Source organism: Hippopotamus amphibius, chromosome 8, assembly GCF_030028045.1.
Source record: "Hippopotamus amphibius kiboko isolate mHipAmp2 chromosome 8, mHipAmp2.hap2, whole genome shotgun sequence".
NCBI lineage: Eukaryota > Metazoa > Chordata > Mammalia > Artiodactyla > Hippopotamidae > Hippopotamus > Hippopotamus amphibius.
The window spans coordinates 140579826-140703061 of record NC_080193.1 but is presented as its reverse complement, the minus strand read 5'-3'; the positions used below and the strand labels follow the sequence as shown (position 1 = coordinate 140703061).

General features: G+C 38.2%; 1 protein-coding gene and 1 pseudogene across 1 annotated transcript; one reads left to right on the top strand and one right to left on the bottom strand.

Moving 5' to 3' along the window:
• Positions 1 to 21820: 21820 nt before the first annotated feature.
• On the bottom strand, positions 21821 to 87702 carry CSRNP3 (cysteine and serine rich nuclear protein 3). The gene is made up of 4 exons (XM_057746708.1): positions 87525 to 87702; positions 40116 to 40375; positions 24930 to 25226; positions 21821 to 22885 (listed from the first exon to the last, which is right to left on the bottom strand). The coding sequence occupies exons 1-4, from the start codon at positions 87670 to 87672 to the stop codon at positions 21821 to 21823; spliced, it is 1770 nt and encodes a 589-aa protein (XP_057602691.1). The 5' UTR covers positions 87673 to 87702.
• Positions 87703 to 111358: 23656 nt separating this feature from the next.
• On the top strand, positions 111359 to 112126 carry LOC130858976 (40S ribosomal protein S4, X isoform-like; annotated as a pseudogene).
• Positions 112127 to 123236: the final 11110 nt, after the last annotated feature.

The following is a 123236-nucleotide window of genomic DNA, read 5'->3' as shown; positions in this document are numbered from 1 at the left end:
TCCTCTGTTGTGTGGCTTCCCTAAATAATACAGTTAAGTAGCCTAAACTCTGGGACTAGAACTGATGACTTCTAGTTAGGATCTGGTTCTTTTGCAGAATCACAGTAATGTGGCTAAGATATTAACTAGAAACAGAAACATTTCCAGTTATTAAGGTTTGCTTTTAGATGACTATTACCTGTAATGGCCCAAATCATCATATTTACTTTTACTCCTCTTTCTTTGACTGCATAATTAAATTTACAAGAGGTGAGGAGGTTAGTGCAGGACAAGGCATACCTTATGTGGCAGTAGCAAGAATATGCTTTAGAGTAGAAAATATGTTGCTTCATTTTATTTATTTATTTTTTTTGAGGTACACCAAGTTCAATCATCTGTATTTATACACATATCCCCGTATTCCCTCCCTCCCTCGACTCCCCCCCAGGAAATATGTTGCTTCAAATGAGAGGAAGCTGCTAAGGATGGTTCCTCTCTGGCCAGCTGTATGTGGTACAACTCCCTGGGCTTAGATATGATTCTAGAACTGTGCTATTCAATGCAATCATCCTAGCCACATGTAGCTATTTAAAATAAAATTAAAGTGAGCTAAAATTAAATAAATTTTAAAAATTTAGTGACTCAGTTGTATTGGCCACACTTCAAGTGCTTAGTAGACACATATGGCCAGTGGCTGCTGTATTGAAAGGCACAGACATAGAACGTTTTCAGAGAGATTGGGATTGACATAAATACACGAAGATGTATAAAATAGATAGCTAATAAGAACCTGTTGTATAGCACAGGGAACTCCACTTCACTGAATAATAGAAACTAACACAACATTGTAAAACAACCATACCCCAATTAAAAAAAAAAGGACATTTTCATCATCTCAGAAAGTTCTATTGGTCAGCGTTTTGTTAGAGGACCTATGTATTGAGATTGCTCGATTAAGAACTGTTAATCACACAACTATAAAATGGGGAAAAGGGTGGGCTGTGATATGAAACTAAGCTGAGGGGAAGAGTACAGGAAGAAAGAGAAAATAGAGTTTGGCTTTCTGAATTGACATCTGGTAATTGACAGTTGAAGCAAGAATAAACCGTCCCCTGGGATAGGAAACAGAAACACCCTGGCTAAAGAGTTCATTATGCTTATATCTGAAAGGCTGGGGCTGATACGTCTGATACAAAGGTCTGGCAGCCAGTGCGCCTACTGGGCTCTCAGTGGGTTCCTGCTGGCAGTTGTCACCATGGCAACGCTCAAGATTAAGGCTGGAGCCCTGAAAGCAGCTGCTCTCACACGGTTGCCCCACGCCTCACTTTTATCCTGAGTGGTCCTAACCACAGTCTAATCAATCAATCACCGTGAAATCCCCAGAGAGCTCAATTTAAGTACAATTTATTGCAGTAAAAAGTAAGACTTGGAAAGAAGTTCAGGCATTAAATCTAATCAGCAAATATAATGTTCAGGCCTCTTTCTGTTGAAAAATCAAAACATAAATTTCACTGTATCCTGTTGCTGTGATTCTCAGGTAGGAAGCAGTGTCCCCTTTCCTTGCATTAAGTTAAAGTTCCTCATTCAGTGGAAGTGTGGCAGTTATTGGTGCTGTTCACAGTGTTTCTGCTCTCTTTCCAAGCACACAGTAGGACTGCATTACCCAAACCCCTTTGTTTCTATGAAAGATTAAAGTATCTTTGTTGGGAGTCAACTAAGGCAACAGGAAGTAGTTCTGTCCATATGATTTATTTTGGTCAATGCCATGGTAGTGAAAGTGATGTGTTACTTACAGCCAGAAATCTTTGAGAAACAGTGGGTAATTAACCACCTTCCTCCCGCTGCCTGCAATGTTTCAGATGCTGGAAGGCTCCATCAGTCTCAGTATCTGTGAGAGGACCGCTTGGAGCAGAGTGCCCCTCCCATTTAAGATAAGCCTGAAATGAGACCAGGTTTCAAACCATTGAGATTTAGTCTTATTTGCCCCTAAACATAGGATAATTTTGAATCTCTTGATTAACACATTGGCTATTCTAAAAGAGAAATTAAGAAGTGAAAAATCTAATGAGAATGAATAATTTCAATGGAAACTATTAATCTCAAGAGTATCCTATCTATTGCTGGTCAGTGTAAATAAAAAAATTAGTTTAATAGTGTGATTTCTTCCATGTGAATATCATTTGCCTTGCAAACAAAATTTATTAGTCTTGGTTTAAAGTAAAAAATTAGCCTTGTACTAGCAACTGAATTTGTCTACTCAGACTTCTTGATGACAAAATGCACATAAACATATTTGATGATACCTATATATAGGTATTAAATTTTTTTAAATAAAATATTCCAGTCCTTATGTTTAATTTAAAAAAAAGAACACATACACAGCCTATGGGAAAGGTGCGTGATATATACTTAGTACATTATTTGACATTTTAAAGATTATTTGGGGGAAAATCTTGGGGAACAATGTGAAAGACATACATTTTATTTTTATTAGTTTAGATGCAATTGTTTAACTTTACTAGTTCATTCATGATTCACCATAGATGATTCTGAATAATTTATGGATGTTACAAAATGCCAAATAGATTTTTAAAGCATTAATATTTGCTACATTTAAAGTTATAGTCCAAAGAATAAAACAAAAAAAGAAATTCAAGATTGCTTTGAACAATGATAGCCGCCTTACTGTAAGCATACAGTCTTCAAAAAAAATGCCACTCATTTATATATATCAATCCTGACGTGTGTGTGTGTGCTTGTGTAGCGTACCTCATCCATCACCTCAAGCAGTTTTTGATATTAGATGTAACTATGAAAGTTTAAAAAACTAAACCAGTTAAAGCAGTCATATTATTTTATAGTCACAAATCCTAACTCGGACTTGAAACACCCACTGGGAATAATTAATATAAAAATAAAAGAATAATTCTGGTGGATTTTATCAATGCCATGGCTGAAATTTCCCTTCTTTTACTTTGATATTCAAAAAATATCTACTTTTGCAATTTTTCTTTTTTTTTTTAATGCAAGAAACTTAGAAGTTAAGCAAGATGCTTCGGTGGTGTGTGTTCTCCCACTTCTCTTCAGAACAGGATCTAGGACGTTCTGCCTGTTGGCCAGTAAGGGGAGCCATCACAAAGTAATTAGGAACATATTTACATGTCAACCTTGCCTCCTAGAAGGAAAGCTTGGGAGGTTTTTTCTAATGTACATTTTGCTCTCCAATGAGTTTTGTAGGTCATCACTGACCACGCTTTGTCTGTGTGCTCCCAGGCTGTCACAGTGGTGGCTATCAGATAGTAAATGCTGTGGAAAAGCTCAGATGCCGTGCTGGTGTTTTGGATTCCTTTTGTCCCCCATGTCCTGTGCTTTTTGAAAAAGCTTCTGTTACATAGGATCCAGGCCAGAGGCTCTGCTCTGAGTCCTGCTGCTGCTTTAATGTCTGCCCCTACTCAGTTCTCTTTATTAACTCCTCTCACCCTGCTAATAATACATGTAAATTACACGTTTCTTTCAAGTCCACCTACCCACTTCTTTCAGGAAAAGCCATTTGTTTCCATGCACCTGGAGCTAATTCTCACTTCTTGCATCTTATCCACGGAGCCAACCTCCTGCCCTGCCGCCTCCTCTCAGACTCCCCTAGATGCCATTTTACCTCTTTTGAAGGCCTGAGCTCATGTGTTTTCAGGCCGGCCAGAATGAAAGAATTCAGGCATTGAGTTTTCCCAAGTATGGTATTTCTCCACATTGTTTCTGATACCTCAAGAGACGAGGTAGTGTTTGAGTGTGGCACCTAGCCAAGCAGAGATGTTTCAGGAAAAGTCAATAATGCATATTACAAACATGTTTTGGTGACCAAACACAGCCTCCCAGCTATAGGTTTCCCCTAGAAAAGTGAGGCAATTATCTCAATCAGTCAAGTGAAAAGGTCCATTTATGCTTCAATTCTCTGGCTAATTCAGGCAAAAGTAAAATTTTCATCTGAATGATCTCAGTAATTGGCTTGCTGCTCTGCTTTACCAGTGAAAGCATGACAAAGAGGCAGAGGCTCTTCCATACTGACAGGGATCATAGGGAACTTGTGCGTAGAAAACATCTATGAGAAAGGACCCTAGCAGCGGAGTCTTTGTTGAGCAATTTCAACAAAGGTAGCTCCTAATCGTAGATTATTAGGTGACCCGTAGAATTCAGTCTTTCTTCCCTTCCCTTTTCCTTCCCTTATCCACCCAATTACTCCTCTTTTAACGTTTCTGGTCTAGAGCAAGCGTACCTCTAGGGGCAAATCGGGGAATCTACGTATTGTCCTCCACGCCTTCCTCTCCTTTCATCTTCATTCGGCCTTTGACATATATTTCGAGCAGGTTGCTCCCTCTGTGTTCCCACGACCATTGTCTTAGTTCAGGTGAGTGCTGGTATTTGGCTTGAACATTCACTCATTTCATGGTGATTTATTGAGGCTCTTCTGTGTGCAGCCAGAATGCCAGGTACTGCCAATACAGTGATGAGCGAGACAGACCCTGTTCCATCGATCATGGCTACTCTTATGTGGTTTCTCTGCTTCCTGTCTTGTACACCTCCCCTAATATGTTCTATTTTGCTGTCAGACTTACCCTTTTAAAACTCCGAGTGGAATAAAACCCGCCACTGCTTAATAGCCAAAGTCCTAAGTATGACAAACAAAGACCTTGATGATCTGGCGTTGACTTCATGTTCATTCTCCCTTTTTGCCACTCTCTTGTGGTCTTATATTTGGTGAACCTGAACTTGGTGCAATTGCCCGAGATAGCTACTTTGATCAGAAATGCCCCTTCCCTCCTTCATCCGGCTGACTTATACCTATGCTGCTTTATTACGTGGTTTTAATTTAAAATTACTCTCCCTATATTATGAAAACGTCTGCCTTTCCAGACTTTTAGCAATTCATTCCACAGGGAATAACTTCAAGCCTCGTTAGGTATCTGAAGAAAACTTCTCTTTAGAGTAAACATCAGTGCTCTAACTGGGCCTCTTTTGTCGTAGTTCTTAGACCCTTTACAATTCTGATCCTTCTTCTCTGAACATAATTCAACAAGTGCATATTCTTCTTAAACTGCAATAACCAGAATTGAAGTCAGCACTCCATGGGAAGAGGAGGGAACTCTATCATGAAGCACACATCTTGTGCAGGTAAATCTGTGTGTTCATTTTTTAAACCTTAGCTCAAGACTTTACATTTATCTCTTAACTGTTACACGTCTTCACTTCCTTGTTTTGAATCCTAAGTCTGTGCTGGACACGGAGGCGTCCCAACCCAATTCATTTCAGGGCTGACTCGTTATTTCTCTTTCAAGGATGGCCTCAGCTGCAGAGAGATGCCTTGCTTGGAAGCATGACCAGCCTGGGGTATGCACATCCCCTCACGGTGGGGACAACTCCAACGGGCCACATGGGCTCTGGGGGCCCTGTGGGTTGTGCCAAGGTTGCATCACAGTTCAACTTACTCCTCTGTTTAACTGCTTCCACCTCCTTGCTTCTACAGTCGTTGATACCTAATAAAATATCTGCATTTTAGAATCTGTTTCTAGAAAACCCAGTCTGACATTTGACACAAGAAATGGTCCAAAAAAGGCAGTCAGCATGATGGGATTTTGGAGCTGCACTTGCCCTTGACTAATAACACGGACCCCATCACTGATGGTATGTGGAGCACGGACACTTCCTGGTCCAAGGTAGCAGTCCAATGGGGTTGGTAGAACTCTAAAACAATAGAGGATGGGTAGTGGAGCATAACTGCTAAAAGCCAGGACGTTGCAATTATCATAATGTGTGGCAGTCAGAGTGGCAGGGCGGGGTCCTGACACAGAGAGCTATGGAATGGTTCATAGAAACTGATACAACGAGAGACAAAACAGATGGGCAGCCAACATGAGTACTTCTCAGCTTACACCATCACAAAAAATTAGAAAGCATGACTAGGAGCCTGAAGTAATCACCCCAACGGAAGATCATAATATCTCTTGCCCATTTTCCAGACCTGGATTAGTTTTCAGACTCAGGACCCACTGACTCAAGAGGAAGCCAGGTCCCTAGGAGGAAGGACCCAGCTACACCATGTAATTACACATGGTAATTGTTCCCTCAGTCCTCCTGAAAAGGGACCTACAGCCATTTATTTAGATGAGTGTGTGCACCGGGGAAAGGGGAATAGCCCAACATTGAAGGACTGTTTGACGCTGGGTTAGACCAGACAATGACCTGGAGAAGTGAAGCCTCACCATGAGGCTTATAGGTCCCCTCCGTTCAAGAGGGGACCTATAAGAACCGAGAAATAGAGTCCTCAGCAAGGTCTGGCTTAAGTCCACTAGGTCAGTAGAGTCACCCAGTGGTCAGTGCCCCTGTATCTGATTACATAATTGAGATTGGCATATTCGGTCTATATGTGATCCCCACACTGGCTTGTGGGATAAAGGCTAAAATAGTGAGGAAGGCCAAGAGGAAATCTCTGAAACTGTTCCTGCCCCCTCCTCCTAATCAAGGTAGAAAAAAAACAAAAACAAAAAAACAGAAAAAAAAACAAGCTTGCATTCTAGGGAGGATAGTGGAAATTAGTGGTATCCTTAAGGACCTAAAGGATGCAGGGGTGGAGGTCCCATCACATCTCCATCTAAGTCACCTGAGCCCCTGCAGAATGCAGATGGGTCTCAGAATGAGAGCAGATCATTGCAAATTCTACCAAGTGGTAGCCACAATTGCAGTTGCTGCGTCAGATGTAATATTTTGCTAGAGAAGGCTCACCAACCTCAGGCACATGGGTGAGGTCATTGATTTGGCAAATGTATTCCTTTCTATTCCAACTAGAAAAGAGAATTGAAGTTGTTTGCATTCACGTGGAGTGGGTGATGATATACATTTAGTTTTGTACTTTGTCATAATACAGTACAAAGAGATCCTGCAGGATACCACTTCATTTATGATATTATACGAATCAAGCCAGATGAGGAATAACTGGTCAGCCTGCTGGAGGCTTTGGTAAAACACAGACACTCCAAAGGGCAGGAGATAAACGCTTTGAAGATTCAGGAGCCTGCCACTTCAGCATAATCTTCGGGGATTCTGTGGTCTGGGGCATCCCAGGACATCGCCCTCACAGTAAAGATAAATTATTGCACCTCCTACCATGAGGAGGGGAGTACAGTTCCTGGCAAGACTCTTCAGGTTCTGGAGGCTGCATACTGCACATCTGGGAAAACTGCTCTGATCATAAACTGGGAAACATGACCAACTGCCAGCTCTCAGCGAACAAAGAACAGACAAGGTCTGTGTAGCAAGTCTTGGTTGCAGTGCGCAAAACCCGGCAGATGCTATGACGTCAGAGGTACCAGCGATGGCAAAAGATGTGGTGTGGTGGTTAGGGCAATTGTCAGTGGTGGAATCGCAACCCAGGCCCCGGGATCAAGGCATTGCCATTTGTAGTAGTCATCTCTATGCCTTCTGGAAAACTGCTCAATCCATTCCTGAGGTCGTGTAGAGAATAAGCATCTGACTAGGGGATGCCAAGTGACCTTGCCTCTGGAACTGCGTCTCAGGAGCTGGGTTCCAACAAAACCACGAAGTCAAAAGATAAGGCAGGGCTAGCAGCAATCCACAGTAAGATCGAAATAGGAAAACTGGGATGAAGCACAGACCGGACTGCAAGGCACAGGCATTGCATGAACAGGTAGCCCGTCTTGCATGCCATCCACCACCGCTGTGCTAGCACCTCTCCCTCGGGTCACCCTCACTCCATGTAGAGGGTTCCTTATATCCATTCCTGATAGAGGAGGAAAAGACTTGAATTTTATTTGGAAAGTGGATGCAGTGTAAGCTGAAAATGCATGGCAGCTGCTCTGCAGCCTCGCTCAGGGGTAGCTTTGACAAACAGCGGCTGGGAAAACCTCTCCTATGGGCAGAGCATCAGTGGTGTGTCTGGTCATTTTCCTGGTGTGGAAGGAGAAATGGCGCTGTTAGAATATGTGGATCGTGAACCAGAGTGAATGGCCTGGCTGACTGATCAGGGACCTGAAAGGAGAGAGATCAGAAGATTAGGGAAAAGGAGGTCTGCGGTAGGATCCCGCGGTAGACACATGGGAGTGGGCACAGGCTGTGCAGATCGTAAGCATCACATGTTAACAGTGACCAGACAGCATCCACGGCAGAAGGGCCACGAAACAGCAGTGTGGACCTGGGCTGCCCAGAACTTGGTCCATAGCCACACATGGCTCATCCAAACTGAAACATGTCTCAAGTGAAAGTACATGCTGGATTTCAAAGATTTAGGAGTACAAAAACAAAGAAGGCTGTAAAATATTAATAATGATTTTTGTATTGATTACATGTTGACATGATCATGTTTTATATATTAGGTTAAATAAAATATTCTGACATTAATTTCATCCTTTTTTTCTTTTTTACTATTTTTAATGTGGTTACTAGAAAATGTAAACTTATATGTGCAACTCACCTTGTGCCTCACATTATATTTGTTTTGGGTCATACTGATGTAGGCAGAAGAACTTGGCCAGCTAACAGCAGCCAGCCTCAGCCATTGGCTAGTGCTGCCGTGATAGGTGCGTAAATCGGGTGGCAGTGGGAGACAGGAAGACTGGCCTCCCATTTACCAAGGTTGATAAAGTTACTTCTGCTGCCAAATCTACAGACTGCCAGCAACAGAGACTCATGCCCTCAATGTGGTGCTGTTCTTCTGAAATCTAAGCAGACACTTACTGGCAAATTGATTACACTGGACTTCTTACATCCCAGAGGGACATGAGGTTGTTTTTTTTGTTGTTGTTGTTGTTTGCTTTTAATTAAAAAAATATATATATATATATTCTAAGTCTGATTTTTACCTTTCTTGGCTGCAGGGCTTATGATATATTTGATCTGCCCATATGGGATCCCAAATAACATCATATCAGAGCAGTGAACTAACTTGTAGGAAAAGAGGTATGGAGTGGGCCCATGACCGTGAGATCCACCGGTCATATCACAGACTCAGTAGCTGCTGGCCTGACAGAGTGTTGACTGACCTGATAAAGGTGCAGCTGGAGTACAAGTTTGGAGGTGATACTCTATAGGATAGGGTACCATGCTTCAGGATGCAGTATATACTTTGGATCAAAAACCTTTATATACTGTTGCATCCCTAGTAGAAAGAACACATGGGTCTAGGAGCCCAAGTGTTCCTTCCATAGAGTGAAAGCAGAAGTGGCTCCCCTGAACATGACCCACTTGGGAAAAGTGTGCCTCCCAGTCCCCAACTCTATAGGCTCTGCTGGGTTAAAGGTTCTAGTTCCCAAAGGAGGCACACTTTTCAGGGGACTAAAGATTCCCATAGAATGTGAGCTGCTGCCTGGGCACTTGGGGCAGGGAGAAGAGTCGCCATCTTGGTAGAAGCAATGGACCTTGATCATCAGGAAGAGATGGGTTTACTGTTACACAGCAGGAGCAGGAGGGAACATCCACTAAGATACCTCTTGGGTCTGGGTTATACCACCAAGTAAGCCACTGAGATTAGCAGAGGTGGTTGCTGAAGTGAGAACGCAGAATTTATAGTGAACTAGGGAGATGATGAGTATCAGTGGTGGTTCTAAGACCAACTGCGGTGGCAAGGGCTGTAGTTTATTCTGTAAACCAAACTCATAAGTTTCCCTGAATCCTGGAGGGCCTGCTCCCTGAAATTTAAATGAAGAAGTGAATCTGAGTGCTGGGCTGTGGCAGACACAGAGCTGTGCCACCTTCAAGTGTTCCCCTTCAAGCAAGGGCTTTCCCAGCTTCTGAAAGTGCTCTCAGCAAACAGCCTCCAGCTTTTGGCTCTTTTGGGGGCATTTCTTCTACTGCAGAGCACCAACTTGCCGCAGAGCACTCCCTTCCTCGGGGAGCACATCCAATGACTCATGGTGGGGTGGCTATAAAGGTCCAACCATTGTTAGCCTGCAGGCTTGGAAGAGCTCTTCATGCTCCAGAGCCCCCAGGTGGGTCTGGCTGGCCAGGGCTTTGTTGGGTCTGCTCTGTAGACTGATTCCCCCCTCTTCCTCACCTGCATCCTCCCAGCTCCCACGAGTATTGGTCCCTAAGGGACATCCTGCTTGCTAAACGCCGCCTGAGCATCACTGCTGGAGAGCACAGCGTGTGACCCCAGCCTTCGAAAGGTTCAGTCTTCCCCGCTGTACCTTTCTCATTCTCTATCAGGTTTTCTCTTAAAACACCCATTCACTTTATCTAAGCTCACATCTCTATCTAAGCTCTAGATTCATACTTCCTTCTGTATATCTGGTATCTTCACAGTGTATTTCAGCAACATTTCAATGTCCAAAACGAACACGCCTCTTCCTCCGTCGTCATTTCTGTTATCGATACATCGATCCTCTTAAGTCCTTCCCCTTAGTCCACCTGTAGTATTTTAAGCTCATAGTCTTTTTGCTGCTCTTAATCTCTCACATCTAAGTAGGCTTTCAAATAACCAACCTTTTCTTTGCCATAATCATCTGGACCCCTACCCTTGCTTGTCTGGAGGCGACCTGCCTGTCTTGTTCAGTACTGCCCCCTTGTAATCTAGCAAAGTGTCCTAAACAGAGTAGGTCATTGACAAAGATTTTCTGAATGAGTAGGGACCGTAATAGCTACAAGGAAGATTTTTACTCTGACATTCCCACCTTCCCAAACTGTCTGTGTCCTGCAACCACACGGATTCCGCACGGCTAAATATCCTTCTTATTTGCTTGAACTGCCTCTTCTGGTACCTTCAAGATTTCCCTGTTTCCCTAAGGATACAAGTCAGACTCTCCAAACTGGTCTCCAGAGCTTTGCAGTATCTGAATCTATTCTCCTCATCTGATGCTCATTTGTTCCCGAAGCTAAATCATCTGCTCCTAGCAATGTTCTTTGGCCCTGCACAGTAGGGGGTGATTTGGTCCTGACACCCCTTCTTCAAGCTGTCCCACAATGTGGAATCTGGAATGTCCCCTACTAGCTGAATTTCTTCCTCCTCCTGAATCTGACACTGTCTCCACCCTTTCAGCCAGCCATCCTTCCCTCATTTGAACTCCTGCAAATGCACCACTAAGTTTTGCTCTGCCCATATGTCAGTACACATATTTTAAGCATCTGCTATTCTCTGGGCACTGAGCTGGATGCCGAGAACATGGCGAGAAACAAGACACGTTATCTGTTCTCAGGGAGTCCTGCAGAGGGAGTAGGTACATAAATAAGCACAGTGAGACTTGAAGGTAGGGGCTCTAATTACCGTATGTATTAGGCATAAAAGAGCAAGTAATCAACCTTCGGGGGAATCAGAAAGGCAACATAAAGGACGGGGCATTTGAGTTGTCTCTCAAAAAATAAGTACTCATTAGAATTGTGCTGCAGGATGGGGTTGTGGGGTGTATATTCTGGGCAAAAGGGGAGGAGAGAGAAAAAATAGGGTAGTAGGCAAAGTCTAAGTGGTCTACCTGTGGGCGAGGGGAGCAAAGAGAAAGTCTGATGTGCAAAATGGCTTCAGAGGTTTTCTGTACCCAGATCTTAAGTGATCTTGTGGGGGCATTCCAAACAGTTTGGGTTTTATCTTGTTGGCAATGAGGAAGGAACAGCACCGAAGAGTTTTTAAGTAACCAAGGAACACAATCAAATTTGCGTTTGGAGATGATCACACAATCGCATATTATTATTTAACTTTCAAAAATATAGATCCGGTGTCCAGATGTAAGAAAAATGAGTTGTTTGAAAACAGTGACCTACACGTAACAGGAGATTGGGAAGGATCCATTTTCTTTTCTCTTCATTTTACTGCCAATAAAAAGAAGTTTGGATACCTTAAGCCAGCATCGTTAAACAGACAGGCATACCTATGTACCTGTGTGTACGTATATAATCTAAACACCGTATCACACAGATTCCGCTTTAAGCGAGGCAAAACGCAAATACTATTAAACAGGTGAATTGCAGGATACTACTTACAAAAGGTTGGATTTGTCTTGGTAAAAATATCCTCCCCAGTTTCCCTGGAATAGGATGTTCCTCTCTGGCCCTCATATTTGTTTATATGCCATTACTTGATGAAAGAGTTGAATAGTTGAGGAAGAAAAATGTTATTAAGCATCTCCACTTAGAGATCAATCATAATAAAGTTAGCACATCTTTGAGATGATAAGGTAATGAGCCATTTCACTGGCTTCACACACAACTTTTCAGGAATGTATCTGTTACACCAAGGGAGGGAGGTATTCTTGTGTGTGCATGACAGCTCAGAAGGTAAGAACAAAGGATTTACACAAAATGCAACAAAAGTGCAACAGTAGATACAACTTAGAAACCGGTTTTACTCTGCTGCAAACAAATGGACAAGATATTGTACAATATATAATAAAAAGTACAGCATAATACAAGTGCCACTAGTAAAAGAAACTTAAGGATAAGACTTAAAAATGCTTATTTGTTATATATATATATATACACACTGCAATAAAAAGCCACAATAAATACACGAATTTCCTTGTCATTCATAATAAATACTGAAAATATAAATACAGAAGACTACAGCTAATATGAATAAATTATTACAACATAAGGTCCAGGTTAAGTTCTGTTGAATATTATTGTAGCTTATTTTATATACCCTTTGGCATCTTTGATGTTATAACTTATACACAAGAGAAATCAATCTAGAAACCACATGACATACAACATGACAGCTTAGTGAAAAGGGAAGGGATGTATGAATTGTAGTTTGATTTTCTTCCCTTTCAACCTTTCTAAATGATTAGACTGAACATAACAGTAATAAAATATCTATTGAAATACTGTTGAAATTGAGTAAAACTCATAATAGGAATCAACTAGAAGACAAAACCAATCACAATGTTGAAAATGTTACGGTGAATTGATCTCACTGTTTTCAGATTACTTTCTTTCTTTCTTTTTTTTTTTTTTTGGCCAGCGAAATCCGAAAGACAAAAAACAAAACAAAAAAACCCCACAAGTACTCTCAAAAGACTTCCCTTGTGTAAAGACCATTCCCAATGTCCAAATGGTTCAACGTAGACTGAAGGATAACACCCAAGTGCTTTGGATCATTTGATCTACCATTACATTCAGCTCACTAGATTTCACCAGAATTTGCAAATGTACCACATTTCTATGGCAGCTGGAAAGTTGACACACAGTTGATGTCTAAGACTATGATCAAGATAAAGATACTGCGAAAGGTGACATTTGTGTATGCAACCAATTATACATATACATTTTAAATGGGGAGTATGCATTTTTGATCAGTGTCAGATGACCTTTTCCTATCAAATTGTTATACCCTGTGACATTGAGGGAAACACATTGAAATAACAAAGTGCCATTTTCTGCATTAACAGGCATTAACCAGTACATATGTATTAAGAGTTCTATCTTGAGAGGCTATTACACCAGAAATGCAATAAAATAAAAGGAAAGCAGATCAACTTTACTAAGACACAATAAAGGCTGAGGTTCTTAGGAACAGAGTTGTAATCTACAGTTTTTTTTCTTTAAACTATTTCTGTACTGTAAATGTCTAGCGTTTATTTTACATCAAACACTTTTGAAACATGTTTCACAAACTACGCCTTGGACTTATTTCCATAGAGGTGTCTAGAGTCAATTAAAACATGGGCCAAATGATTCAATATTCCTTACATAAGCATTCTATAGCTTTTTTTTTTTTAAAGCAAAAAAAGTTTATTTCCCCTAATGTTATTTGTGGAGAGCAGTCACACACTGATGTGGCTGTCATTTCACAAGAGCATCTGAGTCGGGGGAGATAAGCAGCTGTACCTAGATTGGAAAAAATCCCATGAAGAAAGGAAACATTGATTTCGAGGGTGCTCCTCTTTTTTTCTGGTTAGTTCTGACTCTGAGCTGGAGGCAACTCTGAACAAACAGAAAAAGCTCTCTGCAGGGGATGCTTGGGTCAAGTGATGTAATCAGAAAAAAGTCACCACCCTCCCGGACTCCTCCTTTCGTTTTCAGGGCCTTGTCAAGGTGACACATTTTTAAATTATTTTGCTGATCCCTGAGAAGGTGAGCAGCCACAGTTTCAACAACACGGGGACAAAGGCTGGCACCAGATGCTGGCTGAGTAATTCTCTGGGGTCATCTTATTCCACACGCGTCTCCACAACCAGTCACTTCCCAGGAAAAAGTGGAAAAACTTGAGATTCTCATTTGTCATTTTAGGATATAGACAGATGAATGAGAAGGTACTTACTTAGAAGCAAGAAGGTAGAAAATGCTCACTTTTTGTGAGATTGTGACTTCTCAGAAAATTGCACAGTTTAAAAGTGGAGTCACTTGGTCCTAGTGCTGATGTCTGTCACCGGGAATCTGAAACAGCCGCTTTTGCTGATATCATAGCAATGGTAAAACAAAAGACAAAAGGAAAACGAACAAACAAAAGCTATAGCCATATTTGTTGAGAGCAGGTAACGTTACTGAACATTGTCCCAATACCCACATCTTTATTTTTAAAATTCTGATTTCTTAGGAGACTTATGAAATCATCAAATGTAACAAACATCAAAGGTAGGGAAAACCCAACTTTCTAAGTCTCCCAGTACAATGGCCCATATCACCACAACGGTTGCCAAGTGCCCAGCTCACAAAGACTAGCCAAGATATTTTCTTATCATGAGAAAAACCTAAGAGAACTGGACTGTGTTGCCAAGGAAACTGCCTTCCCTAGAGATGTTAAGAATAGATGGGTATCTATCCTGTAGAGCATGCCTGAGTGACAGTCCTCCCCGGAGGTAGATGGATGAGCCGGATGACCTCCGGAGATCTCCTCTAATCTCAGGGCTATAAAATTTGAAGAATACAGAAGAATCTCAAGCTTTCCATTATTCACACTTAGTTGGCCATTGTGAGTATCTCTGAAAAGATGAGACTATTCTGAGACACCCGTTTGGCATGACTAGTGCCTAATGAATCAGAATTCAGGCAGTAACCTTTGGCGGTGGACCCTATTTGATTACCGTACAAAGGAAATGACTTTGCCAACTACTAAAATTTAAAATCAATTATAGTCAGATAAAATTTGGGTATCATTAAATCATCCAAGGATCTACACTAAATTTAAAAAAAAAACTAACCTCAGACAATTTATTTTCTAGGTTTAGGTATTTAGGTTTTTTCCTCTTTAGGAGAACTCAGATTTGGGTTCTATTTTATTTCTTCTTTCTTTTTCATATTTAAGTATCCTTTAAAAATGGTATCTAGATCTTTGATTTTTTTTAAAGATGGGTGCTTCAATTATGGCTAAGGAGAAAAGCTTGGTGGCCAACATAAAAAGGAGAAGCAAAACAAAATTAAATAAATTGATAAATTATGCTACAAAGTTAGAAATTTTAATCTCGTTTTTCATAGGTTCCCTATTTAAAAACAACAGCAAAACCATATTAGGAGGCCACACCCCTGACAGGGTGTTTGAGGTCTTACCCAGGGTGGCAGTAGGACTTGATGAAAATCTCTGGTGATAGAAGATCTCAGATAACTTTTAAAGAGATATTGTCTAAATCAATTTCCTTCCTAATACTCATTAATAAATAACTTTTAAGATACTGCTAGGCCAGATAAAAATATTGGGAGAAAGCCACAAGAGAAAGGAGAGGAATACCTAACAAAGAAGTATTCCAAAGTCACATCTAAAACCATTCAAACAGGTCACATAAATTCATTTAGACAAAGGCAAGGCTAATTTCTACCATAAATTTGTCTTCTCTTAAATCCTTCTAATCAATATACATTATCTTAAAAATATTTAAATGGCCTTACACATGTCACTAAAATGAGTCATTGAACTGACTTTACTATCACCATGGTAACGAGTAATGAAAAGAAAGGAACGCCACCATTAGCACTTTGAATACAAATGTATTCAAAATAAATAAATTCTATCGTACTCTTTTAAAACTTCAGTTCTGCCAGAAACTTTTATGAGAGGAAACAAAATGACACACTAGAGTTGGCTTTTCTTGAATTATAAGCAAGTGTAGAGTATCCAGTGAAAACAGTTACCCTGTGTAGTGGTATATGTCTCACAAATGAAAGAAAGTAGTCAACAATCTGAATTAAATCTTTGAAATTCATTTTCCATGAATGTACCAAGTACCTGTATTTACTAAAATTCTGGGCTATACATTAATTAGATTACAAAAATTGCATCTAAAAAACGAACTGGCTTAGGTTTTGAATCTGGATGTACAGACCTTCCTGCTTCCTGCTTCCATTCTGTCTGAATCACCACTGTCAGGATACAGAAATCAAGGCATTATTACACTTAATATCCAGACAGTACAAAGTTAGACAAACCCCAGGACTGCTCACCAAGTGAAACCCAAGTCATATCAAGCTTTTGAATTTGAATCTCTGATAAGAAAGAAAAAAACTCAAACACTTGCATTTGTTAGAAAGCGGGGGCGTCTCATGCTCCCCTTTCTATGAGAGGAGTTGAAATAAAAATTAGAAGTGACTGTTTAAAACAGTCACATTGAATATACAGATTTGGCAGGTCAAATATTAAAGAGCTCTTTTATTTCCACATTCATTACTTTTGACAAGAGTCTATCAGTCTTTTTAATATAACAATGTGTTTAAATCTTTAAAATACTTTCTTTAGCACGCTGTAGCTCTGGATTTTTATTTATTTTAAACATCAAATGATTTTTCGATAGGAAGATGTAATTGATGGGGATAGTAGGTCACAGATGTGAACACCATCTGGGCTGTGAGTGACCCTTCTAGGTTTTGGGCTGCCATGAATTAGTTTTTTCAGTATAATAAAATTCTAGGTTTTTTTTTTTTAGCTCTGCTGAAAGTTTATGGTTCCCAGGAGACACCACCACTTATTAAGCTTATAGTACATCCTCACTCCACCCTGACACATCTATAATTCTAGTGAGTTTTCAAATTGCTGATATTCAGTTAAATTAAGTCAATTATATTCTTTAATGCTACAGAAAACATCTGATGAGCTGAATCTGATGAGCTGAGCTATTTGTGCAAAGCTGTGGCATTTGGCTTAGGCATCTAAGTTACTCAAGCACAAGTTAGCAGATCTCAGAAAAAAATAATGTAATCAGTAAATTGCAATTTTGTGTTAGAACTAAGAGCGATTAAGGCTTTAAGCTTTTCGTGTTGGCTGTGATAAGAATACGTAGATTAGTTACAGTTTTGAATTATTGTTAAGTCCTGCCTTTGGAAGCATGAAGGTACTTCCCGTTTACGGTTGGTATTTTATACAGTGACTACAATAATATACTCTAGGAGCAGATGCCATTTCAAAGAGAAAGATTAAGTCTGTATTTGGAGAAATGGAAGGCTCGTGGCACCTTTTAAAAAGGCAGTCTCTCAACTTTTGAGGATGTCAGTTTTCCACCTGATAATTCAATGGTTTGTAATCCCAGCTAAAAATGAGGGCGGCGAATGCCCTCTCTGCAAGCTGCGAGGCAATGCCTTTGGAACCAGGAACTCAGGCTTAGCTATTTTGATAGGCTGTTTATAAACAGAAGTAAGAGTGATGGTGTTCTACATTGTTGCTTCAAATTTTTCCTGAAACGTTTCCTGGCTTATGTGTGAGTCAACCTGCCTTTGAAACTGTCTGGTAGGAGTTTGCTGGTATAAATTTAGCATCACTTACATATGTCTAATGCCGAAGAAGCAATTATCTGAAAATCTCTTTTTCACTGGATTCAGTTCTTCCAGCTGAGTACAGATTTAATTCATAAATTTCAGAGAGAGAGGGAAGAAGGAGGATCCAGTGAGTTCCATTAATTTAGGCAAAAGAAGTATCTTTTTAGTTGCAGTTTGCATGTAATTAGACAAGAACTGATGTCATTTGTTGTAATCTCACTTTATAAAATCACAAATTAAAAGGATTATAATGAGGCTTGATGATTTCATTCCACTTTCCATCATTATCATATTTCTTTAGAATCGGTGGTGTTTCCCCCTCTTTTTAACCACCTAGGACAGTTCCTCTAACATAGTAGGGGTTCAATAAATATTTGTTAAAAGAAAGAATTGATACTTAATACATTCTGTGTATCAAGACCAACGGATTTTAACCTGTACAACAATCTCAGAAGTTTAACCAAAGAATCAGTGATATATCAGTTTCTAGGAAATAAATCATATATTTTCCTCTTTAATTATAACCAAACCAGAATTTTGCCTAGAAGTCATCTGCTGGAGCATAAAAATTTAGAGACTATAATCACTTATGATCTCTTTTTCTCTTGATGAATTTGTGACCAGTGTTATTGTAATGCATAGTTTTTACTGGGGGAGGTATCGCTGGGACACATATGATTGCAAAGATTTTAATAATAAAATTAATTAGCAATTACTAATTTCACATTTTATATGTGATTGGCACTCTTGGAAAAATATAGTTTCATTACAAAGAAAAGACTGGTTTTCAAAAAGTAACCATATTCTTCAATTAACCAAAAGACATGAGACAAATGGATTTTACTAATGTCTTAATAATCAGTGATCAAGAGATGGGAAAAAAAGTTAAGTAAATCTCTTTCATTGACTTCTTTCTCCCAGAGGAAAGCTAGAATGCCAAAGGGAATGCAAGCTGCTCCAGCCACTTGACTTGCAAATAAATCTGGCCTGGATTATAACTGGGAATGAAGCCCTAAGAAAAGGTAGAAGGCTGGTGCTAAAACAACAGGGATGAAAGCACCAAGCTTTGCCATTGACAGCGAATGACTAAAAAGCTGTGTGTCAAAAAAGACTATAATTTGGTTAGCTATACTACGGGGGCAATACGGCAGCTGCAAGTCAGGTTACTGTGTCTTGGTATAAAGACCTGAAGAGTCCACTGCCTGTATCCAGCTTGATTCTCATTTTAAAAAAGCTCTGAAAAACCGTAGCGCTTTCCTGGCATGTGGGCATTTTTTGTTGAATAGAAGGTCTATTAATGGGGAAAAAAGTCAAATGGCACACTGTGCTCTCTTGGCTTTTCTGGGAAAGGAAGTAACAATGAAATGATTCCATCATTAGTGTTATTTGCAACTTTGAACCAATATTTTTAAACTATAGCTTTAAAATTATCTTCATTTCGAGACCACATTTTTAGATCATAAAACCCAACCAGATGCTAGGGTGGGAAAAATTCAGTACTCATTATTGGCCATTGCCTAAAATCTGTCATTCTCTGATGTGTGGTATACACCCACTATGTCTGTGTGTGTGCACATGTGTGCACGTGTGACGTACAGGGGTGTTTTGATAGGTAATCTGTGTATGTAGTTTGTGGGGGCTTTTTAGGGGTTAGGTTATGTATATGAACATTTGGAATAGAAGCTGTCATGGCTGGAAGATTAATCCTTCTATGTAGCAGGGACTTTCCACCCCAACTGGACAGATTAGGGGAAAAAGCTCTGTTTGTTTGTCTGTTTGCCTGTTTCTAGGTTAAGCATCTTTTTGGAAATAAAGCTACAAAACAGAGACCCAGCCAAACGTAAACAAGTAGGTGTCAACCTTCTTGTGAAAATAAAGCTGATCTAAATTAAATACCTATGCGTTCAGAATCTGAACTGGCATTCTGCCCTTCAACTCTGCCCAGCCAGAGTCACCTCTGCCCCACTCTGCCACACTGTGTTGTTCCAAGAACAAGCTGAATACATCACATGTAACTGCTTCAAAGGCTTGTTATGGTCCAGCCAATATGGGACACACGGTTCTTTCATGTGTTCAACAGTAGTAGCCTCTTGTCATTTTCTCTTTGGGCCTGTGCACTTTAGATTGTACTGACAGGGGAGAAAATTTGGAGGTCAAGCACTAAAACCTGTATCATTGTAGACAACACGGGATGTACTACCAAGATTTGAGCAAAACCCCAATCTGATCAGCCCAAAGGGCTTGTCATTTAAAAGGAACAATCCTGCCTTCATTACAGCTACCTCCAAAAGGACCAACCCAAAGATGCTTTAATGTTGATACGAACAGTTCTAAGTTTGGCCCGGTGGTGGGGGAGAGCTGGGGGCAGGAACCAACTGCACAGTGGAAGAGCTGCCAAGTAAACATGTTTTCCCCAAATCAAGTCTTACTAGAAACTTTTCCATTGGAGGACTTTCTCTAGATCAAACATTTTTAAGTTCAATGAAATAAAAGAGTATTTTTTAAGGACTTGAGATCTACAATATATTTATATCCATTTTCTAAACATCCAAGTCTAAAAGACATAAAAAATAAGGTAGCGGTGCAGTCACTGACTAGCAAGGCATGTCCACATTTCAAAGAGGCATAAGATGTGAAATGACGTAACAATAGAAGGTCAAAAATATGAAACAGATTTAGCATAGTCATATTGCATTGGAAAAAAACAAAGGTAGAACACACTATTTAGGGACCTAAATTAATTTACAGGAAAACGGGATTTTAGAAGTCCTCCGACGAATCAAGTGCAGATACTCTACAGGTGGGGAGTGCATGTTTTATTTCTATCTGTCCCCTTTAATAAGAGAACATGAGGTAATTAGAAAGTATTCAATGCATTCTGGACTGTTCTGCTAACTGTCCCAGGCAAGAGAAATCAAAATGCTTCAGAAAAGTAAGGCCTAGCTGCGTATTTGGGTAGAGGCTCCCCCTTCAATCAGCTAGTCACTAAATGGAAATTTCATTACACACTCATGTTGTAGAGATGGATTGATCACGCTGTAGAAAAAGGCTGGTTGCTGAGGCTGTGTCTCTTCCGTGTTTTCTCAGCCTCCTCTGCTTTTACCGAGTTAGGTCTTGAGAGTGGCGAAGGAAAACAGGTCATTTTTCCTTCATAAAGTATCATTGAATGATTCCTCTATTTAATTATATGAACCTTATAATAGTTACAGATTTTAAAAAAGTGTTTTTAAAATTTTTCATCTCAAAGAGTTCTTAGTCCCCACCCCTCACAAGGTACCATGAAGGGGCACTAAAGTGCATTTTGATGCAGGGGAGTAGAGTTTGAAGGTGCTGTCCAAGCTAAGAACCAAGAGGATGCTGTTTAAAAAAGAAAGGCAATTCCTTCTATCTCCATCTCTGGAGTCAGCTGAGGGAGGGCAGTGAACTAGACCCTCACCAGAGGATTGTCCTAACTGTTAACTTTAGAGAAAACTGTGGAAGGACCTGCACATATAGACTCATTTATCTGTCCAAAATAGCAAAAATAGGCCTATTTCACCCTTAAGAAAGTATTTGCAAATCTGATCAGACATGATCATAAAAAGGTGAATGGATTCCAGAGGCAATCCATGTGGGCATGCGTGGTCGTGGTTCTAACTATGCATCTTCAGCTTAAAAGAACATGCTGCTGTTTGCATCAAAACATGACTCCTAACTACCGTAAATCAAATACACATGGGACAATGACATCTGTTTCTTACAATAACTGCTTTTACATTAGAAAGTCACCATCATCTTCAGGTGTATCGAAAATTAGGACTCTGAATCTTATTATTTCCCAGTCTTAGTTAACAATCTTGCACAGGCCCGATAATCCAAAACTTGGAGCTCCGATCTACACAGCTTGGCAGGTTTCACACAGTTTGACAGGTAGGCAACTGTGAGATATGCTTTTTTAAAATTAGCATTTTCTATCAAAACAGTCTGAAATCGTTTAAAATCCTCACAGAGACTGCATTTGTGCACTGGCACAGTCATGTAGCTAGAAAGGAGAAAACAAAATACAGTCTGGAAGATTCACCATGGTCCAAGTTTTCTTGGTCCTCAGTTGAAACCACGCGGAGCCCAGGAAATCCAATTAAATGCAGTGCTTTAAATAGGAGAAGAGTGGGTCCTAGCATAACTTAAGCTGCTAAACAGGGACAGTCTCCACCACGGGCGATTTGATGCACTCTTCGTGCAATCTGCTCTTTTCTGCAAGGCTTAAAGGGTCTCCAGCAGGATGCTCTGACATGTGACTGTCACCATTCAATGCAGAGACAAACCCTTCCTGGGAGGGGCCTTTCAAGTATGAGTGAAATTCCACTTGAGGATGACTGGACCTGTGTTCAGGATATAAGCTATTGCAGGGCACACCGCTGTCATTCTCTGAAGAGGAGCAGCAAACGATGACAGAGGGGTTGGCCGCGGGGTAGTGGGAGGCGCCGTACGCCTCCTCCGCTTGTCGGGCATAGTCCACGAATTGCTCCGGGGTCATGGTGTAAGGCACCAGCGAGAGGGTACCGCTCTTGACAGTCTCTGTTTCCGAATAGTTCTCGGAGATCTGGTTGGGAGTTCCTGGAATGTGGCTATCTATTTGGTAATAGAGGGTTGAAGAGTTGGCATAAAAGGAAGAGCTTTTCGCGTGGCTTTCGTGGACGGCGGTGCCATCGGAATAGCAAAGCACGGAAGGCAGAGGGACCACTTCCGCGTGGGGACCCAGGCCTTCCACGAAACCGTCCCCCTTCTCGTCGTCCTCCTCCTCTTCCTCCTCCTCCTCCTCTTCCTCCTCCTCCTCCTCCTCGGACTCGCTGGGGGCCAAGCTCTGCGTGCTGGAGTCCGTGACTCCGCTGCAGAAGCTGCTGCCATCCTCCTCCTCCTCCTCTTCCTCCTCCTCCTCCTCCCCCTGGCAGTCTAACTCCTCAGCCGACTGCAGGTGCAGCACTGCAGCCTGGGGTTCCGTTTCAATCTCAAAATTGTCTGCGATGGAATACTCCACGGAGTGAGCCACGGGGCCCACGAGGCTGCTGTGCGCACTTATCTCCCCGTGGCAGCCGTTCAGCGTGGGGATTTGCTGCTCTCGGTTTTTCTCCAGTTCAAGTTTCATGATTGTGTGCAAAAAGTGAGTCCGGACACGGATAGGATTAAATTCAATTCTACCTGCTGTGTTACTACATCCTTCTTTAGTGCAGCCACATGGGAAAGACATTCGATCCACCTTGGAAGGAAGAACACAGATTAGCCCCTTGGAACGCTTACAAATCAAATCAAATCAAATCCAGGACCTCACCGCAAAGCCTTTGAATCCGGGATGACTTAAATCCACTTACGCTAGAACAAATGACAAACTGCGAACAGAAACAAAAAGGGAAGTGAAGGCTTGGAACATGCGTGAACCTAATTTTAAACCCACACACAGAATAAGCATGAGTTAGGGTGTGTAATTTTAGTTCATTTACCCTCCTGTGCTTTCTTTGCGTCTGTTTCTCCCTTTCCCCCTTATCTGCATCCCATTAATTTTGCTCCCATTGTTTTCGGTGCTTCTGTCCTTTCCCCAAACTCCCTTTTTTCTGCATGCCAGCTCACGTGCTCAATTTTAAACAAACTTACTACTCATCCCCACCTGCTACTTTTAGTCTAAATTACCCAACATTCTTCATTCTACCCATGAGTTTTTCTTTGCGTATTATAAAATGAACTTCTCTGCCTAAGGTGTCCAGACTGACATCATCTTAGTAACACGCAGTGTGTTAATTCACCCACTGGTTTACCTTCTCATTCTTTTGGCTCCTTGCTACGTGACGCAGGCATGCACTGCGGGGCTGCGGCGGGTATGCACATTCACGACTGTGGCTGGTGTCCACCAGTCCGCTTCGTTGCTGCTTCCCCGCCCTCCCCTCCCCCTCCCTTAGACGACAGGCTTCCGGAGAGAAGGAGGTGTTCGTTCAATCAATATCCCACGATTATTCAAGTGATTGGGCTCTGCAGATACAGTGGTTAAGTTCAGCAAGTGTTGTTGGACTGAGCTTTTCACTCACGTAATGAGTGAAATTCTGGGCAATCCAAGGAACTCCTAAAATACTTGCTAACTGTCTGAGATGCCACCTTTATGCAGACCAGAGCACAGGCAACCAGAAAGAACTTGCCCTTCTTGCCACCTTATCCAAGTGTGGGGCATTTCCCAGGCAACAGAGAAGGTGGATTCTAGCACAGTCATCCTGGTCCCAACAAAAAGTGGTAGCAGATGTCAGAGCCAGAAACTATAGCTGCTTTCTTACCTGTGATCCCCTTCTCTGTGAACCCACCTCAAGCAACTGTTCAACTGATGAGAACTGTCCTCTCCTTTTGTCTGCCCGAGAGGCTTTTACTGAAAAAGCTGAGTTTCTGCATAAAATAACAACCCATAACTAATCAAGGAGCACCGATGACATAGATGGATAGGAACCTGAGCATCCTCTAGTTCAGGGGCTGGTAAACTCTTTTTTTGTAAAAGGCCAGAGAATAATTATTTTAGGATTTGTGGGCCATACAGTCTCTGTGGCAACTACTCAACACTGCTGTAGAAGTATGAAACCAGGTATAGGCAACATGTAAACAAACGAACAAAAACATGGCTATGCTTCAATAAAACTTTATTTACAAAAACGAGTGGCAGGCCAGATTCGACCAGATTCGAGTTATTGTTTCCCAAGCACAGATCTGGTCCAACCCATTCATTTTGGAGGTGGGAAAATTGAACTCAGTAAGTTTACTGACTTGTCAGTTTCACATAGTGGCAAAACGCAGAGCCAGGAGGAGAACTTAGTTTTCTCAAGTCCCAGTCTAGTAGTTTTTCCACTAGTCTACACTACCTCTAACCAATCATCATTTTATACCCCATGGATGAATCAGAGAATACAAACTCAAACGTTAGGGATGTCATGATCTCCCTGATTGCTTGTAAGAAGCCAAAATAAGCTTGTATAATCAATGAATCCAAGAGGAAACAATTTCAACTGACAACTGCAGCTTGGATTGCCTTTCACACTATACTATGTGTGTGTGTATATATATATATATATATATACATACTGTATATATGAATAATACACATACCAATTAATATCAATGAATTAGTATTTCTCTCTTCTTGCTCATGTGTCTTGCCTTGCCCCAGAGTTTTCTTCCATGGGTGGGAAACTTCATTATATGTAACACAACTGCTTCTTTAGGGGTGGTGTATAACGTCTTATCTTTGGATTCCCTGAAATCCCAATCCTTACCTGACACTTAATTCCTGCCAGGCTACAGGTACACGTTTCTGGATCACAGAACACGCGGCAGTCACAGCCACAGTCTTCTCGAGACAGGCGGATGGCTCGTAGCTCATGCTTTTCCTCCACATCAATCTTTTTCACTCCAGAGGCCCGCAGCAGTGCTCTCCGTTTTTTTGTTGGCAAGGGTTGGAGAAAGAAGTACTCGTCTACCTCGGTGTTGTCTAAGTCAATATCATCATCAGAAATGTCATCCACTGTAAGAGTGCTAGCTTCTTCAGATTCCACGGTGCCATTCTTAGTCATCTAGAAAACAAAGCAGTAAATAAGAGACTTAGCATGAATAGTCTAAAATCCCTGCTTCTGCACTTGGGTAAGAATGAAGCTCTTAGATAACACTGTGTCCCCAGAATTCATAAGTGTTTGTGGATAGGTTTGGGAGTGTATAAACTTCCAGCGACAAAATAAATGATTTGTGGAGATGAAAAAAAAATGTTTGTGAGTCAAATCATTTCCTTTCACTTTTCTCTTTAGAGAAATTACAGGGAGGAAAATGAATATATCAAAATGATAGGCTTTTAAATGGACATAAGACTTGTTAATTGGAACTCTTAACCTCCTAATGTTAGGAGCTATAGTTGCTGGAGCTTTTAGCCAGCACGACGTGAAAAAGGCCAAGGGTTACAGATGCCCATCAGTGAAAGCTATCTTTAGACGCAGCTCATGATGGGCAGATTTGATGTTGGAATAAACGTGTCCTTGTTCAGAGGTGACAGCATCTTAGTGGAAGCTACTGCCACCTAAATAAGCAAACACGTCCTTGAAATAACACCCCTGTCTTTTGGGCCTCAGAAAAACCCCGTACTAGGAAATAAAGTTTTGCTGCCCTATGCTTCCCTACAGAAGGTTCCATGAACGAGGGCTTGATATGAAGCATTCAGTCAGGTCAGCATGCTCTCAGTAAGACAAGGAGCAGAGGGCCGTGTGGCAGGCTCTCGCCAGCAGGCAACCAAAACAATGAACTCTACCCTCAGAGGAGTTCACAGAAAACTGCCCAAAGCGAACACTTCCACATGACAGCACCTGTGGACGACTGGGTCTCATACACCTAACTATTCTGCTTCTATGTATATTTCTTTCTAAATTAATTTCATCTATCAGGAAACCCTGAGTCAGTGTTTCACTTCTTACTGCTATATCACCACATAATGTTTTCTTCATAAGAAAAGCATTTAGAAAGAGACATTTTATCTGAATATGAGCAAGAAATATATTCTGGGAAGCACCACAGGAACTAATGCAGAGACTCAGTAAGGGATTATTCAAGGAAGTTCTAAATAGGGAAGCTATTTTGATTCTCCAACTTTTCAATGTTATACTTTATGAACTTCATTAATTGTAATTATTACCATGCTTTTTGATCTTAACAATTCAGTTATTACATAGGTAAAATACCCTGGTGACCCCAGACATCATTTTCTCATCTTCATAGGAAACAGTCCACATTGACATAAGAATATTTATTAATGACCAAAAACCCCAATCTGGAAGACTCTGAATGTATTGAAAAATAAATAGAAGGTCGATCTTTGCCTTGAGGTAGAGGAAACAACACAGTTGCAAGTACATATGAAAATGTATTGCAAAGGGTCCCTGAAATGCATTTTCAAAAGCTATTGCTTTATGTATTTTTTTTATATTTCAGAGCTTAAATCTATGTTCTTACAAAGTTGGGCCTTTCCTTTTATTGGATTTTGTTTCTTGGTGTGATCTGTAATTTATTTCCTTCCTCGGAATTTCTATATAAATGTATTGGTTAAACTGTTTTCATTTTTCTGTGATGTCCATAAATAGGATGTTACTTTGGCTGCTGTTATCATGTTTGTTAATTCTTATTTGCTAACAGAAGCATCTTTCTGTCTGTAAAGATCTGATTTTCTAAAGAATTCAAGCGCATGATTGCCTAACTACTCAATCCTCTGTGATAGGGAAAGCTGCCTTCACCAACAGGAGGTTATCCTTTCCCATCTTGTTACCTCTGTGGCATTTAAATTATGTTTTCATTAATTCTTGGCTTGTCTACGTGAACCTCCTCAAACTTCTGGCTCCACAGTCCATGTAGAACACTCAGGACTTGGTTAGCATGATTCGTTTTAATACTTCATTCCTACTTAATCTCCATGTTCTATAATATTTATTCTCCCTTGTGTAACTGGCAACATCACAAAAACAACAAAAAACTTCATTTCATATAAATGGGGTTTGGTTTTTAAAAAATAATGGTTGCTGTCATATAATACATGAAATCTAAAAGTCAACAACAAAAACATAAGACTTCAGCAAACATTTAAAAACATGACAATTTTTAGGGCAACATGAATAACCAATTGGCATCTAAGAATACAAACAAAACAACTAGCACTATTTACAATAGCCAGGACTTGGATACAACCTAAATGCCCATCAACAGATGAATGGATAAAGAAGATGTGGCACATATATACAACGGAATATTACTCAGCCATATGAATGAGTGAAATTGAACTATATGTAATGAGGTGGATAGACCTAGAGACTGTCATACAGAGCGAAGTAAGCCAGAAAGAGAAAAACAAATACCGTATGCTAACTCATATATATGGAATCTGAAGAAATGGTACTGAGGAACCCAGTGACAGGGCAAGAGTGGAGAGGCAGATGTAGAGAATGGACTTGAGGACACGGGGCTGGGGTGGGGGGTGAAGGGGAAGCAGGGATGAAGTGAGAGAGTAGCATAGACATCGATACACTACCAAAGGTAAAATAGCTAGTGGGAAGTTCCTGTATAACAAAGGGAGATCAACTCGATGATGGGAGATGCTTTAGAGGGCCAGGACAGGGAGGGTGGGAGGGAGTCACGGGAGGGAGGGGAGATGGGGATATATGTATAAATACAGCTGATTCACTGTGGTGTACCTCAAAAACTGCTACAAAAGTGTAAAGCAAATATATTCCAATTAAGAGCTTAAAACAAACAAACAAACAAACAAATAAATAAATAAAAACAAAACAACTATATCTCAAATAAACTGCAGATGATGCTTATTCCAATACCGTATGGTCCAGGGATCCCACGCCTGGGCATATATCTGGAGACAACTACCATTCTAAGACACACACACCCCAATGCTCACAGCAGCACTATCTACAATAGCCAGACATGGAAGCAACCTCAGTGTCCATCAACAGATGAATGGATAAAGAAGATGTGTGTGTGTGTGTGTGTGCGCGTATATACACACACATATACATATATGATGTGTATATACATATATAATATGATGGAATATTACTCAGCCATAAAAAGGATGAAATAATGCCATTTGCAGCAATGTGGATGGACCTGGAGATTGTCATACTCAGTGAAGTAAGTCAGACACAGAAAGACAAATATCATTATGACATTGCTTATTTGTGGAATCTAAAAAAAATGATACAAATGAATTTATTTTCAAAACAGAAATAGACTCACAGACAGGATAAAAATTTGTGGTTACCAAAGGGGACAGTGAGGGGAAGGATAAATTAGGAGCTTGGGATTAAAATATACACTATATATAAAATAGATAACCAACAAGGACCTGCTATATAGCACAGGGAACTATACTCAATATCTTGTAATAACCTGTAATGGAAAAGAATCTAAAAAGATCTATCTATCTATCTATCTATCTATCTATCTATCTATCTATCTATCATCTATCTGTATCTATATATATAGCTGATATATCAGCTATATATATGTATATATATACATATATACCTGAATCTCTTTGCCGTACACCTGAAACTAACACATTGTAAATCAACTGTATTTCAATAAAAATAAAATAAAATAAAACAATTCCTCACTCATAAAATAACAAATATAAGAGCCCTTAGAAATAAAATCTGCATCTCTTATTCCCACATACTTAAATCACAATGAACAATTTCACTTTAAAATAAAAATTCAATTAAGAATCTAAAAGTCCTTGATACAGAGCTACACACTGTGTTCACTCTTGTTCATGAACCCACAAGAGCCCTAATCTAGATTTTCAAAATCTCACATTATCACTGAAGTAATCTGGCAAGGTTTTTTCCTCACCTCTCCAATATCATCTCTGCCATTTCTAGTGAAGACTGGAAATATTCTAGCTAACCCGGTGGATTGGCTTACCTCCCTCTCCTCATAGTTTCTGGTTTGCTTATGTAACCATTGACAAGTACTATTCTCTGCTGTCCCCTTGGAAGTCCTTCCCCAGCCCTCTGCTGCAGGATATGCCCGTTTGCTCCTTTAAAACTCAGGCCAAACCTACTGAGTTTAAATGCTCTTTCACATCAGAGTATTACACACATTATTTTCAAATGCATTTTTCTATATTAGAGCGATGGGGGAAATGTCAGTGAGCTCTCTATTTCTGTCCACCAACTCATGTTCATCAGGTTTTCAAGATCTCGTGCTAAAAAATCTAGGGAGTCTTCCAAGATTTCCTTATCTGTCTTTGCTGGCTCCTTTACCCCATGACCCATCTTCAGAAGAATATTTATCCTGTACATTTTTTTTTGCTTTGACATGAGTGATACGTTGAACGTCTCATTCCTATCTCAAAATAGAATCATCGAATTTTCAGATGTTGGTTCATCAAATGCAGCCTCCTTATTTTATGCATTACTGAGGCTTAGATTAATTGTGTTCTCTCCAAGACATACTTATAGAACCTAATTCCCTGACCCCTATTTCAGCATGCTTTTCCCTGTATAAAACAGATAGATTCCACATTTCTGATGGTACCTAATGCAATACTGGGACTGTAATGTGGAATTAAACCACAATGTGTCTAAAAAGCTGTTTTGTTTATAAAATAAATGCATAGAGAGTAACCAGCACATTCAAGGGAATGCTCTCTTTTGAAGTAGATTCCTTAGAAGACAGTCTGGGACTTGGACCATTTCTAGCTCAGTGTTCTTTTCCCAAAGAATGTTGCCTTTCCGAGAGCTCAAAGAAAGCTTGCCAAAAATGTGGTTTAAGGAGACCACCAAATGATGTTGACCTTCAAACCTGCTTTTCTTTGTGTGTGTGTGTGGGGGGGGGAGCTGGCGGGGGAGAGAGAGAAGGAAAGAGAGAAAGAAAAAAGAGAGATTGGAGGTGGGGGTGAAAAAGAGGTGAGTCAGATATGAGACGATGATAGCAATATGAATAACAACAGCTTTGAATCTGCGTGTCACTGCTCCAAGCACTCTACCCACATTAACTCACTGAGCATCACAAAAATCTCATGAAGTAGATAATAGCATTCTATCCATTTAACTGATGGGGAAACTGAGGTACAGGACTGCTAAATGACTTGCCCAAGATCATAAGCAGTGAGGTAGGTATGTACCACATCAGAATCCTAAATATTTAACGCTACAGCTTGTGTTCTTAACTGCCTTGATAATTACATAGACATACTCTTTTTATATATTTAATATATATTCAATAATCTTTTGTGCTTATTTTATGTTGGGCTGTAGGTGTGTTGGTGCACAAGACATAGGTCTTGAAATCAGTGGATTAAAGAGAAGAGAAATCTAGTCATTTTAATCCAGTTTGTAAGGATTTCCTAGCTGTGCTTGAACACAGAGCACTAAGACTAGGTACGGGGGGGCACCTAGAGCTGGGGCTGGTGATGGGGTGAGGAGGGTAGACTTTCATAGCTAAGCTTGCATTGGAAGATGGAGTAGTGGAGAGCTGAAGAGGTGGAGGCAGAAGGTATTCCCCACTGAGCAGCAATGGTGTCAAAAGCCTGAGATGGGACAGAGCACGATGTTCTCATTGGCTGGCACGTTATCCCAACTGGCTGAACCTGTGTGGCATCCCTTCCTGTCTGGATCCATAAGCAAAGCACAAAATGTAAATACACAGCAGGTTTTCAGAAAGTAGCACCTCCCTTCCCCTGTCTTAGCCATTTTATAGGTGATAAGTAATGACTTAACTCATAATTTGATTTAATGATCCTTATTTTATATTTATCCCATACATGTGTGCATTTATTTATACTGTATTGGAGGTATCTCAAGGGGTGTGTGTCTCTGTGTGTGTGTGTGTGTGTGTGTGTGTGTGTGTGTGTACTTGCTTTGTTTCAATGATGCTACTTATGACAGGACTTAGTTCTTGAGCCACTGTGTAAACTTGTCCAGGCTCACTCTATGAATGAAAGGACTATAACTTCTCTTAAACAGAATTGAAACACCTCACTTTGGCAACTCTGCCTGATATGTGCTGATACGTATGAGTAAACAGTTCCCAAAGCCCAGCAGAGGAAAACATTTGCTCATCCAAATACACTTGAGGGATGGGACACATTACACGTTACCGTCAGAGTCAGCGCAGCGATTCTCAGACTATCATGAGTCAAGTACCAGGTTGGGCTGGGGAGGGAGTGAGTGGGGGGGGGGGATTGTCAACTCAGCATTGACCCTTTTTTTTTGGTCTATATCATGGAGTGGATATATTCCAAAGAGATGAACTTCTTGATGAATTAAGTGCTTGAAGAAACTAATTTAATGCAAAATGATTATAGAGAGGGGAGCAGTACTGAAAATGTGGATTGATTAGAATGCTAAAAACAAACAAAAAAACAAAACCCACAAAAATAAAAGCACTTCCTTTCAGTGTTTAAAAAAAGGTGTTCTTAAAATCTCCTGGTTATTACAAAGTTATTAACACATGGAACAGTGATAGTGGAAATAAGAATGTGAAAGAAATGACTCAATTCGGCAAACACTGACTCCTGCCTATGATAACGATGCTGATGGCGTGGAGAAGGACCCGAGCTATCACGCACTGAAAACCAGGTGCTGAGCTCCCGCCATACTTTACATACATTATCTCACCTGATTTGCAAACAATCTTAGGAAATATTTTACAGTTGAGAAAACTGGCACCTTGAGAAGATAATTTGCCAAAGTCTAGCTACATAGATAATTAGTGATTGCACTGACAATCAAACTCAGGTCTATTTGACACCAAAGCTTGAGCCAAGCTCACAAGACCAGTTTGGAAAATTCTTAGAGTAATAAGAAACCTGTACAGAAGAAAAGAAAAGGACACAGTGGCTGCCACACTCCAAGAGATGATCTCAGCACTGTGCGGCAGGAGGCAAAAGAGCAGACAAGCTTCCTTATAATTAGCTCATTCAGAAATTTTAAAAAACGTGACTCATGCACAGAGAACAAGAGCTCAAAAAAGAAGACAGGAAGCCAGCTGAAGATATGACATTCTCACCAGTTAGCGTTTCCTTTGAGTATCTATTTTGTGGGCTTGCGGAGGTGTTCTTTCTAATAGATACGCCAACAAAAGAAGCTGGTCCAAGTGATAGCTACCACTTTTGAACTAATGTGTTACTTTTGATTTTCTCAGCTGACTTTTAACTCATTTACCTTGGCCTGCATTTAATCAGCATACCATGCTGCCTAGTTTTGTAGGACTATATTAGTTTTGGTGATTGGTTTTACGTACATCTCCCTCATTATAATGTGAATACATTGAGAACAAGGACCATATCTGTCTTACAACTGTATCTCCAGCCCTGTGTTAATTGCAACGTCATACTAATTGATTAATAAATGTTTTTGAATGAATGAATGAATATCCTCGATCACTATGCTATAGTGCCAGCCACTGTGCTAGGTATCAAGGTTTACATATATATAACATTTCTTCCATCTAAGGAGCTTCTAGCCTGCTGGGGAGATGACCACGTAATAAATATGATATAGTGTAGTAAGTGCAACAGTATATATGAGCAAGTTATAGAAGCAGTGGGGAGGAGGAAATGATTTACAAATAAAATGGGAGGAGAGATACAAAGACACAAAGTAGAATTATTTACTTTCTATTCCGATTCCATAGTCTCTATCTAGGAAAAAAAACCTTTAAACAAGAAAACAGATATGAATGAGTACTGTTTTATGTAAGAATTCCCCAGGTCCAGGCTATTCATGTTTTAGAGCAATGAAAAAGCTTAAAGTTACGATTGCTCAGTCTAATATCTGTGAAGAGTCATGGGGAAAGGAATTAAAATGTAATCAAAATGCACGTGAATTATTATTTTAAAAAGTGCTAATTCTAGATAAAATTCCAGAAAAGATGATTTAAACAGATGGTCTCTCTACATGTGAGGACATGGAAAAGTGACTATTGCCTGGGCTCACTAAGGGAGAGAATGTCCATTTGTCAAATTAAAGTCCATGCAGCATCTTAACATATAAAACAGACAAAAGCAAGAGTGAGGTACCCAGAGCCCTGACTCCATGGAATGTAATTGGAAAGCCAGTGATCTAGTCTTGAGATTCTCTGACAAAATTTCTTAGGTCCTGTTCATGGAAGGATGGAATACAACCTACTAATAAGGGTATGGCTGAATGCATGGATTTTTAGTTAGTTGAAACGTGGAAAATGTTTCAAAGAACAGCAACGTTCAGCTCCTTTGCGCCACCCATAAGGGAGGTGGCGCACGTACACCTTATTGGCAGCAGTGACCCACCACGGCAAAGAATCTCCAGGGAGGTTGCTGTGGGGTGATGACAGGGAAGGCGCCCACTTTTCTTCTTGAGGGTCACTACTCTGAGAGGGTATCCTGAACTTGGCCCTGTCTCGTTAAATATAGTTTTTAAATCATATCTTGGATGAATAACTAAAAAGCAGTTTTATCACATCTTTAGATGACAAGATCAGGTTCATTCAGATAAAAACCAGAACTTCATTGATCGCTCTCTGTACACAATGCCTAGCCCTAAAGGGAATTCTTGCCCAGGAGATGTTAAAAAAGTTTTGATTTATATGATGATGCAGATCTGATATACCTGAGTTTTTGTGTTTGCTTACTTGTTTTTTGTTTGCTGTTGTTTTACTTAACCACCAGCATAATATGAACAAACACATTGATTAAGGTCCAAAAAGCTACTGTACCCTTAGTGTACAACCATGGATAAAGTATCCACAACTTGGGAGAAAGTAATGTAACATTTTCCTATATACAGAACAAATCCTGCCCGGAGTACAATGTCCACATCAAGTACCACATTCTGAGGTGGACGTTAATAAATAACATTATACGCAGAAGAAGGTAACCAAGGCCAAAAAGTGTCTGAAAAACAGGAGGATTAGTGAAAAGAACTAGGGATGTTTAATCCCACAGAACACACGGAGCCCATATAATCTATTGTCAAATATTTGCATGTCCGTCAACACTGCTTTCAAACACTAGGAGTGTGGAGAACAGAGACAAGATTTATTCTATGCCCCTAGAGGCCAGAATTAGGGTCAAAAGGTATAATTAGAGGATAACAGGTTGATCAATAGAAAGAAGAGCTTTCGAACAATTACAGCTGCAAAACGGAATGGCTTTCTCAAAAAGCAGTGTACTTTTATATATAGGAGTGTATATATGTTAACCCCAATCTCCTAATTTATCCCCCCTTGCCTTTCCTCATTGGTAACCATAATCAACTATACTTCAATACAATTTTTTATTTTAAAAAAGCAGCGTGCTTTGGGTTGCCAGAGATGTGTAGTAAGAGGCTGGATATACAAACCTGTATTTGTATATCCAAATATGCACAGGATATGCATTCGATGAAAGGAATTCCTGCTTTCATGGTATGAGCTGGATAGATTACCTGGTCGCTAAGGTCTCTGATAAACCAAAATAAAACATTCATATTGTTTTGATATTCAGTCAAATCTTACAGTATAATTCTTGGGCTCATTAGTTGCTTATTGCAGGTGGCAAATTGGAACTGGGTTAATTATGCACTTGAAGAACCAGAGATGTTTGGTTGTTTTGTCAGCTGATAAGAATTTCAACAACCTGAATTTACAATGAGTCCTTGGTTTACATATCACCCCAAAAGTCACCAGAAAAGATGATGATATCAACAATAAGACATATAAATTTTTCATACACTCCTTTATCCTCCCTTCTGGTTTAGACAAACATTGCCTATTTTAGCAGTGGCTAATAAACTAAATGAATCCAAACGTGTGCTGGTAAATATTTAACAACTGGGTCTCTGAAAAAAAAAAAAGGGACGGATGTTTCTAATTTGTTGTCGAATTTGTTGTGTTTGTCTAATTGTGTTGTGTTTGTTTTGTGCGTGTCAAGTCCCGTGGTGTGAATACTCCCATCATGGGTGATTTCGAGCGACCACGGGGAAGAGCTGTGATAACCCACTTTAGTGAGGAATTGTTACAAGCTGGCTCCAACACACTGCTGCCTGAACCCCACAGTTTAATCAGGAGAATCAGTTCAATGGATTTCTCCTGAACTAGAAGATCAATGTTTATTTCACAGGAGGAATATAGAGATTTGATTACATATGCTTAATTTTTCCATGTAAATGAAAATACTAGCAATATTTTGAAAGAACCTGTTCTTAAGTGTATTGCATTTGCTCAGAGCTGAAGCTCAGTCTCTCAGGATGCATCACTTTGGTTGGGTGTATTTTCTCTGTTCTTGTGAAAATATGTTGTATGTATGACCTGGCATGTATTTGGGAAATCAAAGTTTTCCATTTGGTATTGGAACAGGCCTCCATTGGGGGATGCATTCTGGAAGCACTGGTACTGAGTATGCTCTTGAGTAATCTTTACAGAGGCTGACAAAAAATTTCTGTATGGATAAGTGGAGTTTGAAAATATCAAGACCAGCAGATTCCGACCTGTCCAACAAGAATGGTAGTATGAGGAAATAGTTAAAAACACATCCCCAAACTTGGAAACTATAGATTAGAGATATTTGGTGTCAACCATCTCTCACAAAATTCTAATCCCTTCTATCTCCTGGGCCTTTAGCATCTTTACCTGGAGATTAGTTAAATCACAAGACTGTTAAGAAGATACAAGGGGCAGAGCTGGGGGTAAAGGGGGAGAATTATAATACTGTACAGGAAAATCGCTAAATGAATAAAGCAGAGTCATAAATCTAAGATTTTGGGTGAAGGAGATTTAGATAGGTATATTTTAAAGCTTGCTCATTAAAGGAAGAGTTACCATCTGGCAACTCTATTTTTTTTTTTAAATGAGGAAAGAGAACAAACAACCAAGTGTTACTCAAGGAACACATGAGAAAAGTGTACAACCCTGCAAAGCCTCTGGAAATGGTACCAGAGTAGAGATAACCTTGATCTTAGAAAAGGGAGGAAGAATAATCCAGGTTGAGAAAACATTAAGAAAGAGAGTGCTGGGAAAGCTGTAACAACTAAGTTACATTTCCTGCACCAAGGTAGGAGAATCCAGTAAGATATAACCCCAGAGGCGATTTAATTGCTAAGGCTCTTTTGAAATATATAAACAGACTAATGCATTTTACAGATACATGTGAAATGGGAATAAAGACTAACGTAATTGTTCAACAATGTGTGCAGATGATGAAATCTAAGTACTTAATTTGTAAAAAAGTATAGTATTAAGATGACTGCATTGATTACTGTGAAGAGTATGACATGTTTGAATGGGCTTGACAGGGAAAAAGAACTGTGCTCTGTAATTTAGAAATCTAAAGCTAGTTATTTCTTCTAGAAACATGCACTTTATTCAATAAGCCTTCTCTATTAATTGTTTCTAGACAATGTTTGGAACACCACCAACAAAAAAGACACACTTGAACCCCCAAAATAAAATTGGATTTGTTCTTCAAATCTAATTGTATATATTATTTCTCAATATAACAAACTCATAATTTGATGGAGATGAATCACGAAATAAAAAGACATTTTACAATGGAAACCTAAATTTCTATCCTTATTTTGTTTCTAAAATATTTCTTATAAAGAAACATCAAGATGTGTGTGTGTTCTTTTTACTAGCCTTTCACTATTAAGGCCCCATTGGAGGAGGTGCTATCGATAAATGGTTCACTATTTAGAACCTAGAGAGACACCCTGGAAAGACACACAGGTAGAGATGAAAGAGAAACTTCTCCTTACTGTTCCGGGGCTGTTGGTTCTCAGGTAAGCAGGAAGGAAAGTACCCAGTTTGGAGTCCAATGGGATTCCCGGCGTGTTTTATCTGGTCTCCATAGCGAGGGCTTCGGAAGATGTTTGATACTGAGAGCTTCGGAAAGTGTTTTTTGTCAGATGCTGCCTCCTCTCTCCTTGGTCAATGGGCGGTCCATTGTCACCCACAGAGGACCAGCTCCAGGTAAAACCAACGTGGCAAAGTTTGTCTTTAATAACCCGCCCTTTCCTCTTGGACCCCCTCTCTCTGCTATTGACCCGCTTTTGCTGCTCCAGCCAAAAAATGAAATCAATTTAGTCACATTTGGTTGCTTATCCCAGAGATATATTCCAAAGCAAATGTCATATTAAAAGTGAAGTTTCAAGTATCAGAGTGAAAGTTTTGGATAGGTAATGCTTTTGGATAGCTAATTTTACATTTTCGATAGCTAAACCTTAGGCATAGGCAATGATATCTAAAAACTCACAAAGTTAACATACTAGAGGAATCACAACTGAAATATATGTTTTTCCTCTATTAATTCCCCTCAGATTTTGTAGCCAATGAAGCCACATTGCTGTGATCTTTTCTTAGTTTTACGTAACGTGTCTCTGAGTTTCTGAATACTCGGAAACAGTACAGTGAGGCTTAGATCAGAAAACCTTAGAATCCCATTCATTATCTTTTCGCTTGATATTCACTTGGAAGGAGTGCTGATATCCAAATGCCTTTTGTTTATATCTTCGCCAAAAGGAAAAGCTGCATGTTTTCAGTTATCAGGGACAAACCAAGACGTGACACCCGCTTGGATGACTGCCTCTAACTTCCAACAGCAGGCACAATGACAAAAGTGAATCAATAGTAGAAGCCTCTTTTTGCTTCTTCTTTAGCTTGTTAGAATGAAAGGGTAGAAGTAACTGAATACAAATGATGGTATCAGAATATATTAGTGCCTGGTATGGAGGAAGGCTCCTGCAGGTGCGTAGCTCACCCTAACAACCATTGCATGTACAATGTGCTTCGAAGGTCACCGCAGTAAATCTTCTGGTTCTCAGACAGAATTACAGTCCCCCAGCCGTTAGAAACCACCGCACACAGTACCAAACACCAGAAAGGGATGACTCCCTACAGGTACAGAGGTTGCCTTTCCCAGTGCCTATAGGGGATAATCAATTAATTTCAGATAGGAAGGAACAAGATAATAAAACCAGTTCTCTATCGAGTGAGCCAGTTACTTAACAGCTTTGTGCTTCTTTTTCTTCAGTTGTACACATGGTCTCTTAATTTACCTATCCCAGAGGGTTTTTGTTAGAATTAAATTAAATAATGTTTATAAAATGCCTGGCAAATAAAAATCACTTAATGAATGGCAGCCATCACTATTGTCTTGCCAATATTTGAGTTTGGAGAATGACTTCACCCTTCGGGTAGAGGGTAGAGCTGGCTTGCAGTGGGTTAGAAAAGCAGAGGGTGGATTTCAGAAGCAAATCTGAGAATTATTATTAAATTAGGATACATGCAAAGCAATCATGGAGAACAACGACAATAATAGTGGCTTGCTACCAAAAAATCTTAAGGGATTTTCAACGAAATCTGTCAAGAAATACTGCTGAAGGAACTATAAGACATGCTCAAGGCTAGGTTGTGTCTAGCTTCATTGAAGCAACTGCCTTCTTGTGTGGTTGGGAACAAAGCATACACATAAACTGCAAAATGCAGAAAAACAAGGTGTTTTGAAACACGCATCAAACCTCTGCCAACTGCCTTCATACTGGAAACTAAAGATATAAGTAAAACAGGTGTGCTTATGGTGCTTCTGCTATTTAATCAGCGATCCTCTATGTTAAGTACTCTGATTTTCCTAAGAAAGATTTCCTTTGTCATCAGATAATGATGGCAGAGCATCTTCTATATAGTGATAGGCTGATGGATCAATACAAATACAGAGTCAAGGAAAAGGTTTTCTGAGCTCTGTTTCTCTCCACTTAATCTCTAAGGTGGCACAACAGTAGTTATCTCCACCTAGATTCCTCCCTGACATTTCTTTGATAACTCAAAAGCCTCTCAAAATCAGTATCTCCCCAAACAATCTCATTATATAACCAATCCCCCCACCACCTGCTTCTGTTCCTGGATTTCTCGTTAAAACCCCGTCATTGAGGAAGGTACTATCACCCACAACCCATTCAGTTTTGCAAGCCAGAAATTTTGGAGTCTTGACAGTCCTCCTCTTTCCCTTCCTAATCTAACCCTCATCAAGGACTGTTGATTTTGTTTTCTAAATGACTCCCTCGGTCCATCTCTCTTCATCTCCCGTACCATCAGTCTAATCTAACCTACCAACATCTCTCTCTTCGACTACTGCAATAGCCTCTTAACTGGTCTGACTCCATAAGTTCCCCCCAACATGGCCACCCCTGCCCCAAAGCTATTCTCACATCATAGCATGAACCAGATCACATTATCCCACCACCATGACCCCATGCTTAAAATGCCTGGATGACTTCTGATGGCATTGGAATAAAGAGAAAAATGTCTTAACCGGATCTACAAAGCCCAACCCGACTCCCTTCACGTTATTCTACCCTTTTCATCTCTGCTCCAGCCACACAAGTCTCTGTGTGGTCCCTGTGCTTCCTCCTGCCACGAGGCAGCCCCAGCTCTCCTTCCTGCCTGAACCAATCTTGCCAACCTTTCCTGTCTAATTATTTGTCCAGATTTCAGTTCAATCGTCACTACCTTGAGGAAACCTTCCTTGACCTCCGGACCACATCAATTCCCTGTTACATACTTTCATAGCACCTTGCAACTCCTCTTCACAGCACTTCATGAAGCTGTGATTTTATTTTGTCTGCATGACTAATATTTTTCTTTCCTATTAATATATAAGTTCCAGGAGAAAAGGGACCACATCTATTTTTCATACTGGTTAGCCCCAGTCCAAGCACAGGGTCTATGATCTAAATAAATATTTATAGAACGAATACATAAACCATGTCAGGTAAGTTTTCTGCGCTGCTTTCAGTGAAGAGACCATACTGTTTTTGCTTTAAAAAAGCCTCAGCAGACTGCCTGTTGTGGAAAATGTCCAGTTTAATCTGTGGATCTAAATATGAAAATGGTTAATGCAACTAAATTGAGGTAAGGTTAGGAGGTCTGGCAAAAAAGTGAGTTTCTAAGGTTTTTTTTACCTTTAGTTTTAAAGAATTCAGTTTTTCCTCCCTGAGGTGTTCTCTCAGCATCTCGCGGTGCAGCCTCTCCTGCTCTCGTGCAAACTCGCCCAGGGTGTACTGGCGCACGCTGTTGTGGCGGCTGGACATGCCCAGCGTGCTGCCACCTTGGCTGGGCACGCTCGTGAAGCCCTGCCTCCTGGTGAAGTAGTACACGGTGACACAACTGAAATGCACATTCTTGGTCCTCAGCCGCTTCTCCCTTTTGAGGATGGAGGAAGCTGAAAGGGAAAGAGACAATTCGGTTAACAGCCAGGGTGGCAGTTTTCAGATGAGGCGAAGAGTTAGGAATTGCCACTCCATGACCTTGAACCTACGGTCAACCCTTTCTGGCTGGGAGAATATTTGTCTCTCAGAATTGGCACTGATTTCTCTTTCCTTTCTTAGATTTTCTTCCAGCTATTGTGGAGTAGACTTTTAAGTCCTTTTATAATGGTAGGCAAAGCAAACTTTTAGGAAAGTTGCCAGTAGTCTGTGAATCAACGGCAGAATTTAATTTCTCATTTCCCCTAACCTTTTGATTTTGCTTTTATGGTTTTCACATGAGTCATATCACACTATAGTCAGAAAAGACACACACTACAAACTCTCATATGTTGGCTTTTATTTTGATATGGAAGGCACTTGGCATGAAAAGAATGTCTATTTTTAAATTTTAGAAAATTCCAAAAAGCAATACAAATTTAAACGAAAAAGTCTCGATGGCATTGTTTAGGTATTTTTACAATCTAAATCTAACCAAGCTTTCATTTGATGAAAACTTCAATAAATAACATACAGACAGTGGGATTTTAATCCAAGTATACACTGAGAAAATCAAAAATGTCATGAGATATATCAGAACCTTTATTACTAGTTACAGGGACATCAAGATGCACAGAGCACCATGGAAGGTTGAGATACACACTGTAGTTGAGAGAAAGAGAGCTACATGTTATAATTCTGATCTTTTGGAGTTGGAAGACATGCTAGACATCATCTAGCCCAGTCTTTTTATTTTGTAGTGAAGTAACCCAGTTTTGCAGCATTTGAGTGATTTCATTCAATGAAACAGAAAGAAACAATGAACTCCTTGGATGGAAAAAAATATATATCAGCTAACATGGACTATGCAGAGAATACATGAATTATCTCATCTTATCCTTATAACTCCCTGTGTTGAAATTACCCATGTCTCCATTTTGAGAAAACTAATCCACCAAAGGTTAAATAACATGGCCAAGGTCATATGGTGAAACCGGGATTCATTATTTGAAAGCCCAGTATCTTAACCATCACGCCACTGTAGAGAGCTGAGGTCACACTAAGGGAGTTGAATAAGGCTGAGAGCTGGTGTCACACTAATTCTGGTAGATGTCAACTGCTGCAGACTCCAAAGATGATTTTTGGGGGGGATTATATATCTCTTTAAAAATGTTTTATTTTTACATACTTTTTAAAGGTTACTTTCCATTTACAGTTATTGTAAAATATTGGCTATATTCCCTGTGTTACACGATACATCCTTGAGCCCATTTTATACCCAATAGTTTATACCTCCCACCCTGCCATCCTGTTATTGTCCCTCCCCCCTCCCTGCTGGCAACCACTGGTTTGTTCTCTATATTTGTGAGGCTGCTTCTTTTATATTATATTCACTTGTTTGTTGTATTTTTTAGATTCCACATACAAGTGACATCATACAGTATCCATCTTTCTCTGTCTGACTTATTTCACATAGCACTTAGCATTTCACTTAGCCCTCCAAGTCCATCCATATTGCTGCAAATGGCAATATTTTGTTCTTTTTTATGGCTGACTGGTATTTCATTGTATATATATATACCACAGCTTCTTTATCCACTCATCTGTTGATGGGCATTTAGGATGTTTCCATATCTTGGCTATTATAAATAAAGCTGCTATAAACATTGGGGTGCATGTATCTTTTCAAATTAGTGTTTTTGGTTTTCTTGGATATATACCCAGGAGTGGAATTGCTGGGTCATATGGTAGTTCTATTGTTAGTTTTTTGAGAAACCCCCATACTGTTTTCCCACAGTGGCTGCACAAATTTGCATTCCCACCAGCAGTGTACAAGGGTTCCCTTTTCTCCACATCCTCCCAACATTTATTATTTGTAGACCAAAGATGATTTTTATTTGGAAGACTGTATAAGCAGTGAAGTAAAAGTGAATACAGTATCACTTTGGATTTATATAAGAATATTCTTTCAAGGGGGTTCAAGTTCATTTATCTCATTTTTCTCCCATAAAACATTCAAGCCAAATAGAGAGAGGCTGCTCTCTGTATTTCAAGGATTTATTTATTCAATAAATATAAAACAAGGGCCTATTATATGCCAGGCACTTTCTAAATGATTGGACATATCTGTAGAAAAATCAGATGGTGATCCCTGCCCTGTGGAACTTCCATTTCCAGTGATGAGAAACTCAAACAGCAGAAACAGACTCAAAAGATTACAAAGGAAGAAAAGTAGGACATTTGGGCAAGAATTTAGCTTTCCCAACTTTTCCTCCTCTTTATTGCTTTACTTCTCCAGAAGAGATTGCCAGGAAGCAAACGCTTTCAAGCACGTACATAGTTTCCCCATTTATTTATGTACACGTTCACGGCAACATACTTGTACTCCTGGCAGCAGTGACAATTTTCAGCTTAGATTTAAAAGCTGATCTACTTCAAAACTGTATGTTTAAATCATCTCAAAACAAAGAAGAATTTGTCAAAATGTAAAAGATCACTGTAGAAAACAAAATTCAACAGTATGCCCAGTAATCTGCTACCCTATCTGACAACCTCATCCATCACCACCTTACAGCAGGCTAGAGCCTCTGCTTTTTAGGGGATAACCGTCAACCTATTTTATTCTTAATACCATAAAAATGATGCCCTGAAGACATTATCTTTCAAGGCCATACTTTACAAATAAAATAAAAATATTTTAATGTACTCACTTAAAATAATTATTGTAAACACCTCTGACAACTTTATTACTGATTTTTAGATAATTTTTAATACTTTAGACCAATTTCTTTTTTAAAAAATTTATTTAGATTTTTTACCTGTATTTTTAGATTGTAAGAAGAATTCTTCAACCTTGTACCACCCTTTCACAAAAAGCCAGATTATACTTTCCCCAAAAGACAGTTAAGAGATGATTTTCCAAGGCTTGGAAGAAGACAATAGTGGCAGAGAGCAGAGAGCCCTTTACCTGGGCTCTTGGCATTTATAACATAGTCAAAGGGCACTAGGATTAGTGCTACTTCCTATCCACTAGGGTTTATAATTCAAACATGTGCTTACACATGTTTAGCGCTTGTGCTTAGCACTTGTATATTATAAGTAGCATTGTAGAAACAATGATCGAAAAGCCTATGTTATATATTTTTAAAGGAAGGCTTTGAAATGCCATCAGATCAGCCTTATGAGGGATATTTTAAGTGTGGCTTTCCTAAACTTAGGAGCCACTCATGTCTCTCTTTCGATGATTGAATTGGAGCCATCGCCTGGGCCCTTGTGGGCTACCTCCTGCCTCTAGGCCCCGATTTGACTAACATCACAGGATGAAGTTATCAGAAAAAGAGTCTGTGTTCTTCAAGCCTGGGACAAACCAATTAAATTCACTCAGCACATCTGCCTTTAGGAATCCAAAACCTCCCTGATACACCTACCCAGTAATTTGTGCCCTTTACAGAAGGATGGAACTCAACTTTGTGTCTCTATACAGTTCAGGGTTCATATTACTCCTGTGAGGTCAAGAGCAAGAAAAAAGAGGAAGGAGAAGGAGAAGGTGGCTTTCATTACTGCTTTGAAAAATAACTAGTGTGTTTTCATACACAATGCTAATATTTTGTTGCCTCTCAGCTCCTCTTCTTTTATCCTGTTCACAGTTACCATCCTGAAACAGAAGTGTCTAAATGCAACAATACTTTATATCCTGCCCAGGACACAGCTCTTGGGACCACCATTATGGTTAGCACATCAGGGCCACACTGATGTTGCTGTAAAATGATCACATATTATGGAGATAATATTGATCCTTGTAAATTAAAGGAATAAACAGCACAGAGTAACTGACATTAGCTATCTGCAGAAGTTACCCATCCTTAAAAAATGCTTTTAAAAATGAATGTAGAAGAGAGTTGAGAAACTGACTAATTCACAATGCCAGGGTGAGACTGTAAGTAGATAAAATAAAATAAGCTGTACCATATACTGTATAAAGAGATCATGAACAGAGTAGATTAAAAATGGAAGCCATTTGGAATTAGCAGATGGAAACTGTTATATACAGAATGGATAAACAACAAGGCCCTCCTGTAGAGCACAGGGAACCATATTCACTAGCCTGTGATAAACCACAATGGAAAAGAGTATGAAAAATATATACATATATGTATAACTGAATCATTTTGTTGTACAGTAGAAATTAACATAGCATTGTAAATGTTATGTTACAGTGCTTCAATAAAATAAATTTTTATTTTATTGTCACAGTTTATCGTTTTATTGTTATAGTTTACATAATTTTTATTTTATAGTTTTATAAATAAAAACTATACTTCGATAAAATAATTTTTTAAAAAATGGAAGCCATAATGCAGTCACTCGGGGGCCAGTGCTTGAGGAGCAGTCTAGTTACCCTCTTTAGGCACACTTAGGTCTTTTAGTGTCATAACTATCAGCAAAGCCGTGCTATAGCTGGAAAGGCAGAAAGCAGTAAACAGAGCTATGTATTCTGGCACTAAAGTGAGCATGTGGAGGCTGGGAGTTTATGATCCAGTCTGATGTTAAGCAAGGGGTGAATTGTGGAAAATATTAATTCTACCAGTTGGGTCTGAAATTAACAGTATACTTCTTTTTCCTATGCACTATGCTCAAAAGGAAAACGCCAGATGATTTGTAAGAAAATATTTTGAGTTTATTTTTCATTTATTTGGGGCAAATTTAGTAGAAGCAAAGTGAAATTGTTGAAATTAATTTATTTGGGTAAATCGTGGGCAATAAAAACTTGTGTTTTTGAATCATACAGACCAAACTAATCAGGGGCTCTGAAAGTATGCACCTTGTTTCTTACCTTTGGAAGAAGAAATCAAGACCAAATCAGTTATGAAGTCATGAGGCCTAGCTTTCAAACAGAAAATCCAGTTTCATCAGAAAATATTTTGCATAGAAATTAGCATAACAGCTCAGGTATTAAGTCAATTTCCAATGTTTAAAATTATTAAGATTAAAAAACTATATGTCTTTAATCTTTACATGTGACTTCTGCAAATTTCCTGTGATAATATTTTTACATCTTCTCCAGCTTGACATGACTGCCAAGGTCAGCCCCTTTTGATCATGGTGTCACACACATGGTCTCAAATCCTAACCACAAGTAAGGAGTGAAAATGGATCTGGTAACCAAGAAACATAGGAGTAGTTCCTTTGAAAATGAAGCCAATTTTGCTATCAAAAGTAATTCTTCTTTGTTCTAATTGTTCCCTTTTATTCCTTTAAGTCACATTCTCAAGTTTCTCAAATATATTTGCCCAGTTGTGTTTTTTGTTATTTTGCTCAAGTAAGGTATTTAGGGCGGTAGTAAATCATTTGAGTGGGAGCAATTCCAAAAGACTGATAAGAAGGAAATATCTTAAGGCCTGAGTAAATGAGAAGCAAAATAAAAGTAAAGACGAATTGGGAATATTTTCCTTCCAACCATGAACAAAATCCAAATTACCTTAAGTATGCAATGTAAAGTGATGGCCAAATCAATGTTATGTTATGTTGTTATGTTATACTCAGGAATTTATTTTGTATTGTTAGTTATGAAGGATATAACACATGCAGAAACAATCACAAACAAAAGAAAGAGACTTTCTCAAACACTGGACATATTTTGGAATTGAAGTGCTTTGCATTTCCCACAAGGTCATCAGAACCAAGACAGAGTCAATAAATGTAAGAAAATGTCAGAATCCACCAAATAGCAAATCAGGTTTTTTTTTTCTTCTTCTTTTACTTCTGCCCTTATTACTATAAAGGCAGCATTCAGAAACAAAAATCAAGGAAGAGTAGCTCTCACTTGAAGTGATGCTCAAGATATCAAGTCCCAATTTGAATTTGGTTTCCTATAGTGTGCATGATAGCTGTAAGTGCTTTTCAAATTGTAACACATCTGTCTCTCTAGCCTCTAAATGCCATTCTTCCCCATTTCGAACCAACCAACCAATTTATGTACTAGTAAAGCAGCAAATAGACTGAAGAATATAAAATATGATAAACATACATAAGGATCAGTCACCATCATTCTGATGTCAGTCCGTTTGCAGAGGAGGAATAGGTTTATAATTCATAGACGAGATTAGGTAGTTCAACCCTTTAGCAGTAAGTATTTTCCATCCTAATAATAATTTGAAAATATTCACAATGGTTACTCTCTAGACTAATAAACGTCTTTTTGTGCATTGCAGCTTCTGAGTAAAATAATTCAAGATGAGACCCTTTAGTTTAAATCCTTAGTTTACAAAAAGAAAACAAAACAAAAAACGCTCTCACATAACACTATGTGAGAATACATTTTCTATCAAGATAGGTAAAAATATTGTCTATGCCTTGCAGGAAAAAAAATTAACAAGAACGGAAATCATATAAAAAGATGACCCTTGAGGCTAAAGCTTTGTTTTGGATCATGAACATGCATGTCACGTCGTCATCCATTCAGTCTGTCAGCTACGTCCACACAAGCAGGCACGAGCTCTGTGTTGAGGGAACCAGCCCTCTCCTGAGTCTCTCCTGACAGCTACAGCCCAGGCTGCTCGGCACACTGCAAGCGGAATTTGACATTATAGGGGAGGTTTACTAGTGTAATCATCTACTTGTAATTCTCAGCTTTAAAAAAAATAAGGTTTACTGCCCAGGATTTTGATGTAAGTTCAGAAAGCTGCATATAAAAATTAAGTGCAAACTTCGACCTTCCAGCTTTGATGTCATAATCAAGAGGATTAACTCACAAAGGGTGGTCATTTCTCAGAGTTAGCTATTTTTCATTCACACATTTTTATTTATTAAAGATGCCCCGTGCACTTTCCCCCTAATTCTTGAGAGTAATCTAAAAAAATAGGGAGGGGGTCATTTTGTTCTCATACTTGTTAGGACAAAGGGAATAAATACTATGTTTTGAAGTTATGAACGTGAAATTAAAAAATTGAAAGAAACTAATAAGGACTTAGTGTATAGTGCAGGGAACTCTACTCAATATTTTTTTTTTCTACTCAATATTTTGTAAAAATCTCTATGGGAAAAGAATCTGGAAAAGAATAGATATATGTATATGTATAAAGGATTCACTTAGTTGTATACCTGAAACTAATACAACATTGTAAATCAACTATACTCAAAAATTTTTTAAAAATTGAAAGAACAAAAATTTTAAAAATAAATCATGTGCTTTCTTATATATAATCTTAATATATAGTTGACTTAGCACTGACCCTCTCCTGCTTACGTTAAACTGATGTCCCACTGAAAATGTGATGCGACTTAGAAAGCCTTAGCCATCAACATCAAATGCAGTTAATACTGGGGATGGTGAATTGTTAAACTAAAACAAATTTAGATTAAACCATAGATCAAAATAGTACCACTAATTGAGTTATCTACCAAGTTTCTTTCTAATTTTCCTTTTTCATCAGTTCATCCATCAAACAGTACTAGGCATCATGAATCTTGGAGTTCCATTTCTATATTTGACATGAAGTCTTCCTTCTGGTCTTTATATGATAAATTGTGTGTTGATATGATACATGACTTAAAGTTTATACATTCAAATCCTTAAGCAAAATATTTGAAAGACAATAGAATATTAAAGTGTTTTGCTAAATCTGGGCCCTGCATTCTGTTCAGTTCTGCCCCAAACAGACTGGAAGTTGGGAAATTTCTTTCCTGTTCCATATATTCAACTGGCCATCTGACCTTATTATTAGTGAGAACAATTTCACAGAATCTTGATCAATGTTATCACCCCTTTTCTCTGTTCACATTATGTATATTCCTTTAGATAACATTAAAATTTTCCGAGGAGTCTAAGATTTCTACGGAGCTGCTATTAACATTTACATATGGAACATTCATTATTACTGAGGTCTTTGTCTTCTCATTTTTAAAGAATGTTTCTTTATTGTAAGCATATCGTATTACTAATGAATTAGAGAAAGTATCCTATCCTGATACCTGGAAAATAATAAATTGTTAGATAATGTACTTAATTCAAAATCTGAATTCCAAATTTTTTGATCTCCATTACACAGATTAAATGACTGGACACCTGCATTTCTCAGTCCCTCCGTTAGTATTTACAGAATTATGTTTATTGACCTCACAGGAATATTATCCAAAATAATTACCTTTGCAAAAAGCCTTAAGAATCACAGATGGAAAGCATTACATATGCAGACTACTATCTTGGTGATGCTGCTAAACCAAACAAAAAGTGTGTTTCTTTATTATCAGTGAGAAAATAAGTACCACCTACTTCCCAGCTTGTTTCTTTAATCTCTCATATGTGCAATGAAACCTTAAAACCTCATGCTTAAGAAATGCATTTCACTGCTACTAAAGTAACAGCTATTCCCAAAATATATAAACTGAAACTCTCATTTTATTAAAATTTCAACATGGATACCATCTTAAGACCATACCGTTTTTTATTGGGGAAAAAAAAGGTACTCGTTACTAAACATAAATATTCGCAGTTCTGGCTGCAGTCCAAGTTGTAAGCACTTTTCTCTGCTGTCTCAGCAATTCTCCTGATGTCAAAGACACATTAAAATAAATGCGAACCATATGGCTCCGCAGCAGAATAGCCGCGCTCTTACAACAGAGAGGGCAATGCAATTCATTACCACCATCGGAGAAATATTTTGGGGACATGGAATATCTCAATGCAAAATAAAGCTGCATGAGGCAGGCCATTTGATTAAAATGCTCACACAATGACAGAAGGACACATTTGCTACTCTTTGGCTCTACTAACCTGTTCTGCTGCTTTTTACATTTTCTCAGTACCACCATGAGCCTCTCCTGTTAGAAGGATTAAACAGCACTTACCACCTGCTCAATGACTTTCCCACCCAGTATCTCATCTGATCCAACAATATAGCCCCATCAAGCCTCGTATATCATGATAATCCAGGTCAGAACATCACTGAACAACAATAACAACAAAACAAAGCAAAATCCTCAAAAACAAGAGCAACAAAACTCTTCTAAGATCAAGTCATTCTGGAGAACACTGGGTCAAAGATAATATACTTGAACTTTGAACTTTCCCAGGAAGGATGAAATCTGGAAGCACATTTGTTTTTTTACCCTTAAGCCTAAAGAGCCTTTACTGCAGTTACCACAAATAAAAATCCAAATCATTAAAAAACATAAAAGGAAGAAATTCATCAATGCTGCATTACTGGCTCCATATGTCAGAAATTCTAAATTTCACAAAGAGATCCAGGGCTGCAGAGTTGGGATTAAAGCAGAGGCTGGGAAGGCAGCTGGGAGAGGGGCAGCTGGGGTTACTGAGGAACCTTCTGTTTCCTGGCTGTCAAGGAGTGATTTGGGAGGCTCGTAAACATCAAAATAAAAAAGAAGAAGAAAGAAAGAAAAAGAAGAAAGAAGAAAGAAAGAAAGAAAAAAGAAAGAAAAAGAAAAACTTTATGCTTCTTCTACAAACATACATATTTTTTGATTGAGCATATGCTTCAAGTTCTCAAAATGCCCTCATTGTCTGTTTTAGTCTGCTTTAACATTTTTTTAAAACTACAAATAAGGAAATTGCTTAAGTATCATGTCTGGCATAAAATTACCACCCGATATCTATCAGTACTAGAGAAATAAATTGAGACTCCGCTCAAATGTCAATTTCAGGAAGCCTTTCATAGACTCTCTGAAATGAGGTAAGTGCTCTTTCTACACATTTCCAGAACATCCCTGCCTTGGTACAGATAATACGAGTGTGTGTTTCTCCTCCACTACTTGGTAAGGCCCTAGGGAGCAAGGATTGCATTTTGCTCCCTGGGGAACCCTCAGCATACAGGGCAGAGCCGGGCACGGAGGACTCACTTGATAAATGTTTGTGTAACTAAATTAGACGAATGAATAACTGAACTATGGGCTAAATAAGCAAACATAAACATTTCCTAAATGTATGTTCCTTAATTTTAAATGGTAAGATGACATTTGACAGTTTTCCCCTAAAGCCTCATGGTCAATATCTTCCTTCCTCACTAATTTCTAGTCACTTCATTTTCCACGGGTACCTCTCAATAAAAAAGCATTATATACTGAAGAAAGGACACATCGCCCTCATGGCTTGAGGGTACACATAACTTTTGTATGACAAACCATTTGAAATATGCTATATTTTACATTTCAATAGACCTAACATAAAAAACAAACCCTGGTACCATAATAAACCTCTAAACAGTCCGTTAATAATGAGTTGGTAAACCCATCACTAAAAAGCAAGTAGCTGGTAGGGGAAAGAGTTACCTGAATATTATAAAAAGGTTTTGAAAGAGAAATCCTGCTGATACAATATCACTAATTGGTATTGACCTCTAGCAAAAACATGACTGAAATTCGCACCTTTAGCAGTCCATTAGTGACAGATCTACAAAACAATTCTGTCTCTTAGTATTTAAGTTGTTATCTTTGCCTTAGAGCAAGTGACTTCTCCTGTAAAAAAAAAATCATATTGCACAAGATTTATTAATTTTCTATGGAATTTTATAACATACAGCCCTGTTCTAAGACATCTAATTTTTCTCTTTTTGTTGGTGGTGGCGATTAAACGTAAATGAAAGCCACGGTTGATGAGCTCGCTCCTGAGACGAGCTGCAGAAGCAAGAGAGGAGGATTTTAAATTTTTATTGAAATACGAAAGCAAGATAGAACTGATACAATATGGGCTAAAATGTAAGTGGAATGAGGTCAGAGATTTGTCTTGTCTGGGACAATTTTACCCTGACACTAAAGTGATCCTGTTAATGTTTCACAGGTGGGGGAAAACGCACGGGTTTCTGGGTCAGAAACAAACGACATCATTGTTGACAGTACCCCAAGCAGCATGAGGTTCTTGTCCTTGTGGGTCCTCCTTGTCCCCCAGATTCTACAGGGGCAAGTGGAGGGGCCAGACAGATGCTGCGCATGTAGCAGGTTTGCACGGTATCAAAACTATAAGGAGTTTGCAGTAGGCAAGCCTCTTCTTCGTCCCCAAAGGAGACATTACTTCATTCTTCAGGGCTGCTCGCTACAAACACAGCACTGAGACATGGCCCAGGTAAAGAGGAGACAGGGCAGTGCATTCTTGGCATCCTTAGAAAGACATGTAGGGATGCAAAAACCCATAGGGAAGGGTCTCCCAACAGAATTTTTCTTTATTTTGCTCATTCATATATCCCAAACACCTAGAACAGGGTGGCATACAGTAGATATTCAATACCTAATTCTTTAATGAATGAGAGGAATTTATTGATAGGGTTCTACTTTTATTAAACACCGTAATTCTTGCAAAATGATAATGTCATAAGCACCTACATCCTAACTATTTATTACTTAGTATGTAAAAGCAACATTCAAAACACACACAGAAACGATCTTTCCCTACAAAGAGTCTACGAACTAGAGAGTTTCCTAGAGAATGCTTCATTTTTCTTCCTGTAAAGTATAGCATTGTTCCTCTACGTCTCTTCATAGCTCACAGATATTTCCCTTTGCAAAGATCTTGCCACAGGAGAGAATCAGTCCAAAGTTCTTGGAAATGACTGTGGTACCTCCCAGGAGTGATACCAGTTACAATTTGCTACCACATCTATGGGACATGTAGGGGAGGGAATACAGGTGTCCCTCGGTATCCATGGGAAATTGGTTCCAGGACCCCCATGGAAACAAAGTCCATGGATCCTCAAGGCCTTGATCTAAAGTAGTATAATATTTGCACATAACACATGTACATCCTCCTGTATAACTTTAAATTTTCTCGAGATTACTTATAGTAGCTAATACAATGTAAATGCTATGTAGATACCTGTAAATACAATGTGAATATTATGTAAATAGTTGCCAGAGCATGGCAAATTCATGTTTCTCTTTTTAAAACTTCCTGGAATTTTTTTCTGACTATTTTTGATCATTCGTTGGTCGAATCTGCAGATGCAGAATCCACGGATGTGGAGGGCCAACTGTGTGTATCCATATATATTCTCAGGTACCTCTGGGTGTATAGAAATAGTCCTCCTTTGAGGACCTCTGTTTTCCTTTTCCTGTGCTACTCCTGACATATGGGTTGTTACAAGAAATATTTTTTTCCAAAGCTAAACGTAACCTCAGATTTGGGCTGTACAAGGGAGAAACGAAGGTGTGAAAAGGTTTCTTTTCCTTCTTCATTTTAGGATTCAGCCTCTTCTATCTTCAGGAGCACCACTTCTCAATGACGTCTATGTTTCTTTTATTGTCTGGAGTGAACTCAAACTTGGAATCTTGGTTCTTGGCAGTCTCTGCTAACCAGTTCCCCGACCTCCCTCTCATGTATCTATGGTCTTCAATGTCTCTAAGTCCAAGTTTTAAGTGCCTTTCACAAGCAAAATATTCATTCATCTCCAGCCCCCAATTCATTCACCAAAGGGAGTTGGTGCTGGGAGTTGGCAAAAGGAAAAATGTGAGAAACAGAATCAGTTTGAGGTAGACCCTGCCTTGACCCCCAGACTTCTGCCCTTTGATTAAGGATTCAGCAGGGATAACATAGGATGTTTTTTGAGTATGTGAATAATCTTGGGAGAGTTAAGGGACTGTTATTGTTCCCAGATGGTAATGGACGTAATTACTTTCCATCAACAGAAGAAGTTACCCCTTTTTCTTTAACAGGTCGTTCAAATTAACAAAGGCTAGAGGAGGCCTTGGGTAGCTTTGAGCAAAGAATGCTTTGGGGAGGCAAGGTCTGGTACAAGGATGCAGGGTGCCCCAGGGCAGCTTAGGCATGTTAGCGAAAGATAAACCGGACTTGGTGAACCTTTGCTGTTATCTAGTTTAAAATTTCATGCAATCTATTATTACTGCAATCTATCACTACACATTTTGATAATCTATACATAATGTAAGGATATTTGTACATATGTCAATTTTAATGATAGAGGTGTGTAATCACAATGTTTGGAATCTTACTAGTACACAAGAGGTGAAATTGTAAAAAACAAACTTGGATAATTTTAAAGTGTTGCTTCTATTAGTGAAGTTTTATTTGGGTGTTCACCATGGGCCAAGGACCTTTCTTTGTGCTTCATAGGTATTAATTCATTGAATCCTCACACCAATACAAGCATGGTTTGAATAGGTAGAACTGCTCAATTTTTAAGAGGAAACTGAGATCCAGAGAGGTGAAGCGGTTTACGGAAACCTCACAGCAGGTAGCAGAGCAGCCGGATTTGAATGCAGACAGCGTCAGTCCATAGCTCAAGCTGTTAATCTTGACAATATCCTGCCTCCCTTGCTGAGTTCTGGAATGGCCTAATACTCTTTTTTCTTCCTTCTTATATTCCATAAACATCTGCTCTTAAGACTCAGAAAAATATCTAGAATTACGGCAATGATAATCTAGCCGCATTATTAAGAAAGCAGGAAGAGAGAAAGCAAGTTGCTTGTGTCTTAGAAGCAGTTAGAAGCAACATAGGTAGTAAACTGTTGTAAGCCTCTGCTGTTTTATCACCAGAACGCTAGTGGCCTGGAGCTATAAATCCTAATGACACAGGCTTTGGAGTCAGACACACCAGTAGGCTCATCACTAACTTAGGTCAGTTACTTAACCCCTGTGTCCTTATCTCCAATCTCCTAAGGCTGTTGTGACAAAGCAGAGGTTATAAACATAAACTCCAAGCCAAAGCACTTAGTTCAAATCCTGGGCCTGCCATTTACTGGCTGTGAGACCTTGGACAAGTTACTTACCCCTCTGTGACTCATGCATAAAATAGATTTAATAAGAAAACCTACTGCATGGTGTTGTTACAAGGATTAAACAAATTAATACTTGTCAAGCATTAAACAGAGCTTGGCGCATAGTAAGTACTATATAAGTGTTTGTTAGATCAAAATAAAGAAATCAATTAAATCATTCATATAATTTGAATTCACATAAATCATTTTTAGAGAGCAGCAGAGTCACTGAAATGGAGAGATCAATATGTGTTAACTGTTCACTGTCAGGGACTAGTCCTGTATGACGTGTATGATAATGAAAATGCTTTATTCTGTACTTTAAATGTACAATATTCTGAACTTTACATTTTTTTTCATGTTTGGTACATTTTGGCCATCGAGTCTCTGACGTGTATATTTATATTTATATTTATATTTATATTTATATTTATATTTATATATCTGACATAGCTGTCATATATACTTTGGGAATTATGCAAAGTCCTAGGGTTGTAACTGAATAAAAGACAAAGGGTACCCCTAAGGGATGTTTAGTCTAAGGAGGATATTTTAATCTTGATTTTGTGGAGGAGAAAATGGAGGCTCAGTCGTTCTCGTCCAAGGTCACAAGCTGGCAAAGGTGCCTCACGTGCTCTCTGTCTGGCTTCACGGTGGTGCCCTTTGCTTTTCCCTGCCTGCTCTTTCTCCTCAGGTGTCACCATACCTGCTTCACCATTCTCAGTTTTGCTCTTTCCTTGCCGTGGGTATTGCAACTCCTGTCTATATTTCAAAATCATAGGATTTAAAGAACACTTTTCTTTCTACTTGTTGCCTTCAACACGAATTGATTTACATTTATCCATCTATTCATTTCTTTACTCACCCATATTTATCACCATTCACCGTGGTCAGACCACGAAGATATGAAGATACAGTCAATCTTCATTATTCATGGATTCTGTGTTTGTGAATTCGCCTACTCGCTGAAACTTATTTGCAACCACCTTCATGGTCATTCACAGACACGCCCAGAGCAGTGAAAACTTCGAGTAGCTTCAACTTCTCAGCTGAGGCCGAACAAGGGGACTGCCTGCCTCCCTGTTTCAGCTCTCCTAGTGAGAACCAGCATCCTTCACGTGGTATGTTTAGTGCCACAGGATTTGCGCTTTGGGGCTTGTTGGTCATTTAGCTGTTTAAAATAGCCCCAAAGCCATTTTAGTGCTGAAATGCTGTCTAGTGTTCCTAAGTGCAAGGCTGTGATGTGTCCTACAGAGAAAATATACACGTGTTAGATAAGCTTTGTTGGGGCATGCATCCCAGTGCCACTGGCCATGAGTTTAATGTTAATCAACCAGCAATAAATATTAAATAAGGTGTCTTGAAATAGAAACACATTAAAGAAGGTATGTATTGATCGGTGGATGAAAATGTTATGACCAGAGGCTCCCAGAAACCTAACCTTGTATTTCTCCTAGGAGCAGAGGTTCAGTATTTGCTAATTTAGTGTTCGCTGGAAGTTTTTAGAATATAACTACCATGAATAATGAGAATCAGCTGTACTTTTTCTCTGTTCATGGGCCGTTTTTCTAACAACTGATGGCTGAGCAAAGTTAATAAATAGAACAGTGACAAAAATGGTATTTAAATGACTAAAATATATAAAAAGTATTCAAACTCACTAATAATCAAATAAATAAAAATCAAAATAATGAAATATAATTTTCTCCCATTTAATTAGCAAATAATACCAAACTGTAATAATCTTAAATTGTGGCAATAGTACAAAGAGATGAACACTTTTCTATACTACTGATTGGCATATAAATTATTACAGTATTTTCAGAAAGCAGTTTCTCAGTGTATACCAAGAACCTTAGACAAAAGATCTTCATCTTTTTTTGAATAAAAATAATTCTGAATCTAGAAACTGATCTTAAGAAATTAAGAAATTTAAAAGATTACTTATGCCCAAACATTTCATTAAGTTATGCATACTGACAAATTGAAAACCGACACTATAGAAATCGTTGAGTTAAAATAAGGCTCTATCTATATGAAGCAATAGTTCTGTAGCCAATAAAATTAGTAAGATTGTGCAGATGTTTTAATAATACTAGAAAATGCCTGATACAGTGTTCAGTTAAAAAATAGTAGCAGATTAGAAACAAAAAGTTTAACAATATGTAGCAGCCATAATACACAAAAGAAATACTGGGAAGGTATACCACAATGTTAGTATTGATCATTTGGGAGTGATAGGATTAGAGTTTTAAAACAATCCATTTCTTTACAATGTTTTGAATTTCCAACGTTTCTACAAGGAACGTCCCAAAAAAACCTTACAGACTGTAAATTCTCCCTTTTGTACTGTAAGAACACTTCTATAGCTTTCTGAATGGAAGACAGTAAAATTGTTTATTGCATTCATGAAGTGGAGTTACTATAAATAAGTCATCTTATACCCCAGCACTTATGACCATATGTTTCACATTTTCAAAATTCCATTGAACATAAGCACAAGTATTCATACATAGAACTGCATATAGTATGTTTAAGAGCCTAAACTACTCCATAATGGTTATGAATGTGTCACTGCTTGACTTGCAGCTCATCACAACCAGGTATAAGCGCTAACTCGGAGGCAGTGAGGATAAGCCTGGAAATGTATTAATAACTTCATGTCCATTAGCATGCCAGGTGTACACCTAGTCTGTTCTTCCTTTCAGGGCATACTCACATCCACTGGAGAGTAGAATTTCTGCCAAATCTCTCTATAAAGACCCAGAGAGTTTAGAGAAGCCTCATTCTTGGTTCTGAATTCACATTCCATTCCCCTGTTAGAGCTAAAGCTTTCCTATCCAGAACTCTAGTCTCATTTAGTTCTTTCCTCCGACTCAGGACTTGGTCTTATTCCTTTAATTCCAAGCAATTTTATAAGTTTGTGCTATATAGTCTTATTGAATCAACCTGGAATCATGGCTCTGTGATGTGCCTATTTCCTTGATCCCACAGTATCTTCTGCCATATTTCTTTTCACTGTATCAGATACTGTATCTAAAAACAAAATATTGGCCTGGAGGAGAACAATATGCCATGATACCTACGGCGCAGTGAGTAACACTGCTGATTTTCTTACGTAGGGGTCAACCCTCCTGCCCAGTCACTGCCCTCAATCCCAATCCACCAGTCATAAACCAAAACTCTGTGTGCACTGCACCAGCACTAGTAAAAACCAAAAGAATTTGTAGGTAGTGAGTCAACTAATGCTTAATTCTCTAGTTATGTAAAAAATAACACAAGTGTAGGAGAATTAGCATGATGGCATTTTGGAATGGGTGGGAAAAATAGCCATAGAGTCTAAGTTTTGCTAGAATTGAAATATACATGCGACTTACACATACAAATAACATAGGTTTATGTTTTTATAGTCATATATCCATTTGTGATTAGTATCTGATTTGCTAACTTGATTCTAGTGAAGCCAAGGTCACACACGGTAACAGTAATCACCTGTCTTGTCTTGTGCAGCAGTGCTGTCAGTTATGAGAAGGAAATGGGAGAGGTGAACTTGAATAAGGCAAATATATCAACATTACTGGGAAAGCATCTCAAGACACATGTCTTACTGATGGAGTTACAATAGTTTTCCTCATACACAGATCTCTAAAAACACACAGATCATCTCCCTACGTTATTCACTTCTTCAAAGAGTTCCTCACACACACACTCCTAATGTATGCACCCAATTATGCAGGCATGCCTTCATATCTATTCATTCACTGAATAAACATATATTAAGCACCTATAACCCAGGCAATTTCTAAGTGGCTTCTGCATAAATTGCCAATCTGCTGACATAATGAGTCTGCCACTGGCCACAGCTGATAAGAACAAGGAAGTTCATTTGATCCAATGGAAGACACTGTTTTTCTCAATGTTTATAGGAATACTATGAAAACAGTGTCATGTGTTTGTACAGATTCAGGAAACTGAGTTACAACAAAAACCAGGTTTCTTTACTCTTCAGTCTACCACTCCCATGCTGTGTGTGAGTGGGAACAGAAGCTGGAGGAAGCTAAAGGACTTTGCATAATGCAAGGATGTGCCTTGCAGCTCTCAGGGGAGTAGTTCAAGAGGAAAAAGAACGAATATGGAGTGAGGAAGGGTAGCGGCAGGGAGAGGAGCAAGGTTGCACATTTTGTCATGCAATGATTACCTATGACAAATAGATTTTCAATTCTACAGAATCATGTCATTCTCAATCCTGGTGAACTGCACTGGACCACGGCCACAACACGGAGATGACCACTGTCATCTGACACAAAGTCTAGCCCAGTCCAGAGTGGTCTCACCATTAGCTGAGATACTGTGTGTAGACAAGATAACATTGTCTCATATGTAAATAGTATAATAAATAAGATTAGGGATTCAACATAGCTATTCGTCCCATGTGTACCAATATCCTATGATGCCATGTTTGTACCTGCATACAAATCACTCACTGTTCTTTCTCACTTGCCCTCTTTCTCTCTGCTTCAACGAATGCCAACCTCCTTATTAAAGCAGACAGTTATCCCAGAGAGTTAAGGCTCAGATGTGCCTCTGACGATGAGGGGTAAGGTTTCTGAAGACTTTGGAATTTAGTTTCCATTTGAAATTCCTTCTTTTCCTGGGAGGAAAATAGAGGCAGGCTTTTGTCAACATGGATGAATCAAATTGCCCTGTGTGATACTGGGGTACATTTTTGATGTGTGTGTGTGTGTGTGTGTGTGTGTGTACAGAGAGAGAGAGAGAAAGAAAAGAGTAAGAGTTTCTGCAGGTTCCCCTCACTCATCTGCACTGTGATCACAGTAAGCTTTTCAAACAGAAAGGGAGAGGACGGCCTCACAGGCGCCCCAGGGAGCCCAGCCTGGTCGCACTGCTTTGGCAGCTCTCCCATTCGTCAGATCTGCTGCCACAGGTTTCTCAGTGTGGACAGTAATTCACGGAGGAGAGCAATCAGCTCCCTCTGCGGAGAACACCCAGACGGGAGCTCCAGGCGGCTCCTCCCCCAGCTCCAGCCTCAGTGAAGGGAAGGCCCTGCTCAGGACCGCACTGGCCAAACTCAGAGGCCTGCTGGGCTGGGAAGGCACCAGGCACCGTGACACCAAGAAGAACAACCCATGATTCCTTCCTGGACAAGATGACAATATAATAAGGAATACAGAAGCACCAAAAGTAGCAAGGCAACCACACCGGTGCCAGAATGGCTCTCCTCTGCAGGTGGTATTAGCGTAGTTTCCTGACACTAGAGTGCAATTATTATCACCCACCAGGTAAGTTTCTTCATGATGTTGAGAACAAGCCGTGTGCTTAGTGGTCTTTATCTTCTCAGCCCCTAGCACGAGGCCTTGCACACTTCATCGTGTCATCTAGGTCTCTGCTCACGTGTCTTTTCCTCGGAGAGCCCCGTCCATCATTCTCCATTCCTTTCCCTCCTTTATTTTTTGTCAGTCCATATCGCTGCCTGAGATACATTTGTCTGTTTGTTATTGTATGACCATTGGAATATAAACTTACAGGGCCCTTATCAGTGTTTTCACCACTGTATCTTCCGTGCCTGGAACATTGCAGAATAGGTGCTCAATACATATTTTATGAATAATATTTTACAAAAAGTAGATACTTGAGGAATGAGTGAATTGCTTTAGTACTGTAACAGATGTAGGGAATGCTATGATAACTCAATGGAGAAATTAATCTTGGCTACTGAAGGATCAGGAAAGGTTTTATGGAGCAGGGCCTTGAAAGTGAGTAGGATTTCAATGGTACTTCAACCCAGGGTTGCCAGAGGCAGAACACATTCAGGGAACCACAAAGAGTGGATGGTTGCAGATGAAGTTCTGTTTATACTCCAATTACTAGTTAAATTTAACAGATATTTATTGAGCACCTACTATGTGCCAGGCACTATCCTCAGCACTGAAGAAATAAACAGAGCAATGAGACACAGGCCCTAGTATCCAACATATAACAGAACAGACTTGCTTGGTTTTAAACTCAAATCTTGTGATCAGGAGACTAGAGTTTAGTCTTTTCTCAGTGGGGAGTCTCGGAAAGCTTGTGAGCTGGGGGATTGAAGTTGTTATGTGGTAAACAAAGAAAGGCATTAGAATGTTGAATAAAGCAAGACTAAAGAATTTTCAATTATCAGAAGAGAGTTCTTTCTTTTTGTAATTAAAAAGTAAATATTTCCCAGTAAGGTTCATAAGAAATCCTAGAAAAATAACAAGATCAAAATACTATTGATGCCAGAATCTGAGGCTTCATGATCGACTGTTACATGCTTGCTTAAAGATAGAAACTCAAAATCTGCTGACTCTGGGAGGTTAATGATCTATATTCCAACATAGTTACAGGTGATTTAAGTGATAGAATGAGACAATAAAAGACAGTCCTGGCAGCCTTCCTTTTGACAATATTATTGCATTATCAGTCCTTTGGAGTTGAGCATCCCTAGTTTTCAATCACTTGAAATGGTATCATCAGGTAACGACGGAGATGAGGCTTCTCAGTGACAAGAAATCAGCTTAACCATTCAGTCAGCATCTGGTTCACTTGGGTGGTCCTTTTGCTATGTTTAAGGTGACAGGAACATTTGCATTAAGTATGACATGAAAGAGTGGTCAAATATCACAGAATGTATCAAAAAAAAAAGGGGGAAAGAAAATAACATTCTCACATGTCTACCACAGTGCTCAGTGTTTTTCAGGTTTTATCTCATTAATTCTTGGCACAGCCCTACAAATGAGATAAAGGGTTTCTACTCTGCAGATAGGAAATGGAAATTGACAGCTGCTAAGTTGCTTAGTCTATGTCATTCAACTAGACTGGAGAGTGCAAATTCTGATAAACACTGTAGCAAAATAAAAATGTAGGCGAATCATGGGGTAAGCCACGATTATATTTATTGGAACTATCCCATGAAGAGCTATTCATTTAATTCAAGGTTTTATTTATTTATTTATTTATTTATTTTATGAATCACGATCAAGTATTCTGCTGCAGAATTCATTAAAATACAAATGGGTTTAATTTGTTGATTTCTAAATTTAGATTTAAAAAAATGTAAATATAAGACTCTAAAATCCCATTGCAGGGAGAGACTGTTGAAGAAAAAGAAAAAACATTTGGTTTTCCTTATTTCACTTTTTTTTTCCTTAATAGGATGTCAGACTTGTGACATTAAGAAAATAAAAGGAATATTTCCTCACTAAATTCAGAATTAGTACCTAGGCAGCATTCTAAGCACTTATACAGTGCTTAATGGTTTTCTATTTTCATTTCGGTGAGGATGTTCATATTTCATCATTGTTTCTAGGTTTGGCTACACGGCACAGAAATTGTGAAAATACTTCAAGCAATTCTCGAGTCTAATGCTTTAAATGCCACTAGTATTTGGACTCATCACTTTGACATAGGTTCATACATATTTTATTGCAGGGGGTCAACAAACCTTTTTCTGTAAAGGGCCAGATAGTAAGCATTTGGTTTTGTGGACCATTCCGTCTCCTGCAACTCGTCCACTCTGCCATTATAGTGCAAAGGCAGCCACAGACAACGTGCAATATGTAAATAGACAAGGATGGTTGTGTTCCAGTAAAACTTTACTTATGAAAGCTGGTGACAGGAGAGGCTTGGCTTGCGATGGCTGTAGTTTGCTGTACTTGAATTATAAAATAGATTTTTGCTATAAAGATACCATTTAAACACAGGACATATTCTGATTGTCTAATTACTAGTTTGTGTAACTTATCTGTTTCCACTTCTGCCTCTTCTATTGGATTGAGGTCTTTCGGAGCATGGAGTGCACCTAGGTTTTCCTTAATATCCCTGATAAATTAAGGGCAGGACAATGGAGTGGTTGCCAAGGGTTCCTATTAGGGCATCCATAACAGGGTATTAGAACATCACTGGAATAAATTAACTACATATGCCAGTAACGCTGGATTTCCAAAGGAGACTGGCAACTTGTAAATTGGTCTCGTTCCCAACAAACTATATAAAAAGCCTTCACTGTCACCACTCATCTTTGCTGAGGATACGCATGGCACGCACACCAAGCTGCTCCTTCCAAGGACAGGAAGAGCCACATCCCTGCACACAGGCTGCCCCCAGCCCCTAGTCAGTGGCCTGAAACTGCAGTCACTGAGAGCTGAAATTCTGAAAGTGCTTGCTTGATGCATGGCATGACTACTGTTTACCAGGAACAAGTGATTTATTTTATCATTTACATTTAAAACCCTCTTATATGCTTCCTCAGAAGTTATCTGGTTCAGAAAATTGCAACTTGGCAAGGCAATTACATTTGTTACAATGTTACATACTGTTTAGCACAGGTAATAAATCTCTCATTTTGAACATAATAAAAAGTATACAAATAATTGAAGACCCTGGCCCTAGTAAGAGAAAGTGGAGCAAACGATTAGCCTCCCTGGGGCATGCACATGTCCCTGTGTGCCCGGGGTAGGCTTTCAATAAATGTTTGTTGAATGAATGAGCGCATATGGCTCCAACAGCTCTGAAGAACTGAAGAGCTGACTTTGGATGTGTTGAATATTAGCAATTTTATGATAAGAGAAAGAAAAGAATGTCGGATAAAATTCCATTAGAGGACAGCTGTACAAGGTCACTGTTTCCTAAGATGGTGTGGAAATTCAGGATGAGGGAGAGAGATATCCACGTACAGGGTAAACATAAAATGTCTACTTTGTCTTTCCTCTGCTATCTGGGGGAAAAAGAGAAGCAGTATATGAGCAGTTTGGGAGAGGAGCCTGGAGACCCAGGCTGGAGAAGTTGTTGGCGTCCAGATGAAGGGACAGGGCTCCACAGCGGGTTCTCATGGACATCCAACATGGGTCCGCCACACACTAGAGTGAATGCTCCAGGGAGGTCGCGGGCTAACAAACAGGAGAAAAGATGGTGGCTTTCAAAGTGATTAAGGAGAAGGCATTACAGGTGGGTAAAGTAAGAAAGACAACGAATCAGGGTGAATCAGCACTGGAGGAAAAGGGGTCAGGTTTAGCGGGAGAAAAAATAAAAACAGCAATTCTAAAGGGCGTCTTAGCAGGAAAAGAAAAGAGCAATCCAAAATACGTACGCATGATTAAGATGAATACCTTGTTCACAAAGAGCACTAGAACTTAATTTTTCAGGCAGAAAAGGAGACAAAAAGGAACTTTTAAAATTTCTTCAGAAATCAAAGAACAGGCGCCCTCTGATGGCGCCCTCCAGGTCTTATTTTCGTCTATATACAGATACGATGATGAAGCTTTTGTATAGTCTGTTGAGATTCTTTGAAAGAAACCTTGTTTTAAACAATCAAACCCACCTGACTACAAAAGACAAAGCTGCAACCTTTCTTTTAAGTGGTTGAGAACTGAACCACAGGAAATCAGCTCAGCGTCCTCTAGATCTGAGAGACGGAAGAGTTTGCTGAATACAGCAGGCAGGGTGTCAGGGATTAAAAGAGGGAATCAGTGAAGCTAGAGTGCAAAATGAAGATAAATAAAGATGAAAACTTTTAAACGGGAAGAAAGAGAGGGTGATTGAATAGGATTGATGCTCAGTGGATGCTTCAGGTTTTCACAAACACAGGAATTTGAAGGTTCTGAAGTTTGCTGTTTACTAATTTGGTTTCTGAATCAAACATGACTAGAGAGGTCTTCATTTCTCACTTGGTAGACTGCGTCACGGTGATCCGGAGGGACAAGCTTACACTCTGCCTTCGACTCTGCCCTCTCTCCTGACTTCACAGGTAACCAAACCATCTTACAGTGCTTCAGCCACGTCATAGAGATAGGTCATAAGTGCACTCTTGAATTCAAAGCATTTTGGAGAATCACGGGAGTTTACCTGTACGAGTGAGGTGTGTGAATCAGAGAATGAGAAAGCATAGCTGCTCCAAGTGAAATGGATGTGGGAGAGTTCCAGGGTCATAGAATCTGCTGTTGTTGCATATTACTTAATGCATCAGGAGGCAAATGGTGAATATACACAGTCATCCTCTATCTGTCCCTGGGACCCCAAGCAGGAAGAAGGGAGGAATGTCAGGAGAACACTTGGTGAGAGTCTGAAGAAGCAGACTATGCCTCTGAGCAGGGCACACGTGATCTGTGAAAATGTTCTCAATCTTTAACATGTATCAAAGTCCAATGTGTATCCGTAAAATTGAACAGGTTGAGGCTGAAAACTACCTGTTCTCTTCTTCATGAATTCTACAGGGGCTCCAAGAGAGGGCACCTAAAGCATGCTTTGAGTATAGCTCAAGCAAACGGTGCAAAGTGAAGGAGAAGAGGGGTCTCAAAAAGGAGAGACCATCAGTGAATTCTTTTAAAAGAGGGAGAACAGGCTATTTCTAGCAGATTGCCACAAATCATATCTCAGTAAAGGTAGGCTGTGCCTACCTCAAGGGTCCAGAGTGAAAGAGAATAGATCTCAAGGAAGTTACCAGTGGCTATCATAGCATAGAAAGAGCAGCTAGTGCAAAAGAGCTTGCAGGGCAACTGACAGAGGATTTCAGGTGAAGGAAAGCAAAACAAACTAGCCCAGCTTGGACAATAGAGAAACCAAGAAAATGAAAGGGAAATGATTGCGCCTGCTGAAAAGAGGAGACGGGTGGGCTTACATCAGAGGTAGAGGTCTAGCCTGAGAGGCTAGAAGGAGGAGAAGATCGAGGGGAACATCCAGCCCAGGAAAATGGCTCCCACAAAGTCTCAACATGGTCAAATATTGGGTGAGAAGGAGAGAAGTCTTTAAGAGAGTATCTAAGATAACCAGCAGGGAGTAAAAGAGAAGAATCAAACAGGAGGTGAAAGGGTTCAAAGGAAGCCACGAAGAACCTCTTCTCTAAAGTGCACGAAAGCCTAAAGCCAGAATAAGCAACACGTATCACACCAGAAACGAGGTCAGAGTGCCACTGGAGAAAGAAAACAAGAATCTGTCCATTGTGTTTATGGGGAAATGGGATGTGATCGGCGGTGTGAAAGACTAGATACAGGACTGGGGATTTTCTCTGGTTTGGGGACGAATGTAAGTAACTTTAGTCTTATGGTAAAAAGCAAGGCAGAATCAAGAGCTTTCACCCTGCGAGAGATTAGCCCATGCTGGGGTGAAGCCACTTGGCCACTGGGTGAAAAGAGAAGAGAGCAGGGGCAGTGACAGCTGGTGGCAGAGGCACGAAGAAACTGCCCATCACAGCAGTGGAGCAGAACGGGAAGTTTTCAGGTGTGTGCAGCTCTCACATCTGCTCCAGACACGGAAATATTGAGTGTTAGCAGCACATGAAAACTTTGAAGGGGAAAAGACAATATTTACATCCCTGAAACATACCAACCCGTACACACTGTAAGGATGGACTTCATCACGGCAAGCGTTTGTGTCAGGTACTGCTAAATCCTGCCTTTGGCCCTTGGCACTTTCCTTTTGCCTGGAATATTCTTATTGCAAATACCTTACTCACTGTCACTATGGGTCTCTGCTTAATCTTCACGTTCTCAGAATGGCCTTTTCTTCCCCTCTTGTCTTCCACTCTCTCCTCTTCCCTGTTTTATTTTTCTTTAGAGGGCTTACAACTACCTGATACGTATTTCCATTAGGTGCCTTCTCACTAACATGTGGGCTCCCTGAGAGCAGGGTAGTGTCTGTCTTACGCAGGGCCGTGCCCACAGGGCCCAGAACTGTGGCCAGCATATAGGAGGTACTCTGTACATATTTACTGAATAAAAGAACAGATCGTTGGCCCCACGATACAGGTGAGAAAAGGAACTCGGAAGTTTGGTAAACTTGGCTAGGACACAAACCAAATGATAGAGTCGGGATTTGAAATAGGATCTTTTGAACTGTCACGTTGTTTCCATTACTCTGTGTGACTTCTTTAAAAACACAACGTGACAGATGTGTCAGAAGGGCAGTGTGACATAGTGTTGGCTTCAGAGCCAGACTGGGATTTCAATCCTGGCTCAGCCACTGTTTAGTTTCCCACCTTTTTCAGGCTCCGTAACCTCTCTTGCCTGTTTCCTCTTTGTAAGATGAGAATATCTACCTCACTGGGTTGTGGAGATTCACACGCATAACGTCTGGCACCTAAGCAATTCCTGGCGAATGGTAGGTGAGACTACTGGAATGGACAGAACAAATAAAGGAACGAGGTGTTGAGAAGGAGGCGGAAACAGGGAGACGGTGGGGAAGGAAAGGTGAGAACCTCAGAGTGTTTGGCTTTCCTCGAGGGCTGTAAAATGGAAAGAAGGCTTCTTAGTTAAGAAGAGGAAACCAGGCAGCTTTCGTCAAGAGAGAGGACCGCTCAGGGGAAATACAGGAGGCACCAGCTTGACAATGGATGAGAGCCGCCGGCCAGCAAGGGACTCTGTGGGTACCACAGTACCTCAGTGGATGACCCTTCACAGAGTCGCAGTGGTAGAGGATGAATGAGTCTAGACAGCTAACCTACAGCACGACGGCGCTAGTTAATATTGCTGTACTGTAGACTGGAAATTTGTTAAGAGAGTAGATTTTACCTTTTCCAACCACACACACCACATACATGCACACACACGCGTGCGCGCACACACGGTAACTATGTGAGGAGATGGATATGTTAATTAGCTTGACTGTCATGATCATTTCACTGTATATGTACAGTATAGCAAAACTCATACTGTATACCTTACATATATGCAATTTTTATTTAAAATTTTTAAAAAATGAAAGGTGTATCTTGACCCTTCACAGTAAAATGAAGAAAATCAAGGTGAAATTTTAAAAATATATTCTACACTGAATGTATACTTTAAAGTGTTGATTTTATTTTATGTGAATTTCACCTCAATGGGAAAAAAGTACAAGAGGAAAAAAAACGGGTGAACCCACAGAACATTTGTAGTAATTTAAATCCCTGAAAGTGAGGAAATTGTGAGCTTACATCAAAGGGAAAAAAAGACTGCCTTTGGAGGCCATGTTTGGAAGAAGAAAGGACAGGCCTGACGGAGGGCCTCTGTGTGATTCTGAGAGCAGGCACGGAGGCCTTTGTTCACTCCTGCAGGAGGCCCCACGGAATCAGGCTGCAGCACATATACTCAGAATCCCAACACAGCCCTGAGTTTTGATAAAGATTATTTTACCCTTTAACTTCTGAATATATATGGAAAAGCTTAAGATAAATAAAATATTTAATAAAATGTATGTATTAAAAAGCCAAAATTATATAAAATAAGGACTATTTTCCTCTCCCCACCCCCAATTCCAGGATAGCTTTCCTGAATCATCTTTAGGGTCCAGGATGAAAGAAGAAACCAGATAACTGGGCTGGAGTAACAGTGCAGGGTGGCTGGGACTCTTCTGTTATTGTTTGCAGGGGTTGGGGGTTGGTAAGAGGAAGCTCCTGAAAGGAACAGAAAAATGAGGCAGACGGACTTCTTGTGGAATCCAGGAGGGAAAAGCCAGACAAGACCATTGCTTTTGTGGAGAGAAGAAAACAGGAAAAGTCACTGCACTTGAGACTGCTCTAAAATCGGAAGGAAGAATGTTAGGGAAAGTAATGGTAGGAGACAAAAAGTCTAGAAACGGCCACCTGTAAGAGAAATCTGAGGCTCAGAAGTGGGAATCAGAAGGGAGGGAGAGAGATAATCATGGATTGCACACCATCACAATATCTGACGGCTGAAGGTTCTGCTGGGCAGGGACGTTAAAGAACCAATAGATGAGATGTTGTACAAAAGCCTGGTTGTGCCAAAAAGCCTGGACATGGAGCCTCTTTAGAAAGGCGAGGGACAGGTGGACTTAAAGACAGGAGGTCTGGGTTGGAGGAGAAGACACGGGGACGTACAGGTATAGATGAGCATGGAGACTGGTCGTTCTTTCACCAATACCTTGACGTCTTCTCTGTGAATACCATTTCACGCTAGTCACCCAGCCTCCCTCACCGTTAAGGGAGGTCATGAAGTGACTAGGTTCTGACTAATGGGTGTGAGTGAAAATCATAGGTGCACTTTCTAGGTCTTCTTTTTAAGAGAAGTGTCTTTCTCCCCATCATTCTTTTCTTACTCCCTACCCACAAGTGAGAAGGTGAACACAGTGGCAGGAGACCACACAGCCGACCTGGAAATTGTATGTGAAGTATCAAAGGTCAACAGGATAGAGGTAACCTGACTTCCCACAACCAAGGAGCTTCCATGTGGGCAGCAGACTGCTTTTACTTAGACCCTTATGTTTAGAAGGAAACACGCTTTTATTTTCTTTAAGCTTCCTAATAATCTTAACCATAAGCTATATTCTATAACGCAGCTAAAATGGCTATTATTTTGTTACACCAGCCAAACTGATACATAGATACGAAAGAAAAACTATTTAAATATATGCCTCTCTTTAACACAGTATTTTTAAAATACGTATTTTGACTTCTACAAAAATATACAGAGCTAGAACTAACCCATCAAAAGATCTATAAAGCCAGATGAGAATTAAGGAGGCTTAGCTGGATAATAACATGGCAGAAGATACACATACAAAAGAAGTGAAGTGGGCTACTAGAATTAAAAATATTTATTTGTAAGGGCGAACTTTATGAATTCAATTTGAGACATACTCTCTTTTTCTCAGTGCCACAGTAACTTCAGAAATTATTTTTCTTTTTTTTAAAGTTTTTTTTGTGTGTGGACCATTTTTAAAAGTCTTTATTGAATTTGTTACAATACTGCTACTGTTTTATGATTTTGTTTTTTTTTTTTTTTTGGCTGTGAGGCATGTGGGATCTTAGCTGCCTGACCAGGGATCGAACCTGCACCTTCTGCATTGGAAGGCAAAGTCTTTTAATCACTGGACTGCCAGGGAAGTCCCCAGAAATTATTTTTCCAAGTGGAAAACATGGCAGAATACAGTAAAATGCCTATGAGAAAGGAGACATTTCAAAATGGAATAGAAAGACCAGCACAAAGAAGGACGTTCTACCTGCCCTTCAAGGTCTGTAAGAGTCAGGGAATACGTCACATGATCTGAAGAAAATTCCCTATGTGGTAAAGCCGATGGCTCCAAAGGGCAAAATAAACATTCGAATCCTCTGTGGAAACATTTAATAGCACACATAGGTAGAAATATCAAATGGGAAGTCAAAACAACAAGAGGCAAGGAGTAAACGAGGCCAAGGCATAGAGGAAGCAAGATAAACCCTGCGTGAGTGTGCGCACAAGTGCACAGGCCTAAAGACAACCTGTGCTGAGGCTATTTAAAACAGATCAATTGTTTCAATGGTACAAACTATTAAGAACAAGAAGAGACAGAGAATTTGATGAGAATGTATATTAAATTCTCTTTAATAGAGGAATATTTCCAACTAAATAAAAACAAAACCGCTCAAATATCCCCTCATCTTTAAGACCTTCTTGGTCCACTCCCTTTAAACAGAAGTAGTCTGTTTCTGTGCTGCTTCACACACTTTTCCTTACTTCTACTGACTCATTTTATGCTCTACGGGAAACTGCTTGCATCTTCTTTTCCCATCACTGAAACTGGGAGTTCCTTGAGGGCCAAGCCATGTTTGGTTCCTTTGTGTCTTCCTTTCTTAGCATAGCACATGAAAGAATACTTGAGGACAATTTTGCCTGCTGGGAGGAAAGTGAGATGAAAAGCCAGGAAAGAAAGCCAGAGCTGGCATCAATGGTATTTCAAAAAAAGGAATGAAGGAGGCAAGCAGAACACAAATAATAATATTTTGGTAGGACGCCTGCAGTCAAAGCTGCCAAGAACAGCTGTGGTTGGACAAGACTCAGCATAGCACCCGGGACTACAGTGATCCACAATTGCTTACCAAGGACCGGTATTTGCTTAGTTTGGCTTCTGATTTCCAACTTAAGATGTATCATAATGTGAATATATCCTTACGTTCTTTCAAACATTGGGGAAATAAAGTAAGAAAAGTGAGGTTACTATATAGTGGTCATTGCTCTCCTAAAAGTGTAAGTCTGAAGAAAAGCAGACTAGAAAGAGGTCAGCTAAAGAACTGATCATTACATATATTACACTATATATAATACATATATAATCATATATAATACGATATAATTATAATATATACTCATTATATATCATTATATATAAATCATTATGTACATATCACACAGACACGTATGAAAGAGAAGATAAAATTAAGGGATGGTAAACAAAGCTTGAGGCTATTTAATCCAGAGGCAACACTGACATTTTGTTGTAGAAAAGGAATTATAATGTAATATCCTTCAGATAAACTATTTCTATGAAAATATGTGAGCATCCACTGAATGAAGAGGTACCTTACACGTACCACATGTAAGATGTCAACCACCACATTTACAGGATACCATAAATACTACCCACTATGAGCATATATGACAGAATATAATGGAAAATCAGTCAGAATTTATCAAAGGTGTGCTTGCAGTATTTTGCAAATTCTATGGCGATATTTAAATAGAAGCCTTTTCTGCCTTTTTAACCTTCTAAACAATTCTTAAAAAAAATAAACATTTACGTGGTGTTGATTTGAACAGAGTAATCTAATTGGAAGTGACAGAGGCATCCATGAGATACAAATAAGTGCTGAACGGTCTACCTTATCAACCCCATTGGACATATCCTTATTTCTGAATAAATCATACTTGAGAATCTAGAGCAATGGTTTTTCAATGTTTTCAACACTGAGGGTCCCTTTTAATATCAAAATTACCATTCCCCACATTATCTTTTAATTAGGAAATACACACCGAAAAAAGCCACTTTGGACTTGTAATTAATTTAAGTGAATATGTTTTATTTAGCTACAACAGCATAGATTTCAAAAAAGAAGAAATCTTCGTTTTGTTTCACTCTTTTTTTGTTTGTTTTGTTTCATTCTTTGTTTTGTTTCATTCTTTTTTTTCCCTTTTTTTGAACAGCAGATGACCAGATACCTTAGATAATTTTTAGAAGTTTTCTATAGTTATAATCTCTGGCTGGATCAGACTGAATAAAAAGAAAAACTAAAAATTTAAAGTGCTTATATGCTTCATCCAATAAAAGTTATAGAAAATGATATATTAAGTAATTATTAACTATGAAGCTGCTTTAATTCTACTTTTTGAAAATTTTGCAATTAAATATTTTTGCTTAGGTGATATATAAAATCTCTAAAAATAAGAGAAGAAAAAAGGTTGCATTTCCTTTGGGTGCGCACTTCAGATATATGCCCTTCATCTGAGAATTTTTCTTTGATTTAAGCCTTGCTCTTGCTAAGCATCTATTCCTTCAATCAGAGGAATGAGTTTTGTCTTATTAATAATCAAATGAATGACTTCATTAGTAAGTTTGAAAGAATTCTTTAAATTATTTTTCCTTGGAACTTCTAAGTCCTTCTGACTTAGGTGGTTGTCTAAGCAATTCAGTACCTTTATCAGATAGAGCAGGTAGGGAAACAGCACAGGTTGAAATTACCTATACCAGGATATTTGGTATAGCCAGTGAAAATACTCTAGGATACAAGGCAAGCATTTCTGAGGCTCCAACTCTTCTCTTTTTGATAATGCTTTACATTGTGTGTGTAGAACTTTATAAATGGGGATTTTTAAAAAACATTTATTTTTTATTGTTATTTATTTATTTATTTATTTATATTTTTGGCTGTTCCAGGTCCTAGTTGTGGCATGTGGGGTCTTTTGTTGTGGCGTACGGGCTCTTTGTTGCAGCGTGTGGGCTTCTCTCTAGTTGTGGTGTGTGGATTTTCTCTTCTCTAGTTGTGGCACGCGGGCTCCGGGCACATGGGCTCTGTAGTTGTGGCACACGGGCTCTGGAGCATGTAGGCTTTGTAGTTTTCAGCATATGGCCTCTCTAATTGAGGCGTGCAGGCTCAGTAGCTGTGGCATGCAAGCCTAGTTGCCCTGTGGCATGTGGGATCTTAGTTCCCTGACCAGGGATTGAACCTGTGTTCCCTGCATTGCAGGATGGATTCTTTACCACTGGACCACCAGGGAAGTCCCTATAGCTGATTTTTAAGAATATGTTCTCCCAATGTTTTTGCACTTTCTTGATTTTGCCAGTAGCTCTGAGGTACAATATGGGGGGGAAAATCACACATGGCCCCCAACCATCTAACTCACCAAGAATCAGTTTGCTCCCTAAGCTCACGTCTAATGTAACGAAATATTTTGTGGTAGCAGAGTCAGTGTGATTCCATAGTTATAATCTTCAGATTGTGTGAATATGACTCAAATGGAGTTTAGGGACGTAGAAAAAAATACCTTGTAATTTTTCATTTCACAACTCAGTAAGTGGAAAATTAGGACACAGAAGAGGGGATTTTCCTACAATCCCTCCTCTACTCTGCATTTGTTTAGGAACAATTTTAGGTAAAATTATAAATTAGAAGTGATTTGGCTTTATTTCTCTTTTTTGTTGCTCTTTTTCTTGATTTTGTTGGAGCTCTACTTTAGTTCAGATATACAGAACACTACTGGGCTCCCATGCATCTTCTATTAGAAACCAAGTCACTCACTATGCTGGCTGTGATTGACAGCTTTTACGGCTTTAAAGCCCTGATATTAACCATCCCCAAAGAAAGAATGTGAAGGGTGGGTCTAAATGAAAAGGAATGTGTTCCTAACATGTTGCAGCACTTTTGAACAGCCTCCCAAACTCACACCACATAAATAACAACATTCATAAGGATTATCCAGCATAAGCCTACTATATACTTTTTCCAACCTCTAATACATTACCAAATCATTCTTTAAGCCCAACTCAAAATCTGGGTCTCCTAATAAACCTTTTATAATTAACCTCAGAGCATTCCCCATCCCTGTGAAGTGTATTATTTCTAGCGCTCCATAATCCTTCCACATACATAATTTGCTCTGCGTGGGCTGCAGACAGGGCAAAGAGGTGAATGGATAGCAAAGATGCCTTAATGCTGGTTCCACAATTATATGAAATGGTGTAATCTGTGTAAATGTCAGTTTGTTTAGTTCTTGGTTCATACTGTCTTTCTGCTGCTATAGCTCTTAAATAACAAAGGTGCCTAACTTTGTGCATTTCACGGTCCAATTAAATGGCAGTTTTGTTTGGGTGTTAGTAAATATTTGCTAATGTTGATGACAATGAGAGCTATGTTAATAAGATAACACACTTCAATTTCCAAGAGGGGAAAAAAGACACTCAGTTTTTCAAGCGTCTGCTTAAAGGTAGCATAGCAAATGACCTGCCACCACTGTGTTGAAAACTCACAGATGGAATTCTTTTGTTGGTATGTTACATGTGACCATGACCTGTATACAAAGATCACTGAGCACCACACACTTTGAACGGTGTTTTTCTGTTGCTGTGGCACGTATTCATGCGTTTGTCCTCTAGCTCACCTCTGTAGAATTGGAGAAGAGACAGTATAGCTATCTGATCAGAAGTGGGGCGAGCCTGCGTCAATGGAGGACTAAGAAGTTGATGCAGTGGTCAGTCTGGAATTGTGCCTGATATTCACACTCAAATTCTAACTGAGCTACCCGACCACAAATCAGACAAAAGCTTACAGCATAAAAAGACTGGAAATGGTTGAGAAACATACGATAAAAACTGGATCATTTAAAAAAAATATTTGAATCTCTACCAGTTATCACCCAAATTATTTTTCATTTTATTGTAGTGAGTGGCTCCCCCCATTCTTACAGTGTTAAGAGTTGGTAGTGAGTCGATATTTCTGAAAATTAACAAAACACCATTTGATCCGTTAAGAAACACTAAAATTTTATACTCAGGAATTTCAAAAGAATAAAGGAAAAGTGCAAAAAAATTTTAAAACACACAAAAAACTGCTGGGTTTAACAATAAGCATAGAGTTAACCAAGTAGTTAACCACTGGCTCGCCACCACAAAAATGCATTTGTTTATATAAAGAATGCATAGCTCACAATTTACAAAGAATAAAATATAACGAGTCTTTATTGTAATTCCATTTAATCAGTGATTCTCACAGAATCAGTTGTTAATTGATTTTTGTATCTCTTGCCAATTCTGGTTGCAATTGACAGATGAGTATAGTTAAGATATGAATATTGGTTGACATTTTCACTTAAGTAAATGGGTAAAAGGAAAATGAAATATTAAAAACACGTTGAAACGTCACTCATTCATCAATAACATGAATGATTTCTCTGCTAAGTAGGATAATATTTTTTGACAACTAGAAGAATATTTATTCAGCTTTTTGTGCTATGCACAATGTAAACGCTACAGAAATGACACGATTTTAATTTGCAGTATTCACATTTTTTCCATTGCTTTTCCACTGCATAATCTACAAAACAATAAATTGATAGCCCTGGTGTGTGGCGTTTACCAACTTCTGTGCAGTAAATAACCCCACATGGCTGGTAAGTTAATATAATTTTATGTCAATGTAATATTTATGGGAATAACTCAAAGTCCAAAATAAACACGCAAGAGGAAGCAAAAGAGCTCTTATGATAACCATCAAAACAGTGTAAAACAATATTTTTAGAATTTCACTGTTTTGACGATTATGATGACGTATTTAAGATCATTTAAAAATCAAAATGGAGTAACTATGGTTCAGGCAGACAAAATGGAGCCAGGTCACCACTGTGGATGTAGTTTTAGACACATTGTCACATCACCTAGAACTTGAATTTTCTCTAAACTGTATCAAACTCAAGGACAGCACCAGCCATTTTCAAAACAATATCTGCTAGCTGCTAGCTGCAAACTTGTAGTTTCAAAGTCCCACCCCCACCTCTGCAACTATGTAATCATTTCCGATCCAACCAATCCTTGCTTAAGAAGCATCCTTACTTCTTACCAGCTCCAATCATAATTATTGACAAACAGTTTATGTAATCTTGCAGCTTCTGCCTTTATAAGCCTCCCCCATTTTGTAGTCCTGGGGAAACACAATTCAAGTGCTTTCTAAATCTGTTGTCTCCTAGGCTGCAGTCTTAAGAAACCCCAAATAAATGTCTATTTCAATCAGGTCTCCATTTCTGAAATTTTGGTTAACAGTTACAACCGATATTTTCACCCATATGTCCTCAAACCTTTGGAAAAATGAACGCAGGTCATATAGTACTCTGACACACACTCCTTTACACAGGCATGGTTCCATTATTCAAGAATTCTAAGGTAATTGATTTTGCTAGTCTATACAAAACACAATTTTGAAACTTGGAGAACTAATTGATTACCAAGAATAACCATAAAAATAATGTTAAAAAAAATCTTTGCATATGGCAAATATGCATATAATACTTTGGCAAGCATCTTGTGGTTTTGTAAACATTACGTATACACTATAAAGGTAGTCTTCATTCAAAGCAAGATCATATATGATATATTATAAATGTTTTTACTTTTTAGGCAATACAAATAAAAGCTGTACAATGAAAACCCTTGAATTAACGATTTTACTTTATACTTAGAAAATTAAATGATTTCATTTTCTACCTAGAAAATTAAATCACAGACATATAGATTTCTGCAAGGGTTAAAATCAAGTCTAGATTAAGAACTGCAAATCAGAGAAGAAAAAGGTTCCACTGAGCAGGTCCTTTGAGGCTTCTACAGAAAGGTAAAAGTGCATAGTTAAGAGTGCAGGCACTGGAATGAAGCTGGCCAGGATTTGAACGTGGTTCTGCAACTTACTAACAATAGGACCCTGGAAAAGTCACTAACCTTCTCTGAATTCCAGTTCCTTCATGTGCAAATTTAAGATTAAAAGTAATAGCCATTAAAAGTATTAATGCATGTATAGTATAGCTGTAACCATTTTTTTTTTTTTAATCTCACATTTCTTTTACTATTTGAAAGGAAACCCACTCTTCTCATGAGGTCGCAATGAATCTGTTTCTTAACTGGAAACTTTAAGAGATGCTAACTGGAACAGTAGCAATTGGTTTTTTAATACCTATTCTTATTTATTACTTGTTTGCTCTCTGTGCTGCGGGCCTAAGCCGAGCACAGGCCTCCACGCTGTGATGCTGTACCTTTTTTCCTTTCCTTATCCCATATTCTGAGTATATATGTATACATTTTCAGTGCAGTCGACTGCATTATCTTCATTCTCCCTCCTTTCCTTCCCCCTCCTTCCCTCCCTCTCTGACTTTCAAGCCTCAAGTTACTATCCATTTCTTCTAGTAAATTGTGGTTGATAAATATTATAGAAAAATTTCCAGAAATATCTGTGTTAACACTTATTTCTCTGTCCTGGTATTTACACAAAAGTCACACTTTACTGATGTTCTGATGGTGCCTAGAATTGAGGAAAATAAGTTCAAAAGACATCAAACACCTGCTGTGACTATTTCCCATAAATCCTATGTTGGAGTGCACTCATAAAAGCTCTCACGTTTCCATTAGGATGGTCTACAAGAGAGCTCTACAAATGGCCAATGCTCATGAGCCCACAGATATTTTTAAAGCCTGATGTGGTCAATCAAAGGCGCGGCGGCTGCCAAGACGCCCTCTTCTCTGCAGCTCTGAAGCACTTCCTGCAGGGAAGTGGGCCTGGCTGGGAGGTGCCACAATGCCCAGCCTGATGCCCTCAGTCATAACAAAGTCAGCAGCTCTTCTTCCCCGCTCCTTTGACTCTAAAAAGAAAATACCACTCAGGAAAAGACTAAGTGGTTCAGCTTCAGAAACACCTAAGAGGACAAAATTCTGACTGTCTGCCCTGCAATTTAAACGCAAAGGAAAGAGTTAGCCAATACAGCTTATTTACTTTGAACCCAACCCATGTAATATTTACTGAGCGTCTCTCATTTGAAATGGAATCTATGTGCTATTTTATTCATTAGCAGCATATTATACTATATTTTCTGAATTGGATGCAAACAGGAGATGTTTTCAGAAGTCTGAGAAGTAATGCTAGAATGAGGAAGATTGTTAATGCTGTCTTCAACAATAATTAGGGGAAACAATATGATATAATAATACAAAAGTACAGGATCCAGAGTCACACTGACATAAAGACCAAAAGCTGGCCCTACTACATATTAGTTTTGTGATTCTGGGCAGCTGCCTAAAATCAGTGTCAGATGCTTCATAGGTTATGCTAGTTAAGTAAGATAACACACATAAAATGTAAGTACAGTCCCTAGCACTGAATGTGTAATGAAAGTTCAATAAATGCCAGTTAGTACTACTGTGATTATTATTCTGAACCCTTATGACTTTTTAGGACTAATGCCAGCAAGAGTGGAGACTATACTTTGGACATTCTTATTCCCATAGTGGTTGTGTTGAATCTCATGATATCCTCTGGATAACGTTCCGCTGCCTAGACCAGGAGTAGCAAACAGGTAGTTAGTAAACTGAATACAGCCTCACGAAGAATCTGATTGGATTAGACAGACATTATTGTTACCATTAAGTCTCATGCCTTTCAGGGAGGTATACTCTAGATATGCCATGCCTTTGTGTCATACATCTGGATGCTTTCTTGCAGTTCTATGACTTGCCTGGATCTGAAGATATTTGGATTTGCATCTCTAATCTAGACCTTTTCCAGACTTCTCTCCCACTCTACCAAAACCACAACTATCATAGGTCTCTTTCCTCTGGAGAGCTGTTCTCTGCATAGGTAGTTTTCCAGAATAACTGTTAATAAAATTTGTGTTGTCCCTCATTGGAACCATCATCATCATCATAGCTAACACTTCTTGAGCACTTACTAAACAGCAAGTACAATGTAAAGCATTTTGCCTGTATCACTCATTTAAGCCACCATTAAACTTATAATGTAGGTACTATTTTTTATTGGTATTTTCAGATGAGGAAACTAAACAACAGAGATATTACATTACTTGCCTCTGAGTAGACAATCTTTGATGACTCTAGATATTACATTTTTAACTAGTAGATAGACTAGATAGGCCACCTATATGTGGATTTTAATAGATATCCCAAAGGAATCATCCCAAAGCAATTACATTCATGGTGGGAATTTCAATCATGTGGTAGAAGATATTTTAGGACAGAAAAGCCTCTTAAAACATACTGCCTAAATGCCTGAACATTCTATTGACAAGTAGGGTTGCCCCTACCAATATTTAAACACAATTAGCACATAAAGGAGACAAATGTAGGTATTCAGTTTTATAAATAACATTCCATGGCATCAAATGACTATGCATTTAAAACATATGCCAGATAAATCATTCCTTCCAAAGCATCATTCTTTCGCAGCTTTCCTTAGAAATTTTTAGTTAGAATATTCCTTTGTGGTAATGAGATGTTCCAGAGTGTTCACTTATACATTTCAGATAAAGACAGCTTTGAAGATAATTTTTTAAAACCGTAAGTATATGAATATTCTGTTTTTTCTCCATTTCACTGTCAACAGAGCAACATGCACAACTCCTTGTTCCAGCCATCATCGCTTATTTTTACTCAGTCCTTATGAAACTGTCTTTCTTACAGTTCTACTATACTGTTCTTTGAGTGCATTATCTGTTTGATCAAGACAGCCCAATATGTCATCAATTACAATAACTCACACGATTTTCTTCTTTTTGAGGGGTGGAATCTACAAACTAAAAGCACCAGATGGAATACTCTATTGGACTTGTATATAGGTATACTAATGGCACACAAGCACAAGTATTGAAAACACAAAGATGTCCGCAAATACAATACTATAAAAAACTCAAGCTAAAGAGACTATCAGAGGCATAGTATATTTGGAGAGAAAAAGGATTACCTGACTCTTATGCAATTTAAAATTCCTTAAAATCAATCTATTTTCACATTTTGAAAATGAAAAAACATGATGCAATCATGGGCAGAGCTACTTGTAAGAGAACTAAAACTAGATTGAAGATCTTCTGGCTCCTCGGCTGTGGCTTTTTCAATTACAACAAATGGAAGGAATTTGCAGTAGACTATCATTCTCACAAATTCAGCTGATACACTAGGGAAAGCAGAATCATAGCAAACCTAAATATTTTTCTTTCACAATAGCTCCCAAACACAAGCAGCTACTTCACTGATAATCAAATAAAGAAACAATATTCTACTTTAAAAACCATAGAGGAGACAAAAAGGTTATACGGGATTTACCGTATAAAGAGTGTAACAGTGTATAGTGTATTTTATAAGTACAAGAAGCAAAATTCAATGGTGATTTTTCTAGATATCTCTGTGCAGCCTAGAGCATGACACCTGGGGAAGAGATGCCTCCCTACATTTTAGGACATAGGCAATGAAGGTACGTGAAAGTATTTCAGGAAAAATTTTGACGTCACTTGGCTATCACTGTGAACAAGGGGAAGGCTCTGAATGTATATATTAAATTTAGTTCACTTAACGACCAAATTCGGCCTGGAAGTTTCTAATGTGCTGCAGGGCTCTTTTGCCTTTCCCTATTAGGAATACGATGGTAAACAAAATAGATACACAGAAGTAAACAAATACACTATAAAGTAGTTGCAAAATATGTGCTATAAAGGAAAAAGAAAAAAAGAGTGCTGAGAAAGAAAATAATGGGGATGTGAGGTCCCTTTAAGCCAAATCAAACAACAACTAAATGAACTGTATTTATGTAATGTTAGTGATCTGAGTTGGTAATGCCTTTTTTCCCCTAGCTGATTCAAAAGATGGTGAAGGTGAAGGCAACTTGGATTCTCTTTCTACTGCCTAAATAGCTGCACAGCATCCAATTAAATAGTGATGTTTCTGCCTGGGAAAGCTGTATACAAGCAAATGAAACCAGAAAGGTACAAGTACATGATAGGAATACATAACTACAGTGGGCCCCTATTTAAAACACAGTTCACCATTATACATATTCGGATATAATAACTGGTAAATCAGGATCCTGATATATCACGATGACACCCATCAAAATCATAAATTACAGAGTTAGCCTGTAAATTGGTATTTATTTCCACTAATGTCCATGTCATTATGAAGTCCTAAAACAAATGCATCTTTTTTTCTTTATGAAATTTACCTGTACTAAAAAAAGAAAACTCTTTACAAAGCTAAGTGTTATTTATCAAGTATTTAATAGTAATTGAACCAGCACCAGTCTCAATGCTGAGAAGAATATATGCTTAAGCTCTATAAATCTCCAAAAAGCTATGGTGTGTGCACAACCTTAACGTAAAACAGAATACAATAAATTTGAAGAAGGGCTAAAGAGCTATTAGACTGTAAGTTTCTACAGAACTGGATCATGTCTCATTTACTTTTATATTTCCAGCTCCTAGTACTAGTGCAGTGAATGGCAAATAGTAAGTGCTTAATAAGTGTTCATTCATGCACTTACACAAATATTTATTAAGTGCTTACTAGATACTAGGCATGCAAAGACCTAGTTCCTGCCTTTGATGAGCTTACGCTCATTCCTTTAAAACTCATTTTGAGTGCCCTGCTTAAAGGCTGAAAGTAAGGACCTGCAGATAAGGGCAATGGGAAGGTAGGGTTCACAATGATGAGAAGGCAAGGTGATCTGTTGACTAGGAGGTAGGAGGTGGAGGGACCTGATGAGTCTAACAGCACTCCGCACTTTGAGATGGAAGGGAAAACCACTGTGGGCACCTTAAGAGGATGCTGTGTGGCAGCACCCAGGCAGCTAAGTTTGAAAACACACAGTTTTGTCATTTTCTCCAAAACTTCCTCAAAGTGTTCAGATGTTCTGAATAAAAAGGAAATATGGAATGAAGGATATGGGAGGAAAATGGTTGAGTCCAGGCCTCCAAAAAAAAAAAAAAAAAGCTGAAATAATGGAGTGAATGTAAAGGGTGGAGTGGAAAGACATGTAAAGACAAGAAGTAGGTGCTATGTTGGGGGAAAACAAGAGGAGAGGATGAGGTAAAAAAGTGGGTGGGGGAGGAAGCAAGTGGAAGCAAAACAGATTATGGTCTGAGCTTGGAACGCCGAAATTTGATGTTTTGGTGATAGAGTTGTACCAGTTTGTAAAACTATCCTGGGTGAAGCTGTGGACATAAGCAGCTATATGGAGTGGAGGTAAAGGATGTGAATGGAATAGAAGACTCCAGAATAGGGATGGTCAAGGAAACATGAGGCTAATGGTTCAATGAGCCATCACATGGCTACTGACATCCTGGTTTGGTGGGAAATACTGGGATGGAAAGAAGATAGAAAGCCACTGCCATAGTTATGAATGTTGGTGAAATACTGGGAGATTCAGGCAAAGAGGATAAGTATTATGGGAGACTTGGTGAAGTTTTCCTGGAGAAAGAAATATTTGATATGAGCCTTGTAGCAGGTACAAAACTTTACAGTCAGAGGTTGAGAGGCAGAGTAGAAGACATTTCAGCCTGAAGGATGCTCTAAGTAAGGTCAGAGGACGCAGCAATGGTTGACTGCCTCTGATTCATAGTACTGGATCTCTCAGATCTCTCAGATGAAATGATCTGAAAACAATTCCATATTATCTGTCAATGGCCTTTATAGTACATTCAAGTGACTATTTTCCAAATGGACCACAAACTCACATCTATTTCTTCCACTCCTAATTGTCCCAGCTACTTAACTCCCATATTTCCACTAAACTAAACTTCATAATTAATGATTCAACGGGTTCACATCTGGTGTTCAGATAGGGACATGACCTCGTATAATAGACCTGCAACTGGTTCCAGGTCTGGTCTCACAAGGCCAGACTAATTGGTTCTTTTCCAACATAAGGAGATGCAGAGAGTCAGAGACTGGGGATGTCTTAATTCAATAGCTTATCAGAGGTGCCTTGACCTATGCTGTTTATCTTTTCCTACTTGGTCTCTGCTCTAACTTAAGATGCTATTTTGATCCTTGTTCTTAGAACCATATTATCACAGGGTAGAAAGGAGCTTTTAAGGGTCATGTGGTCCTAAGTCCTGCTCAAAGACTTCCCTAAAATTTCTATGTTCAGTTCCTACCTTAACACTTCTCCATTCTTTGAAAAATCACTGATTCAGGGATAGACTGCTATGTTTGTTTTTGCTACAGTTAGTTCTCAAATTAACACCGCAATGCTGAGTAGACATGATCTGTCACTGTACCTCCGAGCTGTATTTACTGCTTGTAGTTTATAATTTTGATGTGTCTCAAAGCACCTACCACAGAGACTGTAACATAAGATACACTGTGTTTGTCGAAACTGAATCCAAATTTTCAATGCATTTTAACTGCTTGGTAAAGAGAATAGATATGTTTTGGACATACTTCCACTACAAAGTTTCATGTCAAGATCTGATTTCTATTGATTTTTTTATCTCTAAGCCCACTATGAAATGTGCTGTCATTGGGGGGGAAATGACATTGGAGGAAGACTGTGACTTGGGTGCACATGGCAGTGTATTTATGCCCTGTGTATTCAGAGAGAAAAGGGAGCGAAGAAAGAAAGAAAGGAAGGAGGAGGGAAACATAGATTATAATCTCAGCCATTAGATAAATTAATAATACATCTCTGAATGTTAATTTCTACTTTTATAAAATGGGTACAATAATGGCTCCTAATCACACAACAATTTTAGGATATCAAATGAACTAAAGAATGTGAAAGTGTAAATTAGAAACTCTTATCCCTATATAAGACATCCACTACCTGTTTTCATGTGCAATTTAAAATACCTATCATTTTGCCTTTTGAGATTTCCACTTCCTAAATACTACACATTTATTTGTAGAAACACTCTGTTTCAGTGAAAATATGTGTTCCTTTGGGGAGGATGTTTCATCATACAGCTTCTCATTACTCATGTGAAGTGCCAGGAACCTTGAGAGGGTAAAAAAAAAAAAAAAAAACATTCCAGCTTCTCTGTAGCTCTCTTTTTGACAGCACTCAAGTACAGGCTGATTGGCTATAGAGCCACAGGGATTTGATGAAACAAAGCGTTCCGCAGCAATACAGCATCCAGCTGCTTCTATCTCAAGGGAAGTACAAGATATGACCTTGGTTGATCGTTGGTAAGTATGCCAGTTGCCTAGCAAAACTCAAAAGTCCAAGGTAGAAGGCATAATGCCTTTACTGATTTATATTTTGAAGTTTTAATATCATAATGTGATGTGCTGCAATTGAATAGCTTACAGAAAGCTTAGAATAGCATGGAATTTTCTACTACCATAGCTGCTGACTTGTACCACACAATTTTATCAATTCCTATATTTGCAATGATAACAAAATGTTATGTTATACAATATGCCAGTGCTTCTAAAGCAGAGTGCATCTGACATTTTAAATGTGAAAGATGAGCTCATGATGAGTGAGATTTAAATAACCGTATCTTAAAAGATCTCAGTGTGAAGCTAAATTTGGTTTCCTAATACTACACAAATTTGATAGTCATCAAAAATCCTTCTTTACTTTAAGGTAACTACTTTTATTCTTGAAAGTAGAAAAATATATTAAAGAGATAAAATTCATCAATAGCAATATTTCTAAAAATGTATGCCCACAGATTCATATGCAGATAAGACCACTGTACTTTAGCTGAAAAAATAAATAAAACATTTTATAAAAACTTGTGCATTAATTTGGGGCTAGCAAATAATCTGAAATACATTTCTGGAAACAGGAAATCTTTTAAACTATTTATCTCACATTGATTAATATGTTAAGATCTTTTATACAGCAGATATTCTAGGGAGAATTTTTGGGTTTTGATTCTTTTTTATTCTCCCACTTTTTCACCTTCTCCATAAAGTAGATATGGTGAACTAAACAGACTATTAAATCAAAAAGGTGGGACTTCCCTGGTTGCACAGTGGTTAAGAATCCGCCTGCCAATGCAGGGGACATGCATTCAATCCTTGGTCTAGGAAGATCCCACATACCAAGGAGCAAATAACCCGGTGCGCCACGGCTACTGAAGCTCCCGCGCCTAGAGCCTAAGCTCCACAGCAGGAGAAGCCACTGCACTCAGAAGCCCACACACTGCAACGAAGAGTAGCCCCTGCTCTCTGCAACCAGAGAAAGCCCGCGTGGCAGCAACAAAGACCCAATGCAGCCAAAAATAAATAAATAAATAAATAAAGCTTAATGCAACACTCTAAATCAACTATACTCTAATAAAAATGCTTAAAAAAATCAAAAAGGCACTTTTTATTAAATCAATCATTTATCTTTAAAAATCATGAAAAATCTCTGCCAGATTTCATCTAATACAAAGTTAAATCAGCAATTTAGTAAACTAACCATTGCCAACTACCGCATTTAATAAATGGTGAGTTGAAAATTTCAATAACTTTTTGGGCATCACAAAATATGTCTGTTTTCCTTAACAGGAAAAATAACACCTGTTGGACATAGCTCTTAAAAACTTTTTCCGTTAGCTGAAGTATTGCATGGTTTAACTGATGATGCTATTTGCTTACATAAACACAATCTGAACTACAGTTATCATTTTAGTTTAAATTTAAAACGTCTTTGTTGTGGGATGTATAAATATTAACTGAAATAAAAATTAATAAATATCTAAATTAATCTATCACTCTAAAATTTCAACAAATCAAATTATTTTCAGTTTTTAGAGCACCTTACCATTTTTTGCCATTATAATACAGACTTGCCCTGACAGTGTACATAAAATTTTGTGTTCTGCTTTTCTTAACATTATCTCATGTCTTCACAACTATCACGAAATTAATTAATTGTATAAGCTACCATAACTTCATGAATCATTTCCCCACTCTCAAACATGTTACCTTCCTCTTCCCTGCCCCAGCCCCCATTTTTTGGTATTACTAACATTTTCAGTTATACATTTTCCCCCATTTTTTGATGTTTCCCCCTTCAGCTAAATTCTCTACAGTACAGACTTATAGATATGAATATCATTATGGCTTTTATATTTCCAAAGTGCTTGATAAACTTCATTGCTATCAATAGCAATCTGGATGTATGGACAATTTGTATGTGACCTTCACCAGCACTTAGGTATTAGTATTTTTTTTATTGAAGGGAGGAACACTAATTTCAAGGAGATGAAATTTCCAGGATTTCATACTAATGAAATATCATCAGTATTACTTTAATCTGTGTTGTTATTACTACTGTTGTTCAATGCTCCTAAATACTTGCTAATCATATTTCCTATCATGTAGATTACCTTTTGGGGGTGTGTATCTTAGTTTATATAAAAATTTACGTGTTTTTTTATATGCTATTTAGACAATAATGCTTTACCGTATTAACTGCAATCTTTTTTTTTTCCAACATAGATTATTTTACTCTTAGTTTGGGCTTTTGGGGGGATCAGATATGTTTAATATTTCTATATAAATATGTTAAGGATTTTGCAATGTGATTTTTTATGTTACTTCAAAGCTCAGATAATCTTACCAAATGTCTAACGAATATGAAGCTTCCCCCGTGATTTGATTTTTAAAAATATTTGTCTACTTAGTCCATCTGAAATGTATTTTGGCATATGTCGTGACGTGTATCTAAATTCTTCAAACTCTAATAATGAAACCATTTATTAAATACTCCTCTTTCCCATTGTTTTATAATGCTCTATTCACATACACATATATTACTCTTATCTATACTATGTTAAGATTTTCTCTATTTTCCTAGATCTAACACAGTATCAAAAATGTTAAATTATATAATTTTCTACTATTACTTGATATCTGGAGTGGCTTTTCAACATTTACAGCTTCTTTTAAAAAATACCCCTTTATTCTCATTAGCTTATTTTTCCAAATAGATTTTTATTATTTTATCACCTTCTAAGAAAATCCAATTGAGGGTTTTATTAAGATTATACTTTTAATTAATGTGGAAAGCTTTAACAGATTTACTTTTATAACCAGGAACACAACCGGTCTCTTCATTAACTCAAGTATTCTTTTCTAACTCACAATAAACCACATTTTAAAGATATGTCCAATATTATACAATTAAAGGGCAGAATGATATAATGGAAAAGGCTAAGACTATGGGGTGGGACATATAAATATGTGGACATACATGTCTGTCTAGGCTTTAATGCTGTGTGATCTTAGGCAAGATGTTTAGCTTCTCTGAGCCCCAGTTATTTCCTCTGCAAATTGAAGATAGTGGTACTTCCAGGATCGCCCTAAAGAGTAGGAATAAGGTATACAAAACTTAGATCACAGCATGTATCCAATAAATGTTAGCTATGAGAGTAATTTTCAATATAATATGTGCTTAATACTTGACATTTTACAAAGTTCTTTCATGTATATTATCTCACTTGCTCTTTGATCGTCACAAAACTTTATTAGATGATGATGTTATTACCACTGTCAGTATTAAGGCCAAATAGGTAAACCTACATCTTCTTTTGAATCAAGACACAAGCTCATTTCACATCATCACGACATATGTAAACGTATTTGAAGAGCACCTACATCACACAGTAACCTTGTTCCTAAATATTTGATGATTTTTTTTCTGTTATAATAATTGTAGTTGCCCTTTCATTATATTTTCTATTGATTTTGCTTGCTTAAAGGAATGCCGTTGGTTTTAATATATTTGTCCTGTGTTCAATAGTTTTATTGAGTTCCTTATTAACTCTTAAAAATATAGTTAATTCTCTTGGTTTTCTGCATTGTCACATTTCCAAAATAAATTCTGTTATGCAATCACATATTAATAAAATCAGCTACTTAACTGGAACATAAAAAAGAAAAAACTAAGACTAGTTATCTATCATGATATCATGATATATTAAAATCTTCCTTTTGGAAACATAAATTCAAGATTATTTAGCTATTAATAGTCAGCTGCCTTTAGCTTGTAGATTATATTACAACATTTTCTTGTCAGTCCTTCAAACCTCATAGTACCTTGTCTAACAGAAAGGGGTGATGTTACAGTGTGGCAGGAAAAGGAAAAAGAGAAAGCATACATTTTTTTTTCTTTGTGGGTTTTAAATATTATTCTTAAGGTTTAGAGAATAAACGGATGAGTAGAGAAGAGGTATAAACTGCACTCACTCGCACACTTGGGAGAGTTTTGCTGCTTTTTCATCTCAACGCATGGTTGGCTATGGTCCTCCTCACTGAACCTAGACCTTCCACTCTCAAATACATCCTCCCCACTTTTTTTTCCTCCTAGAATATCATTTCAGCTATGGGAGGATACATTTTTTTGTGCCTAAACCTGTCTTTCCCCATCTACTGTCGGAGCAGGTTGCTTCCTTTGAAAAGTAATAATAAAATGTCACTTTTTCCATTGAATCAGTTGGTCAACACTATCAAATAATCCACTACCAAAAGCAGTCTAAATAAAAGGAATCCACTGATGCCTCAAAAATCTTTCATTTTTAACTTAAACGTGCTTTGTTTTTAGCTCAATTGTAAAAACAAAACAAAACTAGTAATGAAAGTTAAAAAATGACCAAGATGATACATTTATTTTCACCATAGAAGCAGACAATCAGCTTCAGGTATGGTTTCCGTACTCACGGGGAAAGTGATTAGAAGTGGATGGATTGACACTGTCTCCACTGTCAGCACTTTCACTGCTGGAAACTTCATCATCTGATTCCCGCACAGAGGAGCAGGGTGAGGAGCCGTCAACTTCTTCAAACTTCCTCTTTAAAATTCCACTCATCGCTGCAGCGCTGTCACATGTACCTGTAACAGGAACAGGAGCAGCGAAGCATTGAAATATTTGACCGCTGGATGTGTAGCCAAGGGCTCCAGAGTCATTTTTATGTGGCTTTTTATACATGAGCTGAGCTTTCCTTTGAAAGGATCACTAAGCAGTTTTTAAAAAACATTTTCAAATGAACACATGAAATTAAATTAAATATGAGCGTTTGACCATTTGCTTACCAAAATATTCCTTTTTGTTGGCAAATTGAGAAAATCCACCTAAGTCCATAAAATTCTGTAACGAAAATAAATGCCAATGTTTCCTAAAGTCCTAAATGATTACTGGAAGGAACACAGATAAGTATGCAAAAACTTCATACTCAAGTTTTAAAATGTAAGAAACCGAATTAGCTGAGCACAATATAGTATATGAAATCAGGTCTAAATTTTAGGTAGTTTCCAGTGAAATAGTACAATAAGATGAAGTATGTCCCCACAGCACCTGGCTGCTGAAGCTATTGCCACTGTTTCAGAAGCCTCCTAAGGCTATTTACTTGCAACGTAGCACTAGTTGGATGGAAAGAGTGAGGTGTGTGGAGTAGGCAGGCTTTCTCCTAAATTCTTTTTCTTGGATGAATGGGTTTTCCCCTTCCCCTTCAGCTGCCCTTTCTCCACCTTCCCCATTTACCTTGACAGATGCATGGCCAGCTGAAGGGCATAAACTTTCCTTGCAGTGTAAGAATATTTTCGGGAATAACATATACAAATTAGCTTAGATATATGTGATGGTCTTACATTGTTGCATTAATTTAACTGAGTTGAGAGTATTACTAAATTGATTCTATGCATTCTATCTTCCATCTCATTTATGTCATCTGATTTTCACTCTCTTTTGAGTCCTTAGGTACTGCCCTCAGAAATCTCTGTGATCACCCCTTCTCTATGCAGATCCAAGATGCCAGCCGGCAGCCTGACCAGATGCCCTTAGCTGGGCCAGCTTTCCAAATTCTAACTCAGTAGTTTTCAAAGTCAGCTCCTGTGATTAGCAGCATCAACATTACCTGGGAGGGGAACTGTTAGAAATGCAAATGCTCAGGCCTCCTTCCAGAGGGTAGGGCCTAGGACTCTGCTTTATGAAACCCTCCAGGTGACTCTGACACATACTCAAATTGGAGGGCCGCTGGTCTAATTTCTAGTCTGTTCTCCAGTAGCTCCTTCCTTGGACTTTTCCTTCCTTGGGTGTATCCACACACCAGCCCTAGAGTTGTATAACCAGCACTCAATTCCTACTCAAAATCTTCTTCTGCATCCATCACTGGTGTGATTTCTAGTACAATTCAGTATTAGATGTCTCAAGCGTCATTAATTTCAATTTTCTCATCTGTTCACATGTTTAGTAACTGGTATGCACGGGCTTAACTCCTTGGGTGGAGGAGGGGATACAAAAAGGAGTAGAATGTGTTACCTGCTCCCAAGGAGTAAGCATCCACCATGCTGGGCTGCACGAAATCGAGAAAAACCTCCAAATTCATGCTCTACTGCCTTGTTTTACTAATTTACGTCTTTCTCGTGGCTTCTATTAACCATAGAGATAACTGAGAGCAATAAGAAGATACTACACTGTCCACTCTTTTGAGAACAAAATCTCTACTCTAATTCTGATTTTACCACTATTCAGATTAGCTTAGTATTTTCCCCATTTTAAAGAGTGTGAAATGCATAAAATGTTCATGCATATCTGAGCAGAGGGGAGAGAAAAAAGATATTTTAAGTAAAGTTCCTGAAATAAAAGCAGGACAGGATATAAATTTTAAAATTGTTCACTTCAAACAAGATGCAAAGTAATTCATGAGGGAAGGACACCAAGACACAAAGTAATAGAAGATGGAAACCCATGTTTAAAAAGTACATTGTTATAATAAGATATTGCAATGGGAACAGTTAAAAACCATGCCTGTAAGCTCCATTTTCCCATCTGACCCTCCCCAGATTCCTTAGGAAAGGCCAACTTCTCAAGAATCAAGGACACCCAATTGGACCAAAGGGAACTGTATTCCAACATGGCAAAACATGGTACTTGGCATTCTTCTCTTCCTTTCTCACTTTCTCAAGCATCAGAGGGTTTCTGGAGGGATGATAAGGGAATTCAAAAGTCTCTCTTCCCGTTGTTATTACATTTGTACTGGCAACACTTGAAGCAATGGAGTTGAAGTTTGGCTGTAATTTCTGTCTACATCTTTGAGACTGAAAGAGCCTGAGCTATTCCCAAGTCAAAGGAAAAAAGGAACTGAGTGCTTAAGGTGGGATTAGTATCTATGCTGGAAATTAAACACTCAAATAATTACAGGTGGGCATAGCTTTAACTTATACCCATGAAACTGGTTAGGTGCTAAATTGCTTGTGCAGCAACCAAGCATAACACCTGTCTAGTTTCACAGCCTTTAAAAAATATTATGTGAGCGCAACAAGATGTCATAACAAATTATGAGGGCCAAATGACCTACTGCTTACAAGCATATAAAGCTTGATCAAGACCTAATAGTGGAATGGTATAGGGAGCATATGGTTTTCTCCTACATCATCTATACTAGCTCACTAGGGAAGAAAAGAATACAAGACTTTAGGGAGAAAGCCCTGTTAATAATGGAGTTGTATATACTTGGTTTGCTGGTACCCCGTATTGGTTCTCTCAGAATTTGGGGATAACAATATGTGGCTAGCTGGGTATAGATGCAAGTGAGCAGAATCAATGCTCGTCCTGTGGCTGCCGTAGCTCCTTAAATAGTCATTTAATAATATATTTTTGTTCCTAAAGACAAGGCATAATGAAACCTGGTACGTATGAAGCCAGTGAAAAAGTGGTCAAACTGGCAAATAGCATCAAAGCTCAAAGAACAGAAGATAAACCTGGACAGGCATTAATTTACTCTAAATATGATAAGCTGAAAATCTAAGTCTCGTTAACAGCCATTTAAACACAGTTACCATTTTCCAATTCAAGAAACACATGTTAGTCTAGGGCATCACCATTTCTCACTTGGACTAGACTAGGACAACCGAGTCCTAATTATTCTCTCCCATCCGCTATTGTTTGCTTTCAATGGCTTTTCCAGGTTGGAAGCAGAGCGATAAATTTAAAATGCAAATATGATCACATCAGTAGCTTAAAACTCTTAAGTGGCTTTGGATTGCCTTAGGATAAAGTTCAAAATCCTCAAAATGGCTTATAAAGTCTTTAACAATATACTATGGCTAACTTTTTCATCTTCTTTTTGAGCCATGGCTTTGTTGCCAGTATTTCGGCTCTAATAATAATTCAGTTTCTCCAACCCGCCTTTTCTCTCTGGACTCTAAGCCTTTTGATGTATGCACAATTCCTTCCAATCTACTTTTTAATTTCTTTTCCCATAGCACTTACCACCTTCTAAATCCATTATTACTTATTTATGTATTTTTAGGTTTATTCATTATTTTTCATCCCCTGATGGAAGATACCAGGGCAGGGATCTTTGTTTTCTTTACTGATGTTCCAAGGGTCTAGAACAATGCTTTATATCTAATAGGGGCTTGATAAATACTTGTTTGATGAATGAATGAAACCCCTTTATCTCCATACTTTAATTACTTTGTCAGTGCCTATTTTCTCTGATAGACTAGAAGCTCCATAAAGCAGAATCATGTTCATTTCACTCACCACTCTCTCTCTCTCCTAACAAAATATCTGGCATATTTGATTAGAAGAGAATTAAAATGAGATGAAATTGACCTCAAAACGTCATAAAATTTTTTTTTTTTTGGCTTGCAAGCGACACAAAAGCCAATTCTAGCTAACTTAAGTGCAAAGGCATCTGTTGGAAAAATACTGAACTAGTTCATACAATCTAAGATAGAGCTGAAATGCAAAATTGAGGAACTTCAGGAATAAGGACAGCTGCTAGGATTATGTTTGTAGAAATTCCATGATCTTTTTTTTTTTGAACACCACTGTGACCAGGTTTAAGCCCAGCAACTTCTATGTTTCACAGTTCAAATTTAATATTCCAAGACACGAACAATCTTTTAGCCCATTTTGGGTCAGGTGACAGCCCTGTGACCATTCGACTACGTGGCCAGTGGACAAGGAGCCACCCAATTAGGTATCACACCAGAGAACTCCCTCAGAGGCTTCAATAAGTCCTATTGCACTTCAAAGCCAATATTCTCTCCTTGTCTGACACTGATTAATCTAATTTTTTCATTTGTTAATAGAGACCATGAATTCATCACTTGGCCAGCTTCTGAGTTTGGGATTCCTGTTTCCCTACACCCCAGTGCCTTGTCTATTGCCAGATTCAACTAAGAACTACTTTATTTTAAAACTCTAATAAACATCTTGTAATCTTGGATATCTGGTATCCTTAATTAACATATACTATTTATTCCATATTTGTGTTAGATGTAAGAAGCCTCTGGATACATTTAAAGCAAAAGTAGTAGAAAAGTATAAATGTTTCCCTCTCTCCTCAAAAAGATACTAATAAACTATACTAGATTTTCTATGGTTATAAGTAAATACAATTATTTTATTTAATATATTTCTGGAAAAAATGTCGGAAACCAGAAGGCTGTAGGGTGAAGATACGTAAGACATTGGATAAAAAAAATCTACTTTTTAATGCCTCTGGAAGAACGACTGGAGCTAAACTTTGGGTATTTGTTGGAATCTTGTTCATACCCCTCTCTTTTGACAGCCTAAAAATTCCATTGCTTTCCTAAGTAACTATCCAATTTATATTCATCTAATGTTTAATCCTTTTTTCTTCTTACAGTCTGTCCCTATTTCCTAATGTTTTGCTATGTATTATAAGGAAATGGCCACAGAAAATATGCTTTTAGAGAATCATCAATCTCCTAATTCTGAAGAGCAAGTTGTCTGATTTGGAGAAGAATCATTTTAGGGTTGCGAGATTTAGCAAATTAAAATGTAGGACACCCAGTTAAATTTGAATTTTAGATAAAAAATGAATAGCATCTGAAACATAATTTTACGTATTATTTGTTGCTAATCTGAAATTTAAATTTAATTGGGCATCCTGCATTTCTTCTGACAACACTAACTGGTGCTCTTGGCTCTTGGTGAAAAAGCAGAATGACTATGAAATCAACAAAACATCTGCATTAAAAAATGCCACCTACCAACTGCAACTATCATACATGAATATTCCTGTCCTTTACCAATCAGACAAAACCCAGTAAAGAAAATATATAAGGTCATTAGGGTGAATCATGAGTTTATCAAACAACTGAAAGAAAAGGTGAGGGGGTGGGAGATGGTTAATAGGTTAAGGGCAGGCCTGGCCTATCATGGATGCAGGAAAAATTGAATTTGAAAGGAAGTAATTCTGGAATGGCAAGAATTTCCTTATATGGTAAGGAGAAGGTTTTTTTGGTGAGATGCTGTTTCTTCCCGGGCCTGATGAAAGTCAGGGTAGTGAGCCGTGGGTTCCCAGTTCACTTGACCTGGCAGGTCCTTAATTTCATGGAGGCTGCTTAGACCAAGAGCTTGACATGGTCCTCTCTCAGGAACAAAGGCAGTGGCTAGAGCCCCTCTGTTCACTTGTACTTGGGAGTCTGTGTACATCCTTTGCATTGGTCGCTTGCTAGTTTTGTAGTTCATCAAAATGAGAGTAACCTTTAACTGCAAAGCTTATTAACGAAGACCCTTCTGCCTTGGCATATATCGAAGGAATGTGTTAACTTGCACTACAGCCTAACATGAAGGACACTTCTTCATGATTTGTCAAAGAACAAAATCATTTATTTTACATCCTCATCAAATTCTTCCAGCAAGCACAAGAAGCTAAGAAACCATGATAAAGTTCTCTCCCAATGACTGTGATAAGCTCAGGCTGTTTGCTTCAGTCAGCAATGGGCCCTGAGCCCAGGAAACACCAGTGTCAGGATTAAGTTGCACAGAAAAAGAAGCTTATTCTTCTTTACTTTCATGCAGAATGGAAAGCAATTTTGATGTTTCTTCGGTTGCTTCACCAAATTCAAATGTTGAGATGAGAAGCATTGCAAACACGTTGATGAAAATACTGGTGTGTGGCTCATCTGTGATAGCAGGTGGGAAAAGCTTAGCCGGCAAAAGCAAGATTACTCATAATGTCACACTTCATCAACCAGAGTGTCTACAGGGCCAGAGAGAGGATGGAGAGGACAGTTGCTCAGTTGATGGTGTGTAGGTTTTATTCCAATACTTAAGAGAGCTTGGCTAAAAAATATCATACTGTTATTTTTATTTTCTGGTGGGATATTGTTGGTTATCCAGATGTGTTCCTATCAGGATACAATTTTAAAAGAGTTAGTTTATATTAAATCCTTTTCATCCTCAATGTTTTTACACCATGAGTGTGAGTAATCTTTCTTTTGCCCTAACACTCACACCGCTACTGCCCTTACACTGTTATGTTAACGAAACACTGACTATTGGCTAAAGTCTCTGCTAAATAAGATAATCATTATCTTAAGAAGCTGGCATCAAATTTCAATGCCTTGAACACTTATCATGGTCTCAGAATGCTTATGCATTTCCCTTTAAAAAAGGGGGGATATCTTCTTTCACAATACTAGGGCCTTTCTGCCTTACCCCACTTGGCAAGAAATTAACACCTCTGCCGCCAAGAAGATAGGGATTTGGCACTGAATTCACAAGGTAAAATCCTGCAAGGTGTTTCCACGGGGCACCACCAATGTGAAAAATGCTGCTGGTGGCTTGCCAATTCAAGAAGCGCAAGTTGGCCAAATACACTTCTCTTGTCCAGGTGTCTGCTTAAGCCAAAAATGCTGGGAGCACTCCTGCCTAATGAATATTTTTATTGGAGAAATGACTGTAGGGTTCCCCAATTATGTATGAATTCCTTGTGCCAGAGCTGCCTGTGACCTTGAGGTAAAGGTCTGAGTGACTTTACGCGCTTTAGATGTCGACAATTTTGCAGCTTTATGATTTGCAGTTTGAGAATTCGATTAAAGAAATGAATGCTTACCCCTGAAAAAAGTGCACAAATACATGCCATTGTTCCACTGACTCCCCGGTTAAGAGCTTCTGCTCTGGTGACTTATGCCATTTCCTCAGCTTTGGTGGAGAACCAGAAATTGAAAAAATGATTGATTGTGAACACATTCGTTCAAAGTACCAAATAAGTTTGAGAATCTGTCGCCTCCTGTTCCCTTCACACCAGGGTCACCCCCTTCCTAGGGCAAGGTTCCTTCTGGCTCCCCCAGTTTCTTCTGCCATGTGTGCCAAAGGGCTGACTGCACCTCCTATGGACATTCCTTACTGATCTTAAGGGCTCCTTTTTACACAGTGTCTGTCTTTCCTAAAACTTAGTTCAACTGCCTCCTTCCTTTTATGATAATGCGGGTCACCATTTGACAAACACCTGTTATGGGCCAGATACTTTGTATCTTTTATCTGTAATCTTTTCCTAAAGCTTGCAAGGTAGTTTTAACAAAGGAAACTAAGGTTTCAAAAATCTAGATCATTTGCCCAAGAGGCCTAGGCCATACTTTCCCTGAGAAATATTCCCTGACCACCACCACTACATTGGGTCTGGTGACCATTCTGCATTCATAGCACAGCACTTGGTTGATGCATTAAGCAGCACTTACTACACCGCATCAGAATTACTGGTTTACCTGACCTTTTCTCACACTTGGCTGTAACAGTCTTCCTGGACCGAACATGTACTAAAGTGACTGCTCAGTAAATGAATGGTCATCAATTTGGAGCCTGATCCTGGATCAGCTACTAACAAGTGGCCTAATTTTAGGTAAGAGGATTACCTCTCTGGGTCTCAGTTTCCACTTCTATCAAAATAAGGGGCAGGGCATACGAACAGGCTTTGATGCAAGGCAGTCCCACTACCAAGGAGTAAATGATAAAAGGCCTGGCCTCCATCAAAGGTGGGTGCTTCTAACTGTCCATCCCCTCTTTCCTCACTGTTGGCAAACTGCACTGGCTAAACTGATTTATGCCCTGCTGCTAAAACGATGGAAGGCTACTCCGCTTACTAATGGTAAAGGAGTTGTTTATGAGTGTCTGGCTGGGAGACCCCAAGAAGCTTTTCATATTACCTGTCATTGGGATTAGTATCCATACTCTATGGCCAGGACTTGGTTTTTAATGCCTCTTAATCCTGAACACTGTTCATTACTTGTTATTTGGCAACATGATGTAATAGAATACATGTGGACTGAAAGCCAAAAGTCCTTCCCTAAAGTTAGCTTTCAGGACACGTTTTCAGTTAGCAAGAGCAGAGAGACCCAACTAAGAACATTAGATAAGTCTTTTAAAACTGCTGAAAATTGATCAAGTGTCTGTTGTAAGCCTACTTTTCCTACCCCAATGACAAAAGTACCAATGAAAAATTTATTTTATATGCTTGCTATTAAGACTAAAGAGGAGTACTTAGCCTGATTTCTTGGATGCCTGGCAAGATTTACCACATTAAGGAAAAAAAAAAAGTCCATACAGACATGGAAGAGTTTAGAATTATCACTGCAGCACTGGAAGAGAACATTTTTTTTCCTCCTTAGCATTTAAGAAGTTTCTCTTCAGTCTTTTAGAAAGTTTCTGACTAAATAATAGAGTAGTCAGCGTAGATCAAAAGGTATTTAAGAGATATGGCATCCTTTCCCTTCAGAAGAATCATCAGAATAGTCTGAAGCGAAAGGATTTTTTAAAAACACTTCCCTCACAACGTACTCTAAAGTGGACATCAGAATAAAATATGGTTAAGCTTCAGGACCATACCTATCTAAGCACTGGGATCCTGCCAAAGATACTGTGCAAAAAAAAAAAAAAAAAAAAAAAAAGATTTAAACAATTAGAATGAGTAGAAAAAAGTACTTTGGACATTCTTTAAAATGGTCACTACTTTAGGCAAGATATAGATTTTTACTATCTAAGGCAGACAATAATAGTTATTCAAACTACAACTGACATTGCATTAAGCAGCAATTACTAAAAATAATTTAAAGAGTAAGATTAAATACCTGGATTTTCTCAAGTCTTGGTGAAGGTTCTACTGGCATAAATTAAAACTGGTTCACAATAGAAATAAATCACACCAAACTCACACGACCTTTTAAAACTTGGAAACCCACTATGTAGAAAAGTTTCATCATTGAAACAAGTTTCACACAAGCAGAGAATCATGATAGTCCCCCCACTAATTTACCCAACACTTGCTACCAATGTACAGTTATCACAGAGCACTTCTAGCGATGCTGTTAAAATAATTTTTAAGTAAAAACATATAGACACATTTTCTAAATTTCTTTTGAAAAACTGTGACAAAATCAATTGATGCAATATTTCTAGACATCATTCTGATACAGAGGAAGTTTAAAATAGTAATAAATCTCTGAATAGAGATTGTTTCATGATTCAAACAAATGAGCACTTTTAAGTCATGAGGTAGAACTGGAGTCGTGTTCCACAACAGCACTGGCTCAGCGAATGTTTCTTGGGCACCTAACATGAGCCAGGCTCCCTCTTTCATTGAAATGTCATAGTCATTGGATGAGACAGAAACTGTGGGTGGAGCAGAATGAACAACTAATGCCTTAATTGTACAAAGTCAACACGGAAAAAGAAAAAATAATAGAGCAAAGGACCAAAAATGAAAAATTTTAAAGCAACAAAGGATATAAAACAAGAGGGCCCAGAAAAGTACATATTATTACATTATATGTGAGGACTTTGTGGTAGGATTTAAGCTTATGAAGCCATATATAGTTTGAACTTGGTGACCACCTTTTCTACTTGTCCCATCTGAATATAAGGTATCAGCTGCTCAGTACTTCCTAGGTATGACCTTCAATAGACTCCTAGTGGGTTTCCATTTTTGGAAAACACATCTTTTCCTCATCCACAGAAATCTAAGATGTTTTATCAAGATTGTCTGTAACTATAGGCTTAAGCTAAACTTGTCTTATTAGCACCAGGGAACCAACTCCTGTGGGTTGAAAAACAGTAATATTAGTTATCACTTATAATGACCTTATTTTGTGCCAGACAGGCATCATGCCATTTCATTGCCATAAAGACCCTTTGATATAGAGACGATTATTCCCACTTTGCAAATGAAGATGAGGCTTAGAGTTTTCAAGTACCCTGTCCAAGACCACACGGATTGGAAGTGGCAGACCATGTCTTAGAAGTGACACCAGGGTTGGATCTTGAAGGTAAGCTCCAAACCACTGTCCTTTTCAGTCTTTTTACACTCCGTGGTATAGCTTGAATTCACACACTCAATAAACTACATAATAAAAGCACCTACTTATCAAGAAAACAATATACAATATTTTCCTGGTTTTTCAGTTGTTTGTGAATTGCCCTAAATTTACGTTTCATTATATTAAACTAAGTTACCCAGGTTTGTTAAAGTAATTCTCAGGCCTTTTTAAATGTTAATGGGCAAAAGAATACCAGAATATGGAGCTTTCCCCCCAATACTTTGGACTATTCTAATTCTTACAGAATGAGAAGCAACATTCCTTCAGCTCTTTGAAGATCTTCAAAGTGTATGAGACCACCTATTAGCTGGTATGGTATTAGCCACCTCTTGTATCTTAACACATACATTATACTAGTGAATTTTCAAAGAAATGGGGATTGATGGCTCCGTTGTCTTACTTTTTTTGTATGTGACTGGGGAGAGCGTTAGGTGTGCGCACGTGTGTATATGCAGGCGCGTACACACACACACACACACACAAAACTAAATGCATTTCTAAATGAATATGTGGATTCATAAGCTGGCCTGGAGATAAAAGATTGCCTGAGTAACAATTCCTCCTAACTAGCATGGTGGTGGAAGGTGGTGTATCTCAAAGCTCCAGGATTTAAGAATGAAATAGACCACAACTTCTGACACTGGCAAGAATAGGTACATGAAACCAATGTTTAGTCAAATGCCACCAAAACAATTGTAGCTGTGTGTTTTCTTTGGTACACCTGTTAGAGATTCCTCATTTCCCTGTTAGACAAAGTAATTTCAAATTCCTGTTGGTGGTTTAATATGACAGATTCTCATTAGCAACAAGAACCAATTTCTCATTTATCTGGAGTTCAAACATGATTTTTGATATCCTGAACATAAGAAAAACTAAGATAAATGGTATTGTCCACATTTCTATGCTCAGTATACTACATATACACATGTCTCAGAAGTTCAGTACATAGGAGAGGTATAGAGGGATGTCTCTGTCCTTTTTCCCACCAAAGTCTAAATGATTTAGAATTTAATGTAAAACAAAGTGCATAAACTTGATTTCTAAATTACTCTCAGATAAGGAGTAATTATTAACATAATAAATATTAACATGAGAAATTAAAGAGTAAATTTATAAAAAGCATACAAAGTATATGAAAAGCATATAAAACAATATGCAAAAAGCATATAATAGCTGGGGCAGAGTTGAGGAACAGTGTTACCTTTTGCAATAAGTCAACGTTATGGTGGAAATAATGATTCTTATGCCATGAAGAGAAGCCTAAACTGATCTCCATTTTGCTCAACAGGCAGAAAGATATGTACTAAATTTTACTTCATGAAAGCAATTAACATTTTCAAAAAATGGCCATTTAAGTTATACACTTTATCTATTTAGAAAATTGGCTAATTTAGCACAGATTATTTTCCAACTGTTGTAGACAAAGTATCACTGTAACGCTGCCATGCGTCTAATAATATGAAAAAAATAAGATCTTAAATCATTTTACAATTTTATCATCCTTATACTTTTCAATAAAATTGATACAATTCTATTTAAATTTTAGAATAGGCAATAAAAGTGCAATCATTTGTTCTGACTGTTTCCTAAGAAATATCAGGTTAAGTTGAAGAAATGTGATTGTTTTGAATACTCAATTATTTTGAACATTTTCCTTCTATATGTTATAGGTAATTCTCTTCTTGTTTCTATTTCACAGGCACTAGAAGTTCAGGAGAAGGACACATATAAGGATAATACAACCTATAACCTACACATGTGATTTTGCGATAACAGTTATTTGTAGATTTTAGACTATGTTCCATACTGCTAGACTGAGTACAACATGTTTGCCCTAAAATCTTTTCCAAGCTCACAATATGGTCTCTAGTTTCAAGCGATGACAAAGACAGATTGGTAATCAGAAAGCAGGAAATTAATTTTTGAAAATTCCTTAAAGATTCCTTTGAAGTCTGATATAACACCATCTCTTCAAGTACACTAACTGCACATCCTTCAATGATTTGTTTTTACATTATTCTATTTACTCTTTGACTTTCTAAATTTAATCTGAATTGCATTTACACAAGCGCATTTTTCTATATACACTTAAATATCCAGATCATGAACTTAGTAGCTACCTGCTGCTGAGATTTGTATGGAAGCTGTATGGTTCAAGCAAATGCAAAAAAGAATTCAAAGTTTTGAGTGAATTTGCATAGAGACATAAATTCTCCAGGATATTCAAAGCTATAAATTTGCTGCAAGACATATATAGCTCTCTCGTGGCTCACGGAAGCACAACAATTCTCTTTATTTCACATTTGTCTATTACCATGTTTTCTCCAAGAATCTTCACAGGCTCTCCTTCTTTGCCTGCACTGTTTTTATTTCTATATTCAGAATGTGCTAACGCGTAGCGGTTGCATTCACAAAGTTAATAGTATTGGACAGGCTAAATGAATTTTAAACCAATTTCTCTCCTCCCCCCTGTGCCCTGCCTAGAATACACGCAGAGGTTGGGAGGTATAAACTATAGGCACGACCTGAGTTAGAAGTAAAATAAAGAGTTTTTGCTTTTCAAAATTGTTGGATTAAACACAGTTGACTGTAAGAAAGATTTTATTTGGCTGTTTGAAATATATATACGTATGTGTACAAACATAACATACATATAATATATGGTATACATAACAATATATACATATATAAATACATGTAAACGTGTATTTCATAACAAATTATATACATGTGTATAAAAGAAAAGTACACAAATATGTTGTTTGGACCAGAGGACAGCATTTTCCATTCAACATAAAAAGGAAATAATTTATTTAAAATATACCCCCTTAAGCTGTAGTCATTCCTGAAAGTTTCTAAAGGGAGTTTAGAAGAAAATGGCAGTTTATTTGTTTTTTAAAAACTCACACAAAATACAAATTTCTGTTCCTAAATTAATCTCAGGATGCTGGATAAATGTCACAATGTCCCTATAGAGTGATAAAGGGTGAGAATCTGGCCCTGGCTGACGACTGTGAAGTGAGTTCATAAATATTTAAAATAATTGCCCTTCACTGTTTTAAATGGCCCTGCTCCTGTTTGGTCTGCCCTCCAGGCTGCCCCCCACCGCCATTTTAACATAAAAGATATTGCTGCCAAACTACCAAGTCTTATTATAATAAAATTAATGCCCCCTCTTCAATGCAAAAGAAATTAATTACACTTATCTAAACATGTATGAGCTCTTTGTCAGTAAGCTTCATAAAATTCATTCAAAAATATTTTATGCAAACATGAAAGCATAAAGCAGTTATTTCATGACTAAACATTATTTTGCCTCTTCATCTCTCTTTATTTTCATACACATACAACCTATAATGTAAACACATGCACACTGGATGCAAATTAAAATAACATTTTTTCCCATCAGCATTGTAACTGCTGAATGGATATATTTTAAAATTTTAATGATACAGGTAAACAGTCTGATCATGCTGCTTTAATTAAGTTTATTTAAAAATATGCTTTGGAAATAAAGCAGCAATATGAACGATAAACGTGAGTACACATTTGTTTGGGTCAGGTCAGACTTTACTATGATGTAATCACACATTTTACAAAGTGTGAAATTTAGTGCACGGAAGAAGAAGCCTTTTGTCCTGCCTGTGACATTTATGAGGATCACTTCACAGTCCAGACTTAAATGAAAGGAAAAGTCACAGGAAGTTGCACATGTTGAGTTCAAAATAGCATTGTGTAAAGAGTCCCAAAGAAAATTAATACCAATTATGAAAATTAAAGTATTTAGAGGATGTGACCCCCAAATAAGAAATTATTTCTTTGATAAGGTGTTTAGCAATAAAATATAGAACGAAGACTCTCAAAACTGAAACCCTCTCTTAAAACGAAATGGAAATATAACATTAAAATTGCCCTTATGATATCATGTGGGGTATGAACAAAAGAACTCCATTATTTAGTTCCAGCTACCTCACAGGAATCTTAGGTTCTTATTTAAAAATACTTTTCTTAAAAATGTGAAATCCTCTAAAAGTTGAAAGTCTGTATATTCAGCTAGATGTTTCAACCAGATACCTCTCTGCAATCAAAAACTTTCCCCAAAATGGAATTATTTAGAAGCCCCGACCCAATTTTTTCTCTCATGACATTATTTCATTGGAACAAAACACCCACGTTTCAAATTTGAGACAACATTAAGAAGATTTAGCAAACTAGCTAAGGGAAGCTGAAAATTGAGAACACCCTGCCAATTTCCACAATGAATTAAAATAAGCAATCCTCATCAGTGTCTTTTATACAAATAAAATCAGGGGCAGCATGAAATCTGTCACCGTACCTGAGTGCACTTTAAATGACTACGGCACACACGCTGTAAGATCTTCACTCTGAGAAATAAAGCACACTTCATATAACTGCTGCAAAACACTGCTGCAGAGGAGGCCGGTGCATTTTTTTTTTTTTTTTCCGGGCCACTGATCCCGCTTTCCACCAGCCCTGTGACCTTTGAACTCCCTTCTGCCCCCCTCCTCTCGCTTCTGCAGTCAAAGCCTCAGAGCTGCTCTCATTTGCATAAGGCTCAGGCAGCCCTCCAGCAGCTGAAACGGAATGCTGGGTAAGGAATTGTGGAGCTGCGGTTCTGCCAGAATACCTGAATCACCCGAGGGCTGGGATACGCGATGGGGAGTGGGCACCGACTGCACCCGGCTGCTCGCATCACCCGCCCCCCGCCGCCCCCGCTGGCCCCCCAACCCCCCACGTTTATTAATGGACACGTGTTTTTAACTCTTTGTTTTAGAGTCCTGCTTTCCCCCCTCCCCACCAAAAAGAAGCTGTCAGCGGCGACCATGGTAACCAAGGAAACCCAAATAGTCAAATACTTCATTTAAATACTTGTGCAAAGCCAATTTAAAATTTTCATTAACTTCTCATGTTTTTGAAGCATAGCTATGTTCTTCGCTTGGAATATACAGTGCACGCATATTCAGGGACATAGGGTATTTCTTTTTGTTGTGGTTTAAAGAGCATCTTACAGGCATACATTTATTTAAGTCACTGTTCAAATACCTGAAGTCACTGTGGTAATCCTATAAAATGTTAAATGTGCCCTAGTGCCTTAGAGAAATCATCCTAAATGGTGTCCAAGAAATTAACTGTAAATAATTTAGGTCCCACAATGCCTTTAAAACAATACAGCAGTAAAAATGTAGAGTAAAGTTAAACTACGTGTTTTAATCTAAAGATTCATGCAGCTGTAATGCTTGTCTTTGGCAGAGATGTTCAGTGTTGTGCTATTATTTGCTAGAGTTATTTCTTCCCTTGTCTTCCTACACACAGCAATCTCTCTATTTAAAACATAAACTCTCTTGCTCATAAACCTACGATGTGGTTATTTTCTAGATACAGAAGGTCATGTGTGTACATATTTTTATAAATACCCATGAAGGTACATATTCTTCTTTTCTAAATGGTGAGTCAATGGAAATATGCATCATCACATAATTAATCCATTCTTTTTAAAATTAAGCTAATTTGCTTTCTCCATTGATGAGTGAATAATATTTTTGAAATAAAAAATTGAATGCAATAATATTTTCCATCTATCAAAAGAAGTATAACATGAAAAATAAAAGGCACACAACATATTAACATAGATATATAATATATTATAGTCAAATATAAAATGCACTGTTCTAGGAGACAGCATTATTAACATTTCAAAATTTTCTTGGTTTAAAAATTTTTTATTTCAATAATTAAATATGCTAAACCTCTTGCAGTACACTGAAAGACATCCATAAATTCTGAATGATATATCATCCAATTCACAAGACACAAACTATTACAATGTAGAATTTTTTAATACTGGAAAAATAAATGGGAGGATTTTTATTTGAGCTACGGTTTAGGAGTATTCCACTTTATGTTATTTCTGCATTATAGAAAATTAGAAATTATTGAATGATTTTTTTTAACCCATACATTTTTAAATAGGATAAATAACTTTTCAGTTTACTCTAATCATATAAACGTTTCTCTATCACATCTGACTCCATCAGCCATTTAATTGAACTGAGTCAATTCAAGTGCACCCTTCATATTACACACTGTAAATATATCTTGCAAAGTTTTTGTTTCAGGCAAAACACACATCAGCCCATCCTAATTTAAATCCAATGAAACACAAGGAAGCGTGGGAGTAATTTATAAAATCACTGACCTGCTCAAAGAGCTGTAGTCTTAGTCCGTGCACTCTCTCTGCATTAGCATCCCAAATAAATTGATGATCATTTTCTAATGTGTGTCAGCATCACCGAAGGCACTGTTCTTCCTGGTTCAGCGGAATCTTCTGAAATTTGCCAGCCCTGTGTTTTATTGCCGGTACCGTATGCTTTATTGTTCAGCGACAAGAGCTGCGCTCTGCACAAAGACTCATTACCTACTGCTTGCTGCACGGCGTCAGCCTCACTGAGGCTGCCTATATGTGATCACATGGGAGTTTTGTCTGAGAAAGCCAGGCATGCCACTGACTTCACTGTGTCTATGGATATTTTTATCAGCTGAGGTCTGCTAGGAGGAAGGAATAACAGATTAGGAAGCTGCTCTAAGTCATTAATGCAGCACAACTTATGAAAATCCCTTCACAAGATTTTTTTTTTTTTATAGAAAGCATTTGATCAGACATTTAAAAGAAGTTCACCAGATTTTATTTTAATAAGAGGCTGGATAATAATTTAAGGAAGAGAAACTAGCAAAGAGCTGTTTCCTACCTTCTGCTTTCTGAAAGTACTGTTGTACAAATGTTATTAAAGAGCCTTGCTCAACTGAATGATTTGACAGTATGTTTTAACCTTTAGATTGCTGGGGTTTCTTTATCTTGGAGGAGGTTGTTTTCTAAAAGGATAAATGGTTGTTTCCCTCAAAAACTCCTCAATGAAAATCTCAATCACTGAGATACAATATATGAATAAAAATAGAGATGTTCTAATTACTTTTGATAAAGTAGATGAGAGGGTGAGTCTCTTTTATTGCTGTATATAAGTGAGGTAGATGATTAATTTATCTTCTCAAAAGATGACACATTCCTAGAACAGCTGACTTAAAAGAACAATGAAGATTTCAATTTAAAGATCTAAAGGACATGTGGTTCATATTAATTCTTAAAATCATAGTCACTTATTTTAGACAGCTTACCTCAATAAAGCATACGGTTTACCTTATCTGATTTCAGTGTTAACAAGTAGTTTCAGAGCTGGCTACTCAACATTTACAGGAATTTTCTGCTATATAAAATTGTATTAATATATATACACCCATAGGTATAGTCAGATTATCTTTCTAAAATACATTTTAAAATAATTACCTAAAATTATTTTTCAAAATTTGAAAATGGATTGTGGATTTCCAAATGAAAAAGCTGTTTAATAATTGGAAGTTGATGAAAAAAATAAACTTCTTATCTCTAATAATCTAAATTGAATTGGTAATTGAAATCTTGTTGCTTGTTAATCTCAGTGGAAATCCTGTGACAATTACATGCAATGTGCAACAAAGAGCACAGAAAGAAAAGTCAGAAGCACCATAAATAAAGATCAGAAAATAAATGTTCTGTACAGTTAGATATATAGTACATTTTAATAGTGTTTGTAAGTAATACAGCAATCTTAAAAATAGTAAATCTATATACCTGCTTAAACCTTCCATTCATGAGAAGTTATTTTTTGGAAATAATTATGACTTAAAATTTTTTGTGTCAATTGAAATTTTTTAAAATAATTTAAAGCCAGAATAGGCATGTTTGGCTAATAACCAGTCTCTAAACATAGTGATTTAATATTGTTCTCTATATTTTTTGCAGTGTTAGCACTGACAGAATGTCTCATGACTTAAATAAGTGCCTTTTCATGGATTTTTCTTAACACTGAAAAAATATTCAGATATGTTTTAAATGCCACCATTTTAATGCATTTGTTCCAAAATGCTCATGTTCATTTTCCCGCCTGCACACAAGAGCTACGCTAAAGCTACAAAACCTTGGGGCATTAAAAGAAAAAGGAAAACAGAGTGTTTCTGGCTTATAGTATACCTCTGGGTTCTTAAAGATATGTACATTCTAGCTAATATCTTTGATGATGTCATCATGTTAATGTACAAAGAAATAAACAAAAGGCAGCCATTTTTCTCTTACTGCATCACTTCAAAAACAGTGAAATAAAATGGTTGCCAAATGGAAGGAAAGAATCAGCAGAAAACTAAGTTACTTCCAAATTCTTGGGAGAGGGAGGGGCAAAGGGTGTGAAATTAGAAATAAAAATCCATATATGTGAATTCTAAGAAATAATTTACAGTGATAAAGAACTATAAATAAATATAAGGGATATAGAAATAGCTAGCAATTAAAGCAAATTACCAGTAAAATAATGTCTCCAATGGAAAGACTATAGTCTGTAAACAATGTATTAAATGTAAAAGCTTATTAAATTTATTAATGTTGAAAAAGATATTTAAAGGTGGACAACAGAGTTGGAAAGACCGAGAAAGAGATAAAATGATCATGAAATAGTAATAAGCTTCCCAGGTCTACCATTGCCTTAAATGACCTTGGTGAGTTATTCTATCATCTTATGCCTTATTTGTCAAGTCTGCAAAACAGGAACAGAAAAATCTTTGGAAAGCATGTCATGGAAATACATAGCAATATTTTTATACTTCAATTCCCTAAATTGGCTTTAACCAAGCATTGTCAACTAATATTAGTAAAGTAAGAAGAAATGTAAAACTCTAATGACTATTTAAAAGAGTTTTTAAATGTATCATCTTAATAGCAGAGACAAACAGATATAATAAGTAGATAGGAATCTTGGAAACAAGAGGTGATTTTCCCCTAATACATGCAGAAAAAAAAAACAGAAATGAATTTAATAAGTAATTTGAAACGAATCTCATAAAGTTGCTTCAGGATTAAAACAAATTACAAAATATACCCATCCTTCCAATCAAAACTCTGGAACTCTGTCAGCGACATGACGAGAATTGCAGCAGAGTTTCTGATTCTCACATTACACAATGAACAACAGTGCCTCTGCTTATATAACAGTTTCATCAGCCAAGAGTTCTTTAAATTTGAAATTAACAGAGAAACACAAGATCACAGCTTAAAGAAGGAACTTCCATCCAAGATTAAAAGGACATTTTAATTTACTTTGTATATTAAAAGCTGTGAATTCAAAAAAGACATGTCAATTCTTATTATTGAGTCTTATTAGCTTGGCTTTTCTCTAGTGACAAAGAGGTATAAAAGAGTCATTTTGTTTGCCCCCCTTTTCCATAAAATAACTGAAGTTTGTCAGAAGTAATCAGAAGGTTTGCTCTGCAGCTCATGCAGTAATTTGGGCACAGATATGCTAAATGCATGGTCCCTTGAAAATTCTACTGCATGAAGGAAGATGGAGAAGATTACTTGATATCACTCCTGTGTTTTCTAGAACTGTATTAATTGGCATATATATATATTATATATATATCTATATCTATATATATCAGTACCTTCTGTTGGATTTACCCTTGATAAAGCTGGATTTTCTTGCTATCTTTATCCTTCTTTACATTATGTCAGAGAAGTCAGTCGGCTGGCCATGTCAGCTTCAAAATCCAGGACTAATTCAATTCAATTCAACAAACATTTATTGAGAGTTTACCATGTACTAGGCTCTGAGACATTTGCTAGGGATATAAAAATGAAATATATTCTGTACCCATGAAGATTATAGTCTATTTAGGTTAAAAAAAAAAAGGTGCTGAGGAAGTTATGGGATGGGTGGTAAAGTCGAGATATGTTTTCTAAAGTTTGAATATTTTGTTGACTTAACATGCATTTTAGGTACGATCAATACAATTTCTTTTCAATATTGTTTCCTAAAATCAGAAAATAATTATTATAATTAAAGTCATTTATCAAATGTCTTATCCATATATCTATCTCTATCTCTATATCTATATATTATATATAACGGCTGCATATTCTTATGCTACCTTTCTCATCAAGAGGTTGAATCTAATTTCCTTTGCCTTTATTCTAAAAGCTAGTCTTAATGATTTGCTTAACCAACAGAGGCTGCAGAAGTGATGTTTTGGAAATTCCGAGGTTAGGTCCTAAGAAATTTTAAAGCTTCCATTTGGGCCTTCTGCAGCCTCTTGGGTCTCCCAGGAGCCTTGAATTGCCATGTAAGAGGATTAACTACCTAAGGCTGCCTTGGTGAAGCCATATATAAGCACTCTGTTCCAACAGTGCAAACCAAGCCCAGGGTTCCGGCCATTCCTGATGCCTAACATGTATGTAAAGCCATCTTGGACCCTCCAAACCTACCCACCCACCAAACGGATAACATGAAGTGGTCCTAGCTGTCACTATGTGGAGAAGAATCGCTGAGCTGAGTTTTTCTCAAATTCTTGTCCTACAGAATTCATAAGATGTAATAAAATGGTTGGTGCTTTAGCCACTAAGTGTTGTGGTAGTTACTCAGCAATTGATAACTGGAACGTATTTACATGTGTATGACAGAGACAACAGAATAAATCTGAAAGTATGTGAAAGGACAGTCTGATACATATATTCAGCGAAATGGATGAATTTAATGGGTGCATTAAAAGAAAATACAACTTAAGAGGGTGGAGAAAGAAGCAAAAAACAAAAACAAAAAAACTAAAAAACCCAAAAAATTCAGGGAGTGTCCAAAAACATATAAGGACTGAGTTATCTAAGAAGACTGTATGGCAGAAATGGGGTTTCTGAACTAATAGGGAAGAGACTGCATCACCAGCCAGGAGAAAAGGGGATTCCCAGTGATGGTACTTTGGGAAAAGCCCAAAACAGGGGCAAGAGCTTTACTAACTATAATGAGAGGACTTTGAGGAAGTTTGGGTGACAGGAGATTTAGGCATGTGTTGGGAGGTTGAAGGAGAAAATGGAAGTCTGGTGCCCCTTTCTGAAGTGTGATGAAGCTTGAAGTGAGATTTTTGCAACATATGAGATATTGGGCAGTGACCAAGGCATAGAAAAAGAGGTATGGTCAAAGTGATGGATAAAGAAAGCAACTTTGGCAGTTGAGGAGTGTCTAGACTGGTAGAGCATCAAGGCAGCAGGGAGTCTGAGGAAGAGGAGATAAGAAGAAATGATGAACGTCTGCACTGAAGGTGGTAACTGAGAAATGAGGAGAAAGGAATTCGTCAAAAAGTAAGAAGGAATTTTAAATTGGTTGGATAAGCCAAGCTCTGACCTCATTTATAGCCTTAAAAGTTAATGGTTCTATGATTCAGTTCCCAATTATATATGACAAGTAGATAGCATTTAACTAGTTTTGTTAGACAGATTTAGTAATTTCACGGATATTTTGATTTGTACTGGCCTCAGTCCGTCTACTTTCAAATACTGTGAAAATTTGTTACTCTCAAATATTGTTCATGTTGTGTTTGGGAGGCTGCAAAAGACCATAAAACAACAGGACCATCCTTAAAAAGAGTCCATAGAGAAGACCATTTATATTTCTTTCTGCTGTCTGATTCCTAAGTTGGGAAAAGACGAATATGTCTTAATTCTACAAAGATTTAAAAAATAGATAATTTTGGATAATGCAAACTAAGACAAAACACACCCCACCCCCACCGCCCCAAAACCACACACCCTTCCCTATCAAAGGAAACAAGCCGACTGGAGTTTTATTTTTCCGATTCTTCGTTCTATCTGGATGTTAGACTACCAAAGCAGCAGATGTTAAGTTAAGCAGCGAGTGAATGACTACTCAGGATGATTCAGGTTAAATGGTAGGAATAGCTCTATAATTGCCACTGCTGCCTATACAATGTGTACATAAATCATCTGAACATGGCTGTAAAGAAGTCTTCAGGCAAAGTGACCCAGAGAAGAAAGTATCCAGGTTTTCCTCCCACCCTTCATTCTCTTAATCACCACAAAGCCCTTAGAAAACAGCATTTATCAAGAGAAAAGAGTAAATGAAGCAAACCTCCTCTCTGAGAACACAAAGGATACATTTATTTCTTAGTGACCATCAAAGTTAATGATAATGATTTCTTCTTCTGCTGAATCAGATGTCCAACCTGGGACCAAAAATATGGAGTTAAACAGCATACACAAAAGCAAACATGAACTGCGCAGGTAAAAAAAGAAAAAAATAATTTACATCATAACTAAAAGGGCTATGACACTACTTTGAGGTTCAAGGCACAAGGAAGAGTTTCCTGTATTTTATTTCATTAACACAAGTCTATAGATGCTTGGCTAATAGATTGACTCTACTCTGATTTGTATAAAAGACATATGGAAACAGTTTGGGCACGTTATTTACCGGAGTTCATTCATTCATTCATTCACTCACACATTTATTCATTTTACATTCACTGAATACTACACGCTCAGAATCTGTTTCGGTGTTCTGACAGGTTAAGGAGATGAATAAGTCACAGTCTGCAAGCTAAGTGGCTTTCCATCTAGAGGTAAGGACGTACATAAAGAGATAGACAGCATACTGGGCTACATTCTCTAATTGAAAAACACATGAGAATATAAGACAGGAGTGAATAAACTATTGAAAAATAGCTAAGAGTTCTCAAACATTTAACTAAGACTGAAGTGTTTTACTTTACATGTATTCATGACTCATATAACCATTGCAACAGGCCTAGAAGGTGATCACTTTTACCATCTCCATTTCATTGAAGAGACAACTAAGGCATAGCCTGGTTAAGTGACCTGCCAAGGTGACAGAGTCCGTATCCAAATCCAGGTAGTATGGCTTTAATGCAGTGCGGCTCTACTGGTATCATGTTACTTAAGGTAGTCAGAGTGGGCTTCATGGAAGAGGTGACATGGAAAATAAATCTTAAGGGATGAGTAGCAGTTCTTTTGTGGAAAAGGAGAAGAGTATTCTGGGCAGAAGAGCTAGAATATATACAGATTCTGAGGCATTACTACTGTATAGGAACTAAAACTTTTACTGTGAAAATGGCAAGGTTATTTGATCTTGATATGGGATTGTGCATTTGTAATGCTGGGTTGTTTGGAATTCAACTCAGAATCGGTTTGTACTTATAGGGGATGTTTAAGTGGCTTGACTACAACTGTGTCTTATTAGGTACCTCAGGAGAATGAAGTGGAGAGAGGGTCTAGAAGAAAGGGCACCAAATGAGACAGCTGAAATATCCTAGAAAAAAAATTACAAAGCTCTAAATGAGGACAGTGGCAGCCCTGGAGATGGAGAGGAAAGACATTAAGGGAATAAGTGAAAAGATAGTCAGGTGGGAGTGAGGGGCAACCCTGAATCTTTTTAATTTCGGAGACAGTATGGATGATGATACCAGTAACCAAGGATAGAAATAAAAGAGGAACTCTTTTTGTGCCTAGTGCAGCCATGGCTTGTCGTGCCAAGAAGCACCTGAAGTGTGGAGAAGCTCCAAAGCACTGGATGCTGGATAAACTGACTGGTGTCTTTGCCTTTCATCCATCTACCCCACAAGCTGAGGGCAAGTCTCCCCCCTAATCATTTTCCTAAGGAACAGACTTAAGTATGCTTTAAAGCAGATCTGCACGCAGGGGTTTGTTAAGATTGATGGCAAGGTCCGCACTGATAGAACCTACTCTACTAGTTTTATGGATGTCATCAGTATTGACAGGACTGGAGAGCATTTTCGTCTGATCTGTGACATCAAGGGTCGCTTTGCTGTTCATCATATTACACCTGAGGAGGCCGAGTATATGTCCAAAGTGAGAAAGAGCTTTGTGGGGACTAAAGGAATCCCTCATCTGGTGACCCATGATACTCGCACCATCTGCTATACTGATCCCCTCATCAAGCTGAATGACACCATTCAAATTGATTTGGAGACTGGCAAGATTACTGATTTTGTCAAACTTGACACTGGTAACCTGTGCATGGTGACTGGATGTGCTAACTTGGGAAGAATTGGTGTGGTCACCAACAGTAAGAGACATCCTGGTTCTTTTGATATAGTTCATGAGAAAGATGCCAACGGCAACAGCTTTGCCATCTGGGTCTCCAACATTTTCGTTGTTGGCAAAGGCAACAAACCATGGATCTCTCTTCCCTGGGGAAAGGGTATTCTTCTCATCATTGCTGAGGAGAGAGACGAAACTGGTGGCCAAACAGAGCAGTGGATAAAATGATCTCTAGGTGACAAGATTGGGAAAGGCTTTGTACTTAAAGATAATACCACACTGAAAAAAAAAAAAAAAGAAATACAAGAGGAAGATCAGATATGCAGCCACTCAGTGGTAAACAGTGAATGCCTACCATGCACCTGGCAAAAGTACAAGGTTCTAAGGACACAATGATTCCATCTTGACCTCTGAGCGCTCAATGCCTGGCAGAGGAGCTCACAGACAAAATCGATTACCCGATACACAATTCCGTCCATCACAGCTAACTTTCAGAGTATAGAATTTCTCTCAGTGGCCTGATTAAAGGTAAAGAAAGAAAAATCAACTTCACAATCAAACTTCAAATCTGGAATACCATCAGTTGAACTTAATTGTGGTACTCACATAAAGAAACTATATAAAAGTGTTCCGTGCAGATTAAAATCATGATCCAGGTCACAAAATCCCCCTCCATGCTTTATATTAATCATATGACATGAAGAAATACAAGAAATAAATTAGACTTCTCCTTTCGGCAAATGTTTTAATGAGCTTAATCCCGTGGCTTGCTATTAAAGCTAGTGACTGGCTTCTTTGAAATGAGGCATGCATTTTCTTTCTTGTTCATAAAGTCAGCTTCCTGTTTAGTATTCATTATTCATGTCTATTTTTATCAAAGAGCACTATTACATGAAACCATGATCCAAGCATGTTTGGCTCTAATTTTTATCTCTGGAGGGAAGAAAATTATACACCCTTATTATACTGGTGTATGATTGTTATATACACGTGTGATCATAGAGCATATGAGTTGCTTCATAGAAGGTGGTGCTATTTAATTCGGTCGTTGGGCTAAAGAATCTTGGCTTAGTCACACTTGGCTTAGTTTAAAACATCAACATGCCATTGAAGAAAAGCCATTAGCCTTATAAATAAATAGTAAAAACAATTGTTGATCAAGTCTCATTTGGACTGTATCTGGATATTCTAAGAATTTCTTATGTGGAATTAAGAATAGAGGGAACTGTAAATACATTTTATCTGAATACTGTGACTCCTGGTAACTTTGGCCGACAACCCGGGATACCACAGCTATTGCTATTCTTTTGAAGCCAAAGCAAGATTTGGATCTTTGCCTCTTTAATTACTGATAGTTATCTATGGAACATGCAATTATGATGGCTGAGACAAAACTGGGCATCATATTGCTACCATTTCCCAGCCACTCACAGAGAGGTGACATCAACATTGTCCATATATGCTTGTTACATTGTATTTATACAGTATTTCTTTGACCTAGGATGCCAATGGCTACATTATTCCATTTCCCCTTTACTCTAATTGACTATATTCTATGGCCACTGTGGAACCAGGTGGCAGCAATAAGTTTATGGTTTAATGGACTACAAGAAGAATGAGGCTTTTAAATACAAAGCTATTTCAAGAAATCACACTTATAATAATTAAAACTTTAAATTACCTAAATATACTTAATATATATTTATCAATGTAGTAGAATATCAGATAGCCATTAAAATTAGTATTATGACTATGTAAAAATAATACATATGTTTAAAAAATAATTAGTGAAGAAACTGACCAGAAATATAAACAAACACAATTACAACTAATATGTATAGAAGACTGGAGAGGAATTAAAGGAATTAAGAGATTATGTATGAGTTTAAAGCAATATACACACAATGAGCTCAATATTTTAAGTCTATATAAGCATAAGATAATCGAAAAAGTAGAATCAAAATCATAAAAAATAGTTATCTCTTGGTCATTAGGTAATAGGTGATATTAATTTTTGACTTTGGCTATTTCTATATTTAAAAAGTGTTCTGTTTCCTGTTACTGATACAATGTAAAATTAATAATATTAGAACTTTTATATTAAAGGTAATTATGCTAAAATTAATTTAATGGTAAGAAAGGCATTTAAAAATAAGAATATTGTTCAAACAATTTCTACTGCTGTAAGTTTAAGCCTTTAGATATCAAGGACATTGAACTCTGTCTCCACACGCCCGCCTTAGGCTAGATTTGACATGATGCCATCCTGCCTACTAGGTTTTTTGAAGATATGATTTCTTTTGATTGATGAACAGATTCCTTTTCAACATTTTCTTCGAGAAACGACACACTGTGCTGCTTTTCTAAATTCACTTTTGAGGTACAGCAAGGAGGTTCCCATATCTCTTCCCATGCCTTCTCCCAGTGGCAGTGGACCAGTAGGGGTGACTGGAGGAAGCACAATAAGATCTCAGTGAGTAACCCTACTTCTGACCCAGCCGCTGAGCCCTACTTTATGATAAATTATTTTACTTGCCTGGAGGAGAGAGATTGTATTTTCACAAAAAAAAATGGTAAGGGCGCTAGAGGTAAGAAATACATGTTTAAATTGGAAGAAGATCTTGAGAATTAAAAAAAAAAAATCTATAGCTGGGCATTATGTAGTTCCAGTTGAAATTTAACGGCAGAAGATGGGAAAGCCTGGGGTGAAAGCATGTAATTGGGAAAATATTAATGTATCCATGCTAAATTTTCCCTATGCTTGGAGAGTGCCTGCAAAGCAAATGTCTAGCAGTTGAACTCTTGCTTTCTTGCTATCCCAGAGAGACATGATGCTGAAACTTCTGAACCTAAATATACTACTGTCAGTTTTGTTACAGTTATTAATTGTACACTGGAAAAGAACCAATCATAACATAGTTGGAGAGTGTTTCCCAGGCAACAACTTAAGGGGCAACTTTTAATCTGTAATGACCCGTAAATCTTTGGCTATAAATAGGGGAGTCTGGAACAGAAGCCCATTCTCAGGCTACAGGCCAGTATTAACTGTGAGATGGTCTTCTGATTTCCTATGCTCTCTTCTTTCCTTCATCAAGCAACTCTTGCTCCCCTTTAAGTCTTAGCTCAAAATTGCCCTCCCTTTAAAACTTATCTCCATATCCTTTGCACATGGAGAGAACAGGCCATTCCTCTCTCTCTTTCATGTGTCTTTGTTTATTACTCTACTGTCCACTTTATAACATCATACTGTATTAATGTGTTTGCATTTCCAGAAAGATACCAGTCAACTGGGATCTCAAAGATAAAGCCTCCGCATTATTTATATTTATATGTTTAGTGCCTACCACAAGCCTTTTGCATCCGAGATGCTCAATGCTGTTAAACAAGTTCTTGCAAAAGTGTTTTTAGAATATAGACAAAAAGTGTCTAGAAGGTTTTAGATCGCTGGCTTTAGAATGCTTGATAATGCTGGTAACATGCAGGCTGTTATTCAGAGGACAGAATAATTGTTTAATACCTAGTTTGTTTTTTTCTGAGCTTGTCTCAATAAAAACCAAATCAAAAGCTGGAGATATTACACACAGTTCCTCCTCCCACCCATCACAACACGGTTATGTGAATTGGATCAGACAGGATATCCTGCAATTTTTCTCCTCCAGTAGCTGTTCCACAGCTCGTAACACATTTTCAGCCTTGTTAAAAATTTCTCCAACTGATAAAATTTCTTGACCTTTTCCTCAAGTACCAATCATCATTACTACCCCCTTTGCCAACAATTTTTCTCCCTCCCCTCCTTTTCTTCCAAACACAGAAGAGATGGGCTTCAACCGTTCCCATGTCCAAGAGCAGTGCCTGTGATTTTGCATGTACTTATACGTCTAACATAGTCTCTTTGAAGTCAGAGGTAGGTTTCTTTTAGAGTACAGGCACTTGCACATCAAGAGGTATTCAGGCTTTGCTGATGGGCTTTCACAAACATTTCACATTTTGGATAAACATGCCTGCCAATATGTAAGCCATTTTAAGAATGCTATTTCTGTCAACAGAAGCTTTCTGTCAATTCATGACATGTGTTAAATAAAATGTTAGATAGACTAGAATGTCCACACGCTCATATCACATATAGAAGAGCTTTATATTCATTCAGTATTAAGTTCACTAGACTTTAATCGTCATTAACATAAGAAATACTTATTGAGACATTGATTGATGATGAAACCCCCTCCCCCATCAAACCTACAGCAGATGGACCAGAAGGAAAAAGGGTTTACAAAGCAGAAATTTCATACTTAGTTTTTGTCTATCACAACTATCTATTCTTTCCTCTTGAGGCAAGGGACATACTGTGCTGTGGAAAATAGTAAGATTTCAGTTTAGTTGTGAAGAATTTCATAGGACAAAAGAGTTTATAATGTGGCCTGTATTGCAACAATTTTATAAACATTGGCATTAAATTTATAGAAGAGAGAATAAATGTAATTTTACAATATTTGCAGAGACAATAAAATCCAAACGAACAGTTCATTTTTGGTTTCAGTGAATATACTGGCAAAATTGAAATGACTTTTTGTTGAATATCCAGAGCACAGAATAAACAGAAGTATCCTTACTGAATTAGAAAAGTAAGAAATCATTGTTGGAGAGGAAGAAAAAATTATTTTAACCATTTTCCTTTTATGAGTCCAATTTCAATATGGCTTTTTGGGGGGTTTTTCTGGGTATCTTGAATTTATTCCACCTTTTGATGGACTTGAATTTTCTCCTGAGATGTTTTAAACATTTCTTTCATTGCTAAGTAGCCATGCAAGGGAGAAGGACCACTTGTAACTTTATCCCGTTTTACTGGTGGGAAAAGTAAGGCATAAATATTTCAAGTGGCCACTTTCTTAGCTTAGACTAATGCTCTTTTCACTCAAGCACTCCAGCTTTTTTTTTTATTTAACTGCAGAAATGTATTTGACAAGCAGTATTCCTTAGTAACCAATATAAGGAATTAAAGTCTTTCCTTTTATATGGTAGATGAATGGATAGCGTTTAAAGGGAGGTTTCCTGTTCCTAAATGCACTGTGTGAAAGTAGACAGCTCTACCTAAGTATACAAAGAATAGCTTTTTTTACCTTTTAAAGGTTTAAGATTTAGTGAGCCAAACTCAAACAGTTTAGAGATTAAAGACAGATCACTAATGGAGGAGCTCTGCAAGCCAAGCACATAACGGGAAAAAGTCTGGTTCACCATACGGGCTTGCATTTCTTTTTGTATCTGATCAAGTAGTTAACCAAATTATACACCGATATTTTGAGATTTGCTTTTAGATAGTGCTTTATCACCTGATTACTGTTGCTTTTCTTCTTATCAAAAACAGAATGATCTGAGTGACTCAAGCTCATGTGGTACCCAGGCTTCTGATGGTTTGGGTGGACACTGTCACAGGAGAGGGGAAGGTTGTGGGGCATGAACGGGAGCACTCCGTGAGAACCACATGGCTTAAGGGTAGAGAAAAAAGATAGCACACAGCTTGGGTTGGCTATGGAGTAACACGATCGGCAAAGATGCAGGAAGAGATGGGCATTTAAGGATTGGTCACAAGTGTTATGAAAAGTATGGTTGAAGTGAGCGTCCAAAAGGGGTCATAACTCCCTGATTTTCTTACTACATAGACCAGTACCATGGGTCATTTTTAAAAAAGCTTTACAGAAGTCACTAAGCAACTTCCTCTGCCTCTGGGAGTACATGTATACTATTTAAAATTGACATTCCTATTAAAAATATATGTTAGGGAGGAAGTCCATTGATCTCATCATTTAACGAGGAGGAAATTTGGAGGTGAAATAATAAAGAGTTTGTGAGCTAAGACAAGAAATAGGACCTAACTACAACCTTCTGTCCTAGGATTAGGGTAAATAAAAAAATGGTATTAGCTTTGAAAAGGTATCACATGCAGAGTAATTCCATAATATGGGACAATCGGAGACTAGAAAGATGGCTTAAAATGCAAATTTAATATTTTTCCTATTTGGTCTTATAGATCTCTTAATTTAGTTATAATCCCTTAAATTCTAATGTGTCAAAGCTAAATGGTGACAACAGAACCTGATTTTGCTCATTAGTACAACTATTAGTTCTATAATACATCCCTTTTCTTTACTTTTGAGTAACTGGGACTCCTTCCAAAGAATAGTCTGCTAATAAATTATGTTTTGTTCATTTTTATAAAAAAAGTCAGCTTCCCAACATTTATCTCAGTCTAATGCATTTGAAAGTTGTTCAGTTAGAAAGCCTAAAATAAGATATTTAATCAAAAGCATGAATTGGGACATTTGTAGAGACATGGATGGACCTAGAGACTGTCATACAGAGTGAAGTAAGTCAGAAAGAGAACACAAATATCGTATATTAACGCATATGTGCAGAATCTAGAAAAATGGTACAGATCAACCAGTTTGCAAGGCAGAAATAGAGACAGATGTAGAGAACCAACATATGGACACCACGTGGGGAAAGTGAGGGTGGGGGGGGAGGTTGCGGTGGGATGAATTGAGAGATTGGGATTGCCATATATACACTACTAATAAGAAAAAATATGAAATTGTACACTTTAAATACATGTAGTTTATTGTATGTCACTTATATCTCAATGAAAGTTCTTAAAGAAAAAAAAATTGTACACTTTAAATACATGCAGTTTATTGTATGTCAATTATATCTCAATAACAGGTCTTAAAAAAAAAAAAAAAAAAGCATGTTCACCTGTCAACCATATCCTGTTTCTCCAAGCCTTTACCTATGAGGAGTTTGATACCATTTAGAACAAGTGATCTTAAAGATACTCCACTATCAGAAGAGATCAACAATTAACGGACTATTCTCACTGCTGTGTCTGTCACATTCACAGACCAAGCACTGTTTTGTTTTGGGGGTTTTTGTGTGTTTGTTTGTTTGTTCTGGTACCAGAGTAATTTATTGAAGACAGCGGCAAAGAACCAAAATTTTGTATTTGTTGAAATATACTGCAGTTGGAAAGAGGAAACAAAAACTCCCAGATTCTAATTTTCATATCCCATATGAATTAATAGGCAAAATATTTTGCTTTTTTTCCTTTGCACATGTCCTCTCTCTCTCTCCCCCTCTCACCCCCAAAGCTCCTGACACATCACTTTGCTGTAAGTTTGCGCTGCACTTTAGATCTGTTAGACAAGTTTCTAGATTAGAGGCAGCAGCCTGGGAGTGTGAAAATGTGCCTAGTTACTATTACGCTGCACCGATAGATGTGTTCTCTGTCACTGGGCAGTATAATGCTATCATCAGTCACTTCAAAGTATTCTTTTCAGCAGTCTATGCCTTACTAGAAGATTAATGATAGGGACGATCATGCCAAGATGAATATCATTATAGGTCGTCGCATGTATAGCTCCCTGTGGGGATGGAAAGATTTATTGGGGGGCTAAAAAACATGAGATAACCGAGTGCTTGCAAAATTAATTTTCACGTTCACAATAGATGAATAGGTAAAATCACTGACACTTTCACATACATGCTGTTACTTTTTTTTTTTTAATTTGGTGTTCGTTTATTTGTTGTCTTATAATTGACACATAACATTGTGTAAGTTTAAAGTGTACAACGTGTTGGTTTGATATATTTATATACTGCAATATGATTACCATTGTCATGCTGTTACTTTTTAAGTAAACAAGAGAGGGCTGATGATTTGGGTGATCGGGGTGAATTTACATATATTCATGTAAATATTCTTGTATGTGTATGTGCGCACGTATATTTAAGCCATGATAAAACTAAACCTCAAGCTGGTCATCTGTACTGTTCTGTGCTTTCAGATAACTCTTCGTTAGCAATTACAAATTTAACTACTTCCCAGGTCCAGGCTGGCAATATACTTGTATGAGCAGGTATAACACAGCAGACACTGTGACAATGGCAGTGAATGAGTAGAGTATACCCAAGGGTGTTAAAATTCAAACTCTTAAAACTCACCATGCTGACTAAATAAAATAACTAAGGGTTGCCACATGTGCTACTCTATAATTTTTCCCCCTTAACTTTTAAACTTTCCCATGGTTCCTATTTTTTTACATTGTTAGTAGCTTTAAAAAAAATCTGTATTAGGCTTCCTAGGTGGCGCAGTTGTTGAGAATCCGCCTGCCAATGCAGGGGACAAGGGTTCGATCCCTGCTCCAGGAAGATCCCACACGCTGCGGAGCAACTAAGCCCGTGAGCCACAACTACCGAGCCCATGTGCTGCAATTACTGAAGCCCACGCACCCAGAGCCCGTGCTCCGCGACAAGAGAAGCCACGGCAATGAGGAGCCCGTGCATCACAACTAAGAGTAGCCCCTGCTCGCCGCAACTAAAAAGAAAGCCCGCGCACAGCAAAAAAAGACCCAACACAGCCAATAAAATAGATAAATAAATTTATTAAAAAAAATCTGTATTAATAACTTATACTGTATAGTATTTATTCTTAAAACCCCTTACTGATATACAAAACTATTCAGGCTGAAAAAAGGGGAGAACCGGCCAATTTTAATAAGAATATTAACTCTCTCTGACTATATTGACTCCATTTAGTGAGCTGGAAATTAACTGAATAAGAAGCCAGCTTCCATTTTCTTTACACCTCTAAACATAACATCAAACTTTAATACATGTGGGCTCAGATAGTAAGAGAATTAAATGCAAGGCCCTAAGGGCAGAGGTTTCTAGGAATGTGCTTATAATAGAGTTTCACCTGGGATTCAATTAAATATTTAGTGAGAGTGGCTGAAAGAAAGGAGCTGTGCTGAAAGCTGTGGGGGAGACAGATGAATGCGACACAGTTTTTGTCCTCTAGAATGTCATGATCGATGGCAGCTGACACATTTCACTTAGAGTGTGGGGTGTATGTGGTGGGCGGGGGGAGCTTCCTTCTCTTTCTCCTCCGGCCCCTACAAAACTGTTTACATCTGCACAATCCTATCACCCTTTCCCCGTTTCGGATGAAACATCCTTTTTCCAGTTCAAGGCCAATACCTCTGCATGTGCCCTTGATCCCATCTTCTCCCTCTCTCTTCTCAGGAACTGTATTATAAATCAGTGGTCAACACGTTTTTTCTGTAATAGACCAGATGATAAATATTTCAGGCTTTTGCAAGACATACAGTCTCTGGCGCAACCATTCGACTCTGTTGCTGCAATGCAAAAGCAGCTGTAGACCGTACGTAAGCAAATCGATGTGTCTGTGTCCCAGTAAAATTTTATATATGGACACTGAAATTTGAATTTCATGAAATTGTTATGGGTCATGAAATGTTCTTTTTATTTTTTCAATCATTAAAAAATGTTAAACCATTCCTTGAGGGTCATACGAAAAGAAGCAGTAGGTCACTTTTGGTTCTCAGCCATAGTTTGCTAGCCTTTGCTACAAATAATTGCCATTCTCCCATATCTTCAACCATTCCTTTTCTACTTTCTTCCCTTTCGCCTGTAATCACACTAAGGAGAATATAAAAAATATTTAGTCATGACGCTGGACATTGACTGATGACTCTAGATTCTGACCAATCAGAATAGATATATCTGCCTATCAGATCTAGGAGGGGCCCTAACCAACTGGTGAATAATGTCAACGTGTATAGGATAAATACCAACCCAGAACACACCTCCTCATTTCATTTGAAAAATGAAACAAAGCACTTTCTGCACTGCCATCTTGATATTACTCCACTTCTCTCTTTATACCCAATAATTTTGAAAATTATTGTAATTCGTCATCTCTCATCTATTCTTCAGTGAGGCATCTGCTTCCATCATTCCTTTAAAACTGACCTTTCCAGAAGAGATTTTCCCTTTTAAATTTTTTCAGCCCTAAGTGTTCTCTTTCCATCACTTGCATTAAATTCCTCTAGGCATCTTCCACTTTTTCGACTCTTGATTCTTGGTTGCCATGGTAGGTTCCGCTTCATCCAGCCCACTTTCCTGCAGCCACTCCTACCTGGAATTCTCCAGCATTCTCCACCTACTGCTCCCTGTTTCCTGTTCTTGCCTTGGCAGTATGATCCACTCTTCAGGGATTGATCTTCACTTTTATGCAGATGACTTCTGTGTCTACCTCTCTGGCCTTGACCTCTCTTTAGACTTCAGACTCATTTCATCAGTTGGATTTCCCTGAGGCATCTCAAAGTCACTGTGTCAGACAATGAATCTGAAGTCATCCCCACCAGACATGCGTCTCTCTCACATTCCATATCTTAGTCCAGCAATATCACCCCTGTTTCTGAGGCTGAGAAACTTGGAATCATTCTCAATGCTTTCCTGTCCTTACTCCTAATTCCACTTAATTAAACATTGACATCTCCACCAAATGTTTCTTAGTTCTGCCCCTTTAGCTGCATCCCCACTACAGCTGTCTTTGCCCAGGCTTCTTCACTGGATCACTGTGCTGGTCTAGTCCCTGGTCTCCCTCTTTACACCTGCCATTGCATGGGCAATTTCAAACACAAATGTAATCAAGGCACTCCCCCTGCTAAACTCCAGCATGACATACTATCAGGATACTTAGCATGGTCCCAAGACTCTCCACCATATGGACTCTGCCTCCTGCCTCAATCTTATCTTCTACCAAATCCTATATGTTTGTTTGTTTGTTTTTTTTTTTGTCCATCCCACTAACAGGGCACTGAACATAAAATGCAACTATATGCCGCCATGTTATTCCTATCATCTAAAATATCTCCTCTTTTCTCCTCTCGCTATTCCTACTCATTTATTAAGATTCAGCATCAGAATTCATAAAACTGCTTTCAGAGCCTTTCCTCATTGTTTCCATTTTATTTTCCAATTTGTATTGAAAGCACAACTTCTCTCTTTTGTAGCTGTCCCAGCTTCACCACTAATAAGTAAGCAAGGTACGGTCAGTCACTGCCACTCCAGCTTCTACTCCAGTATCTGGGAAACATGTCTAGATGAAGAGTGCCTGGCAAGGCACGGGATTCAGAGTGTCTGGGTTCCGTTTCCAGTAGCACAGCTTACTTGCTCTATGGTTTGGGGCTTACACTTTCTAAGCCTCATATTTAAAATGGAAACTCAATTCCCTCATGAAAAAATACTTTTGGGACATAAACGACATTTCAGGCGTTTTTCTTTCATTCAAGGAACTTTCATTCTAGTGGACATACGGGAAGAAGGGGAGAAAGGAAAAAACAAGAAAATAACTACATAAAATATACAGTATGTCATGTGCTAAATGCACGGGGGTAGGGAGTGAAGTGTTGGGATGGAGGAAGAGATGGGCAAATTTTAGAGCGTTAATAAGGGAAAGCCTCACTGAGAAGTGATAT

What these genes read in the sequence shown, in the direction of transcription:
- CSRNP3 (XM_057746708.1), bottom strand. Translation starts at nt 87,672, where the DNA reads ATGAGTGGAATTTTAAAGAGGAAGTTTGAAGAAGTTGACGGCTCCTCA. An exon ending in TGAATTCTTTAAAACTAAAG is followed by an intron (nt 25,227 to 40,115) that starts GTAAAAAAAACC and finishes TTTGTTTTCTAG; the next exon opens with ATGACTAAGAATGGCACCGT. An exon ending in TGGCAGGAATTAAGTGTCAG is followed by an intron (nt 22,886 to 24,929) that starts GTAAGGATTGGG and finishes CTTCCTTCCAAG; the next exon opens with GTGGATCGAATGTCTTTCCC.